Raw genomic sequence first — 144,179 nt, 5'->3', positions numbered from 1 at the left:
GGCTGTAACATTCACATGGGAAAAAGACTTTTTGAAAAACACAAATTCAGCACTTTTTATGATGTAAAGACCCTGTCACTGACCACGCCAGTGAGGTGGGCAAAACTGATAATGACATGTATATAGTTGGTGTTCTTTTCTGAATAAAATCAGACAAAATTCTGTACAAACTTGTGTATGGTTTTTTGGCTCCTAATGTACATTAGAGTTTAAGATACTCAAGTTCTCCTGCATTATTGTTTGTTATTGATTGACATTGTTTTTGAATAACTCAATGATTTTTACAGTCCGATTCTAACAAATTTATTTAACATCTTGGTCCTAATCGTGCCGGAATTCCCTTGGTAAGCTACAGGTCAAAATATATAGGTGGTACCGAAATCTGCGCAGAAAAAGGAAAGACCTCCGACTGAATTGTCGTGCCCAAAGAGGCTGTCCACTTGTCTGATCTGTGGCCAAAAAGTGGAAAACTGGGTCCTAAAAAGCATATCAAACATAAGCAGGAGGCTCGGGTAAGCAGAATTCCTCTCTTTGTTTTTGTTTTAGATCGGGGACCAGGTTACACTGTGCTATTGCTAAGGTTTGTAATAGCAGGGAGAAAGGTAGTCGAAGTATTGTATCTTGAGTCATAGATCAGGAAATAAAACAAAGCAAAGTAAGCAGTCATTCTAGACACTACTGTGAATACGGGGAATAAAATACCACGTGGTACAAGAGAAAGGGTTACGTAACAGTTCTGTTCTTTTTCTTTCTTTCTCTCTCTCTCCTTTTTTCTCTTTCAGAGGCATGGAAAATGTATGCACTAAAGGGTCACGTGACCCGCCCCTAACAGAAGATGCAAAATATATGCAATTACAAAAAGCAGATAATGTGAGATATTTTGCAAAATGGGTTAACAAGTATGACTTTGATGGTAAATTGGATAAAATATCATTAGTAAAACTTTTGAGACAGTTAAAATCTGACGCAGAAGGTCAGGCAAAAAAACAACGACAGTTGGGTGTTCCTCAAGCACATAGGTGGATTGAGGAAGCGAACCGAAGGAAACAAAAAAATAAAAATGCAAAGACATTATTTTTAGACAAAGAGGATAATAACATAATAGTAGCATCGGTCCCTCCCCTACCACGTCCACCGATGCCTTACTCAGAATATGAAGCGGGAGGGCGGGCTGAACCCCCCCCACGTTACCCAGAGACAACAGGAATATTAAGACAACCATTTGTAAGAGAACCTATCGGGACTAGATCCCGAACACGTCAAACGCTTATAAATGTTCAGCCAAGCGAAAGTTTATTAGATGAGAGTAAGGAAATCTGTCCATTAATAGAAGTACCAAACCCACAGGCAGGACAGGAGGGCCAGGCCTCAACTCTCTTAGTGTATAGACCATGGACACCGGAAGACATCCGAAAAGCTACAGAAGGAATTCCCCATCCAAAAATTAACTTTAAGAAATTTCTACAGGATTTACAGGGTATGAAATTGAGTTACCACTTAAATGGGGAAGAGGTAGAAAAAGTAGTTAGACAAATTTTAGGTCCAGACTGGCACATGATTTGTGGCGCCTGGAATGCCCGTGACGCGCAACACAGGCCACTCCCACATAGTGACGCAGAACTAGATACTAAATTGAAGGGTCTTACAGACCGCATTACTAAAAAATGGAAACCTAGGGCAGACTGGACTTGCATTAATCAATGCGTACAACAAGACAATGAAACAGTGGATGCATACTATGGTAGATTATTAGAATGTTTTAATAACCATAGTGGCATGCCTGTTCCTGAAAATCAAAAAAATGATAGCTCATATGAACAACAACTAAAGAATGCATTTTTGAAAGGTTGTATTGCCCCTATCAATAGCTTCATCACGAAGCACATGATAGATCACCGAACAAGTAGGCTTCAAGCCTTGTTAGAATATGCTAGACATGCCGAAAAACATTTTAACAGTAAAAAGAAAAAGAAAACGCAGGTCTTCACAGCTGAAGACGGTGCAAAAGTTTTTGTAGTACAAACAGCCAAAAAGGTTAAGCAAAATACTCAGGGTAACAAACGCTCTGATAGAAACTCAGAAATTTATGAGAGCAGAAAGAAAAAAGGTGAGTGCTTCAATTGCGGTAAGAAGGGACATTTGGCAAGGGATTGCAGGAGCAAGGCACCTGCGGAAAAAAAGGATAAAAAAGATGAGAATTGACTATATGACAGTTATGCTGCTCAGCAGTCACCAGGAGAGACTAATGAGCAGGGGAATAATGTAAATACCTTAGAAGAAACAAATGACATGCAACCGGATGTAAAAGTTGGGGAAAGTGAAGTTTTAGATCTGGCATTACTGAGCTTAGAGCTCTATTTAGCAGACACAAAACCGGAAGTTACACTTCTGGTGGAAGGGAGAAAAGTCAAATTTCTGTGTGATTCAGGAGCATCACGAACTTTGATACATCCTTCAAAGTTACCGGAACATTCTGAGTCACCTGATTACATATTAGTGAAAGCAGCAAACGGACAGCTGTACAGAAAACCACTTTCCCATGATATAGCAATAACTGACCCCGTCTCGGGCATGACCCAAAGAAGTAAAATAGTACTTTCTGCCAAATGCCCCATAAACTTATTAGGAAGAAATCTTATGCAACTTTTTGGCATAGCAGTAGTCCCTACCATGAACGGTATGGAGGCACAGAGACAAACTGATACTTTTGTAATACGGTCGGAGGGTGAGGCTTATTATTGGTACAGCCAGAATCTGGTTACAACCGGTCCAGGGGCAGTGACCAAGAAACTGATGAATGTAGCCACCAGCAAGGTGCCTCTCCTCGATGTTGACCAGCAGCATTTATTACATTGTACCCTATATTATTGTAGCACACCAGGACCTAATAAAGAATACGAACAAAAGTTGTTCAGAAATCCTGCAAATAGACTGATACTACGGACCCTATACTGGGACACTGAGGGCAACAGTGTAGTGAGCTGTTCGTTACCTCAGGAGTTTTTGGAATTGTACAAATCCAATAAACTACCACATGTTAGCCTAACCAAAAACAGGAATGTTAGGTGGGTAGACTTGGGTGACAAAGTGACAGGATGGGAGAGACTAACTGACTCAAAATTATCGGACTTAGAAGTACAGAAACAGAAACTAAATTGGTTAACGCAAGCACGCCCAGCTGTACACTTACAACAGAGTAAAGACAGCTGACTGGCGCTCTTAATAGAAAAAGAAAAAAAAGCTTTGAGTAAAATACCAAATGTTCTTTGGTCAACAGGAAAATCAGATGTAGGACTTATTCGAACAGCAGGGCCAGTAGTTATTACACCAAAATCAGCCTTTAGACCAAGAAAAAGACAATATCCTTTAAGCAAGGATGCGGAACAGGGAATCAAACCTATCATAATGGCATTACTTAAGAAAGGAATACTGGTGGAATCTTTAGATTCACCATGTAATACTCCTCTATTTCCTGTAAAAAAAGCAAACGGGGAATGGCGGATGGTACAAGATTTACAAGCTGTAAATAATGCGGTAATACCAAGAGCACCTACGGTGCCAGACCCACATACCTTGTTAAATAATTTAAAGCCGCAACAAAAATATTTCACCGTGGTAGATATTAGCAATGCATTTTTCTCAATACCTATCCACCCTGACAGCCAGCATTGGTTTGCATTTACATTTCAGGGCAAAAGGTATACGTACACCCGATTACCACAGGGATATAGTGAAAGTCCAACAATATTCGCACAAGAAATGGCTAGCAACCTGGCAGGGTTTTCTCCACCAGGGGGCAGCCAAGTACTACTTTATGTAAATGACATCCTGCTTGCAGCCCCTACCCAGCAGCAGTGTAGGGAAGATACAATAGCATTGTTGAAATTCTTAGCTGAGCAGGGGCATAAAGTGAACAAACATAAATTGCAACTTTGGAAAGAACAGGTTAAATACCTGGGATATGTGATATCCAAAGAAGGTAGAACATTAGATGAAGATCGGAAAACAGCTATCTTACAAGCACCTAGACCAACTACCAAAAAGGAAATGATGTCCTTCTTGGGAACGACTAATTTTTGTCGAAGTTGGATACCGAATTATGCTTTAGAAACGGCTCCATTGGCTGATTTAATATTTAAAACACCAATGGCAGCACAAAAAACACTGCACTGGACTCCAGAAGCAGAAGCAGCCTTTTGTAGACTAAAACAACTGATAGCTTCATCATTAGTTTTAGGGCTTCCAAATTACCATAAGAAATTTTTCCAAACTATAGATTGTAGGCGGGAATATATGACGTCAGTACTGACGCAACAACATGGCGGCAAGCAACACCCCATAGCTTACTATTCATCACAGTTAAATCCGGTGGCACAATCATTACCACCCTGCGTACAAGCAGTAGTCACAGCAGCTATGGCAGTGCAAGCTTCAGCCTCAGTGGTATTATTTCATCCTCTCACGTTGAAAGTACCTCATGCAGTTGCAATAATTTTGTTGCAAGAAAAAATAGCATTTTTATCCCCTGCCAGACATCTTTCTTGCATGACCATACTATTGAGTCAACCCCATATGACAATTGAACGTTGTACAACATTAAATCCATCGACATTACTTCCGATTCCTGTGGATGGCACACCGCACAGCTGCCTACAGGAAGTGGAACAAATAACCACACCCAGACAAGATCTCGCTGATGTACCTTTAGCTGACGCAGAGGTGACATTTTTTGTAAATGGGTCCTGTAGACAAGGTCCTACAGGAAAAAACCTAGTGGGTTATGCAGTAGTAACTAATGACGAAATCATAAAAGCACAACCCCTGCAACATAACCTGTCAGCTCAAGCAGCAGAATTAATAGCTTTGACACGTGCTTGCACTCTGGCAAAAAACAAATGTGTTAACATATATACTGACAGTCAGTATGCTTTCTCCACAGTGCATGTCTTTGCACAACAATGAAAAAACAGGGGAATAATAACATCTACTGGCAAGCCGATTAATCATGCACAATTGATTTTAAACCTGCTAGATTCTATTCAGTTACCCACTAGAATAGCTATCTGTAAATGTGCAGCCCATACCAAACAACAAGATAGAATTTCAAAAGGGAATGCTCGGGCTGATGCAGCTGCAAAGCAAGCTGCCTCAGACCCAGAAACTGTGCTTTTAAACAAAGAACTACAACCTTCTGAGACTCTTGATTTAGACATGTTAAAAACAATGCAGACATTAGCTACAAAAGCAAAAAAGCAAAAGTGGATAAAACGAGGAGCAATCCTTAAAGAGGGACTGTACATCTCCAAAGAAAAAAAGCCAATATTGCCATCTAATTTATTTAGATATGCAGCTTTGTTGAGTCATGGGCAGAGCCATGTCTCAACAGGGGGGATGGTACAATTAGTTAACAAAACATTCCAAACATACGGATTTACGAATTATACACAAAAATTTTGCGCAACATGTCATATTTGTAGCAAGCATCATGCACAGGGAGCATTTAAACCAAAGCGAGGGAGCTTTCCAACACCACCCTACCCGTTCCATACTATTTGTATGGATTTCATAGAACTGAATAAATGTGAAGGGAAAAAATACTGTTTAGTGATCATAGATATGTTTTCAAAATGGGTAGAAGCTTTTCCAACTAGAAATCCGGATGCAGCAACAGTAGCAAAAGCCCTAGTAAAAGAAATTATTCCTAGATTTGGCATACCGGAAAGAATTTATAGTGACAATGGAACACATTTTGTAAACCAGACAGTTCAACAGCTTGGGAGATTTTTTGGGATTTCTTTGAAAAACCATTGTGCTTATCACCCTCAGTCAGCAGGGCTGGTGGAAAGGTACAATGGAATCTTGAAAAACAAGTTGAGAAAATTAATGAGTGAGACTCAGAAAACTTGGATCTGCTGTCTGCCTTTAGCACTGCTGAGCATGAGAACTGTCCCAAATGTAAAGGGCTTGACCCCTTTTGAGATAGTGTTTGGAAGGGCATATTGTGTGCCACAATGGAAGGCCCTCATGCCTGCAGAGCTGGAGGCCGATGGCTCATTAGCTAGTTATATGAAGAAGTTATTAACAAATAAGACTGTTTTTCAGTTGAACTCTTTTTCAGATAAACAAGAAGCAAAACCAGAGGCCGTGCTGACCCCGGGGTCCTGAATTTGGCTGAAAATCATAAAGAGAAAGAACTGGGCGAGTCCAAAGTGGGAAGGTCCGTACCAGGTACTATTGGCAACACCCACTGCAGTGAAAATTGCTGAGAGATCATCTTGGGTTCATTTAACCCACTGCAAACCTGTTAAGAAATTTAGTTTGGACATACTACAGGAACAGGATGGCCAGAGGCAGAATGAATAAAAATGTGAAACAACCCCAGAGACATTGGTTCACTGGCCTACTGATCATACACTTAATAACTATGTTTGTAGTAACCTTTTTGTTGTTATGGTTTTTCTTGCATATAACTACAGATGTAAAATTAATAAAACGTAATGAAGGACTGGCTATAGACTGGCACCCAAACTTTAACACATACCTGGCTATGAAACGAGTTTATGTAAAGACTATGAACGTTTCAAATTGCTGGGTTTGTACTGCAATACCCACAGCATATGGAGGACTTTTGATGTCTGCTGTCCCCTTGGGAATAAATGAAACTTGGGAAAACCTGTTATTTGACACAGGCACTGTGAAATCACAAGACAAAGTGGCATTATATTTGCCTGTTACTCAGAAAGGAATTGTTTGTTTTGTTAAAAATGATACACTCCAGGTTGGTTGGAGTAACTGTAACATAACTGTGTCTTACAAATGTTATATAAAACCTATAGACCAAGGTACTAGTTGTAGCACGAATTATGGTTCATACTTAAGCTTGATGAAAACAACATTGAGAGATGTGCAAAAAACTCCTGAAATATATAGACAATTATCTGTTATAGATAAGAAAATGTTTCATTCAGGGTTAACCCGCATCAGTACAAAAGTAGAAAACTGTTATTTTGTTTGTGGAAAAAAGGCCTATAAATGGTTACCTGAAAATTGGTCCGGCAGTTGTTTTTTGGGTTATCTGGTTCCAGCCATAAGACATACTGCAGAATTGCCCCTGGGTAAAATACGTAATGTGAGAGACGTAGCTCATCAAGCCGAAAATACAGTCAGAAAACCTACTAATCCAGTGGGTAAGATTGAAGCAAGCTGGAAGGATCATTCGTCTGTAAAGGACAAAAAAAAATTGACCCATATGGACTTGGGTGACAGTGTTATATCCTGGGCTGGGATATTCCCAACCTACGGAGCAGTCAAATCAATTTGGGAACTGAGAAAATTGTCAAAACTCCTCAAAGTAATGAGCAATGCGACTTTTTCCGCTCTTGAACTTGTGACTGATGAAATAAATGCAATGAGAACAGTTGTATTACAGAACCGAATGGCTCTCGACTTCACCCTAGCGGCAAAAGGTGGTACGTGCGCGCTTATCAAAGAAGAATGCTGTGCGTACATTCCAGACAACCAGCATGAAATTAATGATCACCTGGAGGTAATACAGCAGGTGTCAGCAATGGCGGAACCAGGCCCAAACCCACTGACAAACTTTTTCCAAAATCTGTTTGGGGGGTGGGGGTCGGTCCTTATGAACATTCTGATTGCAATTTGTGTGGTACTGCTCATAATTGGAGCATGTGTCTGCTGCGGGATACCCTGTGTAAAAAAATTAGTTAAAGACTTAGTTGATGTATCAGTGACTGAAACTATGTACCAAAATATGAAATTAAATTTGTTGATACCAAGTGAAAGTCTATCTGAAATATAAAACAAATGACTTACTTAGCTGAGAGTCCTTGAAAGGAAAAGGCTAAGAAATGAAATAATACTGTTTATGTTTCAAATAGCATTAAATGCATTAACAGGAGGGAGAATGTTAGAAAAATCTATACATGCTGCTTAGAAAATATATTTACATACATGCTGCCTAGAAAAATATATTTACAATGTGTGCTGCTTAGGAAGATGTGTATTTAAACATTCAAACATATATAAGTTGTGTGATCAAATATATAGAGAAATGTGTGCTTTAGTTAGGAATAAATGTACTTAAATCCATAATAGAGAACAAAGTTTATGTAATGCATTTAATTCTGTCTTACTAGAATAATAGTAGAAATAAACCTGCATATTATTGCTTGAAGCACAAGCTGCAGTGTAATCAGAAATTTGACCTTGGCAGCTTGCAAACACAGCCTGGCTCATGTCTTTCAAGTAAAGATTATTTTGCAAAGTTAGAAAATAATAAATCTGTTCACATGTGTGTCCTCTTTCCTGCCTCCACCAGGAGAGCAGCCTTGTGCGCGCTATCTCTGATAGTGCGCAGCTGGGAACGAGGAAGACAAAGAGAGGCATTAAAGAAGACATACATCTATTGTATTCGAACTAATCAGAGAACCTTGAATTGGCTACATCCTCAGGAGGTCATCGTGACTGACCAGGTGTTTGCAAGGCTGTAACATTCACATGGGAAAAAGACTTTTTGAAAAACACAAATTCAGCACTTTTTATGATGTAAAGACCCTGTCACTGACCACGCCAGTGAGGTGGGCAAAACTGATAATGACATGTATATAGTTGGTGTTCTTTTCTGAATAAAATCAGACAAAATTCTGTACAAACTTGTGTATGGTTTTTTGGCTCCTAATGTACATTAGAGTTTAAGATACTCAAGTTCTCCTGCATTATTGTTTGTTATTAATTGACATTGTTTTTAAATAACTCAATGATTTTTACAGTCCGATTCTAACAAATTTATTTAACAGTATGCACCAGCAGTATATGAGGGAGAAGGTGAAAACCATCGTATCGTTATACAGGCTGACTCAAGGGAAGACACCGAGTCGTGTTTGAAGAGCAAGTTCAGGAAAATATGTAACCGCCAGACAAATATTACATTAGAGAGGCATTTGTTTTACAAAAGAGATCAAAAACCATTGGAAACATTTGCAGCTTACATTAGTAACCTCAGAAACAAAGCTAAAACATGTCAGTTTGGTGACTTAGATGAGTTAATAAAGGACATGCTTGTGTGTGGTATTAATTGTGCTGCAGTGAGAAAGATTTTTCTTCATGACAGTGATTTAACATGGAGCAAAGTTACTGAAATTTGTCAAATCCATGAAGATACAGAAAGGAACACAAGTATGCTTGCAAGTGATAAAAGCATGGTTTCAGCAGGCTCAAGAGCAAATGTAGACAGTATGCAATATGTGGCAGGCAGAAACCGGCCTACGCACATGGCAGCTACAGCTCCTGTGGGTTTCCTGGGATGTCCCATAGTTTTCCAGCAAGTTCTAAGAAAAGGACATGTTCAGTGTAGTACAAGGGTGAATCAGGAAAACCCAAATCCAGCTTTATTGTTAACTGTCGCAACTGTGGTGCCAATCATGAGTCTAAAAGAGGAAAATGCTTAGCATTTGGTCAGCAATTCCACAAATGTAAAAAATGGAAGCATTTTCAAAAGTTTTGCAAATCAAGTAAACCTCACACAGTTATAAAGAAAGGTCACTCAAAAATCAAGTTGATCATCTAGAGAGCTGCAATTCTACTTTCTGCGTAGATGGTGTATCAGTAATTGGTGAAAAGGTCGATGCAGTAAATTCGTTGGCAAAGAATGAAGTGTTTTGTACTGACAAGATCAATGGTAAATCCACTGAGCTTAAAGTAGACACTGGCTCAAAGTGTAATGTTATGTCAGCAGACACATTTGCTAAGGTAAGAACTAATGATCAACTCAATGTGGCTAGTTGTGCAAAACTTATGGCGGTGAAGAAATTCAGACCGAAGGCTCAGAAGTGCTTTCATGTTATTTGGCTAGGAACTGTTACAGCTTGTTATTCTATGTAGCCTGAAGACCTGTGCAGTCATTAGTGGGTCTCAGAGACAGTTTGACAATGAATGTGCTTTCTTTTACCAACAACGTTTATTATATAAGCACATATCCTAGTTCCAATTTTACTGAAGCCATTTTCTCAGAGTATTCTGATGTTTTCAATGACAAGTTGGGCAAAATTCCAGTTGTGTGTTCTATGAAGTTAGACCCAGAGGTCAGTCCAGTGGCCAGACCAGTAAGAAAAGTTCCAGTAGCTATGCAGAATAATGTTAAAGCTCATTTGGATAAAATGGTGCAGCAAGGTGTAATTTGTCCAGTTACTGAACCAACTGAATGGGTGTCGTCCATGGTAGCAGCCCACAAAAAAGACTCAGATGAAATCAGAACATGTATTGACCCAAGAGATTTGAACAAAGCATTAAAGAGACCACATCATCCAATGCGTACAGTCAAGGAAGTCACAGCCCTAATACCAAATGCCACTTTTTTTTGTCTTGGATGCAAAAAGTTCATTTTGGCAAGTGATGCTTGATTGCAAATCCTCATTACTGACTACTTTCGGTACCCCAGTTGGCAGATATAGATATCTCAGGATGCCATTTGGAATAAATTCTGCAAGTGAAGTTTTTCAGTGTGCAATGGAGCAAATTTTTTCAGGTTATCCTTGTGCATTATAGTAAATGATTTATTGGTTGGAGGCAATGGTGAAAAAGAGCATGACAGAAACCTTAAGAAAGTTCTAGATGGAGCACGTGAAGTGAACTTAAAGCTCAATCCTCTGAAGTGCAAATTCAGACTACCAGAAGTTACGTATGTAGGTAATTTATTTACTAGCACTAGCTTGTGACCAGACATGTCCAAGCAAGCAGCTATTCTTGAGGTGCTGCCAGCACCAGATAGTGTTTAGGCTCTGCAACATTTTCTTGGTATGGTCAACTATTTAGGCAAGTTTGTACCAGACTTCAGTGAGTTGACAGCACCTTTGAGTGAGTTGACATGCAAAAATGTTATATGGGCTTGGTTGAAACAGCACCAGAAGGCACTTGAATACTCTTAAGCAGAAAATTGCCACCCCATCTACATTAAGATACTATGATGTCAATAAACCAGTAACTCTTTCCCTTTGATGCTTCAAAATTTGGTCTTGGCACAGTTATTCTTCAAGAAGGCAGACCAGTAGCCTCTGCATCTAGAACTCTTACCCAAACTGAAATGCAATATGCTCAAATTGAGAAAGAACTTTTGGCAATAGTATTTGCATGTTCAAAGTTTCATGATTATATCTATGGTAAAGCTATTCAGATTGAAACTGATCACCAACCTCTAGTTACTATTCTGAAGAAGCCTATGCATTCAGCTCCAGCGAGATTACAAAGAATGATGCTTAAATTGCAAAAGTACAACTTCAGAATGGTCTATACAAAAGGCAAACTTCTTTATCTGGCCGATACCTTATCCAGATCTCCCAGAAATACAGGGGAACAGCTTCATGCAGAGAATTTTGACCTTGACATCATGGAAGTGCGTAATTTTTCTACCACTAGACTTGATGAGCTGAGAGATCATACAAAGGCTTATCCTGTTTTGCAAAAGCTCAACCACTACATTAATGTTGGATGGCTGTCAAAGCAATTTAGTGTACCACCTGAAGTGCAAACTTATTTTCCTTACAGAGATGAGATGTTGATGGAAGATGGCTTTATTTTCAAAGGTCTTAGAATTCTTCTTCCTGCTTCCTTACAACATGAATATATCCAGATTTTGCATCGTGATCACCCAGGTTCCAAATCTACCAAAAGAAGGGTGACAGAACTAGTATTTTGGCTTTTTATAGTAAAAGACATTGATAAAGTACGTTCTTTTTGTTCAGCATGCAATAGTACTAAACTGCACTTGCAAAAAGAACCACTTCATCTAAGTCAAGTGAACTACCTTGGTCAATAGTAGCCACATATATATTCGAGTGGAACAATCAGCATTACTTAGTGTTGGTAGCTTCTTATTTAAACTGGTTTGAGATTGATTTGCTACCTAATCTAACGTCCACTGCTATCACCAAGTTGAAATGTAATTTCTCAGTCCATGGTAGTCCACACAACACAAAGTTATTTCTGACAATGGTACCCAATTTACTAGTCAGTTGTTTCAGAAATTTGCAAAAGAATGGGACTTTGTACATGTTGCTAGTAGTCCAGAATATCCACAGTCAAATGGTCTAGCTGAATGTGCAGTACAGAGTGCAAAGCAATTACTTGAGAGGTCAAAGCATGATAATACCGATGTCTTTTTGAATATACTTAATCTCAGTAACATACCCCATGACAATATACTTGGCTCACCTGATCAGAGACTTCTATGTAGGCAAACCAGACTAACATTGCTTATTAGTTCCAGTTTGTTGAGGCCTAAAGCTAAGAACAACAGAGCAATTAGAGCCCAATTATTCAGAAAGCATTCTTTCTAGAAATCCAGTTATGATAAATCAAGCAGATTTCTTCATCCACTGAAAGAAGAAGAGACATTGAGGATACAAACGGTGAAAGGTTTTGACCAGATTGGTCAAGTTACAGGTATATGTACAGAGTCAAGATCCTACTTCGTGGAATCTGAGGGTGTAGAGTACATGAGAAATTGCAGACATTTCCTTGCTGTACCAGAATCGATATTGCAGCATTGTTCATGTGATACAGATTGCAGATCTCAGAGCAATCCAGACAATGTTCCTGTTGCAGAATGTGTCTTAACATCTACTTCCATTCCTGATGATGTTCCTGATGTCCCTAAAGTTGGCAGATACAGTCCCAGTTGTTATACTTAATTCTAATTTCTATGTCATATGATTTGGTCGTATTTTCAGACCTAGTGTGAAATGCACAGCAACCTGGACATAATTGTCTATATGCATTTAGTTCTGTATAATTGCATGACAAAAAATCAATTGTATTGATTGCATGTCAAATAATGTTGTCAATATTGCATGACTTATTTCTCAAAAAGGGAGGATATAGAATAGTGTGTGTGTGTGTGTGTGTGTGTGTGTGTGTGTGTGTGTGTGTGTGTGTGTGTGTGTGTGTGTGTGTGTGTGTGTGTGTGTGTGTGTGTGTGTTGTACCTTTAAGAAGCATTTTAAGGTCAGCACATGCATATAAATAGCAAGCATATGCTAGCTTCAATGCCATTTTGAGAGTGCATCCAGAGAGTGAGCATGAGTGTAATGGCTAGTTTGTTTATAAAACCAGAGAAGCACAGAAGAAAACTGAAACACTAAAAAGGGCAAACCACTGTGCCAAATGGAAAAATGATAAAAAACACAGGAGTCAGATTATCGCTTTCTGACTCCTGTGTTTTTTTATCATTTTTCCAGTTGGCACAGTAGTTTGTTTATAAGTTTATCTGAATTAAAGTTATTAAGCCTCAATCCTGATGTGTTTGTACATAATAAAGCTGCTTGAACAGAACCCACGACTTACCTATTTTCTCCTGACTGGATGAGCAACAACTTTTCTGGGGTAAATGTATACACATTTTGTGAGAGCTTGTTGGAAAGCACTTACTGTATAACAATTGACAGATATGTTATTCCTTATTTGGTACAAACTTTCATTTGCCTATTGTTTTGAGGGTGGGCGAGCCAAGTTCCATTTGTGTGTTGCCACAACCAAAAAAAATTTTTTTTTACAGAAGTTTGCTCTTGTTAGTCCTTGTTTTGGATCAAACGTGGGTTTGTGTGTGACTGTGATATGTTACAACTACATAACATTTTTTTATATTGTAATAACTGAAGTTTTGTGTTTTTCAATTGCATAATACTGAAAAACTAATAATATGTGTTATATTCAAGCAGGACTTTTATTTATGTGATATTTATGTGTAGTATCCTTCTTTTGTGTTTTATGTCACCTAGGACTATGGCACCCTAGTGTCCCAGTCCCCACAAACCCCCCTTCAGTGACTCTGAGAATGATGTCATTGTCCAAGCCTTTTAGCAACATGGCACCTTTCTGCTTGAGAGAGGACGGAGGGATATGTCTGGCAGAATACAGATTTGGAACCAGACAGTGAATGATATCAGTGCTGTTGGGGAGTGCAGCAGGAAATATAATCAGTTGAGTCATAGGGCCACTGATAGGATTTCATCGGCTCGGAGGAGAGCAGCTGCAGTGGCTCATGGACAGCTGGCTACTGGGGGGGGGGGCTGATACACAGCCACCAATGACACCAAATGAAGAGTTTCTATCTACTGTGAGGGATCCAGAGACCTCAGTGGAAAGTGTACAACAGCAGGTGATTGATGTTGGTTGGTGCTGCTTTTTCAGGGAGGACAAGTATGTCCCAGCAGGAGCTTCCAGGTTAGCTTACATATGCCAACTTTTAACAATTTCTTGTACAGTAAAATACTGAAAGCAATACTCAAGTTTGTTTAATAAATTTTCTTTTGGAGGGACCTATTTATAGATTTTTACAGTTCAATACCACATTCTGGTTCATTACACGTGGGCTTGGGGTGGTGGACGTGCCAGCCAAGTTTCAATTAAAACTTAAAAGTATTGTTAATGGACATATAAACGCAACAAATTGTTCCCCTGTGTTATTGTTATTGTGATGGTGGTGCTCTTACATTTTGTTTAACTTATTCCAGGATCATCCTCCCTAGCAAATGTGGAGTCATCTGCACCTGGTAAGCCAAACATTTTTATTTCAGTACTGATGAGCATTTGACAGAAATATGCATTTATCTGTATGTGTGAGGTGGGTGTCAGGACTGTGGGTGTATTACTGCACTGTCTGTGATAGTGGCACCACTGTTAGTCTGTTAGCATATATTAAATTGTAACAGTGTATGTTTTAACTTCTTTCCTCCATTTGTTACTTATTATCACAGATGATCCTGACAGTGGAAGTGTAGGACTCTTACCACTTGATGTCAGAGTATCGACAGACTCTGATGATGATGATGGCTAAACACAGGCACAGTCAGGGGGTGCAGAGGTTGAATCTGACACTAAGGTTGACATTCAGCCATCCCCAGTATTTCCATCAGACATAGACAGGAGTGTGGTTACTGCAGCTTCAGTGCCTGTTGACTCTGGCCATAGTCAAAGTGTGGGCGAGGTGCCATGCAGGAGAGTTGTTAGAGGTGCTTGGAGCAGGCCAGTTTTCCACCCTCCACATGACGTGTGTCTTTCCATGCCACTCAATGTATATTTAGAGCTGTCATGGAGGTGCAAGCACATTCCAATAGGGCCTCAGAGCACTTACTTAAGGTTGTAGATGTGGCACATTCTGACATCCAAGACTGTCTCCATTGTGTTGCCGTTTCAATAGAGCAGATGAATGACACATTGGAACGGGCAGTGTCTGTGATGGAATGTCTACTAGGAGGGTGATGGCATTCACATGGATGTAGGTCTGTCGCTCTCCTATTTAGGACACAATAGAAGAGTCTTTGTTGGTTATGTTTAAGCAGCTTTATTTTATACAAACACATTACTATAGAGGCTTACTGACTTTAACTTAAATAACTTATATACAAATTAACAACTGTGATCATGCATGCTGTCTCTCTGGCTGCGCCTTCAGAATGGAACTAGGGATTGCATGTGAATGTAATTTATACGTGCACGTACAGCCTTGCATGCTTCATAAAGATATAGCACACACTTGTGTGCTGATCTACATCCTCCCTCTTTTAGAAATAGATCATACAATTGTTATGAGAATATTTGGCATGCAGAAATCACAGGTAATCCTTAATCATGCATTATACAATACTAAATGCACATGTATATACAATCAAGTCCACATTGCTACATATTTCACACTAGGCTTAGATACTGGTCTATATCATGTGACATAAAACTGGGAATTAGATTTAGCAACTGGAACAGTTTCTGTAAAATGATTGACCTGTGGAATGTTTGAATCATTTTCTGGAATGGAATCAGAATTTTGAACACATTCTGGTCTGGAAACAGTGTCTGATTCACTCTTAAACTTAGGGCCTGCATCACAGAAACAATGTTGTAATTGCAATGAAGATGATGATGATTCTGGCACAGGAAGAATATGTCTGCTGTTCCTCCTATACTCCATACCCCCAGAGTTTACCAAGTAGGATCTCAGCTCAGCACAGATATCTGTAATCTGTCCTATTCAATCAAAACCTTTTGTTGTCTGAATTCGTACCATCTCTGCTTCCATCAACAGATGAAGTAATCTGTTCAATCTGTCGTAACTAGATTTCTGGATATTATGCTTCTTAAAGAATTGAGCCTTTATTGTTCTTAGGTTTAGGCTCCAACAAACTGGAAGAAATAGGTAGCATAGTTCTAGTTTACCTTATAGCTGGCTATAACCTTCTATAGCTAATTCCTATATGATCTCTCACACTCTGTAAATATTGTAAATAGCTTTTGACTTTTGACTTTAACTGTGTGAATTTGTTAAAATGTATCTGCACAATATTTTCCACTATGGGCAATATTGCTCACACTTTGTATTATTTAATATGTATTTGTACTTGTACTTTTATTTTTATTGGACTGCTATCTTTACTGTAATCTGTTTCATGGAGCTTTTCTCCCCGGGCCTCCACTGAAAACAGGCTCTCTGGGCCCAGTGGACTTCTCCGGTAATCAAACTGGAAATAAATAAATAAATATATAGTTTGCCTAGAAAGTAGTCTTCGAGCAGGTGAGCCAAGAATATCATCACAGGGTATGTTTCTGAGATTAAGCAAATTCAAGAACACACTGGTATTGTCACACTTTGTCCTTTCAAGTAATTGCTTTGCACTCTGCACTGCACGTTCATCTAGACCATTGGATTGAGGATATTCAGGACTACAAGTGACATGTACAAAGTCCCAGTCTTTCGCAAATTTCTGAAACAACTGACTAGTGAATTCAGTACCATTGTCAAAAAAAAAGTTTGTGTGGACTACCATGAACTGAGAAATGACGTTTCAACTTAGTAACAACAGCAGTGGATGTTAGGTTAGGTAGCAGATCAATCTCAAACCAATTCGAATAAGAGTCTACCAATCCTAAGTAGTGTTGATTGTTCCACTCAAAGATATCAGTTGCTACAGTAGACCAAGCTAGTTCAGGAACTGGATTTAGCTGAAGTGGTTCTCTTTGCAAATGCGGTTTAGTACTATTGCATACTGAACATGAAGAAAGTACATGATCAATGTCTTTCTGTAATGAAGGCCAAAACATTAATTCCCTACCTCTTCCCTTAGTGGATGTTGACTCTGGGTGACCACGATGCAAAATCTGGATATATTCTTGTTGTAAGGAAGCAGAAACAACAATTTTAGGACCTTTGAAAATAATGTCATCTTCCATCGACAATTCATCTGTGTAAGGAAAATACATTTGCAGTTCAGGTGGTACACTAGATTGCTTTGACAGCCATCTGACATTAATATAGTGATTGAGCTTTTGTAAAACTGAATCAGTCTGAGTGTGATTTCTTAACTCATCGAGTCTAGTGGTGGAAAAATTATGCACTGACATCATATTAAAGTCAAAATTCTCTGTGTCAAGCTGTTCTGTTGTTTTACTGGGTGATCTGGATAAGGTATCAGCCAGATAGAGCAATTTGCCTTTTGTGTAGACCATTTTGAAATTGTACTTTTGCAATTTGAGCATCATTCTTTGTAATCTCGCTGGAGTGGAATGTATAAGCTTCTTAAGAATAGTAACTAGAGGTTGGTGATCAGTTTCAATCTGAATAGCTTGACCATAAATATAATCATGAAACTTGGAACATGCAAATACTATAGCCAAAAGCTCCTTCTCAAATAGACCATACTGCATCTCAGTTTGGGTTAGTGTTCTAGACGCCTAAGATACTGGTCTTCCCTCTTGATGTATAACTACACCTAAACCAAATTTTGAAGCATCACAGGAAAGAGTAACTGGTTTATCCACATCATAGTATCTTAACGTAGGTGAGGTGGCAATTTTCTGCTTGAGGTTTTCAAATGCCTTCTGGTGCTATTCCAACCATGCCCATGTAACATTTTTGCATGTTAGTTCTCTTAAAGGTGCTGTCAACTCACTGAAGTCTGGTATAAATTTGCCTAAATAGTTGACCATGCCCAGGAAACACTGTAAAACTTGAACATTATCTGTTGCTGAAATCTCAAGAATAGCTGCTTGCTTGGTCGGGTCTGGTCTCAAGCCTGTACTTGTACACAAATGTCCTACATACATAACATCTGGAAGTCTGAATTTACACTTCAGAGGATTGAGCTTCAAGTTTACTTCATGTGCTCTGTCTAGAACTTTCTTGAGGTTTCTGTCATGCTCTGCTTCACCATTACCTCCAACCAATAGATCGTCTACTATTATGGCACAAGGATAACCAGAAAAAAACAATTTACTCCATTGCATGCTGAAAGACTTCACTTGCAGAATTTATTCTAAATGGCATCCTTCGGAATCTGTATCTGCCAAACGGAGTAGCAAAAGTAGTTAGAAATGAGGATTTGCAATCTAGCATCACTTGCCAAAACAAACTCTTTGCATCCAAAACAGAAAATACATTGACATTCCATATTAGACCTGAAACTTCTTTGACTGTGCATATTGGATGAAACAGTCTATATAATTCTTTGTTCAGATCTCTTGGGTTAATGCATATTCTGATTTTGTCTGAGCTTTTTTTATGAGCAACTACCATGGATGACACCCATTCAGTTGGTTCTGTGACTGGACAAATCACACCTTACTGCACCATTTTATCCAACTGAACCTTAACTTTATCTTACATAGCTATTGGAACTCTTCTTGCTGGTCTGACTACTGGAGTGACCCCTGGGTCTAACTTCATGGAATTGAAAACATCAGCATACTCTGAGAAAATGGCTTCGGAGAAATTAGAACTCGGAAAGGCACTTACATGATGAACTTCTTTAGCAAAAGAAAGCAGATTCATTCCTAGGTTCATAGGTAGGTACTAGGCTATTGGCCCAAGGGCCTAAGTAACCCTAGCCAATAAAATTCCCTGGCTTATGCCAACCCAAGAAAGTTAATTTTCTGAGCCCCTGTCGAGCAGAGCCACAGAAGTAATCCCCGGGGTACAGGTTCATAGGTATAAACTATCTTTAAGACCCAATAAAGATTGCACTGGTCTTCAGACTACATAGAATAACAAGTTGTAACAGTTCTTGGCCAAATAACATGAAAGCATCATTGAATTTCTTCACCTCCATAAGCAACAAGTCTCACACTACTTGTTACATTGAGTTGTTCGTTAGTTCTCACTTTAGCAAATGTGTCTGCTGATATAACATTACACTTTGAACCCATGTCTACTTTGAGTTCTGTGGATTTTCCATTAATGCAGATAGTACAAAATACTTCACTTCTTGTTAATAAGTTCACTGCATCAACTCTTTCACCAAGCACTGATATACCATCTACATAGAAAGGTGACTGCTTGGGCTCTACTTGATCAGCTTGCTTTTTGTGCGACCGTTTTTTACAATGGCATGAGGTTTACATGATTTGCAAAACTTTTGGAAATGGTTCCATTTTTTACACTTGTGACATTGCTGAACAAATGCTAAGCACTTCTCTATTTTTAGGCTCATGATTTGCACCACAATTACGACAGTCAACAATAAAGCTAGATTTGGGTTTTGCTGATTCATGCTTGAACTGCACTGAGCTGGTGCAAGCTCCTTTCTTAGAACTTTTTGAAAGCCACATGCCTTCTTTGGAAACCCAGTAGCTGCCATGTGCTTAGGCCTGTTCCTGTTTCCCACGTGTTGCATATTATCTACATTTGCTCTGGAGCCAACTGAACCCATGCTCTTTTCACTCGCAAGTGTACTTGTGTGTTTTTCTGTCACCTCATGGATTTGACAAATCTCTATGGCTTTGCTCAACATTAAATCACTGTCATGAAGTAAACTTTTTCTCACAGCAGCACAATAATACCACACACAAGCCTATCCTATATCAGCTCATCCTTTAAATCACCAGACCAACACGTTTTAGCTCTGTTTCTCAGGTCAGTTATATAAGCTGCAAATGTTTCCCCTGAATTTTGATCTTGCATGTAAAACAAATAACTGTCTAATGTAACATTCATCTGGGGGTTACACACTTCTCTAAACTTGAGCTTCAAACACTCAGGGTCTTCCCTTGATTCAGCTTATACAACAATATGATGTTCTGCACCTTCTCCTTCATATACTACTGGTGCATGCACAAATTAACGCTCTCTTTCTATGGCCTCAAGCTAGATTTAGCAAATGAATGTCCTGGAGCATGCATCTCTATCTGCATAAGCTGCTTGTATAAAAATATCGTACTCTTGCTCATATAGTCTCCAATTCTCTGCAATATTCTGATCAAATACAAGTTGTACAGGTTTTTGAAATTCATCTGCCATATTAACACATACCAGTGAAGGGTTTTGCAAATAAGCACAAACATACACACATGTATGCCAGAAACTAATGCCAATGCCTTTGTGCTCTGAACTTATACTTTTTTGGCTTTCTGGAATTATGCGAATGAACAAACTCGTACCTTCGAATAACTGGATTTTATGAAATAAACTTTTTGGATGTTTTGGTACTTTTGTAGTATCTTTGGAAAAGCTAAAATGCTAAAGTAATTTATCATCATTTTAAGAAACAGTCAATAACTTTACAATGCAACTGAATAACTCACAGGCACTGTAATACTCTTGTAATGCCGTCTATTGCAAGAAAGCACCTTTTATCAGTGTAAGAAACATGTCAAGTAACTGCGCAATGCAAATAAATTGAACATCCATTGCCCAAAACTCAATAACTTTTTGAAGTAATTGCACTTTGCGAATAATGGCATACAGCACACTGAAATGTCCCCAAAATGGCAGTACCTTGCTAGGCAACTCTTTAGAGTACATGAAGCACTCGGTAATGGCGGCACTTTGCAAATAGACAACGCAGCACAAGAAACTTTTCGAAATGGCTATACTTTGACTGCAGTTTACAAAATAGTTGCACTTTGCACACAATAAACTCTTCAGAATAAATGCACAGTAATAAGCACACACTGTAAGTACTTTTACACACTTTGAGATACTCTGAATAACTTTAATTATGCTCTTGATACAATACTAAGTCATAGGTATGCCCAAATACAGCCCTTTGTCAAAACACATACAGACACCTTGCTTTATTTTTGCTTAATGTCCCCTTTCTTGTCCTTATTGTATTAATTTTGCTTGTTTAAGCCCTTTTCATGCCCGACATACTTTTCTTGTGCTCATTCTACTCTAGACATGTCCAGCTCTGCCTTAAACAGACCAATTTTGCTTTACTGTTAATCATTTCATCAAATACTTTTATTTTAAACACTTTCTTTAGTTAACAAACCTTTTTTGCTTTCAGCTTGCCTAATAATGTGGGATGTGCCTTTGTAATGCCCCCTTTTTGCCTTTGTATCAGATAAATAGGTCATGCTATTTCTCATTACCTTTGATTCCTTCTGGCTGTATTTGAGCTCTTTTCACTCAGTTTTACCTTCACTGTCATCTTTGCACCTCATGGCTTCGAATATTCTTCTCTCTTCGATCCCGGTTCTGACACCATGTTGCTGTCCTATCTAGGACACAATAAAACAGTCTTCGTGGGTTCTGTTTAAGCAGCTTTATTATATACAAACACATTACTATAGAGGCTTACTGACTTTAACATAAGTAACTTATATACAAACTAACAATTGTGATCATGCATACTCTCTCTCTCTGGCTGCTCCTTCAAAATGGCACTAGGGATTGCATGTGTCTGTAATTTATATGTGCATGTACAGCCTTGTATGCACACATGCGCTCTGATCTACAGGTCAGCTACATCATCTTATGTTAGCCGATGTGGCCATGTCCGATCAAGCTCCTGTAGTGGCATTACTTCCACTTCTCAGTTAGTGGTTGAAATGTCCACAACCAGATGTGGTACGCCATGGTGTCATGGTCCTTGGCAAATTTGTGAGGAGAGCTCATCCAGCAGAGATCAGTCACATTCAGGTATCAGCAGTGCATCTGACAGTGGGCATGGATGTGCCAGTGCAAGCTTTGGCAGAGTCAGTTCTTCATTCAAGGATGATGATGATGAACTGCCACCTCTACCATGCACATTTCAAACCTGACCGACATACCAGTATGTAGAGCTAGCACAGAGCTTGGCTGTGTTCTTGCAGACAACCACATGCCAATATCACCTGGAGTACCCATACACACACATACACACACACACACACACACACACACACACACACACACACACACGTAACAGTTACATGGGTCAGTCATGAGGCTTAGAGCTCATTCAAATGTATGCCTGTTTATCTTTCTTATTCATACTTACTCACTACCTTTTGTGTCAGCCTAGGCCTCCTATTCCCCCCCCCCACACACACACACACACACAACAAATTGTGCAAATGATGATAACTTTGCCAGTTCTCTGTTTTCTATCTTTTGGATTCAAGAATACATAAGTCTTTTGTCTGATGCTCAGGGAGTGTAGCTGAATTAGTGCTTAGTATATCTGTGTTTCTAATGCTGATTTGCAAATTGTACTGCTTTCTTTCAGGTTTTTATAATATGTACATTCCTCCCAACCTCTTAGATGAAAAAAGCTGGACCAAGCTATAAATAAAAGTGGGACAAAGGCCCTACAATAGTGAGACTTTTTAAATATTTTGGTCTTACAAAGTTGATAGAATAACACATTTTGCATTACTGTATGATTTTTCTGAGGGATATGAAGTTTGAAACTGAAATGTGTGTCATTATTTTCTAACTTCAGTCTTTAATGATTTGCCAGTACAAAAGTATGAGGCCAAATTGTGGACATTCAGTGAAAATCTGTACTTTTGAGAGGTATGAATGCGTGAATCTTTGATGCATGAGGCCTATTGGCTAACATAGGACATATATTCACATAAATCATTGCTCTCACATATTGATGTCATTGCTGTAAAATTGACTTATGTTGTACTTACTTACATTAGCAAGTAACAGTATTCAAGGATATGTCATTCATTTTATTTATTTACAGTAAACTCTGAGTTAACTGTAATTGGTAGATGCCGGATAACTGTAGTTTCTGGTTGCTTCAGAGTTACTATTAAAAATAGGCCTGCCTGATACTGTACCCTACACAATTTGTTTGGTTTGACTTGTTCTAAGGTTTGGGGAGAGAGGGAATTTATTCCTATCTTCCTTTCTAAAACTCTAAAACTCTAAAAATGTAAGTTATGATTCTGCGGGGGGCAGAAAGTGCAACAACATAAAAATTGTACTGTATTTCTTCGATCATTTTTTCTGGTTGCTTGAGTTCTGGTTAACTGACAGTTTACTGTATTATTATTTATTTATTTGATATATGTTGACCTGGTTGGTCTGGCTGAGCAAGTGTCCATCTTCAGTAGAGACCTGAGGGAAAAGCTCCAGATAATACAATAAAATATATAAATAGTTCATGTGACTATAACAGAATACAAATAAGTTGAGAAAGCAAAAAATACATAATGTTACTATACATAGTATTACCATACTAACATGTTAGCAATTCCTATGTTTACACACAGTCACATACTACAAATACAAGTTTAATGTAGATTTTCATATTGAAGCTAGGTATTTGTATTCTTAGACATTTATTTTTCTATTCCAGGTTCAACACTTACCTTGGAAATCCAGCAGTTGCAAGTGTTTTAATTTGGGGTTGACTCTGTGTGATGTTAGCAGTGTACAGAATTTACGTGGGTAGGTAAAGGTTGTGAGCATTGCCTGGCATCACTGATACAGTATGAGTGTGCATATGATGAAAGTTTTTGCCCCATAGGTGGTAAGTGAGTGTGTTATCCATTGCCTCTTGGCCAGTATGAGGGCATATTGTGCATGCCTATGTCTGCTTACACCCACAGCAGCTGCTGGTCCCCCCCCCCGACTCTTCAACTGGTGTGGTGACCTTGCCAATGGTGGTGGGATGTCTGGCCTTTCCCCTTGGTGTTCCTGCTGAAGCTATCTTCTCATGATAATGTTGTGAAGCATGGCACAGATGGTGAATATGTCAGCACATGTACGGAGACTGTACTGCAGAGCTCCCCCAGATGTAACTAGGCACCAGAACAGTGACTGCAGCAGCCCAAAAACATATTCTATGATATTTGTTGTTTGAGTGTGTGTCTCATTATAGCATTCTCCAGTTGGTGTGTGTGCATTTTTGATGGGCATTATTAGCAAATGACCCTGTGGGATATCCCCCTAGAAGACATCTCATACAGTTGACAGTTGTGCCAGATATGCGAGTCATGGTAACTGCCTAGGTTGCCAGCACACACATTCAGGATGATTCCCTTAGCATTACACATGACCTGGCAGTTAACGGAGTAGAATCCCTTTCTATTTATGTACACCCTTCTCTGTTCCCTGGGTGGTGCTTTGATTTCTACATGTGTAAAGTCTATGACACCTAGGACTTCAGGGTAGTGTGTTACAAGGTAGAGCTTCTGCATAGTTCTGGCTTTGACCTCAGGTGTATAGGGAAAATATATGTAGTCACTGGCATGTTGTAGCATAGCATTCAGAAAATGGTGTAGGATCCTGGATGCTGATGCCTGTGACACCTCCAGCATGTCCCTTGTTGGTCTCTGGAAGGTTCCTGTACCTAATATTCTAAGCCCTACACATATCTTAGTATCCACTGGTATTGGTTCCCCTCGGTTTGCCCTTGTTCTCAGTTGAGGACAACAGAGGTTACAGAGGTCCTGCAGTGTTTCTCTATCCATCCTGTAGTGCTCTACAATTTCCATCTCATGCAGACTGTGAAACGTTAAATGGGGTCCAAACACCCTTCTCCTTCTTGGCTGTGGTCTATTAGCAGCAGCAACATAGACTTGGGCCTGCTGCATATACACATAAATAAGAGCTACAGCAGCCCCCTAACATTCTTTCCGCATAGACTGTTTTCCATGGCTACATTCCAATAGGTTTTGTATTTCACAGGGAAAACCAGCACTGAGTCTACATGATTGCTTTACAGCTTGTTGAATAGCTCCTTTAACTTGGATTGGTTGATTAGCATACAGTTCAGCTGCTTATGCTGTAATTAGCATGCCACAATGTTTACTGGGTTTGCCCAGCTCTACAGGCCACGTAGAGCTACTTACTGAATGCAAAGTGGTGTGCTATCATGTATGCATTGCACTATGACACTCACATGGATTTAATGGACCATGTAGGCTTTATTGAATCTGTAACAATTATTAAATAAATGTGTACTATGCTGAACCTTCTTGAATAAGATAGTCTGATGATATAGCTGTAATCTGATTTTTTATATTTTGTACTGTTTTTGTTCTATTAAATTGAAATGCTTGTACTTTTTAGAGTAGTTTTCAATGGCAGTTTGATGAGTCATTTACTCAGCTGAAGGCTGTGTGAATGTTACACTGACATCTCACTAAGTCAAATACCATTGCTGTATTACTAACACAAGTCACTGATTTAAGAGTTAGAGATGGGATGTGGGTTGGGCTTATGTTTACAGTTATAGATAGGATTTGGGCTATAGGTAGGGCTGGGGTATACTTTGGATGATTAGGGTTAGGTTTTGGAGCTTAGTGTTAAGGTGAGGTTTAGGAATATACTTAAGTGTTTGTTTAGCATTTGGGGGTATATTTACTATTAAAGTTTGGATTAGGGTAAGATTAAGTAAGGGATGTGGTGTAATATTATGTTCCCTGTGGAGGTCTGGTGGACTTTGCCTGTTACAAGAAATAATCTGAATAAATATATGTGCCACTATTTGTACATTATTGATTATTTTTTGTGTTTCAGCAAAGCTGTTCTAGTTTTGCAAATTTTTGTTCTGTTGATTTGGTTATATTGTCTTCAGTGGAATTGTATTAGCAATTTAACAGTGGGATTATCTTTGGTGAAAATATCATACCCCATATTTTTGGGAGTTGTTGCTAAAACAGGTGATTCTTGAGTGGTGTACTACATAAGGCTGTCAGAAATAATAAGCACAGCTCAGAATGTTGAGTTATACATAACGCAGAAAGAAGCCCAGATGTCTGAACTGAAAGGAAGACATTGAATAATACAGAAAAGAAATGAGATACAAAAGGTATCACTAGCTCACGCTTAGAGCTCTGAGTCTAGTTCTCAAGTCATTGTTTTGGGATAACTGCAGTGGTAGGCTAGGATTATAGGTGTTGCAAAAATGACAGAGGAACTAAACCAGTGACAATATGAGCAATGGTTGAAAAAAGCAACATCTTACTAGCCATGACTAGAGAAGAAAGGTGAGACAGAGAAAGAGATAGTATAATTTCGTGCCATTGATTGTAATCCAGATTAAAAAGTGTATCCATCAAGTGAAACTAATGACCCAGCCTCACTTTATTTGTATCACAACATCATTCCTTGAAATTTTGTAAATTGTTCCTGTTTCCTGTGCCTGCACCTAGCCAGTGCTGTCACCCATGTCCTTTTGTTCCCCATCACTTGAGCAATAGACATTCATGGTGTGGCCATCATCCAGGCAGCCAAGAAGGGCATTTCTATTTTCTGAACCTAACTCCTTCCCCAGCAGCTGATGTGCACACTTACAGATGTGAGGCCCTACTACCTTCCCTTAGTGGGTAAGTACATCCCACCCTGTACATACCTGTGAATGCAGCTGGGTGGATGCAGCTTGACAGAGCAAAGCACATGCCCTCAATTCATAAACTGTATGCCATGCTCATCTCTCTCTCTCTCTTGTATGTGTTGGCATGGCAGTAGGCTGGGTTACCTTCCACTAGGATGAACAAGCCAGCATAATCCACAGTCTCATCCTCCATTAGCAGCTCCTCTATTGCCCAAGTCACTAATCAATCTCAGGTCATACTGGCTGCACTCAGGTCTTTATTCATCTGTGTCATGGAGCTGATATGGAGAGGCTTATATACCCGTATTATATCCCTACTCCTTCCTATTTTCCAGTGAATACAAAACCATCAAATCCATCTGTTCCCTACTTTTCTCCTAGTGACATTAATGACCTTAAAGGCATTCCTCTGTACACTTTCTAGGTGTTTCACATCTCTTTTTTTTTTTAGGAGCTCCAGATGTATGCACAGTATTCCAGATGTGGTCTCACCAGTGTCCAGCACATGAAAAAGCAGAAGTATAACTTCCTATCCCTGGAATCCAAAACTTGATAAATACAAGCCAACACACAGTCAGTCTTCCTCACTGCCCTGTGTGACTGTGCCTGATGATCTAGTGCTGGTCTGACAACTGCCCCCCTCCCCCCAATTATTCTTCATTGTTTCCCCAGCACTCTGTAGCCTACATTATGGCCTCAGATTACTGTTCTGAAAATGAAGATCCCTACTCAGATTCTGTCTGCCCATCTACAACCTCAGCTCTAATTTTAGTATCATGGGGATAGATTCAGCCCTTTAGCAATTCTCTCTGACATATCTGAACAAATATGCTAAATAGCTGTGGCCTGAACACTGACCCCTTTAGCATCCAGTTGATTAACGCATTGTCTCTGGCAGCCTTGTCAAAACCACCAGTGTCCATGTTCTTCTCAGGTATTCACCAGCACAGTTTCTATCCTACATCAGTGCTTTAAGCTTATCCAGTAATAGGTTCATAGGTTCATAGGTGTGTATTAGGCCAATGGCCCTGGAGCCTTTACAAGCCTAGCCCATAGGATTACCCTGGCATCGTGCCACCCGAACTTAGTTCCCAGTGCCTCTGTCGAGTAGAGCCACTGGATTGATCCCAGGGTGAATTTTCTATTTCTCATCCACTCATCAAGATTTCTCTTGAAGAGGGCCAGTGAGGTGTTCTGTTTGACATGTATGGGAAGTCTATTCCATAGCATGGGCAGTCTCTGGGTTATGTAATGTATAATATCATCACAGAATCAAAATTCATAATGACATCCAAATAGACTGTAGCTATCAGTCCAACATTAACTATTTCTGTTATTATCCAGTCAAGCAAATGTATTATATTCAACTATCAACATTTCTTTGAGTTCATCTTCAAATTCAGATTTATTTCAGTGCTTATTTTTTAAGTACTAGTACACACTGAATATGATACAGACTGAAAAATAATATAACCAACATACAATGAAATTTTATTAAAACAATCAGCATGCCAGGATAGCCACAGAATCAAATAATTTAAGTGAACTATTAAAATGATATAATAGATTCGAACAAATGCTTAGTTTATCTGGAAAGTCTGAAAACATGGTCAACAAAATAATAAACAAAGTAAGAGTTCACTGGCCATAACAAACTGCCATGTTAATAATAATAAATGACCACCTGATAACTTTCAGCAGCGATCATGAAATTATACCTGCTCAGCACATAGTCCAGACACATATATGGGCTCATAAGTGATGTAAAGCAACCATGTTGTAAACCAACCTGTGAAACACAAAAGCTGAACATGCCATGGGACAGACACATTTCAAAATAATTTACGGGTGCTTTGCTGAGCAGCCATATAGTTGTAAAAATATCAAAAACCCATCTTAGTAAGTTCCCAAAACAAATGTAAAATGCACATATTCATGAAACAACCTGGAAACTTGTCAACGTGAAATTCTAAGTCACGTTCAAGATGTCTTCAGGAAAGATACACTAGAAAACAACAGTTCTTGGGCAACAGAGTGACTCATTGAGAAGATCTTTTCTTCACAGCTGTATCAGAATTCGGTCCTGACTTCGTTCCTGTCACTTTTTGTGTAGAGTAACATTTTTCCACCGATGATGCCATAAGGGGTTTGGCTTTATTGGACTGAATTCGTCCATTACAGACTCAAAAATAAAAAAAAAAGTCACAGGCATTCAGAACTGCCATACAGCTGAAACACCTGATGTCCTTAATGGGTCATTTGCATATAGCTCATGTGCCTCTAATACAAGAGGTTTAAGGAACCACACAGTGGAAACTCTAGCTTGGTTCGATGTTTCTTGTAGTTTTTATATCTCCTTGATGGGTAGTCAGGCTTCTTCCCATATTTCAAAAATATACTTACTGACTCTATCACTGTATTATATTGGACTGGTACCTTTATGGCCTACATTGTAACTGAAAAAGGTCTATAGATCAGCCTAGTTAACAAATGTTAAACAAATACATTTTTATTTGCCAAAGATCATAACTGTATAGGTTTTTCATTAAGTCCAGTATTGTCAGTTGTTGCTTATAGATTTAGTAATGACTAAACCTTTTCATCGGTCAAAACCCTTAGGTGAACAGAATAAAGAAACATGAAAGCAACATCATAACCCCTATCAAAAAGTGTATGATTACAACACTGTAAATGCCAAGTCACAGAGATGGAACTTCCACAATGTGCATACGTTGTTTCAATACATAAATGGCATGTTGGTAAAGCTACTATATAATGAAGAAATAAGAAATATAAGATTGGCAAAAAACATTGCAGACTCAAATAAATCTTCAAATAAATAAAGTACTTATGTTGGGCTGACAATAAAGTGATTAATGCAAGAATCTATATTTTTTTAGGCAGGCATCTGCCACTATCTTCAGACTAGCGGTTCGCATTAAAGAGTTGAATTTCTCATTAATAACTCAAGCCTTTTAATTAATATCTTAGCAGTGATATCATGCTGGTTTGGTTCCTGAAGCCCATATCCTCCAGAAAGAACAAAAGTTTCTTTTCAGACTTGTCTTCATGCCCTTCTCTTCACCCATCAGACTAATGGGCCTATAGGTCCTAGAACTAATTCTACTTACCCCCTTAGCCTGAACAGACATTTATTAAATATCACCCTGAGAGGTCTGTGACAGTATGACAACTTCCCAAGCAACCAAACATCATAGCTAGCCCCTGTCCTTTATCCTTCTGTAGAATGATCACTTGCACTATCATCCCAACCTTCCAGTTCACAGGTTCTGCTTCCATTTTCCCTTCCCATTATGTCAGCTTTCTTATTTTTCCCTTCGTAACTAATGAGAGGAAGAACTCGTTCAATACCTCCTTCCATACCCTGAGGATTGCTAACTCCCATTTTCTTCTTACTCAGACAGAACAAATTAAGATTTTCCTTCTTCTCTGTTGTCATGTATTTAAAAAATCTTTCCTTTCCCTTTTCACCACCTTTGATAACTTCTCCTACTCCGCCTTGGCCTCTTTCACTTTTATAGTCACTTCTCTTCTTGTTTGAACTTAGGCTTGTTACTCCTTGTCCCATGTCTATCCTCCAGCTCTTACCTTTTCTCTCTTTATCACTGAGCATGCCCTTTACCTCTTTAGTCAATTTATGTGGTCTTCTCCTAAGCTTCTCTTTCCTTCTTGTAGCCTGACTTGTTTACATATTCCTTAAAATACTATTTCTAAACTTTATCCATAGATTGTCCATTCCTTCTACCTTATCCCTTCCCTGCCTAACTCCTTCTGTATCTCCTGCTCTATTTTTGGTAGTTGGCTTTAATAATCCACTATAATTTTTATTGCTCTTTGGCTCTCTTATATATAACCTAAAGTGAATCAGATTTATATGTTCACTCTTAACCAAGAGGAAAACTTATTTTGAAATCACTAACATTCCCAAGCATCCTAATAATCCTAAAAATAATATTGTTCTATATCACTCTCTTACATGCAGCAAATTAATAAATTCTTACTGACCCATAGCTTCTGTCACTGTCCTTTATCTATCCACCATGGATGTAGAAACTGACCAGTCTGAAACTTGGAGATTAAAATTGTCCATCACTACCCCATTTTTTTCTGCCCTAGTCATTAAATCTGTACAAGAATCTATCATATTGCTCATATGCAGTATATCTAGGGTGATAAAAATTGTCCTTACTGAAGGCTTGATTGAATGCTTTTATCTGAAGAAGTTCTGAGATTCAGCAGGATGAAAAGCGCTTCATAAAAATAGGATTTATACTGTTCATCCGAGTTGCTGTTATTTTGTGTGTGATTCCTAGGATTTCTGTCATTTCTATGACATCTTGTTCCATCCCTTCATCTGTACAGTCTCTCTTCACTACCTTCATCTTTCCTTTATAGTCATCGTCTGTTTCATTATTTTTCAATCAAGTACTAAACAGGTTATCTAGTTAGCTTCTACAGCCACTGTTTCACTCTGATCCCCTTATTTTTCCTGAATTCATTTCACACTGGAACTCAGCCAGCTAAATCAGATAAATAATTCCAAATGATAATGAATAATCAATACCAAAGTTACTTGGTCGTAAAACCCTACCATAACTAAACCCATGTTGGTACATATCAAAATGCCCAGAATGATTGTTAAAGTCCAAAATTAATTTCAGTATTGTCCATTCATAACATTTACATAAGACTGATGTGACTCTTTGGGTCTATAGTTAGATAACTCTAAGTTACCTCCTTTTATTGCAGATTGGTGAAATTGCTAAATTTATTCCATAATGGAGGTACAGTACAGTTACATAAAAGTGTATTATAAATAAAATACAGTGCGGTTAACAAGTTGTCATTTAAGCCATAAACTGATATTACTGATATTTTATGGTGTACATAAGGTTCACACCTTGTGGTAATCTTTCCAAACTGGCCCACTTTGAGTGTTTAAGCATCTCATGTCCACTATGCACTGTGTTTAACAGAGTCTACTTACTGTAACCTTTCTGCAATGTGTTTTAGGTTCTGTGTAACTTATCTGTAAACTGTTTAGTATAGTCTTTATCAGATTTCTTTGTAACACAAGTTGAAATAGTTCATTCTTGTTTATATCTGGTGAAAATATTGAACTTGTTGCCTCAAGCCTGGATTGTCAATAAAAGTGTCTGCAGACTAGCTTACTCGCCTGGTTACCAAATGCATAAATAAAATAGTTTGCAAATGGGAGCACCTGTCAACTAGCTGCACACCCTCTCCTCAGGTCTCTAGCACCTCCAAGTACTTCCATGCCTTTTTAAAAGCTACTATTGTCACACAACTTAGAGGCCGTTTGTGCAAAGGTCCTGAACTCTGTTAGTAAAGAAATATTTCCTCAGATCCAGTTTAAAAAGTGCATCCATCAAGTGAAACTAATGACCCAGCCTCACTTTATTTGTATCACAACATCATTCCTTGAAATTTTGTAAATTGTTTCTGTTTCCTGTGTCTGCACATAGCCAGTGCTGTCACCCATGTCCTTTTGTTCCCCATCACTTGAGCAATAGACATTCATGGTGTGGCCATCATCCAGGCAGCCAAGAAGGGCATTTCTATTTTCTGAACCTAACTCCTTCCCCAGCAGCTGATGTGCATACTTACAGATGTGAGGCCCTACTACCTTCCCTTAGTGGTAAGTACATCCCACCCTGTACATACCTGTGAATGCAGCTGGGTGGATGCAGCTTGACAGAGTAAAGCACATGCCCTCAATTCATAAACTGTATGTCATGCTCATCTCTCTCTCTCTCTCTCTTGTATGTGTTGGCATGGCAGTAGGCTGGGTTACCTTCCACTAGGATGAACAAGCCAGCATAATCCGCAGTCTCATCCTCCATTAGCAGCTCCTCTATTGCCCAAGTCACGAATCAATCTCAGGTCATACTGGTTGCACTCAGGTCTTTATTCATCTGTGTCATGGAGCTGATATGGAGAGGCTTATATACCCGTATTATATCCCCACTCCTTCCTATTTTCCAGTGAATACAAAACCATCAAATCCATCTGTTCCCTACTTTTCTCCTAGTGACATTAATGACCTTAAAGGCATTCCTCTGTACATTTTCTAGGTGTTTCACATCTCATTTTTTGTAGGAGCTCCAGATGTATGCACAATATTCCAGATGTGGTCTCACCAGTGTCCAGCACATGAAAAAGCAGAAGTATAACTCCCTATCCCTGGAATCCAAAACTTGATAAATACAAGCCAACACACAGTCAGTCTTTCACACTGCCCTGTGTGACTGTGTCTGATGATCTTGGGCTGGTCTGACAACTGCCCCCCCCCACCGATTATTCTTCATTGTTTCCCCAGCACTCTGTAGCCTACATGATGGCCTCAGATTACTGTTCTGAAAATGAAGATCCCTACTCAGATTCTGTCTGCCCATCTACAACTTCAGCTCTCATTTTTGTATCATAGGGATAGATTCAGCCCTTTAGCAATTCTCTCTGACATATCTGAACAAATATGTTAAATAGCTGCGGCCTGAACACTGACCCCTTTAGCATCCAGTTGATCAACACATTGTCTCTGGCTACCTTGTCAAAACCACCAGTGTCCATGTTCTTTTCAGGTATTCACCAGTACAGTTTTTATCCTACATCAGTGCTTTAAGCTTATCCAGTAATAGGTTCATAGGTTCATAGGTGTGTATTAGGCCAATGGCCCTGGAGCCTTTACAAGTCTAGGCCATAGGATTACCCTGGCATCGTGCCACCTGACCTTAGTTCCCAGTGTCTCTGTCGAGTAGAGCCACTGGAGTGATCCTTGGGGTGAATTTTCTATTTCTCATCCACTTATCAAGATTTCTCTTTAAGAGGGCCAGTGAGGTGCTTTGTTTGACATGTATGGGAAGTCTATTCCATAGCATCGGCAGTCTCTGGGTTATGTAATGTATAATATCATCACAGAATCAAAATTCGTAATGACATCCAAATAGACTGTAGCTATCAGTCCAACATTAACTATTTCTGTTATTATCCAGTCAAGCAAATGTATTATATTCAACTATCAACATTTCTTTGAGTTCATCTTCAAATTCAGATTTATTTCAGTGATTATTTCTTAAGTACTAGTACACACTGAATATGATACAGACTGAAAAACAATATAACCAACATACAATGAAATTTTACTAAAACAATCAGCATGCCAGGATAGCCACAGAATCAAATAATTTAAGTGAACTTTTAAAATGATATAATAGATTAGAACAAATGCTTAATTTATCTGGAAGGTCTGAAAACATGGTCAACAATATAATAAACAAAGTAAGAGTTCACTGGCCATAACAAACTGCCATGTTAAAATAATAATAAATGACCACCTGATATCTTTCAGCAGCGATCATGAAATTATACCTGCTAAGCACATATTCCAGACACATATATGGGCTCATAAGTGATGTAAAGCAACCATGTTGTAAATCAACCTGTGAAACACAAAAGCTGAACATGCCATGGGACAGACACATTTCAAAATAATTTACGGGTGCTTTGCTGAGCAGCCAAATAGTTGTAAAAATATCAAAAACCCATCTTAGTAAGTTCCCAAAACAAATGTAAAATGCACATATTCATGAAACAACCTGGAAAATTCTAAGTCACGTTCAAGATGTCTTCAGGAAAGATACACTAGAAAACAACAGTTCTTGGGCAACAGAGTGACTCATTGAGAAGATCTTTTCTTCACAGCTGTATCAGAATTCGGTCCTGACTTCGTTCCTGTCACTTTCTGTGTAGAGTTACATTTTTCCACCGATGATGCCGTAAGGGGTTTGGCTTTATTGGATTGAATTTGTCCATTAGAGACTCAAAAATAAAAAAATAAAAAGTCACGAGTATTCAGAACTGCCATACAGCTGAAACACCTGATGTCCTTAATGTGTCATTTGCATATATCTTATGTGCCTCTAATACAAGAGGTTTAAGGAATCACACAGTGCAAACTCTGGCTTGGCTCGATGTTTCTTGTAGTTTTTATATCTCCTTGATGGGTAGTCAGGCTTCTTCCCATATTTCAAAAATATACTTACTGACTCTATCACTGTATTATATTGGACTGGTACCTTTATGGCCTATGTTGTAACTGAAAAAGGTCTATAGATCAGCCTAGTTAACAAATGTTAAACAAATACATTTTTATTTTCCAAAGATCATAACTGTATAGGTTTTTCATTAAGTCCAGTATTGTCAGTTGTTGCTTAAAGATTTAGTAATGACTAAACTTTTTCATCTGTCAAAACCCTTAGGTGAACAGAATAAAGAAACATGAAAGCAACATCATAACCCCTATCAAAAAGTGTATGATTACAACACTGTAAATGCCAAGTCACAGAGATGGAACTTCCACAATGTGCATACGTTGTTTCAATACATACATGGCACGTTGGTAAAGCTACATAATGAAGAAATCATAAGAAATATAAGATTGGCAAAAAAAACATTGCAGACTCAAATAAATCTCCAAATAAATAAAGTACTTATGCTGGGCTGACAATAAAGTGATTAATGCAAGAATCTATATTTTTTTAGGCAGACATCTGTCTCTATCTTCAGACTAGCGGTTCGCATTAAAGAGTTGAATTTCTCATTAATAACTCAAGTCTTTTAATTAATATCTTAGCGGTGATATCATGCTGGTTTGGTTCCTGAAGCCCATATCCTCCAGAAAGAACAAAAGTTTCTTTTCAGACTTGTCTTCATGCCCTTCTCTTCACCCATCAGACTAATGGGCCTATAGGTCCTAGAACTAATTCTACTTACCCCCTTGGCCTGAACAGACATTTATTAACTATCACCCTGAGGGGTCTGTGACAGTATGACAATTTCCCAAGCAACCAAACATCATAGCTAGCCCCTGTTCTTTATCCTTCTGTAGAATGATCACTTGCACTATCATCCCAACCTTCCAGTTCACAGGTTCTGCTTCCATTTTCCCTTCCCATTATGTCAGCTTTCTTATTTTTCCCTTCGTAACTAATGAGAGGAAGAACTCGTTCAATACCTCCTTCCATACCCTGAGGATTGCTAACTCCCATTTTCTTCTTACTCAGACAGAACAAATTAAGATTTTCCTTCTTCTCTGTTGTCATGTATTTAAAAAATCTTTCCTTTCCCTTTTCACCACCTTTGATAACTTCTCCTACTCCGCCTTGGCCTCTTTCACTTTTATAGTCACTTCTCTTCTTGTTTGAACTTAGGCTTGTTACTCCTTGTCCCATGTCTATCCTCCAGCTCTTACCTTTTCTCTCTTTATCACTGAGCATGCCCTTTACCTCTTTAGTCAATTTATGTGGTCTTCTCCTAAGCTTCTCTTTCCTTCTTGTAGCCTGACTTGTTTACATATTCCTTAAAATACTATTTCTAAACTTTATCCATAGATTGTTCATTCCTTCTACCTTATCCCTTCCCTGCCTAACTCCTTCTGTATCTCCTGCTCTATTTTTGGTAGTTAGCTTTAATAATCCCCTATAATTTTCATTGCTCTTTGGATCTCTTATATATATAACCTAAAGTGAATCAGACTTGTATGTTCACTCTTAATCAAGAAGAAAACTTATTTTGACATCACTAACATTCCCAAGCATCCTAATAATCCTAAAAATAATATTGTTCTATATCATACTCTTACATGCAGCAAATGAATAAATTCTTACTGACCCATAGCTTCTGTCACTGTCCTTTATCTATCCACCGTGGATGTAGAAACTGACCAGTCTGAAACTTGGAGATTAAAATTGTCCATCACTACCACATTTTTTCTGCCCTAGTCATTAAATCTGTACAAGAATCTATCATATTGCTCATATGAAGTATATGTAGGGTGATAAAAATATCCAACCACAAATGTTCCCTATTTCTTATCTGCATTTTTACCTTCCAGTGTGCTTACACTTTTACTGTGCCCTCTCTTCTCTGGTGTCTTCCTCCCTCCTTGTTTTCCATCACTTTACAGCTATCCCCAACATGACACAAGCCTGTTCTTATTTCCCATTAACTCATCCTGCATTTCCAAAATGAATGGCAGCCTGAAACTGCTGTATCCCACTACCACTTCTGCAGCACCAGTGTCTCAGAGATACTAGCAATATCCACAAATCCAAGTTACAAGATAACAAGGAGTTCAGCTGTGTTATTCCTAGGATTTCTAAGAAAACCACAGTAGACAACTCCTGGATTCACACACAAAGGAACAGCAACTCGGATGAACAGCATAAATCCTATTTTTAAGCGCTTTTCGTCCTGCTGAATTTCAGAGCTTCTTCAGATAAAAGCATTCAATCAAGCTTTCAATAAAATACACATTTCCTAAATCATGTGACATAAAATCAACCAATAATGTGCTAGCCAATTAAATTAAATATAAATAGTAATAAGTAATCAATAATGTTAAAAGTTATAGTTAAGAGTTACTTCCCCAAATGAACTGTGAATGTTATATTTCACAAAGAATCCCAGCTGTACAACAAAGAGAGAATATATGAGCACATTTACAGTATACTAAAAAGAAACTAGAAAACACATTAGCAAGGTATACAGTGGACTACCCAAACCACAGTTTTAACTTTATGGTAATTGACCAAGTCAGTATGGACAGTAGGGGAGACCCATATCCATTGCTTTTAGAAAGACTTGAGCTTTTATGGCAACTTCAGCTGGAGTCATACCACTACCCAGGGTTAAATGAAACATGTTCAATTTCATGCATCCTTAAACTCCTTAGCCTTAATAGACAGTGACTTATATGTATTTATTTTAAATATACATTGCTATACAGTTGGTATTCTTTGTGAAATATAAAACTATTTTATTGAAGACTTGATTGAATGCTTTTATCTGAAGAAGTTTTGAGATTCAGCAGGATGAAAAGTGCTTAATAAGAATAGGAATTATACTATTCATCCAAGTTGCTGTTCCCTTTATGTGTGATTCCTAGGATTTCTGTCATTCTACATCATCCTGTTCCATCCCTTCATCTGTACAGTCTCTCTTCACTACCTTCATCTTTTCTTTATAGTCATCGTCTGTTTCATTATTTTTCACTCAAGTACTAAACAGGTTATCTAGCTAGCTTCTACAGCCACTGTTTTACTCTGATCCCCTTATATTTCCTGAATTCATTTCACACTGGAACTCAGCCAGCTTTTATCCATTTTCTTCTGTCATGATCAGGTCCCCCTACTTCAATTGCTGCATTTCCACAACCTCCTCAATTTCACAGTTTTTTACCACAATGCTATATATCCCTCAATCTCCCATTGTTGACTTCAGATGTTTACATACATACCTAGTCCAGCTTTCAAATATGCTGAACCCTCAGTACTTAATTACAACCCTTCCTGCACATACAGCCCTTCCCTGTTCCAACCATTTTCCTCATCCTAACCTGTCTTCTTTCCTCGTGTCTTCTCCTCCTTATGTATATATTGTACATCACACTCTGCTTGATTGTACATTGCACTGTGTTTGTTTACTAGAATGTATATTTAGTTTTTTATGTAATTAGTCTGAACAACTCTATGATTGTTTACATTTCTGTATTTTTGTTTATGAAATGTTTTGTATTTCATCTTGGCTGAGCTTGAAATTGGTCAATATCGATCAATGCACTACCACAGTAAACAAATATAAATAAGGAAGTAAATAAATAAATAAATACATCTGGCCAATCTTACCACTCATAACATTAGTATCTAGTACTCAATAACTTCTTGTTCTATCTTTGGAGGTTTACATCATGGGGTGCTTTTTGCTCTGCACAAAACTGGTGTAGGGGAGACAGTCTCTAATGTGGTGTCTGCAGTATCTTAGACTGAAGTCTGACCATCTTTGGATTAGTGACAGACTGCTAAAGTTGTGGTAGTGGAGGGAAACAAATACAGAGTCAGCTCTGTGACACTACCCCCTCACCAGGCATCCAAGGTGATCCAACAAGCTAAAATAATAAATCTGATTTAGAACTCTCAGAGCAGTTTGAAGGTTCAGCAAGTTTGGTTATTTCTTCAGAAGATATTATGGACACAGACATATTCTGATTAAAAAAAGATGCTTTGAAAAGGGAACCAGCATCTGTGGGTGAGGTTCAGGCCAAGAAGAATATAATCAGTTTAGCACTGTGGCATAAAAAAATAAATCCATAACTATGGTCTAGGTGACCTAGATTCAATTAGATGTTTAGATGTCTGTGGCACTGGCAGGGAGAGATGGGTGTGCCCATCCTTGGAGAGGGCATTTGTAGAAGATGTTGTCTGGGGGGGGGGGTTTGAAGCCCTAGGATGGGAGTAGACCTTGGATGCTGTTGATGAATGTAGGGCTATTTGTTTGTTTTTGCTAGGTCAATGACCAGAAAAGGAAAATGTTTCTCTTCCTTTTTCAGTCAGTGGAATTTTGGATTAGTTAAAGAGCATTTTGACTTGTAGAAGCCAGCTTAGTGAATGTTGATTTCTCTGCAAGTCAATGTTTTATATATATATATATATATATATATATATATATATATATATATATGTGTGTGTGTGTGTGTGTGTGTGTGTGTGTGCGTGTGCGTGTGTGTGTGTGTGCATATAAAAACAAAGAAAGAGAGAGAAAGAGAGACAGCAAAGGAGCAAAAGCTCACATACAGAAGATTTGTATATGTTGGGGACCTGTGGAACTTGCACTAATTCCTCCAGGGAATTTCAAGTGTTGAAAAACTATGAATGTTTTCGGGCGGAAGGGATCTATGATTAGTATGGCATCTGTGTGGACTGCACAACAACCAGCATGCTAAAATAGACATAGAAATAAATTATTCAAGAGAGCTATTAATATTTACTTTATCTGGGAAACTTGAAAACATCCACTTGTCAAAAGAATAAACAAAGCAAAAGTTCAGAGGCCATATGAATTGCTATGCTAAAAATTACACTATAATAACTTGCATATGTAGTAGTAATTGCCTGACAAATGCCTAAAGTCAGTGAAAAAGCAGACAGTTTGTACACTAATCATCTTTAGGAGTACAAGAACGCACCCCAGAATTTATAAAATTTGGTATTGAAAAACAGTTCAAATAAACAGGCACAGGAAACATACAGCCAGCTTCATCAGCTATTTACTTTAGACTGCATAATTTGTAATGGATAGTAGACCACCTAATGTATTTACTGCTCTGACACAGGTTAGAAGCATCAGATCCCTTAAACCTATATACATATATAAATTACATCCAAGGATTTTACAAGTAAAAGTTTTCTGATTTTTATTGAGGTGAAATGTATACATACATATATAGAGCATGTAAATATGAAATACCTGCTTGGTTTCATTTCTTGCATTTCAAATGCAATGAATAGTTTCTAGTTATTGATGCCTAGTACATCACAACAGTTCTTAGTAATCTTCCAAACTTGGAGTATTTAAGAATTTGAGAAAGTCTGTGAACCATACTCCTGAGCCTGGTATACAAAGAAATATTGCATGAGTCCCCAATGAACAATTTATCAGAATGTTCTGGACACATATGAATGTTCCCCTGCTTATTTGTTGTTTTTGGAAATGCCTCTCTTGAGACATCACTTCACATATCATTCTGAACACTTCTGTGACTCTTTGCTGGAGACATCATAAATACAATCTCTATATTCAATACAATCACTATGACACAAATTCATTTTGAAAAAGATGTCTACAGTATCTTTACAACACCTTTCTGCCCTGAGTATGGATAACAAAAGAATTGGGTTACTCTGCTTTACTGCCGTTCATGGGTGCTCATGGGTGTTTCTCTGGGAAAAGTTTATTTTTCTCATTCTGTTACCCTCTTTTACAGAAGATATATACCTTTCTCTCGGATCATAGCAATATTTTTCCATGATTAGCTTTCAATCTCTAACCAAAATTAGATTTTCAGGTTGAATTAAAGAAGCAGAGGAAGGTATTCTAGTCTTTAAGCTTTGACCTACTAATATAAATATGGACAAAAACTGTGTACCTTGCAAAGGAGCATTCCTTTACCTCAGCAAATCAAACTGCATGTCTATGTAGTATATATGTAGATCTCTGGCTGAGACTGCTCATCAAAGGCATACATAGATTCAGGTCTGCTGGGACAATGACCTTCACCTGAACCCTATGACAGAAAGAAAAGAATAACATACATATCAAGCAGTAAGAACAAATATACCAATATTACAACAATAATAACAGGCATTATAACATTGCGTAGTAGCATATTTACATAAGGATAGCTCAGACAAATGTACATATTTACTAACTGTTTAATAAAAATTATGCTCATTATTTCACACTTAATTTATAACACTTCTTTGTGGCATATACAAGCAGAGATAGAGCAGACTTAAGAGCATATTTATGATATGAATAACAATAAAGTATGTTTATTATTTAAGTCGTATGCAGCATTGATGCTATTTCAATTTCAGGCAACTAGAATATGGTATTGTCAGGGGAGTTACAAGTATTTGCCAAAGGATTATTTGTTCTTGTCTGCCCTAAAGCATCAAAGCATTTGCATTATCAAATTCCTAAAACCACAATCTCATGTTCTTAGACAAATTACCATAAAGAAAGAGGTTTTGGGGTAGATACATTTGTACCATTTCTCAAATGAAAGATGGAATGCCTTTTTTTTATTACTACTGACACACATAACATTTTAATATTCTTCATGGAAAAGCAAAGATTTGGACTGCATTCAGTCAGCTCTATCAGCATTTACTTTAGTCTGTAGAGTAAACACAAGATATCATATGACATAATGTGCATTCTGAGCTATGGCACAAACTCAAGGCACCAAACCTCTCAACACTTTATAAATATTAATTGTAAAGATGGACGCCTTCTGCAGACCACATGGCACACATATACAATTAGACTACAGAAATTGTTAGACCCTAATATCAGCATTGCTCAGTGGACCCAGTTCATTTAACTGTTTGGATAAGTAAGATAGGCAGTTGAAATTTCTAAATCTCTTACTTTATTATTTATTTGCTAAGTGGATGAACCCACTAGATATAACTACTTTTTTTCAAAAGTAACATACTAGTACTGTCTGGTTAAATGATGTAATCAAAGTCATAGCCAGCAAATAGAGACTGAGGGACTCAAACCCAGGACTGCACGATGTCCTGATAGTCCCTGTTCATTGATATAGCCTTGAAAAAATCACCCATGCAGCTTTAAAAACTAATCTACTCGACTGTTTTCCCTCTTAGGCTTCCTACCTTTCCATACTGTTTTACTTTCACTTTGAAAACCAAGTTGAAAAACCTCTAGCTGGCTCTGAAATGATGATGTCACATCTGCCAGAGCTCTTGCTCTAGCTACCAGGGCTTTTCCTCCCCCAAAGTGATGTAATCCCCACCTGATTTGCATTCTGTATAGAAGAGCCAGTGGTCCTCCCACATTGTGATGTCAGAGCTGCCTTGCCCAGCCTACTCTTAACCTAACAAAAATGTCAAACTATAATCTCACTTTTCTGAAGAGCCCTACCAATATGTGACAAAGTACAGGCAGAAGCACAGTAACAGCTGCAAAAACTAAGAGCATAAATTTGCAATGACCATGCGTAGACATCAATTGCATGTTTTTACATCAGAAGTAGATGTCTGTCACAATTAATCGACAACACTACATCAGATTACAAGAAGCATGCAATACCACAATTTTCTTAAATTAACACTTAAAAAAAGCACGTGGGTGCTGTTATGCAAGTCTGTGAAATATTTTATGTTTATAGTGTATCATTTGTTAGCTATTTAACCAAACAGTAAGGAAAAATAAGTGGGAGTTTGATGCTTTGCAAAACAGTGATTATTCCCAGTGCTATGGATCTTGGTTCTAAATTTGACAGGAGGAGTGCAACAAAAAAATCTCCTAGTGCAACAAAAAATCTCTCACTGTAAGGAAGGAAAGGCTGCCAAGAAAACAGTACATTAGTCTGGTCACCTGTTGTGAGCTGTCAATCACATGCAGATAATGGGTCAAATTACCCTTAGCTCTTTGACAGCTAGAGAAGGTAGGTATGAAGGTGAAGAGGATATACCTTGAAGAGCTAGATTTCAGCCTTCACAAAAAAAATCAAGTTAGCATTTCTAAGAAGAAAGAGCAATAAAATGCACTTTTCAATTCTGTTCTGTAGCATTTCCACTGCTTGTGCTTGAAGTAGCCATTGAAAAAGGATAACATTTTAACCAAAAGTAGGTGACTATAACACTGCAGTGAATGCCTGTAAAATCAGTGCAATGACAAGAGCTTTAGGGAAAATGTGGCAGATCTGATGCAATTTTTTTGAGACAAACAATGCATTCTGGGATACTTAGAGGCAGACTAAACAGTCAGAATTATTTCAAGATGCCAGACCCCATGTGGTCAGAGTCAAAAATTGCGTATAAAAATATCTAAAAAACTTCAAATAGTCCCAGAGTGGTGTTAAAATGTGGGAAACACCAAACCATGATGAAATAAACATGAGTCTGTGGGTGCAGTTGTCCTTTAAACTATTAGACCTATGACTTTCTGTTTATGTTAGAGCTCTGTCCTCTGCATTATACAGTGCCAGTTCAAAGTCTCAATGTTCAAATATTTAGATGCAGGAGAAGGCCAAGAAGTAGTCAAGTCATTCTGAGTGAGATGGTCCATTCCTGGGCTTAGAATCCAAAGATTTGATATGAGTCAAGCCTTCACCATACACCAGGCTACAGACAACAGCTTTCTTTCTCTCTCATGGGAAGAAGGAATGCATCTCATAAATTAATATGTCGGGTTGCCTGAAAAAAATTAGGGCAACTTGTACAGTTTGGGTAGTGATGTTGTGGAAAGAAGTAATGTGCAAAGCCAGAAGGAGACAGGCATGATAGAAGATGAGCACACAGCTTAAAAGGGTCACGTGGAGGTTGTGTACTGCTTGATTATGAAAAGTATATATATGTATGCTTCATGAAGAAGAGGCCAGATCTTATGAGGTGCACTTCAAGACATTAACTAGATGCTCACTGAAAAACAGAAAGGAGAAAAAAATAGGATAGAATTAATATGGTGGGTAGTTAGCAATTATTCTTATTTAATGTCAACTCATAGTCACATAGACAAACAGATATGATGAAACACTAAAAAAACAGTTGGCTAGCCAAGGTAATGAGTGTGACTTGAAGGGATTCCAGCAGGCTTGGATGAAAATAAGCCAGTATCACTTGCGGAAGAAAATGAAGAATGGACTCAGATGCCTAGTGGCGTGCGGGGGAACAGATGCAAAGGAATATCAGTGTTATGTGGTTTACAAACAACAGAAATGGTCCATGATTTCCTACCATCATTGAGTTATCTAGGAAAATGTTAATGCTTCATAGATTCATACTATGCTATAAGTTCACAGCCTGTTACAAGCCTAGCCAATAACCAGAAATTAGAATAAAACCTTATCCCTTGTATCTGTGAGTTAAAGACCTTAAGCATTATGCCAATCCTGCCTCCTTCCACTACTTCTAAAGTCTGGACTGCTGGTATTCACATTTGATAATCTGGTCAGAGTATAGGTTCACGTCTCTGCATAATATAATTGTAGGCAAAACACCAAGTGAAGGATCAGTACTATAAAAGCTGGCCTGTTTTTCCCCACCATAACAGCTGGATTGCACAGGTTGTTCCCAGTCAGACTGGTTCAGACACAGCAAGTATTTTGTTTGCTATTGGTTTGGATGTCACCCAAATATCTGGGTTTTAGAAAATTATAAGACATCAAAAATGAAAGTTATGAGCAGGAAACAAATATTTAAACACTGTAAACAAAAGCCCAACTCCAATGTTGTAGTTCTAGAATGTGGGAGGTTGCCTTATGCACTCATTAATTGCAAGCAAATGACAGCCAAACTGCGTATATCTCTTGAGGTGAAAAATCCAACACAGGGACAACACTGTGGTTAAAAGCATCTGGAAACTAGGGTATAACAAAACAACTATCACTTTCAAGTATGATTGGTTAGCACATGTCAACCTTCAAATTTAGATATACTGTCACTGGAATTCTAATCAAGACCACTACCTGTCTATTGAAAACATATGGAAGCAAACACTTCGTATATGTAAAGTGCTTTTTACACTAGCCTATATGGAAAAAGAAACATCAGAAAAACAAAGAAGCCCATTTTCTCATGCAAGGGTCTGAAGTTGCTGAAACACTTTTGTTTGAAGCCAGTTATCAGGCAGATTCATTTCCAGCTGTCAGAACTTTACTAAAACCACAGCTGAGATGTTATTGTTCAGACAATCAACATTTTCTAAAGATGTGGTTAGGCATGCTTAATTACAGCATTGTAGTAATAAATGTTTTCAGGCCTTACACAGTATTCTTTTACAGAAAAAGCAAAATTCAGATTGTTCCTAATTAGTGCACAAAGCAATGCTTCTGATTATTTTTTAAACTACACATGCTAAGAAATGCACTTTCAGGATCCATATTCCTTTGTGTAGGTTTCTTTTATTCTACATATTTGAACAGTCCTGATTTCTTTGCTGCCCATGGCAGTAGTAACTTATTTTAGTAGGCAAAATGACTGTGGTGTTTTTATAGTTTCACCTGTTCCTGACCTGGACTTGCTAGTAGAACATAAGGGATATGGTGGGATTTATTCTGCTTCTTTCCGAGGAGAAAACTCATCCAACCACTAGTGTTGCTGATAATATCTCATATCTGTTAGCAAAAATTATTTTTTCTATGTCAGGCAACTGAATGAATAAAATAGCAAGCTTTTACACAGGCTCCTTCACACAACCTGTAATATTATAACAACCAAGTAGGTCATTTTTCAGACTTTTTTTTAATCAAATAGCAAAAAGCATCATCTAACATTATACTTGAAGGTAACAGTATCCCAGGCAACTATAGTTTGCTGTAGTCTGTTCCAGATGTTTTCTGCTGTCTTGCAAGGTATAATTTATTATATCTGTTTTGAAGTTTCCCTTAGCGTTTTCATATATAAATGACAAGTTGTATTCTGTTTAACCAATAAAATGCAGAGTAAATCAAAATGGCTTCAAGATGCATCCTGGGGGAAGTAAGAATTTAAATTACTTGCTCTGTATCAAATAGTATATAGCACTGATGGAGTCAACCCAAACATATGTGCACTGGTTATGGGCAAACACTACCTTCACCCTTATATTATGCAGCTTGTCTAATTAGATTTTAAGATGTAGTCATAGGTGAAAAAACAATAATTTAATGTAGCGCAACAGCACAAGCATTAATATGCGTAGATAAACTGTGCCATGCTGACAGCATTAGACCTTCTATGGCATAATAAATGTATTACACTGCATGAATAAGGCCTTGTATAGCCATAAAAGGAGGAGAATTAAGGGTGTTACTGAATATGTCAGAGGTATTTTAAAAGACAGGCATTTGCCAAGTGTGATCATGCAGACTGACTCAGCTGTGGATCCTGTAGAACTGCAGAAAAGTTCAGAAATCTCCTGAGAATTATAGCTGAAACTGACTTAAACAGCAATATGGTAAAACTACTCTGAGATGTGTGTGTGTGTGTGTGTGTGTGTGTGTGTGTGTGTGTGTGTGTGTGTGTGTGTGTGTGTGTGTGTGTGTGTGTGTGTGTGTGTGTGTGTGTGTGTGTATGTGAGCACTTGCCCACACACTTGCACATGCAGAAGCACTTTTGCTTACGTTTGTGTGTGTGTTTTGACATTTACAGTGTCAGTAGCTCAGTTGGTAGTACACTCACTATGATGTTAGAAGATCAGAAGGCTGTGGGTTCTTGTCTCACCCCAGGTGCTTTGATTAATTTTTAATTACTGACACTGTAGTGCAGCATACTGGGGTGTGCTGCACTTTCCTGGAATGCTGTTCTTCATATAAGATGTGAAACTGAGGTTAAATCTGCTTTAGCTGGAGGTAGCTGTGGTGGACATAGAAGATACCATTGTATGTGCATAAAAGAGTAGGGGTACATGAACTTAGGTCTTCCCTGAAAAGAGGTTACTGGCTTAGTGGGACTATCCCAGTCAACAAAAGATAAATACAGTGCAAAAGTTCTAGTGGTAATGTTGTATGTTTTTGACAAAAACATGTTCTTGCTTGTTCCCATGTTAAATGAGCTGTTAGAATTTCTCACTCTGTTTAGCCACAGACATTTTGTGTTGGTTTAATAGTGCTGCTAATTACACAGGCAAATGTTAGGCAGCAGGCATGAAACCTAGTAATAAAGCTATAAAAAGTGACTTGACTATAAGATGTTCACCCTTATCGCTGCATTGTGAAATGCGTAGTTTGTGTTATACTAATTATTGACCACATCAGCTGTGATTTATTAACCTATAACTAATAGGTAATTGTAGACCTCAGGTGTTGTTGTACCTATTTCTAAGGACAGATAGGGTTTAATGCCAGTTTGATACAACAGACATGACTGCTAGATGTACTATGCTGCACTGTTGTGCACTTTTGTATCTTGTTCTATCTGACTGTAAACATTTGTTTGCTAATTAGAGTTCCTACATACACAAGAACCTCTGAACCCATCTTTTGGCAGTGGTGCATAAATATCTGCAAAAGGTATTTTGGAAGCCTGATCTGGTAACAAGCACTGTCTGTCCCCATCTTGTTTCCATTTAAGTAATATGTTTACCATAGCAGTGTCTAGCTTTTGAGTTTTCCCTTATCCCTTTCAGCTACCTCTACTCCTCTGCCAACCCTGTCCAAACCAATCCCAGCTAATACACTGCATAGGCTGCATAGGAATAATCACTGTCTAGCAACTATCACCCAAGCATGAAGCCCATCCTTGAAATGACTTAGAGTGTGCAGTCAAAGCAGATATGTATGAGTAATCCAGCAAAGTTAACCTAAGCTAAGACTTACAACTTATAGAATCAGACAATAGGGACAGCTGAGTGTCCATGTGCACACACCTGAAGTAGGTAGTTCCACTGGTGTATACTCTGTTCTAGTGGACATGGCTCCCTAGAAGCCCCAACAACACCTATACCACTAGTATATACTACACCCCAAAATAATGGCCAGTTTAGCAGGTTTTTGTGTAGTCCAAAATAACTGTCAATACATAGCTTGGCATCACTCTCTCCCCTACCCCACCCCCACTGAAACAAGACAAACTATTTATTTGCTTTTTTTTCAGACTACTCACTCCTCCTTTTCTTCCTTTACTACATTATCTTGCAGCTATCTCTCTAAATACTTAACCACACATAATTCTCTCCTTACTCTTCTTGTGATTGTCTACTACTCCCCATAATTTTCCTTTTCCCCTCTCTCAGCTTCTATTTTACACTGTTCAACTCATACAGTTATCTCTAGAAACCTTCTTTTCTTTTGCCATAGCCAAAGATTACTGATTGTTTTTCTCAACACTGTTACTTTGCTGATTCAGTGGTTGGGCCCCATTCCATTCACCCTCACTACTCTCGGGCTTACTCCACTCCCCTACCCTACCCCCATTCACCACCCACCCCTCCTACTCTGGTTTAAAAATATCTCAACTCCACCCCTACACTTCTTCCAATCTATCTCTGCATCAAAACAATTAGAATATAACTCAATCACAGTTTCCCTGTAATTAGCATCTCTGACTCATTTACTTAATGTGCTGTACCCAGCTTGTCCTTTTAGAAGTTATATTGCTGTAACTAGAACTACTCTTTCCCAGTATATTTTATAGTGCAAATGAATATCTTCAGCAAAATCTAACTTGTGTATTATAAAAAATGGCTCTGACTCAAACTATTATATTATTATATCCTTCCCTTGCTCATACCCTTACTCCTTATTTGCTTTTATTTTACTATCTTACATGCAATTACGATGTCTTTATACCCTTGCATCATACAGATGGAACTTATAACTTCAAAATGATACCATCTGTACTGATATACCACTGTTTTGTCCTCTTCCTGGGGATACGTTTTGTTATATAACTTATTTTACCTTATTACATTGTATATTACTGTAACAGGAATTTTCCATGTAACTTCTATGTTATTTGTGATTTCATATGTAGACTGGAATTTGTCTACTCAGGTTATGGGAATGTACACTGGACTGTTTTGCTATTTGTAGTATCATTTCATGTTTTTATGTACATTTTGCTATTGTACCATTATTTTATACTTGTATGTAGACTGGAGCTTGTTTCCTCGGGTCTCCACTGAAAATGGGATCTTGGCTCAGCTGTACTAACCTGATTAACAAATGTCAAATAAATAAGTAAATAAATATTACTGTGCTTCCTCAGCACATTAAGCACTCTTTACCAACTATCATACCTCCCAAATAAATGTAATTAATAGTCCTACAAACCCATACTTACTACACTAACAGTAATCAAGTCTGTCAATCACCACAGCATCCACAATGTACTAGCAAACCTTAGATTTTTTTCATTTACAGGTATCTTAAGTCTAAATATGTTACCATATGATATTCAGCAAAACTAAAGCGCAAATGCATTTAGCTTCATACTTTCCTTCATAAAATTTCCAACCAAAAAATCAGTAGGGACATTCACCCAAATCCTGGCCCCACACAACACCAAAGCCTCCAACACTAACAGCACAGTATTAAATGAACTATTCTCTTTTCATCTCCCCGCCCCCAATTCCAGCCTTCTCCTCCTCTCCTAAATAGCAATCTTAGAAGTATATGCAATAAAATTCAGGACACACATGCTTGTATTGCCACATATTCCCCAGATGCAATCATAGCAACATAACCATGGCTGAAAAAAGACATAAATGACAATGAAATTACCCCACCTGGTTTCAGTATAATTAGGCTTGACAGGACAAATAAGAAGGTGGCATAGCCATTATCTACAATAATTCCCTAAATATAATAGTATATGCCCACAAGATACCACAGTTTAATAATGTGGAAATCCTTGTATCATATTGCAAAATCAACAATAGGAAAACAATTTGTTTAGCAGTCATGTACATCCCACCAGGTAAAAACATTACCACAGCGGAAAATATTCTAAAGTGGATATTCCAATATATACAATATGAAACAATAACACTAGGAGACCTAAATATAGACTGGCCAGTTATTAATAGCAACACTCCATCTGATTCCATAAACAAAAAAAGGCATTACACAGTTAATCACATCAGTTACTGGAATCTCCAAAATTACTGGTAGGAAATCAATCTTAGACTGGAGTCTTACTAATAGACCCAACAAAATTAGGTCAGCTGGTAAACTATCCAAGATAAACATATAATTTACAACCAAATTCATAGCTCAAAAAACTTTGACAAAAACACTTTTATCAAATCCTAAAGATAATATAACTGGAAAAATACTAAAATGTATTCCTTTAAACTTTGCTGACTCACACTTCAATGAGATATTCCTAAAAATTCTCAATAACCTTGGCCCAGTCAAATCTAATCCTGCACCATGGCTAACAAAAGAAACTAAGAAATTAATGCTACAGTGTGACAAAACCTGGAAAGAGTGGCTCAAAAATAGAAAACAAAATACATTTCAACTTTTCAGGCAACTAAGTAATACGGCAAAATACCAAATGAAACATGACAAGCAAACAAATTACAACAGCCACCAAAATAAACATCAAACCACCATAGCTGCTGACCAGCCCCACCTAGACTACTTACAAATGGATGCAGATGCAATTGATTTTCCAGTCCCTTTATTGATAAATAGCTCTACATCTAAAAAATATGTTCCTTCCATCTGAAAAAATCCATTATTATACCTTTACACAAATATGGCACATCTGCTAATAACTACAAGTCCATTGAAATCCTCTCCCCTATTAAAAATACTTGAAAATGTATTAATTCAGCTTCTACATCACCTAAATTAAAAAAAAACTGCTCTAGGAAACACAGCATGGTTTCACACTCCACCACAGCACAACCACTGCCCTCCTTCACTTTACCAACACTATAAACCAGCATAGGAACAACACTAACCTAGTGTCAACTGTGTTCCTAGACTTATCCAAAGGTTTTGGCACTGAATCGCACCAACATTTACTTTCTGAACTCTTCTATAGGTCTCTCTCTCTATCCTTCCTGAAATTGTTCCTTAGTTTTATATATATATATATATATATATATATATATATATATATATATATCTATAGAAGGCAGCAAGTAGTCAAATGGCAACAGAACATCTCTTCCAGTTACTATATGTGTCCCTCAAGGCTCTGTGCTAGGACCCTTTCTGTTTAGTATTTTTATAAACAGCATCACACTGCCATGCACCATGCAAACATAGTACAATATGCAGATGATTCGACATTAATATGTACAACCCCCACAATATCCAGACTACAAGAAATCATCCACATTTCTTTCTCTTCTATCAAAACATGTCTGAAAAGCTCAAACCTACTCCCAATGAAACAAAACTGATGCTCTTCACCCAAAAATATTATCTCCATAAAAAAAAAATATTTATTGGTTATGTCAGCAAATGATACTAAAATTGAGGTAGTACCACAGATTAAAGACCCACCAGAAACTTGGCTCCCTTTATAGGCAAAGCAGTACCTTACAGACCCAGCAAGAAAAACCCCAGCCTTATCCGGTTTGCTTCCAACCCTCTTATATGCCTCACCTATCCTTACAAACCTAAGCTCTACACTAAAATCCAAACTAGCCTCCTGTTACAACAAAAGTAGCTAAATTTGCTACCAACACTGCACACCAAACTCACCACTGCCAAACCTTAATGAAGCTTAACTGGCTAGAGCTTAACAACTACATAACATACTCTCAGCTAGTTATGGCATACAAACTGATATATTTTACTGAACAATGCCCTACATTAAAAAAAAAAACATATTATTGCCCTATACCCATACAAAGGACCTCCATTCTGGTGACACATTTGTATTAACCACTAAAGGATATAATTCATCGGGGGACTCACTATACATCTGTTGCATCTCTAAGCTCTGGAACGCCATCCATACACAAGTTAAAATGCTTAACATACTTTCAAAGATATAAAACCCAGCTCATTACCTTGCCCAGTCCTGTTCATGCTCATATTCATCACCAGGCTGAGACCTCTACTAAAAGTACAAACTTCTTAATGTTTATCACAAACTTTTTACCCTCCTCTACTTGAATCATTAAACATCTTACAACTTTCCCTCCTGCACTTGAATTAATACATCCCTGTTCACCCCCTTAAATAACACTTTTCATCTTGTTCTTTTCTAATTGCCCTAACCCACCACACTGCCCTCTTACACATATCCTGTATACCTAAGTTTTAAACCTTCTAAATATACCAGTTTGGAATAGACAGCTAAATAGAAACAATCCTATACCATGTTCTCTCAGTCATATGCTACTACCACTATATACTGCTATACAATATTAATATCTTCCATCCCTTTACTATATAATTTCATAACTTAGTCCAGCATATCTCTTGAATGCTTTACAAACCTATACAATACTAAAATCTCCCTTCCTTCATAATTTTATAACTTACTTCATTACGTAACTTGAACTTCTTGCAATGCTTTCTTTACTGAAATGAAAGAACACTAAAATTCGTTACAATAATATTTCCCTTCTGCAGTATCAGCCCATTTACTTCTGCAATATTTTACAGCTGGAACACCTGTATAGACTTACAATTGTTGATATAAATAATTTACTGTATACACCTGTCTTGTAATTCTGTTTGTTGTTTCATGATAAATGTAACTTGTTTTTCTGAGAACTCTCTGAAGTTCACTTGTTAATAAAAATGTACTGTGGTGGAGCTTTTGTTCCCAGGCCTCTGCTGAAAATGGGCTCTGAGCAGTTGGATTTTTCTGGTCAGCAAAGATAAATAAATAAATATATCAGCCAGTTTCATTAAAACTTACATGGTAGCACATTGTTTTGTATTCAGTAAGGCTCTACACAGTGTGTAGAGCTCCGCAACCACGATAAACACTAAGGTATGCTAATTACAGCATAAGCAGCTAAATTGCATGCTAATCAACCAATCCAAGATGGAGTAGCTATTCAACAAGCTATAAAGCAACCATGAAGAGTCAGTGATGGTTTTCCTTACAAATTCCAAAACCTATTGTAATTCAGCCATGTAAAGGAGTCTACACAGAAAAAAATTTAGGGGCTGCTGTTGCTTTAACTGATGTGTATGTGCAACAGGATGAAGTCTATGCTGCTGCTGCTAATAGTCTATGGCCAAGAAGGAGAAGAGTTTTCAGACCTTGTTTAACTCATTGCAATCTGCATGAGGTGGAAATTGTAGAACTCTGCAGGGTGGATAGAGACACACTACACGAACTCTACAACCTTTGTCATCCTCTGTCATCCTCAACTCAAACCCAGGGCAAATCGAGAGGAACCAATACTAGTGGAGACAAAGGTATGTGCCCTTTGAAGTTTAGCTACAAGAACATTTCAGAGACCAACAGGGGACATACTGGAGGTGTCACAGGCATCAACATCCAGGATCCTCCATCAATTCTTGAATGCTATGCTCCAACATGCTAATGACCACATATATTTTCCCCGTACTCCTTAGGACAGAGCCACAAATATGCAGGAGTTCTACCATGTAGCACACTACCCTGAAGAACAGAGTGCCATAGATTGTACACATATAAAAATTAAGGCACCACCTGGGGAACAGGGAAGGGTCTACATAAATAGAAAGAGCTTTCACTCTATTAACTGCCAAGTCATGTGTAATGCCAAGGGAATCATCTTGAATGTGTGTGCTGGCAAACCAGGCAGTTACCACGACTTACATATCTGGCACAACTCCCAAGTGTAACAGAGGCTCACCAGGGGGTGATATCCCATAGGGTCATTTAATAGGAGATTCAGGTTATGCACTGGAGCTGTGGCTGATGACACCCATCAGAAATGCACACACACACCCTGAAAAGTGTCATAATGAGGCACACTCTCAAACAAGAAATATCATAGAGCATGTTTGGGCTGCTGAAGTCACGGTTCCGGTGTCTAGATACATCTGGGGGAGCTCTGCAGTACAATCCACGTACATGAAATATTCACCATCTGTACCATGCTACACAACATCATCCTGAGAATGCAGCTTCAGCAGGATCAACAAGGGGAAGGGGCACACATCCCATCACCAATGGCAAGGTAACCACAGCCGCATGCAGGTGAGGAGTCAGAGGGAGATCCAGCAGCTGCTGTGGGCGCAGGCAGACATAGATATGCTCCATATGCCCGCATATTGGCTAACAGGCAACTTATAGCACACTCACTAACCACCTAAGGGGCTAAAATCTTCATCCTATGCAGATACGTATAGTAACATTGATGCCAGGCACTGCTCACATCCATGTAATAGCTGTGTACTGTTAACATCAGTCTGAGTCAGCCCTGAACTAAAACTGTTGCAACTGCTGGATTTACAAGGTAGATGCTGAACCTGGAGTGTATTGTGTAATAATACGAATGAATGGCATATCCTTGTATGTTGTTACTTGGTAATGTAAGCAAGTAAAAGGTGGGTGATTTGAACAGAAACAACTTTAACGTGACAGCAGAGACTTATGTGACTACTTGTGTCCTCTATCAAGCAGTAGGCCTCAGGCATCGAAGATTCACAAATTCATGCCTCTCAAAAGTACTGATGGTCACAGAATGTCCTCAGTTTGGCATCATATTTTTGTACTGGAAAAGTATTAAAGAAAGAAGTTAGAAAGTAATGAGATACATTTCAGTTTCAGACTTCACAACCCTCTGAAAATTATTAAAAATACTGATGCAAAAAAATGTTTGATTCTGTCAATTGTCTAACTTTCTAAGACCAAAATATAACAAAAGTACAATTAGGAAAACAGCATCACAAATGCAGATATACTAAGCACTGAGTCAGCTGTGCACCCATGTATCCCTGAATCCAAAAGATAGAAAACAAGGATCTGACACAGTTACCATAATTTCCACAGGGTGTTTTGAGTGTGTGTGTGTGTGTGTGTGTGTCTGTGTGTGTGTGTGTGTGTGTGTGTGTGTGTGTGTGTGTGTGTGTGTGTGTGTGTGTGTGTGTGTGTGTGTGTTGGGGGGACAAGAAGCCTAGGCTGACACAAAAGGTTGGTGAGTGTGTGTGAGTAAGAAAGAGAAGCAGGCAGACATTAGGATAAAGTAACAAATGGCCAGTGAAACAAAATGCTCTTTAAGCTTCATGGCTGATCCATGTAATGGTTGTGTGTGTGTGTCTGTATGTGTCCTCCAGGTAAAATTGGTGTGTAAGTGTCTGCGGGAACATGGCCAAGTTCTGTGATAGCTCTACATCTTAGTACAGTGCATGGTAGAGGTGGCAGTTCATTGTTGTCATACCCGACCATGAGAACTGGGCTCTGCCAGGAGTTGCACTGGCATGTCCATACCCACAGTCAGATGCACTGCTGCTACCTCAACATGACTGATGTCTGTTGGATGAGCTCCCCACATGAGGAAGCTCAGGACCATGACCTCAGGGTCTGCCACTTCTGGGAGTGGGCACTTCAACCACTGATGGAGGAGTGGAAATAGTGTCACTATGGGAGCATGATCATGCATGGCCAAGTCAGCTAACAGCAGATGATGTGGCTGACCTATGCACATGAGGATACTGTCCCCCTCCCAGAAGATGTTCCTTCACAGACACCACCTGTTCCAACTTGTCATTCCTCCAAGCAATTGAAGCCACAACATGGTGGAGGCAGTTACACATGTCACCCTGTGCCACATCTACAACCATAACCATTTCTCTGGAGGACCTATTGGAAAATGCCTGTGCCTCCATGATGGCCCTAAACATACACAGAGTGGCACAGGAAGACACACCTGGATAAGGTGAAGGATGGACAGCAGGTCTCCTCTGAGCACCCCTAACAACTCTCCTGCATGGCACCTCACCCACACTTTGGCTATGGCCAGATTCAACAGGCACTGAAGCCACAGTAACCACATTTCCCTGATCAAGTGTCTCACCCTCCACCTGTCCAATATCTGAGGGTTCATTGGAATGGGTTGGCAAAGGCCTACTGCCTGTGGCCAATAGAATTACAGTGGATGACTGAATGTCAATCTCAGTGTCAGATTCAACCTCTGCACACCCCAACTGTGCCTCTGTTTGGTCACCATCATCATCAGAGTCTGCCGATACTCTGATATCAGGTGGTAAGAGTCCTACACTTCCACTGTCAGGATCACCTGTGATAACAAGCAACAAACACAGGAAAGAAATTAATAGCTACACTGCTATAGTCAAATATCTTTCCCATGGATGATAGTCCTGGAAGAAGTTAAGCAAAAGGTAAGGATACCATCATAACAATTAATAGTAACACACAGGGTTAAAACTTTTTGCTCTTTAAATGTCCATTAATGATATTTTTAACTAGAAGTTGGATGACAAGTCCACCCTAAGCCCATGTGTAATCAATCATAATGTGTTGTTGTTAATTGCATCAATCTTCAACTGCCTCTCCCCAAACACATTTATTGTTAAACAGAACTTAAGTATTGTTGTCAATATTTTACTATACAAGAAGTATCTAACACTTGAGATAGAAAAAGTTACCTGGAAGCTCCTCCTGGGACATACTTGTTCTCCCTGAAAGATTAGCACCAGCATCAATCATATGGTGTTGTGCACTTTCCAGTGAGCTGTCTGGATCCCTGACAGTGGACAGGAACTCTTTATTTGTTGTTAGTGGTGGCTCTGTAGCAGACCCCCCCAGTGCTACCCATCTGTTCATGGGCCAATGCAGATGATCTCCTCTGGGCAGATGAAATCATGTCAGTGGATCTAAGGTGCACCTGATCATATGTCCTGCTGTGACTACCTACTGCATTCACATCAGCAGCTATCCTTTGCTGAATTTGCATTCTGCCTGATATATCTCCATGTGCCCTCTCAAGTCAAAAGGTACCATGTCACCTAAAAGCTACCACAGTGAACTCATTCTCAGGGTCAGTGAAGGAGGGTATTCAGGGATTAGGACACCTAGGTGCCTTATTCCTAGGTGACCTAAAACACAACAGAAGGATAATATACATACGTATCACATAGTGAAACTCCTGTTTCAATATAACACATAAAAGGTTTCATTCCACTATTACCCACTGGAGAAACATAAATACAGTCAAGATATTTAAATATAAAAAAAGGAATTGTGTGTTTGTAACATATTACAATCACACACAAAGCAAGGTTGGATCCAAAACAAGGAGAGTAACAATAGCAAAAATCGTGTTTGTGCCAAAACAGAAATGCAACTTTGCTATCCCACCCCCAAAAAACAGGCAAATGACACATTTTTTTAACAAACCATTAGTGAAATGCTAAAAGTGCTATCATATAAACTGTCCCTGAAACATGTGTACAGATTTAACACAGAATATTCCATTTTCAGCTATTGCCAGTCATGTCTACCTGTGGCCAGCACTCCCCTAGAGGTGTATATGGTCTATCCTAGAAGGATAACACCCCTGTGCCATTGACAATACAGGATATTTGCATTTCATGGAAATAACAATAGAATAGTGTAACATTACCACCTGTGATGACAGTTAATAAGGCTGTGCATCTGAGAAAGTGAAATGCCCTGACAAATATGCCCATGCCATCAGTACCCTTATAAGAAACAGATAAAAGTAGCATTTCCTAATGCAGTCATATACACACACACACACACACATATATATATATATATATATATATATATATATATATATATATTAGCAAACTTTTCTTAATGACATTTTAGCACATCCAGTATATAGCTGAAAGATGTAAGCATACCTTATCAAGGTCAATAGTCTTCTGTGCAGATATATCCCAAAATAATAATCACTTCTGTGTTATCCACATAAACAAGTCTCCTCACCTTCAGGTTCCCTAGATACACGGTTTCCTTTCTATGGTGTAGGTTCAGAACTGTGAGCATGGTGAAGATGCAAATGAGGTGTGAACATATTAGAATTACTGAATCCTAATTACTTGGCTCTGTGTAGTAGATGCAAATATAGTGCAGTAACTCCCCACTGTGTTTATTGATAATGGATTGCAACTGTGAATGATTACTGGTAGGGAGAAGGAAACACAACAGCAATTCAGACTGCCATACCTCTAGTGGGTGTGTCATGCAGGTTAGACTTACCAAGTGTAGAAGTAATTGCATCAAGGTTTTAAATGTAAGTACGCAGCACAAATCTCACAGTTCCTGTTCAGTAACGTCTAACCTCATTTCATTTGTTGACAACTGTGTATTGTTGCCATTTAATATCCTCACACAATTTAATGACAGTGATACAGAATGCCTTACAGACTGCATATCTGAGATTACTGCTCACATAAGACAAGAATGAGCAACAAACACATAGAGAGATAAGACAGAAGTGAACTTTTGCAAGCAATAGTCATAAATGGTTGTGTGATCACTCAGTGCACTACATCTGAAATTAATACATGTACAAACAACTATCATATGTTTTGTTAGCACTGTGGATGGTGCAGTTGGTGGTATGCACAATTATTTCAGCTCTCTGCTGCAAAGCTGTTTACGTGGCAATGAGGAATAAGACACCCTTAATGTGTTTTAAAAGCTCATTGTGTGAGTGTTCAAATCCAGACCTGTGTAAAAATATTTCATGTGTACCAAAAGAAATTTTGTAGTGTTTATTTCATATATGTTTTTCTTCATTTCAATTAATTTTCCTTTTTTTAATTTTTACAAATGCCAGTGTTTGCTTTGTATGTGGCTTAGAGCAAAGGGAAATGGAGAAATACAATGAATGTCAGGTTATCTGTGTTTATCTCATTTGCTTGACACTTAGCAGTGTACAAACATGGACTAGCAGCCCACACAGGAAGCAGACAGAACACTTGCAGACAGTAGGCAGTGTAAAGGTCAAAAAGGACACATTGTTGCACTTTTTGCTTTCCATCGTGCAATGCCACTAAGTGATGTTGTGCAGAGGTTAGCAAGCTTCCCTAACAGCTGGAGCCATTGAACACCTGCAGACAGGATGCATACAGTCAACAATTTAATCAATCTATTAATTCTGTTGGGTACCACGCAAGCACCCTAAGTGGAATAGTGTGGCAGTTAACACACAGAACTTAAGAATGAATAGGGAATTATGCAACTATCATTTATCTATTTCTGTGGCTACAGGTGTAAGTTTACAGCTGTAATAGAGATGGTCCTGGTGTCTAATACAAGAAATGCAACATATTCTTACTGTTGTGATAGTCCAGTTTATAGTAATGAACACAAAAATATACAAGTGCTATTTCAACATTCTTGTGGCAACAGGTGTAAGTGTAGGGCTGCCATACATATGGCCTTGGGTTCTAATACAGTACATTCCAGACATTTTACTGTTGTTCCATTTCACATTATATTCAATCTCACTTATAACACTTTAGAAAGTGGGGATGATATGAATTATACTGTATGTATGAGGGATACTATATCTTTATTGTGTTTTCAGATGTATGACTGAGGGTATACTGTCTACTATATTTCTGTAGGTATAATTCTGCTATCTGGACTTGGATGGCCTTAACAATTAAATAAGACACATACACAAACCAAATCTATATATAAGGGCCTTATCAGATCATACACATACATGGTTAACACTCAAACTGTCATCTGTATTTATGAATTATTCATGACTATGTCTGAGAAGCACTTCTTTGGTGGTAAAGATGGAAAATCACCACTGTGGAAGAAAATGTTTTGCCCCTTATGAATGGGTTTGAATCCCATACTGTAAAAAATAAATTTTATCAGTGTATAAAGCCAAACCAAAAATGTGTCAGCTCATAAAATTTATGCCACCAGTACATATCTGCAAAATTAAATCACCTAACAGTTACAGCAGCCGACACCCCTCAAACTAATGTCAAGTGTCAGATTAACATTCCAGTTTCAAAAATGTATTTCCAACTTGCTTAGTGTTGCTGTCTCCACTTACCATTGAGCAAACATGGTTGGCATTGACAGGTTTGTACACTAACAGTAAATGTGATAACAAGAATTGGCAGAAAATCATTAGTTGCCATTGCTCTACTTTTCAGATTAGACATGTCTGGCATTATAGGTTTATAGGTTCATAGGTTAATAAATAAAAAAAGAGGGGAGAGTGTCCACTTTAAGACACAGAGGTGGGGTGTTCAGGAGTCCAGGATATATATTGGACTCCTGGTAAAGCACCACAGCCAAAGGCTTCTGAATGGGGACTATTCTGGCTCCCATTGCAAGTCTGAGGCTTGGAATATTATGGCCAAGGCTGTATCCAGTGAAACTGGCATTTCACACACTGGAGAATACTGTAGGTACAATTTAAACAACCTAGAAATGTGCAAGAGGGATAGACTCAACCAGTGGTTGAATGAGTTTCAGACTAGTGACATCCCACAGTTGTGTAAGTATGTTAATAAAGAGGATTCATAATACATAGAAAGCTAAATATAGGTAGGACTGGTATGCATAATGCTCTTCTGTTCTTTTCTTTTCACAGCTAATCCGGAAATTGAATTGAATCAGCATGCTCATGCTGATCATTTGGAGAGACTGAGGAAAGCAAGTGGTATGTATGCAGCACAAGAGAATTATTATTGTAGCTTTAAAAGTTAAAGATAGTTTTTTTCTACACAGTAGTAGCAAAGCCAGCATGCATATTCTAACTGTAAAAAGCAAGCATGCTTGCATAAGTATGTAGCGCAAACTAACTTTGTAGTCAGAGGTTGTAGGTTCAAATACCACGAGTAACAACTGTACAATACTGCATTTATTTAATAATATTGCATAAATTAAACTGTATACAAGTGGCATAAAGGCCATGCAGTTAACTGTAATCTGTATAATTGGACCAAGCATATGTGCAATATATGCACATTGCAAGGAGTACTTTGAGCAACCTGTGATTATAGTTTGTAGCTGTTAGGACATACACTTGAACATGATAACTTTTCTCATCTGGGCAGAAAAAGGAATGTATTAATGTATTTACACTTACTGCCACAGAGTCAGCTAAGCTTCAGGTGTGTTTCATACACTCAATAGTAACGCTCATAATTTTAGCAATGAGTCTCATGTTTGTGCACTGCTTAACTATGCGCAAACAGAGAAGGCAGTAGAAATGTGTATTTCACATGCGCAAACACTTTGATAATCATCACACAAACCCGCTGCTCAGCAGTGCACTATGCAAAGTAAATAATAGCATGTATTAATTCTGTTTACTGCCCATTTAGTCTTCTTGCCATGAAACTACATGTGGAAACATAAAATAATGAAGGCCCTATCAAAGAATATGTTACATATTTACAATGCAGCCATGTGTTACCTCCCTCCATGCATTGTAACCCTGGTCTCTCAGTACTTGTTCACAAATATATCAACTACACTACATACATTAATAAAAATTGTTGTGTGGTATACCATGCACATCTTTAGAATGACAATACAAATTCAGATTTTTAAATACTTCTAGTAATGTGGACACCTGTTTGCATATAGTTTGTAAAGCTGCCTCTTAAAGTATTCCTGCACACTGGAACACAACCACCACATAATACACATTACACACTGATCAATGTGGTAACATGCATAACTAGAAATATTTTGACAGTAAAACATGCCTATAAATTAATTTCATGCAGGCCTCCCAACTTCTTCTCTCCAATTTCCACTGCTGATGTCATCCATCATGAGTTGTCCTGCAGCCTTGTAAAAGTCAGACTTGTGCCATGGCAGTTGCATAAAGTATTGTGTTCTCCAGTCTGTGTACTTAGATAGCTAGGAGTTCTGTTCTCACTGCAGTCAGAAAAGCATAAGTGTTTATCCTGCAGTTACCACTCCAGTTCCATGGAGTGCCAATTTTTTGACACTTGCACATGCCAACACATCCTTTTCATGCTGGCCTCCCATCATCTTCATTCCAACATCCACTGCTGATATCATCCACTATAAGTTGTCCTGCAGCCTTGTAAGTGTCAGACTTGTGCTGTGGCTCTTGCATAAAGTACTAAGTTCTCTAGTCTGTGTCCTTAGCTAGGTAGGAGTTCTAATCTCATTGCAGTTAACTGGTGTGTGTGTGTGTGTGTGTGTGTGTGTGTGTGTGTGTGTGTGTGTGTGTGTGTGTGTGTGTGTGTGTGTACTTGCTTGACATTAGAGAGAGCATTTTACACCAGCATGTGGGACACTGCTATTAACATTTTCTCCTCACCAGGCACTGTTGATGTCATCAGCTATAGCTGATTTGCAGATGTGCAGTATTCCCACGTGGCCAGGCACAAGTCACCTTATCCTGTACGATACAGATTGCAGTGAAAAGACTTTCAGTCTATCCACATATGTCATGGCATGGTTTGTAGGGCCTGTATTTTCTTAGTGAGAAATCATGGACCTTTTCTATATGGACACTAGTAATATCCTCACTGTGTGCAATAAACATGTGTGAGTTTTTAATGGTAAATCCATGTCTTTTATATCAGTTAGATGTCCTGACAGAGGTCATTGAGGGCATGCATGATGAGAACACTGTCATCCTGTGGAACTTGACCAGCCCAAGGCATTTGATGCAAATCCACACTGAGGTATTCACTCAACACTGTCAGATGTGACCATAAATACCTATATCACCAATTGGGTAGACCACTGGATCACATACATGGCATCTAAATATGTTGAAATGTGTCAAGTGATGTATATCTCTGGTCCAGTGATTAGGTCCATACATCAGGGATGTCTGCAAGGCCCTTTCCTGTTCAATATTTAAGTCACAGACATCAAGACTGACATACACATCCTGTGTTTGAACAGTTGTCTGGAGGGCTACAGATTGTAAGCAATCATTGACTCCAACTGTGATATTAGTACAATATAGACAGTATCAACACACACCAAAGATTGCTGCTGCAGCCATTACAACACATGAGATGAAGAAAAACATGGGGAGATTTGTTACATTATGAAAACAAATGCACAGACCAAGGATAATGTAGACATCACACCCTATAAGTAGACTAACTGGCATATAACCTGGCTCCTGGGGTAGATGGTATGTGGAACATTCACCAGCATGTGGCCATTACAACATGTGAGATGAAGAAAAACATGTGGGGATTTGTTACATTATGAAAACAAATGCACAGACCAAGGACAATGTAGACATCACACCCTATAAGTAGACCAAATGGCATGTAACCTGGCTCCTGGGGTAGATGGTATGTGGGATGTTCACCAGCATGTGGCCACAGTGGTGAGTACATCCTTGTATGTAACACAACTACTGAGTATGTGCAGGACATCCACATCAGAGGTCATAATACTGCCATAGATCACAGCCTTCATCACACAAATAACTGAGTACAGTGTACTCTTCTTCATATACATCACTACACATCTTGCAGTGATGTGTAACTGAAGTGTAACACCTTTGCCACATTGAGCTGCCACACATCTTATTGGCCATACCCCGGTATTATTTTTGTTGCATAAACATTACTGCCTGATGGTGTGGAATACCCATCAAGGTGTTACACCAGATGCATGTGTGATAACTGTTACAGTGATGTACACACTACATACATAGTTATTTGACAATACTGATGGCAATGGGTTACAGTCATGATAATGTGGATTGTGCCATATATATCTGCCATGCACACCAGTCAGCTAACCTGTATTGATCATAATGTCACATACAGGTATAGCAGTGTCCCTCCTAACACTTCCAGCAGATGGTACAGTATTAGGACAATGTGCATGATTACCCTCATACAGTACTGACATGTCATAACAGTTGAACAAGTGTGATCATGCAGAACCATCTATGATCACTCAGAATCACATATGTTGTATCAGAAACATAGTACAATGTACTCTTCTTCATATACATCACTACACATCTTGCAGTGATGTGTAACTGAAGTGTAACACCTTTGCCACATTGAGCTGCCACGCATCGTATTGGCCATACCCAGGTATTCTTTTTGTTGCATAAACATTACTGTCTGATGGTGTGGAACACCCATCAAGGTGTTACACCAGATGCATGTGTGATAACTGTTCCAGTGATGTACACACTACATACATAGTTATTTGACAATACTGATGGCAATGGGTTACAGTCATGATAATGTGGATTGTGCCATATATATCTGCCATGCACACCAGTCAGCTAACCTGTATTGATCATAATATCACATACAGGTATAGCAGTGTCCCTCCTAACACTTCCAGCAGATGGTACAGTGTTAGGACAGTATGCATGATTACCCTCATAGAGTACTGACATGTCATAACAGTTGAACAATTGTGATCATGCAGAACCATCTATGATCACTCAGAATCACATATGTTGTATCAGAGACATAGTATTACTAGTGGTTTTATTCTGATATTGTCCATTATTGTGTGTGCTTCTTTTACTGCTGTTCATGGGCCTGTAACTGTGTTCCACTATTTGGAGACCTCTGGTGACACTACACTCATATTCAGGCATATCAGTTTGCCCAGCTGCACAATACGCACACAGCCCCAATTGTATATTTCATCCCATATAGATTTCCTCAACAATGTTCATTTCAGGATGCTTATCTCACAAGGGCATACCTTCTCCTTGTCTGACAGTCACATAATATACATTTTTTCTATGAAGTCCGTACTGTATCATGTTGATATGTGATTAGTGTTTCTCCTACAACTATCTTCCATTTACACACCCTCATCTGCTGTACATTACAATGTTTCACTTGTCGTCTTTCCCTGTATTCATTCCTACAATTCATCTGTGTGTCCCTACGCAATACAAACACTTCCTCTGACTGTTCATTTTAAATGGAAGTCTATGTACCCTTGCAGATCATTTACCCATCTTTTGTACAGAATGACTTGAAAGGGTCTTCACACCACTTTGTACTGTATACACTGTCCTGTATTGTGTTTGAAACATATACATTACTATATGATAACCCATGGTAATCACTGTGGCATTCCACGCAATCTGCTAACATAGATTGCTGTAAGAGGAAACAGGTTCACTATCCATGTTGCACTACACAGTATCCTGGCCACCAACACTTTTGCCTGCCATGAAATCACACTTATTTATGTTTAAATGTGGTGTACAGCATGAGTATGTAATTAGCATTGTGCTCACTGAGCAAACATGTAAACTCCATGTAGCCTTCTTGTGAAGCCTACACAGAGTTTATTGAATCCTGCTGAATGAGTAAATAGGCTCATAGGTTCATAGGTAGGTACTAGGCTATCTGCCCGAGGGCATTTATAAGCCTAGCCAGAGTGTGTCGGCTTTCGCCGCCCCATTGATTAATTAACTGAGCCTCTGTCAAACAGAGCCAATGAAGTGATCCCAGGGGTGTACCTTCTGTTACCCATCCACTCGTCAAGGCTTCTCTTGAAGAGTGTTAGTGAGGGGCTCTGCCTAATATAGTTAGGAATTTTGTTCCAAAGCATGAGGAGTCTCTGTGACAGGAATCTATCCCTCCAGCATGTTCTATTTATTGTTGTGGTGAGGTTTAGCTCACTAGAGTGCATGGCTCACAGTGACTTGGATTTCTTTAGGTGGAGCATGTCCAGCAATTCTGAGTTGGACATGGCGTTTTAAGTCAGGCAGAGATCACCTCTGAGTAAGCAATGTGCCACTGAGTACAGCCAGAGTTTTTTTCAGTTGGGCTGCATAGGACATATGTTTGAGGCCAGTAATCCTCTTGGTGAGGTGCTTTTGTGGTCTTTCAAGCTGTTGGAAGTGTCTTGTGAGGTACATCCCAAATGGGGCATTGTAGTCTATGATGGGTCTAATGAGTGACGAGTAGAGGGGCACTATAACCTCTTTATTTCTAGATGCAAACCCCTTAGTAATTAGATGGGCCACATAGAAGGATTTCCTAACTACTTTGGCAATATGATTGTCAAAAGAGAGATTACTGTCTACCTGGGTCTCCAGATCTCTTATTACCTCTTCCGTATTAAGAGGGCTGACACCTATGTGGTAATTCGTGGGTGTTTTGTTTTTCCCAAACAGGATGACTATGCATTTTTTGGCATTTAGCTTGAGGCCATGACTTTGACACCAGGTGTCTGTCTCAGTAAGGCCTTTTTGGAGGATGTCCATGTCAGCCGGAGAGTCAATTATGGCTCCCAGTTTGCAGTCATCGGTGAACTTGGTTAGCCATAGTCCTCCTGTGTTTGCCTGTACTTCTGAGAAATATATGCCAAACAATAGGGGTCCCATAACTGAGCCTTGCAGGACACCACTTGTGACTGGTTTACAGTCAGACCTGGAGCCCGCTATTCTTACCGTGTGAGTTCTGTCTGTAAGCCAGTTGGCAACCCATCTTATGACGTAGAGGTTTATGTTCAGGCTGGTGAGTTTTTTTCTATAATATCCGAGTGAGGAATGGTGTTGAACACCTTGGCAAGATCAAGGTAGGCTGTGTAAACCACCTTTCCCTCATCTATGGCCTTGGTAACTGTCTCGAAGAAGTCAACCAGGTTTAGTAGGCATGATCTGCCCTTAACAAAGCCGAACTTGCTCGGGTCAAGTGTTTGGAGGTTCTCAATGTCTTTGTTAATGAGTTCCATGATGATGCGCTCCATAGCCTTGCAGACCAGGCTAGTCAGGCTTATGGGGTGATAGTTACCAGGGTCAGTTGTGGCTCCTCCTTTGTGGAGCGGAATAACCATTGCTGTGCACCATTCTATGGGCATGTAGCCTGTGGAGAGGCTGAGGTTGAACAGCGTGTTTTGGTGGGGGGTTAGTTTGTTCTGTAGTTCGTGCAAGACACAGCCTGGGACACCATCTGGCCCCACTGATGCTGTGTTTTTGGCTTTTGAAAGGGCTGTTTTCACCTGTGCTTCTGTGATTTCTAGGACACTAGACTTTTCCGGTATTGTTGTGGGCCCTTTTGAAGGTGAGAGGGAGGTGAAGTTTGCACTGAATCTATCTGCCAGTATGTTGGCAATATCAGTATGTTCAGTATATTTTGTGCTATTTTGCACTATCTCAGAGCATATCTGTGAGTTGCCACTTAGATTCTTGACATAGCTAAAGAAGGCTTTGTGGTTATCTTTCGTGTCCTTGGCTATTTTTCTTTCAAAGTTAGCCTTGGATGATTTTATAAGGGACCTTAGTTTCTTACTGATACTGATCAGGGATGTCTTTCCTTCTTGGGATTTGCTTTTTTTCTGAACTAGTTTCCTCCTTTTGTTGTATAACCTGTTTATGGCAGGGGTCCACCAGACTGGTTTCCTTCTCTTAGAGGAATGAGTCTTGGTTTTGCTAGGGATGGCACAATCCATGCATCCTTGTAGGTGCTCATAGAGTGCAATTGTAAAGGATTCTGCATCTTGGGCAGTGTTATCCTTTAGCGTGGGGGCTGTGAAACGTACCACCTCTGACTTAAGTAAGGTGAAGTTTGCTTTAGAAAAGTTTTTCACTGTGGTTTCCTTGGTTGGGGGTGGTGGTGGGGTGTGGACATCCAGGGTGATTAGTTTATGGTCTGATCTAACCAGTGACGGGTTGACCTCTGGTACAGAGCACCTGTCGCCCATGTTGGTGATGACCAGGTCCAATATGTTGTGGCCTCTGGTAGGGGAGTTTACCAGCTGATCCAGGGCATTTGAGTTGATAAATTCCAGGAAGCGCTGAGCCTGGGAGTTTGTACTCAAGTAGTTTTCCCAGTTAATGGTAGGGTAATTGAAATCTCCCAAGATCAGGGTGTTCGGTAGGACCTTCATGTTTTCCAGTGTCTCCAGAAAGGCGGAGTGGTGATCCTGGGTCATGGAGGGTGATCTGTAGTAGGCCACAATTTGCATTGCAGATTTACCCGATGTTAGTTGCACATGGATGATCTCAGAGGTATCATGCTGAGCCACTAACCTGGAGGTGCGGGTATCCTTGATGAATATGGATACACCCCCTCCTTTTGTGTTTCGGTCCGTGTTCTGTGGCCGAAATGTGTGGCATGAGTTGTAGCCCAGTAGTGCTGGAGTGCTCTCTGGAGCCTTGAACCAGGTTTCAGTTACTGCACAGATGTCGACGTTCTCCATACTTAGGAGTACTTCGAGTGCATGCATTTTGAGATTTAAACTCCTGGCGTTGAGTAGCATAACCCTCAGTTTTTTACTTGTGCTGTTTACAGAGGTGGGTTTGAATTGTGAGCCTTGCCTAAAAAAGGCACTATGAGGACAGCAAGAGCCTTGGCCAGTATTCAAAAGCCAAGGGGTGACAGGTGCAAACCATCTCTTGTGAAGCAACGCGGCTTGTCAAGCATGTTATCCCAGGCTGACAGACACTGGATCCCCCTTGAATGACACCAGAAGCTTAGCCAATTGTTGAAATTTATCATTTTTTCTTTATACTGAGGTATCATTCTTGGTGAGGGCAGGATGCTACTCAGGGTCAGGGTCATACCTGCCTGGGCTACATGATCAGAGAGCTCTTCCATGTCTCTTTTCATGTAGTCCAGGGAGGTACGGCTCAGGTCGTTCACACCAACATGAACAATGACAGAGTCATATTTGTACTTGTCCTGGAGTGACCTGAGTGCTTGTGTTATGTGGCAGATTCTGGCTCCCGACAGGCAGCTAACAGTAACCTTCTCCTTGTCCAGCCTAGTGAGTGGGGCGTCAGTGTGCCTGACTATTGAGTCACCTATTACTAGTGTGTTAGGTATGTTATTTCGCCTTAAGGGCTGTGATTGTGCTGCACATTGATTTTGTGTTTTATGTGTTGTCTGGTTTATGATGGGAGGTGCAGGTTTTGTGGGTGTCTGCTTTGGAGCTCTCTGATGCTTTTGCAGGTTTTTATTTAGAGCCTCTGAGTATGACACATTCACTGTTATTACCTGTGCATTTTCTATTTTTCCTGTCCTCCATTTCTCATGTATTGTGTAAAGACTTCTTTTAAAAATGGCATTGGCTGTAAGATGTACTACTACAGGCTTTGGTCTATTGTAATGTGAAATACGTATAAAGTGATTTAGCAAGGGCTAATACAGAACTATATTGCCAGCATTCCCTGATTTACCAACCAGCCAACTACAGCCTGTAAAACATGATGCTCTTTCATACAAGACATGACAAAATCACTTTACATATACCCAGCATAATAGATTAGCTTCCAAAATAATGTTTACCAGACATACGACACTTCACAAACATAGCAGACTTTGTAAAGTATTGGTATTTTTAAAAGATGTGTCACATCTGAGGAATGCAGTGAAAATGTGCAAGTACTGAATGGGCAATTCTGAAAGATAACAGAGCTTGACTGATTCCTTATAAGGCAGAAGAAAAAAACTGGAAAATCCTTCACATCTTTTCCATTATGGACAGAGATAAACACAAAGTACAGAAGTCATTGAAATCATCCATGGCTGGTGCAAGTGCTTATGACCTAGGAGAGGAACTGCTACCAACTGCTGCATGCACTGTAGTGAAGGGATGACCTCTAGGCATTACCTATTGCCAGAACTGGACCAACTCTCTTACTAGGAAGTTATACATACATACATACTAACTATACTGAAATCTGGTGCCGGCTGTGTGTATAATATGTGTGCCTTTCATCAGTCCACTCATACAGCAGCCCCCCACTTCATTTCATATGATATTGTTAAGTTTTGATATAATATTGCTTAGTAAAAGAAAAGTAAGTGGGGGCTTTCCCCACACCCCCGTTAAGGGGGCTGTGCCCCCACCCCCCCAACTATATATTCTAACTCCAGGGTCACACTACAGTGGGGAAGGGGGCATATTCCATTTTCTTGCTAATAATACTTGTCAGTCAAATGAACTGTCAGTGAAATGGAGTGTCAGTGAAATGAAATTTCAGTCATTTGGTCTCAGTCAAATGGGAGTCAGTGAATTGGAAGTTAGGTGAAATGAAGTAGACCCATATATATATATATATATATATATATATATATATATATATATATATATATATATATATATATATATATATATTTCATAAGAAAACAGCCAAATGCCATGCAGTCATGGAATAAGTTTTGTGACATTTCACTCCTTCCTCAAGTTCTTAACGTCAGTGACTGCACAGACATACATTTAAAGATTCTTATGTTTGGTAAAGCTAACCAGTATATAAATCATAAGGGATACAACTCCCTAAACTGCCAGTTCATATGTTTAATAGTTTGTCAGATCTTATAGAGTTTAGCATCTTACTCTTGGAGTGTTTATAATGTGCCTCCACATTATGAATCTTTCCTTGCATGAACAGATTTGCAACAAAGGACGTAACAGTCACATAGTGGGTAATTATACATAACAATACATGTTAATATGAACAGTGTTATGATGTATACTGTATGTTCTATAATTTATTAATTTTTTTATTATTTGATAATCAGGTAAATGGACTGGTCTGTGGGGCCTTTTGACCATGACCCAGGCCATTAGACACAATCCAAAGAATAAAAGTACATAGAATCTTCTTCTTTCGGCTTTTTCCCGGTTAGGGGTCGCCACAGCAGATCACCTTGTCTGCACATTGATTGGCAGTGGAGTTTTACGGTGTCGAGTTGCCAGCCCAACACCCAACCTTCCACAGAAGGCACACTCACATGCACACCTAGGGCCAATTAAGAGTGTCCAATCCACCTGCAGCATGTCTTTGGGATGTGGGAGGAAACCAGAGCACTCGGAGAAAACCCACGCGACCACAAGGAGGACATGCAGACTCCGCACAGAAGGCACCCCAGCTGAGGATCGAACCAGAGAACCTCTTGCTGTGAGGCAGCAATGCTAACCACTGCACCACCATGGACGCCCGATAAAAGTACATAGAATACTGAAAACAAACTCAAAAAGCAACCATGCTTCATACTAAGACAAGGGATACAGCATGCTGTAAACAGATAAAATTAAAGTAGTGTACATATATAATCTGAGATTGTAACAGTGAGTTAACACCACTATTTGTCTACTTATAGGAAAAATTATTTGAATACAGACATTTGTCTGATTAAGAATTCACATAATATGCATAAATTATGACACCACATAGTAAAACAGTATATTAAATGCATTCCTGCTGATGAAGGAAAGAAAACTTCTTGAGTTTATAGCCTAATAACAAACATTTTCTCAATAAGTCACATTTGTAGATTTCAGCAAGGTGTTGAACCAGTTTAGAATGAAACTTGCAATAGTCACACTCACTACTGACTTCTAAAGGCAGATGGTTTGGCATAGCAGGGATAATTATTAAAAAAGGCTTTTTGTCTAAGGTTAGATTAAAGGTGCACACCTCTTTAAGGTCAAGGATTCTGGAGAAAGCCAAGCACCGCCAACATGACTGCCAACTGAGTAGCATGTTCATTAGAGCTGTCCCAATGTAAAAACTCAGAAATTGTTTTAAGAAGCCATGTGTAAGTTATCAGTATGGATAAATTCAGTTAATAGCTAGAAATTACACTGCCTAGATATCAGCAAACAAGATGATTGGAGAAAGAAAGCAAAAATCTACCAGAATAGAGGAAGAAAAAGCTTTGGCTAGGAAGAATCTTGCAGTTGTTCAGCAAAAACCTATACAAGTTTCAGTTTTAGTACAGGAGATGGCTTCTAGAAATTTAAAGGGAAAAATAAAGCAAATGCAATCAGAGGAGTTTAAAATAAATAAGACACTGGAGAAATATATAAAGTTAAATGACCAAAGGCTGGAAGAAATAAAAGATGCTGTGATTATTCCAGGTCTCTCACAGTTGGTCTCCTTTCTGCCATTTCGACCGTTATTTTTCTTAGTCATTCAAATCTGATAAAACTGTTGGAATCAGAGACTGAAATGAAGAAAATACTGACTGAACATGAGACTTCTCAAGTACATTTTTTGTTTTGTTTTGTTTTATTTTGTTTTTAATAGCAGCATTACTTCTTCTTCTTTCGGCTTTTCCCGGTTAGGGGTCGCCACAGCGGAACTCCGGTCTGCTAATGATTGGCAGTAGATTTTTACGGGGCCAAGGTGCAAGCCCAGCACCCAACCTTCAACAAAGGTACTCCCATTCAGCATGTCTTTCGAATGCCACTCCACCTCGGGGAGGACATGCAGACTCCACACTTTAATATAGAGAATATATAGAGAAAACCTGATTTTTTTACTATACTAGAGAAAATTAAGCAAATATACTGCATTCATTGTTATGAAAAGTACAAATAAGCAACTTGATTGGTGTTTCAAAGCAGGATTTATTAATTTAGAGGGCATATCATGTGTATGTTCCAGATCTGGCCATCAGTAAGCAGAGACATACAGTATATTAGTAAAGATGCAGTCAAACCTGTTCCTGACAACATTGTGCCAGAATGGAAAAGTGATAATAACTGGAGACACCAAAGTATTTATGGAAAATGATTATTCTCTGTACTCTAGACAGAACAGAAATACGTTTACCACAGTAATCAGTGGATGTTCAGATGCAGGTGTGAGATTCAAGGTTCTATATCCAGCTGTCTTCAAAATATTTTTTTTCCTGGTGGATCAAAGATATTTTTGGATGCAGAACAGGTTGTGTTGAAAATCAAGGTTAACCAACAAAGAATTACCCAATAAACTCTAAGGAATTTTGCTTCTCAGTCTCCTGAAAATTAGAAAACGCCAAAGAGAGATTTTGCCAATGAAAGATTTACATCGTTCAAAAGAAGAATGCTTGGGTGACAGAAAAAAGTCTATCAGCTGAAGAGAACAATCAGGAATACCTTAAATTCACATAAAAGACTGTTTGTAGAGATCAAGGTGATCAGGAAAAAGACCAGTAGCAACTGGAAATTAGTGAATTAAGTGGAAGGACTGTGAAGCCTCAACTACACTGTATGTAAGAGTGCTACAAGAAAAAGTGGATGAAGAAGACTGGACATTTAGACGTGTTCAACTGATAGGAGAACTATAAAGCATAAACCCCACTGTATGTCATTAATACTTAGAAGTACATTGAATGGACTGAAGAAGTAATTATGAGTAAATCATTGTTTGTTCTTATTAATATTTGTATAAAAGTTTCCTGGTATAGATTCCATACTTGTAGTTATGTGGATATGCAGTCAAGGGTATTTTAAAAGTGATTTGGGAGGCATTTACCTGTGACTGCTGTATAATGCTAGTGATATTAAATTAAAAACTATATTTTCTTATTTGCAATGTATCTAAGCATTACAAGGTAACAAGATAAGAAAGTCTGGAAAGAAACAAGTTAAAGTTAATATAATGATGTGATCTTGGGCTGGTGGGGGAGTACAAATGTGTATCAATCATATTATATATAGAATGAAAAGATCATAAAAAAAAGCAGACTGCCGGGAGTACACAAACAACTACTTTAATGAAAAGAGAAATCAAGCGCCCAACACTGGGCATACATATAACAAATACAAATGCAAAAATTAAGAGCTTTTGTCCCTGGTAATGTGGGACATCTTCAGAGTAAAATGCAGCATGACATCACTCCTTAAATAGTGTAAACTCCTCCCCACTAAAAAAAAAATCCAATTGATTCATTATGCATTAACTGTTTCATCTCTCAGTCATAGCAGCAAGTCATATATTCAATAAAATGTTTTTATAAAAACTGTTGATAGTAGAAATAATAAAATATTAAAAAAAAAATCACCATTGTGCTTTATATACATTTAATACACAACCTATGGAAGTTAATTCATTAATGCCAAAATTAGATGAAGAACTTGTTTTTTAACTGCCATTTGAGCTCCTGCATTTCTAAACAGTCCTTCCAAGAACCTCCCTCATATCATGTTCAACACTGTCAACAATATAAAATATAAAAACGTGGCCATCATATACTTTAATATGTTTAAAAAAAACACAGCATTTCTTTCATTTTTCTTGTTTATATTGTAAGTGTGCTGATAAATTCTTTCATTAAACTTTCTGTTTTCTCTACATAAAAGCAGGGATATTCAACACATTGTGCTATATAAACCACTTTACTGCTTAAGAAACAATGGGCCAGATTCAGGAAGCCTCCGTGTAAGAGTTATAACTCTTACACAGAGGCTGCAGTTAAACGGTGTGATGTCAGCATGTCATGCATATGCATGAGGTGCATGAGGCGTGCTGAATCACACTAGTAACTCTTACACGGTCCGTGTAAGAGAGTAGGGGGCGTGTCTGTAGGCTAAGCCCTGCAAGCGGACACGCCCCCGGAAGACTAGAATGGCTGAAAGTAAACAGCCACGAGAGAGGCCATGGAAATGTGAATAAACACACTACACAACACATGCCCCAACAGACCATCAGTGTATAAAGTGAAGAGATGTTTTAAAATTAAATTAAAACCTGTTTTATTTTTTTTAAACCCCGTAAATGTTTGCGGGTGTGCTACTAGCGCAATTGCAGTTAGCAGTCAGTGGAAAAGGATATAAAAACTAAATATGCAAAATAAGCCAAGAAGTAATAGCTTAGCGGTAGAGTTGCTGGCCTAAGAGTAGGCAGGCAGGGTTCGAGCCCCCACAACAACCTTTTTTTTTTGTAAATAAGCACTAAAAAGCCCCCTGACAGTATTGTACAAATGTAAAAGTATTCCCTTTTGTAAAATGGAATGAAATGGAGCATATATTTTGAAGTAACACAATAATAAAAAAGTCAGAAATGTACTTATAGCTAAGCTGCTGTGAGACAGACTGCCCGTAGCTGAGTAGTGTTTAAAAAGCTGCAAACTGCGTGCCCGTTGCTAAGCACCGGTTTAACAGGCTGAAACTGTTTGCAACTAGCTGTGCTAAGCTGAACATGTGTGTCACTAGCCAATTAAGGTTTACCCTAGCGCACACCGTTTGCGCGGCGCTCCCACAAACTAACTGCCAGTGCGCATGCGTTACCTCCGCGCAAACGAGCGCAGACCTGCTTTTAAGTGCTTAAAAGTGCTTTTGGCATGTTTGATTGACAGGTCTCAACTCATTTCTGTCAGGAAAATCAAAAATCAGTTGTCAGATTCGAACCCAGGATACCATGCACTAGAGTCAAGGTACTAAACCACTAAGCCATGACAACAACACCTGGAAATGCAGAAATAGCATATATATGGGATAAAATCCAGAATGGAGCATGATAAAGCATATTCAGTGAAGTAGATACAATTCCAAAATGGCCAATCAGAGAAATGTGCGGGAAAAGCGGCATATATAAGCCCCATAGGTGGGAATACACAGCAGAAACAATTGTAGAACAGACCTGCAGTTAGAATGAGTGGAGTAGGTGAGGGACGTTGCTTTCGAGCACAGCGTTGGGGTGTTGAGGAGTCCAGATACATGGTCTGGCTCCTTGTCCTTCATCACGAGGCCCAACTCATGCAGGGCCAGGTCTCATGGGGAGCGTATAGGGCAGAGGCATGGGACCAGTTGGCTCGTGATCTGACCAGTGCTACTGGCATTCCACGCACTGGTGAGCAGGTCCGTCACCACCATGCGGACCTGAAGCGACGCAAGCAAGACCAGTTGACCGAATAGATCCAGGAGGCCCGGGATATGCCCAACGCCCCACTACTGAGTAAGTTACATTTTGCTTATGTATGTAAGGATTTCAACTGGCTGATACCATGGAGATGTGTAGTCCAATATTACTTCTTTCGTATTACAGCTGCAGGTGTCCGCTCTGCGAAAAGCGAGTGTATGCCCGTAGGCTGGTGCGGCTGCGCCACCATGCAGGTTAGTAACCCCACCCATTACTTGTAAATAAATATTATACTGTAGCATGTATCAGAACACTGCAGTGTACTGATTAAAAGTAATATAATGTGCAAGCAAGAATTGAAAGTCTGCAGGTATGGCTGCAACAAGTTCATCAGTATGCAAGTGTAACTGGAAATATAACTGATAGAATTAAACAGTGCTGTAATACAGATGTCCCACCATTAATTAAATATAGTGTAACCTGCAGTAGTCTCAAGAGTACAGCTTCAGAATCTGAGGTAGTCATATGTGAGATATATCCCTGTTGAAATGCTGAATCATGACAGAAGTGAGGCTGTTGGAAAGTGTTTGAATCACCACCAGTCTAACATGTGAGCAAAGCCTAGAAGTACCAACCTGAACTGTGAAGTTGCAGGATGTGTGAGAGTGACAGAAAGGGTCATGTATGAATAAATAAAGTAGTAATAACCCCTGAATATAGTAGCCCCAGTGTGTATCTACAGAACTAAATGCATGTGGGAAGTACATCTTAATATCCCAAACTGATTTCAGTGTGTCAGAATCTGGAATGTCTAGGCCAAATTCTGTATATGGTGATCACAGTAAACAATTTGCAGATAGAATGAATGATTATCTGACAGACTAAACAGCCATAGTTGTCCCCTGTATTGTCATCAAAGTGTAGCAGGATGATGTATCTGATCAGATTCAAAATAAGTAGGATAGTGATGTATTTGTAACAGGTGTAGCATGACAGTCAAATGAAAATATTTTGAAACATCAGCCTCAACTTAATTGTGTACCTATTACAAATGTAAATCAATGTGTAACATATGAATGTGTCATCACTTTCTATCTCCACCCAACCCTATAATTCCATATAACAACACCCACTAAATAATGGTATGTGAACATTTCATTAATCATGGACATTTGTCCATTTCAAAACTATATGCATGTCTGTTTGTGCATGTGCCCTGTTCATACCTGCAAATTTGATGGCCTGTTGCCATTAATCAACCCTGCATGTTGTTTGACTGTGTATTTCTGTTCAAATAATGCATGTGATATTGATATGCCCCTTGTTCAATGGTGTTAATATCTGGGTGTTTGTTTGATGGGAATACCAATGCATGCTGTTACAACTAATCTGAATGGAATAAAATGCCACTAACCCAAACTAACATAACTACTCACAAACCTAGAACGCTTGGGAAGGCAGGTCCCAGCGGACCCACCTCTCCCACCTCAGCTGGCAACTGCACCTGGCACTAGTGCCCAGGCCGGACCCCCCTCCGGTGGCCCTGTGCCAACTTCGGGTGGAAGCGCTGCAGGGGATGGGGCCCGTCCCCCCTCTGCAAGTGTGGCCGGAGGGGTTCGTCCACTCACCCTCCAAGGTGTCCGGTCTGTGGTGCAAAGGGAGATCCAAGACTCTGTTCTTGGGCCCCTATGCCAGCTCGAGGCTCGTGTGGCACATCTAACGGCCCCGGCCATTGCCCCGCCTACACAGCCCCCAGCACAGCCCCTGTGAAGGAACAGTGACAACTGCCTATGGGTGGGGATATCAGTTCCACTGTTGCCATCTGTGGGCTCATGCATCTCGGATATCCCAACCTCCATCCCCGTCAATTTTGTAACCCCCCCACGTGTGTCATACACCGCCCCTGTATGCGTCTTGTCTGTCTTGTCTGTTAACCTACCCAACCTACCTCCCCAGCTATACTGACTTCCTTCACCTGACATACCACTCTCACCTGGAAAAAAGGGCACTCTGTACCCACAAAAAAATTATGCCCCATACATAGCTGTCCATGTCGCACACATGTCTGCTTGACATTGAAACAGTTAATTACAATTGGCTCTACAACAAATATTAATGTTGTCCTGACACCTCTCTCAGGGGTGAAAGGTTTCCAATGTCTCACCAAAATACATGGAAATGCACAGCTGTTGCTGCCAAAGACATGGGCATCTATGGGCCTTACCTACATCTCTCCTGCAAATCCCACGCTTGTTTCCCTACTGTCTTACCCTCTTTGTGACCCCTTTTCACCACTTTCCTGTCACCCCTTTTTCTTTTCTTTCAAAGAAATTAGCACGGGTGTGTGCTTGTGTTAGCGGTGCTCACCGCCAGTCTTGCGTGAGCTCAGCATAAGCGCGCAGACCTGGTTTAAAGTGCTTAAAAGTGCCTTTATGGCACTTTGATTGACAGGTCCTGTACTCAGTTCGAAAGTTTGCAAAGAAAAATAAATTCCCACTGTCAGTCTTGAACCTAGGACCTTGGTAACATTAGTCTGTATGACCTACCACTAAGCCATGCTTGCCTTACAAGAACACAGTGCTAAAATAAATATAACATGTAATAGTAAAAATCAGTATAAAAGCAATATAGGAGATGTACTATCTGAAGCATGTCAGCCAGAGTTTTAATGGCCAAATTACTGGATTCCCATACTAGGTCAGTGTTAACAGAAACAGCCCTGCTACTTGTTAGCTTGTACATAATAAAGTAAGGTAATGTACATATATGAAGGTACGTATATCTACACATACAGATATATAAATATATATAAATACATATGAAATATAGTTGTAGGTGTCAGTATCCATACACACTCACTACAGGAAACAGTGAACATAAATGCAGCAACCTGAATCTGCAACACAGCCTGACCCCTGTGTGACCTACTTACCCTTCTAACTGCTTAAAGGTGGTCTCAGCACTTTGAGTGACAGGCCCTGTACTCAGTTTGAAAGCTTGCAAATAAAAATAAATTCCCACTGTCAGTCTCGAACCCAGGACCTTGGTAGCATTAGTCTATATGACCTACCACTAAGCCATGCCTGCCTTACAAGAACACAGTGCTAAACTAAATATAACATGTAATAGCAGGAATCAGTATAAAGGCAATATAGGAGGTGTACTATCCAAAGCATGTCAGGTAGAGTTTCAATGGCCAAATTACTGGATTCCCATACTAGTTCAGTGTTAACAGAAACAGCCCTGCTACTTGTTAGCTTGTACATAATAAAGTAAGGTAATGTACATATATGAAGGTATGTATATCTACACATACAGATATATAAATATATATTAATACATATGAAATATAGTTGTAGGTGTCAGTATCCATACACACTCACTACAGGAAACAGTGAAGATAAATGCAGCAACCAGAATCTGCAACACAGCCTGGCTCCTGTGAAACCTACTAACCCCTTTAACTGCTTAAAGGTGCCTCCGGCACTTTGATTGATAGGCCCTATACTCAAGTCAAAAGCAGAATATAAGCATACTAGTAGGCCCTACCCCAAGACCATTGTAACACTAGTCTGTATGACCTACCACTAAGCCATGACTCTCATACAGGAATATAGTGCTAAATAAGTGGAACATGTAATAGTAGGAATGAAGATAAAGGCAATATAGTATGACTACTAACTAAAGCATGTCAGGCAGACTTTTATAGTCCCAATTACTGGATTTTCCCATACTAGTGTAGTGTTAACAGAAACAGCCCTGCTAATTGTTAGCTTGTACCCAATAATGTCAGCTAATGTACATATATGAAAGTATGTATATGTACACAGATATATATATATTTATATAGCAATACATATGACATATAGTTGTAGGTGTCAGTATGCATACACACTCACTACAGGGAACAGGCAAGAGAAATGCAGCAACCTGAATCTACAACACAGCATGAAGCATGGGAGATGTACTAACCTTCACACTCACAGAACACTGTCAACAGCATACCAGCATGGTCCACGCCCTACAATCTGAAAGGGCAACGCCTATCTCACATACCCTTTTATAGCAGTGTCCTGAAATCACAGTGAGACATGCAATCAGTACACACCTGGCTGCATGCAATTAGCAAATGCTGCCTTACAATTGGTGCAGAGGCCATCACATGGACCTATGCAGATACCTACAAAAGCATTGAGTACCCACACTACACTCATGCAATACATTCATTGCACAAAACCGACAGAGAAAGAGAGAGAGAGAGACAGAGAGAGAACAAAACAGAAATAAAGACAGCCAGCAGCAAAACCAGCAGCAGCAGCAGCAGCAGCAAACTTCAAGCAGCACCAGTGACACAGCAACAGCTGCCACAAACACAGGTAATGCAAAGTAGCAGGTTAATACTGTTTACTGTGACACCTCCAAATGTATCATAGTTCACTATCTATAGGTATGTGCATGAGATAGGTTGTGTGTACATAGTCCTGAAATATAAACATATGTAATATTGCTGTACATGTTACCCATACTTCACACTTCCATAGCTTAGAACACAAGGCCAGTTGTGCATATGATGCAGTAGTTCCCAGGGTCAGTAGAGGTTCCTCCTCATTGGTGTGGGACCACTGTGTATGTATGGCACTGTTCAGGTACATATCCTGTAGTATGGCCAGGGATTAATATCAGTCTGTCATGTGGTGCTATGTCCTCCAGGGGTGAATGTAGCACACATCCAGGGATACCATTTCGTAACAGTGATGCTATGTGTTCTGCAATGATGAAGGTGGCTCTCACCTGGACATGTGAGAGGATAGGGAGGTGACAGTCATCTGGGATAACTAATACCACATGTGTAGGAGAATGGGGGGGGGTACCTGCACCTAAACTGTCTGCAACAATGTTGCCAATATCTGTGCATGTGATGAATGTGAAGCATCTTAACACTGCTGACCACAGATGCCTTGCTGTCATGTGAATCTGCCCTGTGCTGCAGTAGCCTCCTACTATTGTTATACAATATGCCTGTATCTGTACTCCACTGGACAGGATTAATAAGTGGTGTGCAGTTGTTCTGGGTTAGATATGTGTGTGCACAGTACATGCAGTATGTGGGATGTCTGTGGTAAGCATATGCAAAGGTGCTGGCGGTGTGTGTTGTGGCTTCCACTGACCCAATGGGCTGCATGGATAGCATCACTGTCATAACTACTGAATAACTGTGTAATTAAATGCATACATAGCAAGGTAGTGTACTGTGCTTGTGGTGTTGTTCGGATATGTAAATCCAGGCTGAGTAATGTGTGCACATCACAGGGTTGGGTTGGATGGCAACACACATCCAGTATGTAGGGATGAACACCCAGAAGGTGTCAGACGTGTCGCCTGTGCAGAAGTATCCGGCCATTACCTGTGCATCCCCCACAACACACTCATGCAACATATGGCAGAAGTACTATAGCAGTACACACATGTTCATAGGTTCATACTAGGCTATTTGCCCTAGGGCATTGGTAAGCCTAGTAGAATGTGTTTGTCTTTCACCACCCAATTACAAGTTATGCTGCTATGCCCTTGTCCGATGTTAGTATACTGTGCCTCTGTCTAACAGTGACATAGAAGTGATACCTGGGGTACAACTATGATCTACATCCAGTCATCCAGATTCCTATGGAAGAGAGTCAATGAGGGACTCTGCCTAACCTGTAGTGTGAGCTCATTACAGAGTGAAGGGAGCCTCTCAGTCAGGAATATGCCCCTCCAGCATGTCCATGGATGTCAGTGCTGAGGTCCAGCTCTCCTGAGCATGTGGCTGTATGGGACTCTGATTGCCTGAGGTGCAGCATGTTCATTACTGCTGGGTAGGACATGGCTGTATATGGCACACAGATTGCCTCTGAACAGGCAATAAGCCACTGAGTCCAGCTGGATTTACTTTACCTGGGCAGCATATGACATCTGTGTGAGCCATTGCATCCCCTTGATGAGGTACTGTTGTCCTGTACCAGTTGCTGTGGGTGTCTGGTTAGGTACATCCCAAAAGGTGCATTGTACGCAATTATAGGCTTGATGATGGATGAGTAAAGAGGCACAATGACCTCCCCTGCCATACATGTGAATCCCTCATGATTAGCTGGGCTATATAACATGTCTTTCAATCCACATTGGCCATGTGGTTGACAAATGACAGACTGCTACCATGTTTCTTCCCCAGGTCCCCAACTACGTCTTCTGTACTCAATGGCCTAACACCTATGTTGTACTGTGCCACCAATGTGGATGCGTGGGAATCTGCATTGAATACTGATACTCCCCCTCCTTTGTTCAAGTGTTGGGGCCGACAAGAATGGTAACAGCTATAACCTGGTAGTACTGGTGTGCTCCTGTGAAACCTGAAACAGGTTCATGTTACTGCACAGATATCGATGTCCGGCATGTCAAGTAGGGTTTTGAGTGTGTGCATCCTTAGGTCTAGACTTCTGGTGTTGAGTAGCATCACTCTTACTTCCTCATCCTTTGTGATACAAATGGATGTGGGTTTGCCTTATGAGCCTTGCCTAATACAGGCACTATGGGTGTAGCAAGAGGCTCCGCCAAATTCCAATAGGACAGGGGTGACAGGTGCAAGCTGTCCCTAGCAAAGCATACCACCCCAAGATGGCAGGCATTGGCACACCTGTGAATGACACCAGTATGTCAGTCAATTGTTGGAAGGGATCATCGTGCCTTGATATTGTGGCATGGTTCTAGGTGAGGGTAGGATGCTACTCAAGGTCAGGGTCAAACTGTCTTGGGCTATGTGCTCAGAGAGCTCTGTACTGTCTCATGTCATGTAGTCCAGGGAGGAATGTGTCAGGCCATTCACACCAGCATGGACATTGACTGAGTCATACCTGTACTTGCCTTGGGGTTACCTGAGTGTTTGTGTTATGTGGCAGGTCATAGTGGCCGACAGGCTGCATACCGTGACCCTCACCTCATTAAGCCTGGTGAACGTGATGTTAGTGTGCCTGATGATAGAGGCACCTAGTACAGGTGTATGAGGTGTGTTGTTTACTGTTAATGGCTGTGAGTGTTCAGCACATTGGCTTTGTGTGATATGTGTTGCACATGTTCGTTTCCGTGGTAGTGGTTGCATGGATGTCTGCTTAGGAGGTCTCTGCTGCATAGGCATAGCTGTGGTCCGAGCCTACAAGTATGTTCATGTGTGATCATGTGTTAGGTCCGCTGTTGTGGTAGGTCTATGTGAGACTGGAAGTGTAGTGTGTGGTCTCCTTGGCCACCTGACTGGTTATGGCGGTATTGAGTAGACAGAGCCTAGCCTCCAGTTTGGTATATGGTTGCATCACTCACATGAGTTTGAATTTGTTGTTAGGAGGAGGGTTGTCTGTGTACATGCATCTGTTCCAACATTGTCTCTGGAGTACCACACTCACCAGCTGGACTGGGGAGGGAACTGACAGCTGACCTCTGGACATGCTAGAATACTATTCTGAATTCTGTAATAATTAATGATTGAAAACAAGGTCCAGTGGGGAGTGAGGGTGTACTGACATTACCTACAACTGCTGACTGATATAAAAGCATCAGTGAGCAAGTGCCAGGTAACCTAAGTGCAATGTGTCACAATTAAGTAAATGCAACAATGAGAAGCAGTCACTTGCTGTCATGTGTAACATGGAAATACGTACAGTAAGCAATGCAGATATCAGTAGTGAGTCACAGACGTGTTGACAAGCTGTGTACTATGTGGAAGTAGCATACCAGTGAAATAACAAGCTAACAAATAACAAGCATATAAACAAAGGTAGATCCAGGAGGCCTGGATGTAGTGGTTGCTACAGCAAACAAGGTGTAGCAATGTCAGTAAGATACAGCTCAGATATGCAGGCACTATAAACCTGAAACCAGATGTCCCCAGCTATGAATGGCAGAGTACAGCCTATTGTCACACACGAGTGCAGACCACAAACCTTGTTAATGTTAAATAACTGGCCTGAAGGCCAACTGCCCATACCAGAACTAATACACTTGTACACTGGGCCCTCAATCAGCAGTGCCCAACTTCAATGGATGAAAGATATGTGTCCTGCCACCACAGTGCTTGCCACCAACCTCCCTAATGTAAAACAACTGGTCTGAAGGCCAAGTGCTTAGTACAAATGACATAGAATGATAGCTACACTGTAATCAAGTTTTAACCAAGCAGTAATAAGTAGAAGTTAATACTCCCTGTATAGAATGTGTACCATGTATTGTTGAGATACTATGCTGATAACCTGTTTGTGTACCTTTCCAGCTTGACATGGCTCCAAAAAGGAACCCATCATATTCTGCTGCAGAGGATGACATGATTCACCAGAGCCTGGTGCGTGACTATGCCATCCTGTTCTCACGCACCACCCAGAATCAGCAGGAGAGGTCTGCACTGTGGCAAAACCTCGTTATCAGGATAAATGATGTTGGCATGCATGATAGGACATATGAGCAGGTGAGACATCACTGCAGTGATTTGATAAGAAATGTCCACCAGCGTGCTGCTGCAGATATCCGCAGGCAACAGGTTGCCACAGGTGGGGGTGGCCACATCCCCCTCACCAGACAGGAGGGGCTACTGCTAAGTGTTGTGGATCCAGCCCCAGAACAACAACAGCAACACTCATGCATCATGATGGAGGTTGGATCCACACAGCAGCAAGACACCGGCGTGCAGGTAAGATGCCATATTCATTTATTGTTATTACTCTTACATTTGTTGACCCAGATAGTCTAGCTGGATATATGTCCATTTTCAGTAGAGGCCTGTGGAGAAAAGCTCCACACATAACGTAATAAAGGCAGACAGACAAGTTGTTAATACAGACAGCCAACATGATAGAATTGTACACCAGCCTGTTAACTAAATCAACATACATGTAAGGAACTCAAACAGTTTAGAGTCATACACAATGTACCGTTGGTTTAAAAGCAATCCTACCTAAAGCATAACGGTTATGCAATAAGGCAAAAGCCAGATACATAATAGTTAGGGCTCATAAGGGTAGAGAAGTAGAAGGAGTATGAAAGATACAATGATATGGAAGAGGCAGGAGTCAAGAAGGGAAGTGAGGAAAAGAAGGAAGACAGTCAAGAGGATGTGGGAGGGATGGGAGAAGTAGGTCAGAGCATAGAAGGACATCACGGTGAAAGAAACAGGGTAGAAGCTAGTTTCTATGCACAATGAGGGGTTAAAGGTAAAGAGAGGGTAGGGAGAGGGACGTTAGCCTCTACTCCAAGAAGAACAAAGCCAGTGGTTTTGGAAGTACAGTTTGAGGTGTCGTTTGAAGAGAGGTAAGGGTGAGATTTGAGTTAACCCCTGGTATGTACATATGACTGTTCTGTACACTGTTACTTCATGCACGCATAAGGTGTGCATGTGGTATGTATCTGTCATCATGATATATATACAGACATTATGTGCAGCTGATGTGTATAAGGGAACTAGTGTACTACTGTACTGTATCATGTGCAAAACAAATGGCACACATGTGCGCACTGACATTACTTTCTTCACACTTCCAGGTCCCTCCCATCTAGCAACGAGGCAGGCCATACATGCTGGTGAGTCTTTTTAACATTATCTGTAAAGCAATTAATAAAACTAGGAATAGTAGTATAACTCTGTAGTAGACTTGCTGGTGACTGTGTTCACAATACCCGTAATACAGTTGTAGTAGATTGAGTAGTGTAACACGGTACTGATGTGTGTGTTTACTGTGGGGTGTGCATGTGTGCAAGCGTGCCTGTGCCCAAGTGTGCATGTGTGTTAGTGTCCATGAGTGCATGTGTCCATTTCTGAATGTGTGCATTAGTATTGAAATGCATCTCTGTCAAATATGTATGGAGACTGTAATCTGTGTTCCATGTTTTCCTCCTGTAGGTTCTGGTGCTGCTCTGGTGACCTGCAGCAGGGAACCTGAATCTTGTGCCCCAGGTACTGATGATGATGAAATGTCTGTAATGGTGCAGGAAGGTGTGTCTGGGTCCACCATTGGTCAGCCAATTGACAGTACACAGCTTTCAACCCCGTCAATGCACACAGTCATCCTGCCGTTACATCCTTTGTCACCATTGTCCCTAGGTGATGGACAGTCTGCAGTGGGCATAGATCAGGGTAATGTGGTACCTGTGGTACATGCATTCACACAAGGCAGCCATGAGCAGGGGCCTCCATGGTACCACGCAGACAGTCGCCCATGGGTTCTCGTGGGGGCATCCGTGGCCGTACTGCCTCTGGCCGACGTGCCCAAGGAGGTATGTCAACCTCCACTATGTTTCGAACTGTCATGCAGGCACAGGCACGTATGGAAAGGTACACCAGACAGGGTCTGAGGGAGCTGAGAGAATGTCGCACAGCCATGACAGATGGCATGCGTGACATTGCGAATGCTATCCGCAACTTCACAGATGTCATTGACAGACGTTGTGGGGGCATAGAACAGCTGCTCCACAACCAGATGTCCATGGGCCAGGGCGATGGTGTGCGTTTGCGACATCGACGTGGCCGTATGCCAGCAACAGCACCAGCTGGCAGTGGCCGCGGATGACAACAGGCCCACTCACGCACCTCAAGTGCCAGCACCAGCCCCAGCAATGCTGGGTCTGTGCTGTCATCAAGACGCCCCAGGAGACCACGTGCACGTGGCTCTGGACAGTCCCAACAGGGAACTGTGTCCAGTCAACACACCCCTGCTTCCGATGACAGTACCCAGTCTGGGTTAGTACCGGATACGGCCCGTAGCACCCCTGCCAGGCACAGGTACCGTGTCCGTGCCCAGAGACACTGATCTGGATGACCTGACAGGTGCAGTCTGTGGCTGTCCACAAAACCCTGTACATGGCAGCCATTATGTGGGACTGTGTGTGTGCTTACACACATGCAGAAACCTAACACCTAGGGCAAACACTTACACACACACACTGCACCAACACCGCTCCACCCTGTACTGCTGCCCCTCACAAACACACATACACACACATGTCAATTGGCATTACCAGTGGCTGGCTTGGGCATACCTAACCCACACCCTGTGCATATGATGACACTGTGCCACCTCCTGCATACTACAACATCGGTGCAGGTAAAGGTAAACACGTTGCTGATGCACAGGGTGACTACATAGATGTGTATAAGTAGTAACATGTTGGTAACTGTTCACTGTTCCAGTATAATTGTGTGTATATCCCAGCAGTCCTGCTGCAGTAACTGTCTGACTGTCCTCAATTGTTATATGCACCCATACTACTTACCAAAGTGTACCAGCTGCACACCATCACATGCTAACATTGACTATGGCAATGCATCTTGTGCTGTTATGTAGATTCAGCTATATGTAACTGTTCTGTCACACATGCATTTATACACACCCTGCTACCCACACACATGCACACGCTCACCTGCCATTCCCATTATTTATCACCCTACATGAGTAGCTGTTGATACATGACAGGTACACATTTGAGAAGTGCACTATGTTGTTTACTACTGGCGTCCCCTTCTCTACCTGTACTCACAGGGTGCAGGCAACCTCATCGGTTGAAAGATGTAATGTGCATCAGGTACTGTAGTACCCTGATTGCCACATCAAACATGTTTCCCATATGGAAATGCACACACAGACACATCCCACATCCACACACTTGCCACATTCAGGCTTCAGAGCACTATCTAGGTATATTTGGGTACATGTGCATGTTACAGTAGCATGTAACACTATACTGAGTACTGGCAGTTGTCTGTTGTCATGTTGTCTGTATAGAATAAAAGAATTGTTTGATTATCCTACTCCGTTTTGTGGACATTACTTGAAGAAGTGTTACCTTACATGTGTTATTGGTACCACCACCTTCTCTTTTGTAGTTTTGTTTGTATAGGGTGCTATCAACATCACTGCTTGTGAAGGGTAATGACCACCCTGCAGTGCATAGCCCCATGTGGCAAAAGCTACATCCCACCCCATCATTGTGCACACACACTAACCCCACCAACAGTAAAACACATACTTTCCATTTGCAAGATTCAAACCCATACCTAACTGTATTATGACAGTAGAAACAGACACATTAGCAGAGCGAGCTATTTGCAGCAATTGGAGAAATCCTTACTAACGCTGTACTTAGAGGGTGCTGACATCATCTGTGTGTAGGAGGAGGGATGTGCACCCTGTAGTGTGTTCTCCCAGTTGTCAAAAGGCAGTTAACCCTCCCTGCATAGTGCACACACATAAACCCCACTCATACTAACACACATACATTCCTTTTGCAGGATTCAAAGCCCTACCTAACTACGTTATGACACTGGAGAAAGACGCATTAGCAGAGCGCGCTATGCGAATTACTGGAGGACTTTGCTACAGGTAATATAGTTATACAGTCCTGACATCATCAGTGTTTCAAAAGGGGAATCTGCATCCTGTACTGTACTGTCACAGTTGCTAATAGGGACATTTCCAACACACACATCGATGTGTTTGAGGTTTGCATATGTGGGAGATCCAGAACTCCAGTGTGATGAGTATATGGTTTGATTGCAACAATGAGGGATATACTCCCAGTGGTGAGCAGTTTGTACTCATGGTTGTGATGATCAGGTCTAGTATATCTGCCCCTCTTGTGGGAAGGTCGGTTACCTGTTCCATAGCCAAAGAATGTCTGATCTATGGGAACCCTAGAGCTTGGGTATTGTGGCTTGTGTAATGTTCACAGTCTATGTTTGGGTAGCTGACGTCACCCAGTATGATGGTGTTTGCAGAGTAATCTAAACTGTCCTGTGTCAGCATGAAGGCTGTGTGGGAGTCCTGAGTTTGAGAGGGTGCTGTAAGAGCTGGTCTGTGTCTCTTGCCATGTGGTCCAGGGAGGTACGTCTCAGGTTGTTTGCACCAGCATGGACAATGTCTGCCTCATAGCTGTACTTGCTGTGGAGTGACCTGTGTGCCTGTGTTATGTGGCACATGCTATCACCCGACAAGTAGCTAACTGTGACCCTCACCTTGCTCTGTCTGGAGGGTGGCACGTCTGTCAACAGCTCATGTCAAGCAAGTTCACACCCCTCATAAATGATGTGGAAACCTTCAAAGGCCCAAGGCCTGTTGACAATATGGACCAGACTGCAGATACCTGTATAAAGGCATTCTATGGACACATTCAGGAATGCATGGATCATGAAGCCACATATGAAAGCATGACCCAATTCTTCAAAGGCAGATGTCCTGGGTGCGGACACCAGCCATAAACACACTATACAATAGAAGGATGACGCCACTACATGATACAACAACCTCCCAAAATGTGAAGGCACCACTGATGAGTATTGGAAGACAACTACAGGCACCCATATGATTGTCTAAGGCCATCTTTGAGAGAGGGTTCCACAAGCCACTGAGGATAATCACAAGGCTGCCTGTAGTTATGTTAGTAACCTGGGTGTTACTACCCAGATATGCTCAGAGGTAATCCAAGATGTCACACAAAATACAAAACATGCAGACATTGTCATCATCCTAGTGGGCAGGTTCAATGCTGCCTTCTCCCCCCACCACACCAAAAGGGCAAATATGTCTCGCGGCACAGTGCTGCCCCCCCTGACATCGCAGATGCTCAGGTAAGAGATGCCCTTCCCAAAGCAATAAACACTGCATCAATGGGACCAGACAGTGTCCCAGGCTGTGTCCTACATGAACCACAAGAAGAGCTACACCCAGACATAACACCACTGTTCAATCCCAGCCTTAATACACAATATGTGGCCAGAGAGTAGCATACAGCAACAGTGGTCCCTCAACATTCAGGTGGTGCCTTCACGGATCCTGGACACTACTCGACCCATATGTCTGACTAGCTTTGTCTGCAAAGCTATGGCAAGGATCATCATGAACCTCACATATCTAGATATTGTGGACCTACAGACATGTCACCATACACAGTTTGGCTTTGTCAATGGCAGATCCTGCCTCACCAACCAGTTTGATTTCTTTGAAACAGTCACCAAGCCCACTGTCAAGGGGAAGGAGGTCTACACAGCCTACCTGAACCTTGCATAAGCCTTGGATACAATACCCCAGTCGTGCATTCTAGGGAAGCTCACCAGTGTACATATTAACCCCTATGTCACTATGGGTATTGCACAGTGGCTCAAGGGCAGAACACACATGGTAGAATTGCTGGAGCCATGTCAGCCTCCAACCTGGTACAAGTGGTGTCCCACACGGCACAGCCCTGGGAGCTGTCATCTTCATTATATATTTATCATAGGTACAGGCCAACATGGAAGTACTGTGGCTCAGCAAGTCGCAGGTGACTGCAAACCGGACACCATAATCAACTCACCAGCTAACACACGCACCTTCCAAAAGGGACTCTTGCAAACACACGACTTGTGCCACAGCCATGGCCTCAACGTGAATGACAGAAAGCGTATAGTCATCCCCTTTGTCAAACACAGAGTGACCACAACGTACCACATATGTGTTAATCCATTAAGTGCAGACAAAGGAATTATGGACCTTGGGGTACACAGGTTGATAGCATTCTACAATTTGACAACAACATGGACAAAGTGGTTAGGTAAGCATGTTATATGGGCCACATCATCATGGGATCCACATGTAGATCAGGGGTGGACATTGTGCCCCTTTACTCATCCCTCATCATGCCCATAATTGACTATGATGAACCTGTCGGCATGCACCTTACCAGACACCTGCAGCAACTGGAGATACCATATATGTACCGCGACAAGGGGATCAAAGGGCTCAAACAGATGCCACATACTGACTGGTTAAAGTAACAGCAGCTCTACTCAGTGACATACTGCCTCTGCATAGGCAATCTGTGCCTGACATAGAAGGCCAGGTCATACCCTCAGTTAATGGCCATGCTGCATCTCAGAATATCCAGATCCCACCAAGATACACGCTGGAAATACTTGAACCTCAGGAGTGATATACACAGGACATGCTGGAGGGGCACATTCACAACTCAGAGGCTCCCTTCATTCCTGAATATTATCCCAATAGAGGTTAGGCAGACTGACTCAGTGACTATCTTCAAGAGTGATATTAATGACAGGATGTGACATTGTAGGGTTACCCTGGGTATCACTTATGTGTCACTGTGAGACAGAGGCACAGTATACTAACCTTGGAAAAGGGCATAGCAAGACAGATTCACAATGCATGTTGAAAGGCACACACATTCTGGCTAGGTGGATACATGCCCTGGGCAGACATCCCTGTATGAACCTATGGACCTATGTATCTTTATCACCATTGTCCCTATATGCTGTTAATCACCAATGTAATCTCAATACTATGGTAGCATGTGCAAAGGTGAGTTGTCAGTCACCTCTATGGTACAGTTGTGGAATATGTGTGTCATGTAGTAATGTCACAGCTGCCACATGTACACAGTCAACCCTATCCCCTACCCATGGATGTACATCACATGTATGAGATGGAAACACATGGCCAAACTGTGGACTAAGCACTCTGAACCCAGTACTGGCATAACCTGTCTGGTGGCATGAAATACTACAGTGACAGCAATACCAATCTGATGTGGACCTACACGGACAGCAATACAAGCATGGAAACACAACAGGTCAGTTGTGAAGCCTAAGGATAGCATCCTGCATGACTGGCAGACATCTCTGCAGCTGGCACACAGGCATACATTAGGCCTGCACACAGCACGCATAATACATAGCACACAAATCCTGTGTGTCAAACAAGCACAGTCTGTACAGCTATACAACACTACTGCCGCAGTTGTGTTAGGTACTTTATTGTCCAGTACAGTGAGACAATGCTCACCAGGCTGGAAAAGGTGTAGGTCACAGTGATATGCTCATGGGGCACTATGGTTCACCACATAACACAAACATACAAGTCAGTCAGATGCATGGACACATATGACTCAGTCATTGTCCATGCCACCACAGCTGATGTGGGATGTCCCTCACTGGGATACATGATAGGGAACATGGAAGGGATCACTGAGCAAGTGACACAGGCTGGTAGACCCCTGACCTTGGTTGGCATCAGACCCTCACCAGGGATTCTGACAAATTACTGAATGCTAATGACTTAGTGTAGCTACAACACCCTAGCTGAATGGTTCTTAGCATGCAGTCACTGCATTGCTATGGAATACTGTCTTACCACTCCCACAACAGGTGAAAACATGCAGCTCCTGTACATCAACAACATGTAGACTATATGCCCCAGACCAGGTGTGCATCCCTCACTACTAGGCTGATAGCATCTACATCTCACACTGTATATACACATCCCACATGCTGCACCTGCACAGAAGACCACGGTCATAATGTTACTCTGTGCAAATACCATGTATTCACATGTGGCAGGCATCACACATGGTAACTATTGAAGGTCACAGGTACATATGTGTATTTGGTACACACATACATCATGTGTGCATTGCCATAACTGGTTTAATCAATGTCATGCATTATTGTGAGTGACAACCCACACACATGGGCATTCTGTGTGTGCAAAACACACGTGGCATGTCTGTAATCAAAAGCCATACATAATTGTGATATAGTTTAGAAAGGGGTATGTGCATCCTGTGGTGGGTTTTCCCAGTTGCCAAAAGGGATGTTTCTTTCATACACACTTACTTACCCCCCCTTTACACACACTTGCCACCTGCTGGATTCAAACCCCTACCTAACGATGTTATGACACTAGGGATGGACGCATTAGCACAGCGCGCTATTCACATTATTGGGAGGTTTCCTGTCCCCTGATATACTTATAGGGTGCTGACATCATCAGAGTTTAGAAAGTGGAATGATCATCCTGTGGTGTGTTTTCCCAGTTGCCAAAAGGGATATTACTTTCATACACACTTACCCCCCTTCACACACACTTGCCACCTGCTGGATTCAAACCCCTACCTAACTATGTTATGACACAAGAGAAAGACGCATTAGCAGAGCGCGCTCTTTGCATTACTGGGAGGTTTCCTTTCCCCTGATATACTTATAGGGTGCTGACATCATCAGAGTTTAGAAAGTGGAAGGATCATCCTGTGGTGTGTTTTCCCAGTTGCCAAAAGGGATGTTATTTTCATACACACTTACCCCCCTTCACACACACTTGCCACCTGCTGGATTCAAACCCCTACCTAACTATGTTATGACACTAGAGATGGACACATTAGCAGAGCGCGCTATTCGCATTACTGGGAGGTTTTCTTTCCCCTGATATACTTATAGGGTGCTGACATCATCAGAGTTTAGAAAGTGGAAGGATCATCCTGTGGTGTGTTTTCCCAGTTGCCAAAAGGGATGTTTCTTTCATACACACTTACACACACACTTGCCACCTGCTGGATTCAAACCCCTACCTAACTATGTTTTGACACTACATACGGACGCATTAGCAGAGCGCGCTATTCGCATTATTGGGAGGTTTTCTTTCCCCTGATATACTTATAGGGTGCTGACATCATCAGAGTTTAGAAAGTGGAAGGATCATTCTGTGGTGTGTTTTCCCAGTTGCCAAAAGGGACGTTTCTTTCATACACACTTACACACACACTTACCCCCCTTCACACACACACGTACCCCCCTTTACACACACTTGCCACCTGCTGGATTCAAACCCCTACCTAACTATGTTATGACACTACAGACGGACGCATTAGCGGAGCGAGCTATTCGGGTTACTGAGCAATTCCTTTTCTCCGATATACTTATAGGGTGCTTACATGATCAGTGTCTAGAAAGGGGAATGAGCATCCTCTGGTGTGTTTTCACAGTTGCTAGGAGTAACATTTGGACCAAGTGTGTGAGCATGCCCAGTTCAGCCTTCCCATGGCATGTTGTGTGAAAGATGTCTCATTTATCTAAGTGTGTGAGCATGCCCAGTGTGGGCTTTACATATGTTGAACTCTGCAGCCCATCACATTTGTGGATGAGTGTGACCTTCAACAAATACCTCCAGTTTATGGTTGTGTGTTCTGTGCCATGTTGTGTAGTTACTCTCCGAATGCTTTTGTGTGAACAAAACAGGAGTATACTGTGCCTGCAGGTTTTGCATGGGATACTTTGCACACAATTGTCAACATCCGTTCATACTGACCTAACACTGTAGCACTGTATAGTGTAGTGTTTCAGTACTTTCACTGTGGTGGTCAGTATCCTGGGCTTTAGTCCTATCACCGCTTTGCATTTCCATAGTGTGCACAACAGCCTGGTTAGGGTCCAGTTGTGCACATCTGCACAAAGGCAGTGCCTCTACAGACCCTGGGAATTACTGCCCCATATGCTTAACAAGTGTAGTCTGCAACTCTATGGAGAGGATCATAATTGAGCTCATAAACAAAGATATAGGGGACATGCAGACATTGTACCCATCCCATTTTGGCTTGGTCAGGGGCAGATCATGCCTTTTGTACTGGGTTGACATCTTCAAATTGGTCACTTAGGCCATTGTTGGGGAAAGGCAGTCCATACAGCCTACCTTGGCCTTGCAAACACTTTCAACACAATACCCCACTCGGGTATTGTGGAAAACCCTAACAACTGAAATGTAAACCCATATGTCACAAGATGGGTTGCAAACTGGCTTAAGGACGGGACCCACAGGGTTAGAGTTGCTGGCACTATATTAGACTCCAGGCTGGTCACAGGTGGTGTCACACAGGGCTCAGTCCTTGGCCCCCATTGTTTGTCATGTACTTCCCAGAAGTACAGGCCAACATGGGAGGACTTTGGCTGACAATGTTTACAGATGACTGCACACTGGGCACCATGGTGGACAGTGCATCACACATGGATATCCTTCAGAAGGGACTCACAGTAACTGATAGCTGGTGCCAGGGCCATGGCCTGAAGTCAAAGTGCACAACATGTGTAGACATACCCTTCAGGAGAAGCAAGGTGACCCCAAGCTACCATATAGGTGGCAATCCTCTAAGCACAGAGAAGGTTATCATGGACCTGGGGACCCAGGTTGACAGTCGCCATTCTTCTGAGACTCACATTGCTAAAGTGGCTAGAAAGACCTTCTACATTGCCCACCTGATCAGGATGGGATTCACATCCAGATCTAGTGGGCCATTGTTCCCCTGTACTCTTCACTTATCAGACCGGTCATCAAGTCGAATGCCCTATTCTGGCTGTATGTCACCCAACATCTGCAGCAGTTGCAGACACCCTGAATGTCCCCCACCTAAAGGATCAAGGAACCCCAACAGCTGTCATATGCTGCCAGATTGAAGACACTCCCACTCTATTCACTCACATACCGTCTGCTTAGAGGTGACGTGCCTGACATGCGAGGCCATGTCCAAACAGGGATTAATGGACATGCTCCACCTCAGAATCGGCAGATCCACCTGAACCACTAGTGCAGGTGACTTACACCTTAGCAGGGATGTATGTTGGACATGTTGGAGGGATGCAGTTATCACCCAGAGACTCCCTATGCTGTGTAATACAATTCCGGTCCATGTGAGGCAGAGCACCTTGCTGGCTGTGTTCAAGAGGTATCTTGACCTGTGGATGGAAGGTCACACATTTAACCCGGGGATCATCACGGTGTCACTGCTGGAGAGAGGCATGACACAATAATGGGCACAGTACTGTTTCCATATAAGGAGTGGTGTATGCCAATGAACTCTGTGCTAGGCTTATACCTGCCTTAGGAAGATAGCCTAGTATAAACCTATGTACCTATGAACCTATCTGACCATGTTGCATTATGTTCAGATGTGAACTACTTACAACAGCCTCATCCAACATCAGTAGTGTATTCCACAACATGGGAGTACATTGGCGAACACTACTGATGTGCCCTAGGCCATTTCTAATGCTAGTCGGAGAGTGTGTTTGTCCATCAACACATTGTAGGTGAAGTTTGCCATGACATATGTCTTGTTTAGTATACTGTGCCTCTGTCTACCTGTGAAATAACATTGATACCCAGGGTAAACCTCCCATCTCCCATCCACTCATTAGGATTCCTGTTGAGGGGACTCAACGAGTGTCTCTACGGACAACCTGTACTGGTAGTTTACTCATGTGTGGGGGTGGCTTCTGTGTTTTGGATAATGCAGTACAGCCTGTCCTATATATGTCAGTGCTGGGGTTCAGGTCCCTCATGTGCATAGCTCCCTGCCATTCAGATTGTACAAGGTGCAGCATGTGCATTGATTCCAGCTTGGACATGGCTTTCTACATCAGGCACAGCTTGCATCTGGGTGGACAGCATGGCAGTGTGTGGAGCTGCACTCTGTTTAATCAGACTACACATTACATGTGTTCCAGCTCTGTCATACTCCTGGTGAGGTACTGTTGTGGACTTTACAGGTGCTGGATGTGTCTGCATGAGGTACACCCACAGGGGCTGTTGTGGTCATTTCTAATGCTGATGAAAGATAACTGCAGAACCACAATGACCTCCCCTTAGCTAGATGTCAGACAGCATGGACCATGCAATCACAAATAAAAACAGGACCCTCTACACAAAGGGAAAGTGTCCTGTCTGGTGGACCCCAGCCATAAACAAACTGTATGACAGATGAGGGTTACTAATGCAAGACAGAGCTACATCTCCAAAAGGGAAGACAGCTGTGATCAGCACTAGTAGAAAGCTACATTATCTCATAAAGAAATGCAAGGTCAACTTGGGGACATAAATCACCAAAGACAATGAAGGTAACCACACTGATTTCTTCAGTTATGTCAGACACCTGGTTGTGAACCCTCGGATATGCTCAGAGTTGGTACACAACAACATATATTCCAGTGACCTGACAGATATTGGCAACATTCCGGTGGACAGCTTCAGTGCGATTTACCCCCTCCCTCACCCCCAAAAGAAGATAGTTATCACTGCTGTATGTAACCTCATGTCATCTTGGATGTCCATGTGAGAGCCACACTCAGCAAAGACAAGTACACAGCATCCATGGGACCTGCTGGTATCTCCAGTTGCATGCTATGTGAACTCCAGAAGGGGCTGGACCCGTATATACAACTGCTATTTAACCTTAGTCTTGCTACAGGATATGTACCTGAACACTGGCGTACGGCAACAGTGGTCCCACTCCACAAAGGAGATGCCTCCACAGACCATGGCAACTACCACCACACAAGCTTAACCAGCCTTGTCTGCAAAGATATGGGTAGAGTCATTATGGAGCTTTTACACAGACACATTACTGACCTACGGACCCTTGTTCCCACCTAGTTCAGCTTTGTACAGGGCAGATCCTGCCTTTTGCACCTAGTTGACTACTATGAACTGTCAGTAGGGCCATCGATGAGGGCTACACAGTCCACACAGCCTACCTGCACTTGGCTAAGGCCTGTGACACAATACCACACTCAGGCATCATAGCCAAGCTCAACAGCTGACATATAACAGCATATGTCGCAGGATAGGTTGCAAAATGGCTAAGAAACAGAACCCATAAAGTCAACATTGCAGGTGCCTTGTCAGATTCGAAGCCAGTCACAGGTGGTGTCCCACAAGGATGTGTCCTGGGACCCTCTTAATTGGTATTTACTTTTCAGATGTGAAAGCAAACATAGGGGTTGTGGCTGACAAAGTTTGCAGATGACTGCAACCTAGGCACCATAGTGAATACATCAGCCGGCACACAAATACTACAGAATGCCGTCACAAAGGCGGATAGCTGGTGCCAGACGCATGGCCTGAAACTGAATGCAACTGATGTGTATTCATCCCCTTTGGGAGGAACAAAGTACCCACAGATCAATACATAGACAGCAACCCACTGAGCACAGACAACAAATCAGACACCTGGGGACACATGTAGATAGTGACATTTCTTTTGACACCCCTGTTGCCAAAGTGGTTAGGAAGACTTTCTATCTTGTCCACCTTATCATGGAGGGTTTTCCATCAAGATCATAGGAGGTCATTGTTCCACTATCCTTATCCCTTATCAGGCCCATGATTGAATACAAAGCCCCATATGGTATGTACCTCGCCCAGCAATTGCAACAGCTGGAGACACCCCAAAAGTACCTACCATGAAGATCAGGGTTCTTCAACACATGTCATATGCTTCCAGAATAGAGGAAATCCAGCTTTGTTCAGTGTCATACCGCATACGTACAGGTGACCTATGCCTGACATACAAGACCATGTCCAATCAGGATTTGGGGGACATGCTCCACTGCAAGCAATCCAAATCCACCAGAGCCATGAGAGCTGAGGATTTGAACCTCAGCACGTACATGTATAGGACATGCTGGAGGGACAGAGTCATAAATCAGAGGCATCTCACACTCTAGCAGAGTATCCCAGTCCATGTTTGACAGAGTCCCTCACTGACTCTCTTCAGGAGACATCTGGACAACTGCATATGAGACGGAGGCACAGACTAGACAGAGGCACAGTCATGTTATTCAATTACGTAAGGGGGTCATACTGTGTCACTACTAAGTCAGAGGCACAATCTTCAGAATCTATTCTGTACACTTATTACCAGTATAAGGGGTGGCAATAGCCACATCACTATGGCTAGGCTTATACATGCACTAGGGCAGATAGCATAGTAGTAGACTATGACACTATGAAATACCGGTGTATGTGTAGCTATTGTCAATCAAACAGTATGATGTGGTTTGGGGGGCTTGATATCTCCCTGTATTCCAACATTGTTTTGTCTATTCCTTCTAGCATGTCTAGAGATCAGTTGCTAGTGTCCTCTCCTGCTCAGCTGGTGAACCTGGGAATATTGAGGCAATGTTACACTTGCCTCATGTACACTGACAACCCTCTCCTTCTGCCATAAAACACACATACATGTGAGAGATGCAACTATATAGCCAAAGTGGAGGCTGAGCTCTCACAACATAGGACTAAACAGACCAGAGAGAAGGTGAAGGTAACCACACACACATCACAAATCCAGTCTCACATGGCACTATCACAACTTAAGTTCATACACATAGACACACAGAGACACTCTCGGAGGCTCTGATCAGAATTCTACCAGAATGGCAGTGGCCACCACAGCAGACACTCATACAACTGCCTCCACAGGGCACAGCACATGCAACACATTGACCACAGAGTCGGTGTGCCAAACAGTCACAGCCCTTAAGGCCAAACACAATGCCAGACACACTTGTCATAGGTGACTCCATAGTCAGACACACTGACGTCCCGCTCACCAGATCGGGTACGGAGGAGGTCACAGTAAGCTGCCTATCGGGCACTGGAATCCATCACATAATGCAAGCACTCAGGTCACTCAACTGCAAGTACAGGTCTGACCTAGTCATTATCCATGCTGGTGTGAACGACCTGGGATGCACCTCCCTGGACTACATGGAAAGAGACATAGAGGATCCATCTGATTATGTAGGCCAGGCAGGTATGACCCTGACCTTCAGCAGTATCCTACCTTCACCACGTATGATGCCACATAAACAGAGACAAGATGATCAGCTGTAATATTTTGCTTAGACTATGGTGTCATTCAAAGGGGGGCCAATGTCTGTCTGCCTGGGATGACATGCTGGACAGGCCACGGTGATTTGCAAGGGACAGCTTGCACCTGTCACCCCGGGGCTTCGGTTGGATGATGCTCTTGCCACCCCCATTGTGCCTTTTTTATGCAAGATTCAGATTCTACACCTACCACCCTAGAACACAGTAAAGGAAAGACACTAAGGGTACTGCTGCTCAATGCCAGAGGTCTCAACCTCAAGCTGCACACACTCTATGCCCTTCTCAGTATGTAGCACATTGATGTCTGTGCTGTGCCTGAAACCTGGTTCACAGCTTCTGACAGCACCCCGGCACTATCAGGTGTTACCTCATATCATGCATTCCGGCTCCAGCATCCGGACAACACCAGGAAGGATGGTGGGTGACCATATTCATCAAGGACACCCTCACCTCATTGTTGGTGGCAACACACGATGCATTGGAGACCATCCAGGTGCCAGTGACCGTAGGCAAGACTGCTCTGCAGTTTGTAGCATGTTACATGCCACCCTCTCAAACTCAGGTACCTCACACAGCTATCCTGCAAACACTGAAGGGGATAAATGTATCTCCAAACACCATCCTACTGGGTGATTCCAACTATCCACATATAGACTGGGATCACTAATCATGCCACAACATTCTAACACAAAGGTTCCAAGAGTTCATACACTGAAATGCCATGGAGCAACTGGTCCCAATCCCCTCAAGTGGAGGCGACATACTAGAACTCATCATCACGAACATGGGGTCACACTGTTCAACACCAGAAGTATACCCATCATTGGTGAGATCAGATCATGGACTACTCTCCCACACCCCAGATGGAAAAACAAACAGTGCAGACCTTCTCAAATGCCGACTTCACATTTCTAAGGACTGGTGTGGTCTCTTTCAAGGCCCCCAAGCCAGCAGACACCATTACCCAAGCCACTGTATCACTTAGAAATGCCTTCTACCAGCACCTCCAGGACTGCATGGATCAGGCAATCCCAAACAAAACAAAGACTCTTTGTACCACAGGCAAGCATCCAGTCTGGTGGACCCTAGCCATAAACAAGCTCTACAACACAAGGAAGGAGCTACTACAAGATAGAGCGTAATCTGTAGGAGGGAAGACGCCCCTGCTCATTGTGAGTAAAACACTGGGTTCCCCCATACAATCATCCGAGGCAAGTTTTGAGAGTAAACCCACTCAGGACTCAAGGGACAATCATGAGGCCTTTTTTGCCTATGTTTGAAACCTGGGAGGGAACTCCCAGATATGCTCAGAATTAGTTCGGAATGATGTAGATATCACTGCACCTACAGACATTGCCAACATACTGGCTGACAGGTTCATTGCAGATTTCTCCCCTCCCCAACTGGAGGGGTATCTACACCAGAGGATTGTAGCCCCAAACATCTCCAATGCTGGGGTGGGAACTGCTCTATCCAAGGCAGAAAACACTTTATCCATGGGACCAGATAGTGTCCCCAGTTGTGTGCTCCATGAACTCAATGAGTAATTACACCCGCAGTTAGGGCAGCTGTTTAATCTTAGCCTCACCTCAGGATATGTGCCCAAGGAGTGGCATACGGCAATGGTGGACCCACTTCACAAAGGAGGTGCCTCCACCAACCCGAAACTACCATCCCATCAGCTTGACAAGCCTGTTCTGCTAAGCTATGGAGAGGATCATAATGGGAATTATAAATGAAGACATAGGGGACTTGCAGACATTGGATCCAATCCAGTTTGGCTTTGTCAAGGGCAGATCATGCCTTTTAAACTTGGTTGACTTTTTCAAAACAGTCACCCAGGCCATTGACGTGGGCAAGGCAGTCCACACAGCCTACCTTGACCTGGCAGAGGCTTTCGACACAATACCCCACTCAGGTATCATTGAAAACATCAACAGCTTAATTGTGAACCCATACATCACAGCATGGGTTGCAAACTAGCTAAGTGATGGAACACACAGGGTCAACGTTGCTGGTGCCATGTCACACTCCAGAGCTGTCACAAGTGGTGTCCCACAGGGCTCAGTCCTGGGCCCACATTTGTTCAGCATCTACTTTTCAGAAGTACGAGCAAACACAGGAGGATTATGGCTGACAAAGTTTGAAGATGACTGCAAACTGGGAAGCATAGTTGGAAACCCATCTGACACAGACATCCTTCAGAAGGGTCTCATAGACACAGATAACTGGTGCCACAGCCATGGCCTTACATTAAACACTAAACAATGCATAGCCATACCCTTCAGGAAGAACAAGGTTACCACTACTTCCCATCTAGGTGGCAATCCTCTAAGCACAGAGGAGGTTATCAGGGACCTGGGCACCCAGGTTGACAGTAACCTTTTGTTTGACACTCACATTGCCAGGGTAGTTTGGAAGGCCTTCTACATTGGCCACCTCATCATGCAGGGATTCACATCTAGATCAAGGGAGGTCATTGTTCCCCTGTACGCATCACTCATCAGACCAATGATTGCATACAATGCCCCATTCAGAATGTATCTGACCCAACACCTGAGGCAATTGGATGGGCCCACAGAGTCCTCAACAGGGAGTGAAAGGGTCTCAAACATATTTCTTATGCTGCCCGACTGACGGAATTCCAGCTGTATTCAGTCACTTACCGTCTGCTCAGAGGTGACCTGTGCCTGACATACAAGGCTATGTCCAACCCAGAATTATTGAACATGCTTCACCTCAAGACCTCTACATCCATCAGAACTACAAGGGCAGGAGACCTAAACCTCAACACAGATATTAATAGGATGTGCTGGAGGGACAGATTCATCACCCAGAGAGTCCCTATGCTGTGGAACAACATCCTGGTACATGTGAGGCTGAGCACCTCACTGGCTTTGTTCAAGTGAGATCTTGACCAATGGATGGGAGATTGCAGGTATACCCCAGGGATAACCTCAGTATCACTGCTTGACAGAGGCACAGCAAAATAATGGGCATATTATCCATCAACTTGAAGGGGTGGCAGAAGCCACAAAACTCTGGGCTAGGCTTATTAATGCCCTAGGGCAGATAGCCTAGTATGAACCTATGAACCTATGAACATAGGCCTGGGGCAGTTCCTGCTATTAGGACAGTGGTCTGCAGCAAGCTATATAGTAGTAGTCGTTTTAGCCATTGGTTTTGACCATGGCTATTCCATGTTGCTTCTTGTTGTGGTACAAACATGGGTGTGTGGTTATCCATGCTATTTATTGCTAGTCACCCTCATTTTGTATCTTGTTCCATGTTTTTGCACATGTACATCACTGTATGACATGTGACCTGGTAGTGTCAGGGTGCTGATGTGGGCTTTGACCCTGTTTTCTATTACAGCACTGATATCTACATTCTCTATACTGTGTGTGTTTACACTGCACACATCTTGATGTTTATACTTCTGGCATTGGGTAGCATTACATCTAGGTTCCTATCCATTGTGGTACCCATGAGATGGGTTTGTGTTTTTGTGGTTTATGATTCTTGAGGGTGGATGTTAGTTGGGGTCCTCAGGTGTGCATATGGTACATGATATTACATTACATAACACATGGCATTAATGCCTCAGGTGGTGCTGCAGGGCCACCTCTGTCGGATACACATACTACACTCCCTGTACATGTTTGGAAGCAGGTTGTGTCATGTTAGGCATCCCTGTTACTGTATGAGTGAGTCAGAGCGGGTATCAGTCCCAGTGTTCCTACTGACCAAGCGTATGTGCTATGCGTTGCCTCTTTGCCAAGGCCAGGGCATACTGGGCATGCCTCCTTCTGCCTACTGGGACAAGGTCAGGTTGTTCCTCCTCCGAGTCACCCCCTGCCTGTGGTGGCCTTGGCAATGGTGGGGGATGTTTGGCCCAGCCCTGTGCTGGTCCTGCTGCAGCTGTTTCCGCAGGATCATATTATGTAGCATAGCACGTCATGATCATTTGGGTACATGTAGTTGGTGTGTACTGCAAGGCTCCACCAGATGTGTCCAGACACCGGAACCATGACTTGAGCAGCCCAAACACACGCTCTATGATATTACGTGTTTGTGCGTGTGCCTCATTATGGCGTTCCTGTTCAGGTGTGTGTGCATTTCTGATGGGTGTCATCAGCCACGGCTCAAGTGCATAACCTGCATCCCCCACTAGGTGTCCGTGTGGGAAGTCCCCATTGGCAAATGATTGGTACAGCTGCGTCAGATGCCAGATATGGGAATCGTGGTAGCTCCCAGGGCAGCCAGCACACACATTCATTATTATGCCCTGGGCATCACACACGACCTGGCAGTTGATGGAGGGGTATCCCTTATGTAGGCTCTACCCCGCTCTCCTGCTGGTGCTTTGATGCGTATGTGCGTGCAGTCTATAGCACCCAGTACCTCAGGGTATTCCGCTATTTGCTGGAAGAGACGCATATTGCTAGCCAATACCTCACGGGCATTGGGGAAATATACATGATCACCAACATGTGCTGACATGGCATCCAGAAACTGGTGTAGTACCCTGGAGGCTGATGCCTGTGATATCCCCATCATATCGCCAGTTGGTCTCTGGAAGGTACCTGTTGCTAGTATTCTTAGGCCAACACATACCTTGGTTTCCACTGGGATGGGTTCCCCTCTGTTGGTTCTGTGTGTGAGGCGTGGCCTGCACAGCTCAACAATCTGCTGCAGGAGCTCTCTGTCCACTCTATAGCGCTCTACTATCTCCAGCTCATGTAACCCATGGTAGGTGACCCTGGGCCTGTATACTCTTCTCCTTCTCCTCACTCTGGGTTGTCTGTCAGCATCTGCATTGTCACCACCCTCAGCAATTCGCCTATGCCTGATTATAATAGCTGTGGCAGCCCCTAGCATTTCTGCTCTGAGTTCAGCTTTTTTCAGTTTTCAATTCTGATAGCTTAGTTTCTGGCAGTATCTGTTGTGAGAAACAGCCTGCACTGCTCTTTGCAGTGTTTTAAGTGCTGGGTTGGGCTTCTAGTCTGCCTGTGTAATTGCCTGCTTCTAATTGTTTCCACCAATTAACTCCAGTAGTATCTTCTGGCAGTTTCCCTGGATTTTAGTTGTTTCCTGTTTCCTTTCTGTTTCGTGAGGGGGAGCAATGTGCACACCAGCTTAAACACGCTCACAGTCACTTAAACGCGCGCACACATCCCTACACGGTGTTACACGCGCGCACACATCCTTACACGGTGTGAACTAGGCTGATTCATGCTAAACCGCGCGCACACTGCCTTACACACGTGCACGCCCGCGCAAACCGTTGTAAACACGCTCCCACATGTTGAACCTGCCTTACACGCGCGCACACGTGCGCATGCACGTATTTCAAGAAACTTTGAGTGTAGGGATAGCGTATACCCTCAATTTCTTCACTTTCCTAGTGTTCTGTTGGGACACACCTCCCTCCCTGATGTTTGTCTGTCATCTGTTACCTTACATTGCCCTCCAATCTGGTACATTTATTGATATCATTCCCCCCCATGATGTCACCTACCTCTTACTCTGTTCCTCCCCCTTCTCTAACTCTTACACTACTCAGACAGTGCTCATTACCTATGTGACAGTGTGATTCAGTATTGTAACCCTCATTTACATAGGATTGCCTAGTAATGACTAGTTACATGTCTTACACGGAGCTTCCCCCCCTTGACAACCAGTAAACGGAGGCCATATTGTTTTGGTCTGCAAGTCCCTCCATTGACATTCAATGTAATACATAAATCCCACAATTGTGGGCTTATAAGCTTCGGTTTTCAGTTTTAGGTAGCGCACCCGTTTGCGGTGTGCGCTGCAGTTAAACAAAAATCTCGTGAAAAAAAAAGTTATATAACTTATTTTTGCAACAGTTTTCATGCCAATGGCCACATATTTGGCCATTGGCATGCTTAATGCAACATATGCACCCTTTATTTGGAGCTGACATAGCTCCGTTTTTAATTTTGCAGAAATGTACTCAGTTGTCAGCTGAGTACATTTCTGCAGCTAACACATCCGTTACACGGACTGGTTTCTGCTTCGTGGATCGCTCAGATACCTCATTTGCATATCTTTGAGCTGCAAATGAGGTATTGAGCATTTCCACGCCCAGTCCGTGTAAGAGACATGTTAGCTGTCTCTTACACGGAGATTTGGGCTGTTCCTGAATCAGGAGGCTTACACTACTCTTGAACTCCGTGTAAGCCTTCCTGAATCTGGCCAAATGTCTTTACTTAATATATATGTCCCCAAATCCTTCAATGTAAAATCTTGCACCTTCTAGCATGTATTTACATTGTGTACAATGTCTACATGTTCTTACACCTTGACACATACTAAAGACCTGATGTCTTTCAAATAAATTCTTAAAACATACATCTTTCCTATAAACAACTTTTGGTGTAGAACCTAGTTGTTGAAACTGTTCATCATTACAGGTAAAAATATCTTAGATTTTATGTGCAACGTCTTTTGTAACATAAATTCTACAGCAAATGATGTTAAATTGTATGTATTATATATTATGTTCTATGTGGAGCTTTTGTCCTCGGGCCTCCACTGAAAAAGGACGTGTCCAGTCGGACTTTACTGGTAAACAAATATAAAATAAAGAAATAAAGAAATAAAGTAAAGAAGAATCAATGTTGTAAGGAAGGATCATAGCTCTGCCAAATCCTCTCACACCCCCTAGGTCATTCTTATTATTAAACATAAAATCCTTTTTTCCTAAAAATGAAAAATTCTTTATGTTGCCTCTTAGTATTAACTTCCTCCTTAAAGATGTTTACAATGATAATCAGACCGCAGAATCTTTATAAAAGCATTCTATGAACACCTTCAGGAATGCATGGATCATGCGATCCCAAATAAAACCAAGACCCAATCCTCCAAAGTTAGGCGTCCTGTCTGGTGGACCCCAGCCATAAACAAATTATACAATAGAAGGAGGAAGCTACTACATGATAGAGCAAAATCCCAAAAAGGGAAGGCATCTCTGATCAGTATTAGCAAAAAACTATGGGCACTCATAAAATCGTCTAAGGCCAGCTTCAAGAGAAAAATTGCACAGGACACTAAGGATAATCACAAGGCTTTCTTTAGTTATGTTAGGAACCTGGGTGGGAATTCCCAGATATGCTCAGAATTGGTCCAAAATGACAAAAAATACACAGAACCCACAGACATTGCCAACATCCTAGCTGACAGGTTCAGTGCAAACTTCTCCCCCCCTTCCCCACCAAAAGGGCAAATATCTATCCCAGCAGAGTGCTGCCCCCTGATGCTGAGGTAAGAGCTGCCCTCTCCAAAGCAAAAAACACAGCATCAATGGGACCAGACATTGTCCTGGGCTGCGTCCTACATGAACTCCAAGAAGAACTAAACCCAAATATAAAACTACTGTTCAATATCAGCCTTACTACAGGATATGTACCCAAAGAGTGGCGTACAGCAACAGTGGTCCCTCTCCACAAAGGTGGTGCCTCAACGGATCCTGGAAACTATCGCCCCATAAGCCTGACTAGCTTGGTCTGCAAAGCTATGGAAAGGATCATCATGTACCTCATAAATAAAGATATTGGGGACCTACAAACACTGGATCCTACCCAGTTCAGCTTCGTTAAGGGCAGATCCTGCCTCTTAAACCTGGTCAATTTCTTTGAAACAGTTACCAAGGCCATTGACGAGGGGAAGGTGGTCCACACAGCCTACCTGGACCTTGCAAAAGCCTTCGATACAATACCCCACTCTGGCATTATAGATAAGCTCACCAGCTTAAATATAAACCCCTGTGTCACTAGATGGATTGCAAACTGGCTCAAGGACAGAACCCACATGGTTAGAATTGCTGGAGCCATGTCAGACTCCAAACCAGTTACAAGTGGCATCCCACAAGGCACAGTCCTGGGACCTCTCTTGTTTGGTATATATTTCTCGGAGGTACAGGCTAACACAAAAGGACTGTGGCTGACCAAGTTCGCAGATTACTGCAAACTGGGCACCATAATTGACTCTCCAGCTGACACAAGCATCCTACAAAAGGGCCTCATAGAAACAGACAACTGGTGCCAGAGCCATGGCCTCAAGCTAAATGCCAAAAAGTGTATAGTCCTCCCCTTTGGCAAAAACAAAGTGCCCACAAATTACCACATAGGTGGTAATTCATTAAGTACAGAATAAGTAATTGGGGACCTGGGGACCCGAGTTGATAGCAATCTCTCATTTGACAACCATGTAGCCAAAGTGGTTAGAAAAACATGTTATATAGCCCACCTAATCATGAAGGGATTCACATCTAGATCAGGGGAGGTCATCGTGCCTCTTTACTCATCCCTCATCAGGCCCATAATTGAGTACAATGCCCTTTTTGGGATGTACCTTACCAGACACCTGCAGCAACTGGAAAGACCCCAAAAGTATCTCACCAAGAGGATCAAAGGGCTCAAACAGATGCCATATGCTGCCCAGTTAAAGAAACTCCAGCTCTACTCAGTGGCATACCACCTGCTCAGAGGCGATCTGTGCCTGACGTATAAAGCCATGTCCAACCCGGAATTAATGGACATGCTGCACCTCAGAAAATCCAAATCCCTTCAAGCTACATGCTCGGCCTCAGCACTGAAATAAATAGGACATGCTGGAGGGACAGATTCATAACTCAGAGGCTCCCTTCACTCTGGAATAAAATCCCAGTCCAAGTTAGGCAGAGTGCCTCATTGACTCTCTTCAAGAGGAATCTTGATGAGTGGATGGGAGATAGTAGGTTTACCCCGGGTATCACTTCTGTGTCACTGTTAGACAGAGGCACAGTATACTAACCTCAAAAAAGGGCATAGCAAAATTCATTTAAAATGGGTGGCGAAAGCCAAACACACTCTGGCTAGGCTTATAAATGCCCTAGGGCAGATAGCCTAGTATGAACCTATGAACCTATAAGGTACCCTTTTTTCAATAACACCCCACATAACTTACTACAATCTTCAAAAGATGTCTGATCTTGTGATACCATTCTGGCCAACCTCGCCATCTGTCTTTTAATTAAGGCCTTCTTCTGATAGTGAGGATGCCAGCTTGTATAGTGTAGCTTTGAATTACAATAAGTGGACTTCCTAAAATATTTGATTGAAATGTTTTATTTTCCCCTACTTTTATCAATCAATACATCCAGGTAGCTGGTTTCATCTTGAGAGTAACATATAGTAAATTTTAAGAAATCTGTAGTGGAATTAATGTAATTAAAAAAACTCATTAAGTTTGTCTCTGCCATCCACCCAAAACATAATAATATTGCCCATGATTCATCCATACATGTTCCAGGATTTATTAAAACCTGAATTCAATATAAAATTAAGCTCCCAATATGCTATCACCAAATTGGAAAACAAGGGGCCACAAGCTGCCCACATAGCCACACCAGTCTGTTGAAGAAACAGATGTCCCTCAAAGTAAATCAAATTGTAACTTAAAATGTTCTCCATCAAACCTCTATTTAAAATAATATCTTTGTGATCCAAATCACCATACTGGCATAGATAGCCATAAAACCATTCAATACCTTTTTCATGTGGAATCAATGAAAACAGGTCTTTAATATCAATGGCTACAAAAATAAGTCCATCATAATGCATGTCATCTGAGATTTTAGTCAAAAAATCCCACACATCCTCCAAAAGATAGTTAACATTGTTAACTATTTTTTAAGTTTAAAATAAATAAATTTAGCCATATTGCTAGTTTTAGAGGCTTTAACATCAACAATGAGGCACAGGGGTGGGTCTTCCACATTTTTATGTATCTGGGGAATCCCAAATATTGTAGGGGTTCTTGATATTAAACCCTTAAATAGTTATATTCCTGTTTAGAAATCTGTCCCTTTGTCCAAAAACTATATAATAAAGTGTCAGCTTTAAGGTAAGCTATGGTCTGCTGGTTGATGGAGACCTTGTCAAATATCACTATGCAATATTCTAAGCATCATGTCCATATAATCATTAAAATTCATAACTACCAACCCCCTACCCTTATCCTGCTTCATTAATCTGATTTGTCTGTCATTAATAGTTATGATGTAATCATTCTTGTTCTTTAAAATTTAAATTCCTTTGTGTAGTTCTGTTGTTAATTTTTCAAACTTTTCTAATATCGTGTTCACAAATTTTCTCAAATAAATCATCTAATAAAGGGGGATTGAAAACACTTGGTCTGTGATAACTGAGGGAAAAGGGTGTCACGATTGTCGTTCTTTGAAAAATACAAACTTAGATTGAGTTTTCTGGTAAATAATCTTAAATCAGTTAAAACTTCTATTTTCGCTCTCCTGGTGGGGACAAATGAAAGACCTTTTTCAAATAAATTGGCTTTTTCTTGATTAATAATGTCACTGCTATAATTATATATCTTAAAATCACCCTGGTCATTAAAAATAATAGGAATTTGACCCACATTTGCTTCCTGTAACTCTCCATCCTGCTGCTCCTGTTGTTGGTCCATTCATGTCCCTGGCTCCGTATATCCCCCCATCCCTAATTCCCCCCATAATTGGTCTCCTTCTGGTCTTGATATCTGTTCCTTATTCTTTCTGACCTTCTGGTGAGTGAGGGGTATAAAGGGAAATCATCACTAGGTGACATATATCAGCACCATTAATATTGTTATCAACAGGACTATGTGTTATATTGGGAACTTGCACTCTTACAATGCTATTGTTGTTTTTCTTTACTATTTTTAACATCAGTAAATAGGTTTTCAACCCTATCAAAAATACAAAAAACAGTCTTTTGTTTAAAAGGAAATAATAAATCATTATTAATATTGTTGTCCAGCTCTGTAAGTTCAAGCATTAAAATGTCCATATTCTTGACATCATATTTAACAAGAAGTTCCATATATTCACAATCATGATGATTGAAAAGGTTAATTAAGCCCCAATGCAACAGAGAACCATCTGGAAGACCAATTGGATACTTCCAACACCTAAGGCCCATAGGTACAGGCCGTAGCCTTTCACATTCTCTAAGATAACAATTTTCCATTTGTAATTTTCTATATTTAGTCAATTTCATTTCGAACATACATAATCTGTGCTTAGAACCATAGTTAGAATTAACTGCATTGGAAGTTTCCCATAATTCCACCTTCTAGTCAAATCCTTTAAATGCTGCTGCATTACATTCTTAGTTGCTTCACCACATTCTCCAGCAAACATATCATCTCTCTCAATTGAAGCAGTGATGGAAATCTGAGGAGAAACTGTAGAGTGCTACAGAAAAAAAATGAGGGAGTTTTTAGACAATATGCAAGAGTTTAGAGAGGTTGCTGTTAACAACTAGGCTTTTCAACAGAAAGTAGAAGGAGCTGTTGCCAAACTTAGAGAACCTATGACAAGAGAAATAACCAGAGATCTTATAGACATGTAAGAGATATTTTGAATATGTTTTGAAAATCTGCATAAAGCAGAGGAATTAAATTTGGAAAAGTCAGAAAAAGATGAGGCTCAAAAATCAATAGCTAAAGTAGGAAAATAAATGAAAAGATTGATGTAAAATCAATCAAAAGGGTAGTCTCCCAAGAACAGATAGTATTCCATTAAAAGTTTGGAAATTAGGAGAAAACAGAATGATAATAATCTGGAAGGCTTTGATTTACAATATTTAAAAGGGGGAAAGTACATTTGTGTAAGACATGCATAGCTGTAAAAGTAGATGTTCAAATTCTATACTGCTGCTGTAGCCTAAGGGTTGTATCCTGCCAAGCATACAACTCACAGACAACTTCCCAAAGCTCTAATTCCCTTCCACACAGTCACCCTAGCTGCCTATAGGCTTATACCATTTGGAGGAAACTATAAATGCATCCAGAGTAAGTAAACATCTTCAGAACTTTCCTGCCCCAGTGTGTAAATATGGAAAATTCTTCCTGAACCAAATAATAACAGTAACAATAACACCAATTAGAAACAATACAAATTGCAAAAGTTGTAAACTACTCTATGTACAGCAATGGTAGGTACAGCTACTGCAGCAGTAAATAATTTGAACATCTACTGTTTTAAGTGCAACTTATACATCTGTACTATGTTCATCATTCTCACTGCTATAGTAGCCTATGGGTACATTACCATAGCTTATCCAATCTGGAAGGAGGAAGGATAAGAGTTCAGGAGCCCTTGGAGGATGGCCCTTGCAAAGCCTGCTCTGTACCTGGAAAAGGAATCCAGTTTGTAGTGCTTTGTAAACGTATGAAAGATCAAGTTGATGGCTCTAGAATGCTTATAGAGTCCACGCCTTTCCAGTATGCCATCAAAAAAATAAGGTCCTTGTGGAATGAGCCTTAACCTTACCTGAAATAGTCTGCGATGGTGGGACTAAAAAAACACAATAGCTTAGAAGAGCCATCTTGAAATAGTCTGTTTAGACATGGGAAGACCTTTCTTAGTCACAGAATATGAAATAAATAGCTTGTCATCTTTCCTGAAGATCTTGGTTCCGTCAAGATAGCACCTTAGTTGTCTATGCACATTCAAGGTATGCATAATCTTTTCTCCCTTTTTTGATGGTCCAAACCAAAAACTGGGAGATTAATGGTTTGATTCAAAGTGAACTCAGAGGCAACCTTAGACATGAATGAGGGGTAAGTCCACAAAGTGACCTTATCCCAATGGAAAACCAGATAGGGTTCACCCACCATAAGAACTTGCAACTCGGACAGTATCTTGCAGATGTCAGAAGAACATGTAGAATGGTTTTCCAAGTTGTGATGAAGGGAGATACTGCCAGCACAACTATCTGGAATTTTGTAAATAACTACATGTCATTTGTGAATATCAGCATGATTTATATAAGATGCCTGTGTTACAACTGTATCAAAACTGTATGTCATGTGTATATCAAACTGGTTTGCACAGACGTGTGTTAAAAATGTATTTTATAAAGTGCTTGTGATTAAAATGCAACCGCAGTGCACCACACTGGAAGAGAACAAAAATGTACATGGACTACTGTAACTGTTTAAATGCATATATTTTAATATTGGAAACTGGAATACAGGAGGTTAACTTCAGAAAAATAATTGAAATTAAATTACTTTATAGGCTAAGCCAGAGATACAATGTCTGCACTAATGAGCTTTCTGTATTGTCTTTAGGCTGGACTAATTACTAGTCTTGAAATGTGGAGGAATGTAATTGTTTTATGATTTCCAGCATCTGCCAAAGATCTGAGCAAAAGCCTTTGTCTGTATATTTCTACAATAGATACTAAATGCTGCCAGCTTCTAGCAATGGGGGTTCTTCACCTGAAAACTAGAGTCAGATGACAAGAAATTATGTCATTCTGCACGCTATCCCAGTGGTAATATTTGAGATATTAATTAAAGAAATCTCTTTTAGTGAGACAGGGCATTCTGCATTCTGTCTTGGACCTGACGATAACTACAAGAACTATTCAGCACAACATCTGCCTTGCTCTAATGAAGTAAGCTCTAGGGAATAGTATAATTCTCTTAGATATAGTCAGGAATATAGCAAAGCTTAGTTTATATATTTTCTTTATTTATTTGAGACTGTCCTGCAATGTTGTTTTAAATATTTTCTATGATTTTGAAATCTGATGTCACTGTGAATATATACTGAGTATGTTCTTCTTTTATTATTTATTATTAAATATATTTAAACCTATCATTGTGGCTGATCTGTGTAGAGATATATAAGTTTTGAGGGTACTTGCATATTTATTTGGTGACTCTGTGTGTGCCACTCCTAATAGCCTTGCTCTTGGTCAAACTACCATTTCTATTAATATTAATACTACACAGTAAGATTGGACTCCCTTTGCTAAGGGCCTTAAAGTAGCTGATAAGGAGTTGACTGGTGGCAGTGATAACTACCTTATAGTCTGGACAAAAGGGGGCATAGTTAATAAACCTGTGCCAGCCTCTCCCAAGTGTGTGTGTGTGTGTGTGTGTGTGTGTGTGTGTGTGTGTGTGTGTGTGTATGTGTGTGTATGTGTGTGTGTGTGTGTGTGTGTGTGTGTGTGTGTGTGTGTGTGTGTGTGTGTGTGTGTGTGTGTGTGTAAATCAAACCTCAAAGACTGTGTGTGCAGCTAATCGGGCAGGGACACAAAGCACTTTTTAGACAGTGAGGGTGCTTGTAGATCTTGGCATGGTCATGCAGCTGAAATCTCAATTCTATAGCTGTGCCAGTGGGGAGTCTTACTGGGGATCTGGAGAAAGAGGGAGAAACCAGCCCTGGACTGACTATGGTCATTGTGTGCTCTTAAGGGAAATTGCACTTGATGCAGAGAGCTGCATCTAGAAATACTGTGTGTGTGTGTGTACTTGTCATCCTCCCAGTGTACATCCCCCACTGTTGCCAGTGGTGAGGATTGAGGCTCCTTGATTACTGGTCCAGTAGTGGGTCATCACACAAGTAATGAACCTCAAATCAGCCAAAGAGACAGGTTCAAAAGGTGACAAAGTCAAATTTTCCAGTACAAAATGGAGATCTCATGATGGAGGAATTCGTTTGCGAAGGGGTCTCATGTGCAACACCCTTTTCAGAAAATGTTTAATCTTTAACAGAGAAAAGGGAAAATAATCCATGGGCAAACAACCTAAAATGACTGCAAGATGGCCCCTGATAGAGGCATAAAAAAGGTCAGGAAATAATAACTCACCTGAAAAGTTCTGGTTAAGTTCTGGTTATTTACTCAGACAAATCTTCTCAAACCAGTAATTGAAGCAGAAGCTCTGGAAACAGTATCAGCACAGTCATACACACTTTTTAATGAATATTTAGAGACTTGAGACAGGTTAGATAGAATATGATTCACATATGACCTACCCTCAGGGGTTAGAGAGGCAGAAAAATCTCCCAAACTAATAGCAATTTCAAAATAAGCTTCCATGTATAGCCCTGGTAGTTAAGGATTCTGAAGACTAGAGTAGAAGACAAAAAGTCTCTCCAATCACATATCTTTCTTTTTTAACAAGAAACATTTTTATTAAATTATCATGTATGAGATCAGCCATGTTACATTTATATAAATGAAAATAAACCATGGTGACACAATCTCAGTTGCAAACATTATACATTCCAAACCGTTCTGACACAACTGTAGCTGCAAATGTTATACATCATGTTTAACATAGCTGGTCATTGTTAGCATTCTTTTAAACATCGTTCATCCTCTGCATGTATTTATCCTACATTTCCCATTTTTTTCCTATGAAATTTGCTCCTATCCTTTTTTAAAGATCCCAGTTCCAATTCTTTTATCTGTTACTATCTTCACTACTTATAGTAAAGTTGGTTTAGACTTTGATTTCCATTTTCTCATAATTGCTTTTTTGACAGTCACCATAATTAGACACAACAAGGCCTTACTATGTCTAGGCAATTGTGATTCTGTATCATAGCTCAAAAAAATCATTTCTCTGGTTGCTCCAATTTGCTTGCCCAACATCTCCAACAGAGCAGACTGCAGGGAATCGTTAAAGTCTACCAGCTCATTAGACTCCCAGAAAATAAGTTCCCAGTTATCTCTTTCTTCCATCATCATACCTCCAACATTTGCTATTTACCTGAGAAAAAGTTATTTGAAGTCTGCTTGAGGTATAAAAATATTTATGTAAACACTTCCAGGCAAAGATCCTAAATCTTCTAGATTTTATTGCACATTTGGGAGACATACATGTATCTCCCCATTGTTTTGTTGTGAATTGCTTATCTAGTGTCTCTTACCAATCCTTCCCAACCTCCTCTGATTAATTCTTATAGTTATCATGCAACATTTTATATGCTGTACTAATTATTCCTTTTTTTAATGGCAACTTTTGTTCTAGATTCTACTAAAAACTCTACCAGTGCTTGCCTTTTGTTTAGCCCCCCACCACCATTTCTTTCTCTTTGCCTGTAGTCTGATATCAGTACTTGATACAGAAGGCAATCTCTAGCTTGCAGGTGTCTCCCAATTCTATTATCTTTCCCTGTCTATTTATTTGCTCCCAATATCTTCATTCCTTTGCCAGTTTTCTCCAATTAATTCTAGCCTCCTTTTGCCTATTGTCTGTATCCTGAATTGCAGTCATCCCTATCAGCAGAATCTCCTTTCTCCATTCCCATGTTGGCTTAGTTCTTAGAAGAACTTCTGCTACCTTATGAATCTAATATTCTGTATGATTATCATTGTTCTCCTTAAAGGTCTGCATCCAAAATCCCAGTCTATCCCAGTTACTTGAGCTTCCCTGTTTCATCATCATCTCTTTCCACTTTGAATTATAGTATTTCTGCTTGTGCTATGTATAGGAGCCTTACATGTGATGATCTGAAATACCCCTTCAACTCGGGTAATCCCAATCTACCCTGTTCAATTGGAAGAATAAGCTTATCCTACTTGACTCTTGCCATCTTCCCCTTCCAGATAAAATCCTTCCGCTCTTTATTACTCACTATCCACCACTTCTCCTCTGGTTGATAAAAATATGCCTGACCAGTGTATAAGACTAAAGGGGCTAAATACATTTTAACTGCTTGTATCTTACTATCAATATCCATATCACAGAGCTTCCATTTTCTCAGTTTTTGTATTATATTTTGTTTAGTATCTTCCCACATATCCTTAGTTGCCACACTGTTATCATTTTAATCCATATCCCTAAATAATCCTAAGTACTTCATTTTGTCATGTCCCCTTAACTATGGATATTGCTGAACCAATTTGTATGTGGGTACATAATTTACCGCTGTTGCTTTTGTTTTAGCTTCATTCATTTTGTATCCTGAAATGGTATGAAACTGTCTCAATATGTTCCACAGCACTGTAATGTCTCTTTCAGATTTTGTCAGATATAAAATAATGTTATCTGCAAATAGAGCCAGCTTTTCTTGACTACCATTGCAATTATATCCTCGAATTTCTGAGTCCCTTATTTTCTTTACTAATGGTTCTAAATATAATGCAAATAACAAAGGGGAAAGAGTACCACCCATGCCTGCTTCCTCTTCTCAAGCAGAGATTATCAGAGAGGACCCCACTAACTTTAATTTTCACCTCAGATCCTTCATATATCCTCCTAATCAACCTTATAATTTTATCAAGGAATGCAAATGTTTCCATTGCTCTGCTATAAAATCCCAGCTTACTCTGTCAAATGCTTTCTCTGCAACAAGACCCACTAGCAGCAGTGGCATTTTCTTACATTCTGCTTCTATCTGGATCATCACTGTTGTGTTTATGTTGTCAAATGTTTGCCTTCCCTCCACAAAATTGCATTGATCCATAGCTATCAATTTTGGCATCACTTTTGCCATTCTTTTAGCCATTCTAGACATAAACACTTTATAATCAGGATTTAGTATTGAAATGGGCCTGTATGAATCTGTATCCAATGGATCTTTACCCTTTTTAGGCATTACATCCACCACAACTTTCTTCCAGGATGTTAGTGCTTCTCCTCCTCTTAGAATACTGTTAAACAAAACCTTCCAGATCTTCATCAGTTTTTCCCTCCTAGCTTCCAAACTTCCACAGGAATAACACCTATTCCTGGGGACTTTCCTGTAGATTGGTAATGCATCACCATTTTTATCTCATCTCCTTCTATCCTAAATGTTAGTAATTGAGCCTCCTGTTGCTCTAACCTTAGCATATTTAATTCTTCCATAAACATTTCCATCTGTACCTTTTCTTGATTTACATATTTTTCTGCTTTACACAGACTTTCATAGAATTTTCAAAATATTTGTGATACTTCTACAGTTTCCCTTTGTTTATTTTCTGCCTAGCATTCTGTAGTTGTTCCTGTTTTTTTTTTATTTCTACCCTATTTTTAAATTCCACTTTAATTTTATCCCACTCCCTAGCTATATTTCCAGAAGAAGTTTCTATCTTCTCTAATAGCTCCTGAATAATTTCCACTACCCATTCCTTAAATTCCTCTCTTTTCAACAGATAGGTGAGAAAGCACCAATGTCTCATTTTTATTTCATTACCCTGTGTTTTATTTTAGTTATTATTGGCACATGATCTGAAATAGTTATTGGGTGTGTATCAAGACCTTCCATTAAATGCACATGTTCCTATGAAATATAAATTCTGTTTAGCCTAGCCTAGTTTTTGCATTTTGGGGAATAATATGTAAATTCACTCTGACTTCGTAGTACTGAATTTACATCTTCCATGCCAAATATTTTCATAAATTTCTTTACAAATCTACCCTCCTTTTTTATATTTCCCTTTTTGGGCCTCCAGACACATTTTTACTGTTGCAAATCAAATTCCAATCCCCACCTGTCAGTAATATTTCTTGTTGAAAGCTGATTATTTCTCCCAGAATTTTCTTTAGCTCTATTATAGCAGTTTTTGGTGGAATATAAATACATGCCAACATAATCATCCTCCCTTGCCAGTAGTTCCTTAGTGCTACAAATCTACCATTATTTTCTTTTTTTTCCCTCTTCTATTACTATTGGAGCTTCTCTTGCAATTAATAATAGTACTCCTTTCTTCCTTTGCCCCAAGTATTCCACTGAATAACCATTTTGAAAACTTTTCTTCATCAAATTCACAGGTTCAGTTCTTTCCAAGTCTGTCTCCTGTAGCATAGCTATTTGCACTCTACATTTTTAACGTAGTTCACTACTCTTTCTTTTTTGTATTTATCTGTGAGGCCATTAATGTTTAAAGACATTATAGAAAGAATGATATTCTTGAGGGATTATTATTTCCACCTTCAATGTATAACAGCTTTTTTGTTAAATGTCTAGTTACAGCCTTTGTGTTACATGCATGGACTGTTTGGCAGGTTAATCTTTTATACAATTGCTTCTTGTCATCTTCATTTGAGATTAGGACACATCTTGCAGGACTTATTGTTTTATTGAAAACCCTCAAATAAGAACACACACACACACACACACACACACACACACACACACACAAAATACCCCCTAAAACCTACTAACTTAGTAATAACACTCAAAACTATGTATATCTTCAAATATTAAAGTTTTACCTCTTAAAATGAACAAAGTTCCAAACTGACAGCCACATGCACAAACTCAAGCTAAACAGAAAGAAAGATGTTTGATAGACCCTGTGGTTATGTTACGTGCTGTCTGGTTTAACTTTATCTTTATAGTTCTCCCAGTTGGCAAAACACTTGAGTGCTTTCAGAAGAAAAATTCTCCAAGCCATTTTTCTTTATCAGATTGTCTGCTAGTGACATGAGAACCAGATACAGGACTGTTTACTAAAAAAGATCTTATAATATTCAATAATCTTTTTCATTTCCTTGCTCTCTATTAAAACTGGTTACTATATAAAGCTAACTGCTTTAACCCAGTCATCCTCTTATGCAAAAATGAGAAAAAAACACAGTTTTCTTAAAACTGAACAAGGAGAAAGAGAAGAAGGGAGAAAGAAACAAAACAAATAAACAGAAGCACCTGTTTATATTAGTATTTCCATTACACTTAAGAATGATTGAAAAAACTTTACTTTATAACATGCAGAGAAAATCATGCATCACTTAAGTAATACTGTTAAGAAAAAAAGTTTTACTTACAGTTAACTCTCTCCCTCCTCTTTCCCTCTCCTGAGCATTTTTCTGAACATTAATGGCATGAAATAGGGCATATGCTTTTGAGTCCCCGACAAGTTTAACAAAGTCCAGACAAGTCCAATATTTCCATATTTTCTTGTTCTGGCCTGTTTCACAAATATAATTATTGGTTTGTAATCTCACATTTGTTAGTTTCCAAGTTACTGATTTTAATCTTCAAACGTTAATGACATAAAGTAAGGCATATGTTTTAGAGTCCCCTGCAAGTTTAACAAAGTCATGAAACTCCAATATTTCCAGATTTTCTTTTTCTATTCCTGTTCATCATCTTCCAAGCTGTGCCTGTGCTACACCTCCAGTACACTCTCAATTCTTCTAGTCAGCTCCTGTGTTTTTTCCCTCTCGCAAGCATTTTCTGTTGAACACTGCAAAAGGTTTCACTGACACAGTCTCTCTGTGGTCTTTATTACCAGAAGGACAAGAAGCAGACTCTCCTTCTGTTTCACAGCTCACATTTTGTTAGACAAATGTTTGTATTTCGTCTTTGGCATATACTTCATCAAAATTTTTTTTGTTCTTCCAGGGAAAAATATTTTGAAGATAACTGGTACAGCAGTTTGAATCTCATGCCTGCTTCTTCACATTTCCTATATAATGGAATAAGTGTATTCCTCTTCTGCCTGGTGTACAATGAGTAGTCATTCTCAAAAATACTCTGTTGTCTTCCACTTTTAGTACTTTGTCCTTTTGCCACAGTTTTGTCAGAATCAACTCCTTCTGCTGGTAAGATTACATTTTTAATATTAAAGGTCTAGGTTGTTTTTCTCATAGCCAGGTTTGGAGCATACACATAATGTGCCCTTTCAATTAACAATTCCTGTTGTGGAATACCAGTCCAGTTACATATTTGTGCTTTCATGAAATTAATACAGTCTGTTCCTTCCAGCTTCTCAGGTACATCAGAAAATCTACTTGCTCTGTCCTCTAATTCTGTTATTTTTGAAACATATCTTCTTCTGCAGTCTCATATTCAGCCAGACTTTTCTTCATTTTGACATCTGAGTTTTGCAGTTTTATCATCTTATCTGAGTATATGTTTAAAGCTTATTCCATTGTTTCAGCCTTTTATTGTCTGAGTTGATATACTCCATCAGTGTTTCATATAATTTAGTCAGGTCTGTATACAATTGCTTTATATTTTCCTCAACGTTACTGGAAGACATGTCTGAAGCTTGCACTTCTTTTGATGAACATCTACAGTACTTTTTCCAGTCAGTATTTTTTCATCACCTTTTGTAGATAATTTTCCTTCAGGTCTTCTGCATTTCTTTTTTCCTGACATCCAGGCAGTACACTTACCACTTAGTTACTGAAATTTACTCAGAAGTCCAGGTCCACTGGCTTTCTCTGTTAAGTTTCTGTTTTCACACTGGGGAAGCCAGAAGTAAGTTGTTACTCAATGTGAAGCCATCTTGGAAGCAATCACTTATCCTCCTCATCCCAAGGAACTGGGTTAGAGGTGTAAACAAGGTTTTTTACTGCTGGGGCCATAGGCATAATGACAACTAGGTCAACTCTAAGATGAGAACAGAGATTTATATTAGCTTGGGAAACTATATATTTTATCTGTTGTTTAGGAACTGATGGGGAAGAATTGGGTGCATTACATGCAGCTTTAAAGGCATTATCTAATGCTGCCAAAATGGGAGGAATAGGTGCAGTATTAGGGTCTCCTTGTTCATCTTGATCATAATATCTGCCCAACCCAGTGGGAACACCCCTCTGTTTTCAATGAAATACGCCCCTTAGTCTGGGAATAGTCTCAGAAAATGAGAAAGCTTCCATCTGCACAACCTCAAGGTCAGCGTTTAAAGAATCAGATTCCTGGGATAAGGAATTCTCAAGTGATAAAACCTTGTCTTTATCAACATCATAATCATCAGAAAAGATATCCATTTCCTTAGTAGAAGGAGTACACAATATTAGGTGGAGGCATATGGCATTTAGAATTGACTGACTGCAATAAACTCCTGGCCAAGCAATAACATAATTTTTATAAACAGAAACTGTCTCTTATTTTCTATGCGATTAACTTTCTGTTTCTTTTTCTATCGTACACCCCTCATAGGAAAGTGGCTAGGAGATAGAATATCATCTTGAGCAAGATGTATCTTTCCCTGAGTACCTTGAGAAGATCCTCCTGAGGTATCTTCCATATACATATTAGATGGTTCTCCTATGCCCAAGCTGGTCACTGGAACAGCTCCAGAGGATGTGTTTGACACCCGGTCCACAGTGGCTGGCAGGTCTACACCAGAGGGAAATGAGGAAACAGGTAAGTGGTCTGAGGAACCAGCAGATGCCACTGCAGAATCACCCACCATCAGTTGAGGCATTTAAAGACCCTGCACAGAAGGGAATGACTCATGCTTTAATTGTTTTGTTTTTCTTTGAGGTAAATTTGAAGAAGGAATTTACATAAAAAAAACAATTAAAGCATGAGCCATTGCCATCTGTGCAGGGTTTTCAAATGCCTCAGCTGATGGTGGGAGATTCTGCAGTGGCAACTGCTGGTTCCTCAGACCATTTACCTTTTTCCATCCATGATGTAAACAGGGAAGAAGTCTGATTTCTGTTAAGTTGAACTTGCAAGAGCTGGTTAGAAGGTAAATTGACACTAATAAGCACAAGCAGCACACAACTCCTCGAAAAATATAATAAATTACCAGAAACACTGTTAGACAAGCAACACACAAAGATCTGCTGTTAAAACAGTCAAGGATTTTTAAGAAATTAGCTGCCCTGTAAACTATATAAAAAATAAACACAGTCATTCAAATAAGGACCTATTTCTCCCACAGAAAAGTACTTACCAATACTAAAATAAATGTAATTAAGTACAGAATAAACCATAGGGCACAAAATGACTATCTATTGCTAGAAAACAGTTCTTAGAGACACAATAATGGTAACTGAGGAACATCTATATGCATGCCTGAAAAGCTGGTATTCTTAAAGAGATATACTGCAATTTTCATTAAAAACAGTGTAAACAATAAAATATGATACAACGATTAATTATTTGTGTGGAGGTGGTCCCCAAAAGGGGTCTTATCTGTCTGACAGGAAATGTTGTCCAACTACTGTTCTAGAGAAGCCTCAGAGACACATCAGCACGAGGCAGAAAAAAAGTAATAAAAATTTGTAGTCACTCAAAACACTTTTATAGTTCCTTTCAAAAGGGATTGACCTATAAGCAGCCAGAGTGACTGTGTAGGAGGGTTTTAGAGCTTTGGGAAGCTGGACCAGTGCTGTATGCTTGGCAGGATAAAACCCATATGCTAATGCAGCAGTGAGAATGATGAACATCAGGAGTACCAGCTTCTCAGAAGTAAGGTCTAGTGACTGTATTGCCCAAAGAGGATAAAGTCCCTTCAGATCCAGATTTATATAGACCCATTTTGATTTTAAATCATCCTGGAGATTCAATTAATTCCATATAGGCTTTGTGTGAAGCCTACATGGAGTTTATGTGTTTGCGAGGTGAGCAGCAGTGCTAATTACATATTCATGCTGCACACCACATTTAAACATAAACAAGCAATGTTTTGCGGCTATCAACAGTATTGCCAACCAGGAAATCATGTAAAGCAACACAGATAGCAGCAGACATGTATACCTGTTTACCTATGGGCAAAATAGGTCTGCAGAATTGCACTGAATGTCACAATGATTACCAGGGTTGATAATATAGTAATGTATATGGCCCAAACATGTTACAGGACAGTGTATGCAATGCAGGTATTGTGGAATCCTATTTCAGGCATTCTGTACAAAAGTTGTGTAAATGATCCATAATGGTATATGGACTGCCATTTAAAATAAACAGTCCGGGGAAGTGTGTGTATTGAATAGGGGCACACAGATGAATTGTAGGAATGAAGACAGGGAAAGAGGACAGGTGAAACATCGTAATGTACAGCAGAGGAGGGGGTGTAAAGGGAAGACAGTTGTACAAGGAACACTAATCACATATCGACATGGTACAGTACGGAGTGCACAGTGTAAATGTATATTATGTGACTGTCACACAAGGTGACAACAATGGAGAAGATGCCTTTGTGATATGAGCATCCTGGCATGTACAATGGAGAGTACATCTATCAGGGATGTTATCTACAATAAGGGTTAGCTGCATATTGTGAAGCTGTGCAAAATAAGTTGTCTGAATATGACTGTAATATCAGCAGATGTCTCCATCAAGTAAGACACATAGTTACAGGCTCATGTACAACAATAAACTGAAGCACACTCAATCATGGACAATATCAGAATAATACCACCAGTAATCCCATGTCTTTGACATGACCTATGTGATTGTAAGTGATCACAGGTATGTCTGCACAATGTCTACCAGTAGAGCTGTCACCAGTGGTGTACAATACGGATCTCTACTGGACTCTTTAATATTTGGAATCTATTTCTTGGAAGTCCAAGCTAAAGTATACAACCATTGGCTTACAAAGTTTGCTGATGACTGCATACTGGGTGCAATCATTGAGTTCACCAATGATGTTTATATATTACATGAGGGGGTAACACAGACAAATGATTGGTGCCAAAGTCACATGGTCTACAAAGAAACCCAAAAATGTGTCATTGTAATTGCCTTCTACAAAGTAGAATTCCCCACTAATTATAACATTGACAACACCCCCCCCCCCAAACATCGAACCCAGTGTTGCAAGACCTGGGAACACAGGTAGATATCAATATGAACTTTGACCTCCAAGTTTCTACAGTTCTAAGGGGAAGCCTTCTATGTTGTGCACCTCATACGTCAGGCCATCATATCCAGGTGTGAGGATGTTAGCACACCACTGTACTCAAACCTCATCAGAACACCAATACAGCAAAATTCTCCCTTTTGCATGTACCTAATCAGACACCTGCAGCAGATGGATAGACCACAGGGGTTTCTCCACAAGAAAATACAGGGCCTACAAACCATGCCATGATGTTCATGGATAGACTGGAAGCCCTGTCACTGTACTTTGTATAATATAGGATGAGGTTATTTGTGCCTTGCCAACAGGCCAGTCTCTGACCCTGCCCTGATAGAATGTTTCACATCTGCAAATATAATGGCAAAAGACTCACTCGGTCTAGGGATCTTAACCTAGTCTGTGACATTAACAGAACAAGTTTGAGAGATAGCAATAGCTGATGACTTTGGCAGAGTCTTTTGACAGGAAGATTGTAATATCAATGTCTGACATGCTGGTGCAAAATGTTCTGACTAATGTAAAGTAAGTGCACAAACACACACACACACACACACACACACACACACACACACACACACACACACACACACACACACACACACACACACCAGTTGACTGCAGTGAGAACAGAGCCCCTACCTATCTCACTACCCTGACTAGAGACCTTTGTATTTAATGCAAATACCATAGCACAAGTCTGACTTGGAGAGTGTTGGACAACACTTTATAAGTGATGACATCAGCAGAGTCTGTTAACAGGAAGATGGTAATAGCAGTGTCTGACATGCTGATGTAAAATGGTGACTCTAATGTTAAGCAAGTGCACCAACACACATGCACACATGTTTACTGCAGTGAGAAGAGAACCCCTCCCTATCTAAGTACATGGACTAGAGAACTCAGTACTTTATACAACCTCCACAGCACAAGTCTGACTTCTACAAGGCTGCAGGACAATTTATAGTGGATGAGATCAGTAGTAGATGTTGGAGAGAAGATGATGGGAGGCCTGCGTGAAATGAATATGTAGGTATGTGTAACTCTCAAAATATTGGTGATCAATGGGTTAGGAGTGGTAACTGCAGGATACACTTATGCTCTTCTGCCTAGACAGATACACACATGCACGTGTACATATACACACACACACAAACACACACACACACACACACACACACACACACACACACACGCACACACACTAGTTAATGGCAGTGAGATTAGAATCCCTACCTAAGTACATGGACTACACAGCTGAATACTTTACACAAGCACCACAGCACAGGTCTGACTTTTACAATGCTGCAGGCCATTGTATAGTGGACAACATCAGCAGTGGGTGTTGGAGAGAAGATGTTGGGAGGCCTGCACAAAATGCTTGTGTAGGTATGTGCAACTGTCAAAATATTGAGTGATCCATGGGTTTGAAGTGGAAACTGCAGGATACTCACTTATACTCTTCTGCCTAGTCAGACAGATGTGCGCGTGCACACACACACACACACACACACACACACACACACACACACACACACACACACACACACACACACACACACACACCTGTTGACTCCAGTGAGATTAAAACCCCTACCTATCTAAGTATATGGACTAGAGAACTGAGTACTTTATGCATGTGTCACAGCACAGGTCTGACTTTTCCAATGCTGGAGGCCAATTTATAGTGGATGAACTCAGAGGTGGATGTTGGAGAGGAGATATTGGGATGCCTGCATGAAATGGATAGCTAGCTATTTCCAACTGTCAAGATATTAAAATTCTGCATGTTACCACACTGATGAGTGTGCAATGTATATTATTTGGTGTTGTGTTTCCATGTACAGGTATACTTTAAGAGACAGATTTACAAACTATATGCAAACAGGTGTCCACATTCCTACAAATATTGGATAATCTGAATGTGTATTGTCATTATAAATATGTAAATGGTATATAAGATCGCATTTGTCATTTATTTCTTTAGTGTAGTTGATATATATGTGAACAAGTACTGAGAGACCAAGGTTGCAGTGCATGGGGGATGTAACAGATGGCTGCATTGTACATTTGTGTTATTTTCTTAAATAGTGCCTTCCTTTTGCTTGTGTCTTTAAATGTACTTTCATGGCATGAAGAGTAAATGGACAGTAAACAAAAACAAGCAGGTGTTGTAGAAGGCTGCTAACCACCCCGCAACATCGCTAAGTGGCGTTGCACGATGGAAAGCAAAACATGCAACAATGTATTCTTTTTGACATTTAGAATGTCTATGTCCTGCCTGCAGGTGTTCTGTCTGTTTCCTGTGTGGGCCACTAGTCAGAAAGCATTGCACAAACAAGACAAGCAAAGCTAAACTTGTTTTAACCTTGTGATCAGTGTGCATTAGGTTTCACCCTTCAAAGTCAAAGGTGGGACCTGAACCCTGTTATACTAGTAGTATATGCTGTGTGGATTGATGTGTTTAGCAGATGTGCTACACACAAAGGATTCACAGTGTAGTTGATGGACCAGTCATCAAAGAAGTACTTTGCATGACATTTATTGCATTTCTTCATTTCCCCTGTTTGCACTAAGCCATGCACCATAAAAATAATAGCATAAAAATAAAAAGAATATAAGAAAAAGGAAGAAAAGAAATTTATTAAATAAACAACACTACTAAATTTATATTGGTACATATGAAATTTGTTTACACAGGTCTGGATTTAAACTCTCACTCCAATGAACCTTCAAAATACCACAAGGGTGTCTTATCCCTCTTTGCCATAGAAACAGCTTTGCAGCAGAGAATAAAAATCATTGTGCATGCAACCAGCTTTAACATCATCCACAGTATTAACAAAATATATGACAGTTATACACATCTGAGTTGTTTGTACACATTTTAATTTTATATGTTGTGCAATGAGTGATCACACAACCATTTAGGACTATTGCTTGTAGAAATGCATCTCTGTCTTATCTCTCTGTGTATGTTGCTCATTCTTCTCTTATCTGACCAGTAATCTGTGACACGCAGTCTGTAAGGCATTTTGAATCATTGTCTTTAAAATGTGTGAGGATATTAAATGGCAATAATATATAGCTGTCAACAAATGCAGGGGAGGTTGGATATTACTGAACAGAAAATGTGAAATGCATGTTGCTTACTTAAATTTAAAACCCTGATAGAATTACCTTCTACATTTTGTAAGTCTAACCTGACTGACATGCCCACTTGAGGTATAGGAGTCTAAATTGCTGTTGTGTTTTCCTTCCCCTATCAGTAATCATTCAGAGTTGCAATCCATTAGCAACAAACACTGGGGGAGTGCCTCTACTATGTTTACATCTGATACACAGATCCAAGAATTTGGGATTCAACAATTCTAATGAGCTCACACTTCATTTGCATCTTCACTGTGCTCACAGGCCTGAATCTACACTATAAAAAGGGAACCATGTGGCTAGGGAACCTGAAGGTGAGGAAACTTTTTTATGTGGATAACACAGAAGAAAATTGCTATAACTTTGGGTTTATCTGTACAGAAGACTATTGGATCTTGGTAAGGTATGATTGCATTTTTCAGTTATATACTGGCTATGCTCAGATGTAAATTAGAAACATTTTTATATATGCATTAGCAAATGCTACTTTTATGTGTATGCATTTCTTGTATGTGTATATGCAATGGTGCAGTGGTGCATTGGTTGCATTGTCACCTCACAGCAAGAGGTTCTCCAGTTCAATTCTCAGCTGGGATGCCTTCTGTGTGGAGTCTGCATGTCCTCCCTGCATCCGTGTGGATTTCCTCCGGGTGTTCCGGTTTCTTCCATGTTACAAAGACATGCATCTTGAGCGTTTCTCCCCAGGCCTCCACTGAAAATTGGCTTAGTTCCAAGTCAGACTTTCCCAGTAAACAAATGTTAAATAAATAAATAAAGGTTTAATGATGTGGCATAGGCATTTTTGTCAAGGCATTTTACTTTCTCAGATGCATAGCCTTATTAACTTTCATCACAAGTGCTAATGTTACAATTGTTTTATCTTTCCACTCTTCTATTGTTATTTCAGTGAAATGTAAATGTCCTGTACTGTCACTGACACAGGGGTCCATAGACACCTCTAGGTGAGTGCTGGCCATAAGCAGAGGTGACTGTCAATTGCATAAAATTGAATGTTCTGTGATAAATGTGTACAAATGTTTTTGGGACAGTTCATTTGATAGCACTTATAGCAGTTTACTGATGTTTTATTCCTTTTTTGTTTGTTAGCAAAATGTATCATTTGCCTGTTTTGGGGGGTGGGGGAGCCAAGTTCCATTTCTGTGTTGGCATAAACAAAATTGTTTTTACAGAGGTTTGCTTTGCTATTGTTGCTGCTCTTGTTTTGGCTCCAACCTTCCTGTGACTGTAATATCTTACAACCACACAAATATTTTTTTTTATATTTGAATATCTTGACTGCTTTTTGTTTCGCCAGTAGATAATACTGAAAAAAAAATACTTTTATGTGTTATATCTAAGCAGGGCTTTTATTTATGTGATACTTATTTGTATTACCCTTCTTTTGTGTTTTATGTCACCTAGGACTATGGCACCAAGGTGTCCCAATCCCCACATACCCTCCTTCAGTGACCCTGAGAATTAAGTAATTGCCCAAGCATTTAGGTGACATGCTGACTTTCTGCTTGAGAGAGGAAGTGGGGACAAGTCTGGAAGAATGCAAATTTGTCAGCAGATAGTATCTGATGTAAATGCCATTGGTGGACTGAGCAGGACATATGATTAGGTGTGACAGTAAGGCCAGGTGTATCAGAGGCAGGCTCAAATTGTTTTATCATGGTGTGGATGGGAGTAGAAATGGGGTAGGGGTTATCCTGAAAGAACAGTATGCCAAGAGTGTTTCAGAGGTGAAATGAGTGTCAGAGTGATTTTTATGAAGTTGGAAATTGATGGCGTGATGATGAATGTTGTTAGTACATATGCTCTGCAAGTTGGGTGTATGATGGATGAGAAAGAAAAATTTTGGAATGAGTTGGATGAAGTGGTGATGAGTGTACCCAAGAGTAAGAGAGTGGTGAGGAAGTGATGGGTAGGTATGGTGTTAGGGAGTGGAATGCAGAAGGGCAGACGGTAGTGGATTTTGCAAAAAGGATGGACATGGCTGCAGTGAATACATATTTTAAGAAGAGGGAGGTGCACAGGGTGACATGCAAGAGTGGAGGAAGATGCACACAGGTGGATTATACCCTATGTAGGAGGGACAGTCTGAAAGACATTGGAGACTGTAAAGTGGTGGCAGGGGAAGGTGTAGTTAGACAGCACAGGATAGTGGTTTCTCTCTTTTAATTTATCCAACTCTTTTGGGTTTCTAACACTATGACGAGTATGGACCCCATTCCTAAGTCAAAGTACGATTAAGGTTCATGAAATTAGTATTGTTTCAGTCTTTGATGTCAGCTAAAAGTGCTCAGCACAGCACTTGCAATGTGCCCAGTAATGATTCCTTCTGCAATACATACGGGGTTACATGGACTGGTAACATATCTAAATATGATTGTAAATTCTTTTTTAAAAAAGACCCATTGCTCCAACTACTATTGGAACTGTCTGGGTATCTTTCTTCCACATTGCTCTCATTTCTGCCTGCAGATCATGATATTTTATGACTTTGTGTCTCTCTGTTTGCAAGACAATGTAGTCATTGGGTGTAATGATTTCAATGATCAATGCTACTTTTGTCTTCTTTTCTTGGGCCACTATATCCAGTTTTATAGCATCTGTTTTTTGAACTGTTGGTAATGATTCATCCCATGTGATATAAACTTCATCATTTTCTATGATGCTTTGTGGCTCATGTTTCCAGTGTTTTTTATCAACTTTAATACCATAATGTTTGCAGAATCCCCAGTGCAACAGTCTTGCCATATTATTATGCCTTTCAGTATACAGTCCTTCTGCCATTAGTATGTCACACCCAGCAATGAGATGTGTGACTGTTTCCAATTCAGTTTTACAAAACCTACATTTATCTGTTTCTCCCACATGTTCAATGGACTTTGTAAACCAGTGTGTACGTAGCCCACTATATTGGGCTGCCAATATTAACCTTTCATCTCTTGGTTTGAATTTGCCTCTCCTTAACCATTCCTGTGTTTGTTCCTGATTAACATGAGGTTCTTCCAGAAGTTATCTATACTTGCAACTATATTTATGATTTTTCCACATTTCTTGCCTTCTCATCCAGTCCTTCACCTTATATTCCTTCTTTTGTTTTCTTTGGCACATTCAGTTGCTGCCTGATTTTTATCTACTTATGGTTTGATTTCCATTCCTGCTTGATGCCGATATGCTTCTGCTAAATTAAGCAGAAAACTCATCTTAGATTTATTCTTCTCATGTTTCAAGACTTTCACTACATTTGGGTCTTATGAGGTTAGCAGATATGTGTGGATTCCCACAATTGCAGATCTATACATGTAGTCAATTTTGAGGAGGCCCATACCTCCTTCGGAATGGGGAATATATAATCTTGGTGTACACTGATTTTTATAAATCATTTGGTGAGCATGAAGTATCCTTCTTGTTTTCCTATCTAATCTATCCAACATGTTTTGGGGCCAGTCAGTCACTCCAAAACTGTAAGTTAGGACAGGAAGAGCAAATTGGTTAATACCCTGGATTTTGTTCCTAGATGTCAATGCTGTTTTCAGAATTAATTTAAGTGTTCTAAAGTATTCCTTACTAAGTTTTATTTGCATTTGTTCATGTTTTATTGTTGAGCCTTCATCAATTCCCAAATATTTATACACTCCCTCTTGCTCAAGTTCTTTTACATCATATTCTTGTCCCAAACTGATGTTTTCCTGGTGCTGCAGTTTTCCTGCTTTCAAGGTTGCTTTTGCACACTTATCAAGACCAAATGACATTCTTATATCATCTGAAACAGTTTTGATAACCTGCAGCTGTGCTTTCAGTTCCTCATCTGATGAGCTATACAGTTTTAAATCATCGACAAAGAGAAGATGAGAAATCTTTACAATTTGTTGTTTTTTAGGAGCCAAATTGCAGTCATGGCCTAAGTTGTTAAGCAAACAGCTTAATGGGTGAATGGCAAGGCAGAATAGCAATGGTGACAGACAGTCACCCTGGAATATCCCCCTTTGAATTTTTATCCCCGGGATAATAATCTGTCCTTTATCATGGCTTAATTGCAAAGTGGTCTGCCACTGTTTCATAGTCACTGTAATGTAGTGAATCAGTGTAGGGCATATCTTATACATTTTTAAGCACTCTTTTATACATGAATGTGGGATACTATCAAATGCTTTTTTATAGTCAATCCATGCCATACTTAAATTCTTCCCCTTTTTACAGTTCTCCAATATGAAGGTTTATGGTGGTCTGTAGGATGACACTGGTGATCAAGAAGAGGAGGAGGAGTGTGAGGGCAGTGCTAAGGATCAAACGGAAGTTGAAAAAGGGTGATTTTGAGGTGGAGTTCAGGGAAGAGATAAGATAGACACTGGGTGGCAGTGGAGAGTTACTGAATAGCTGAGTAACTACAGCAGAGCAGCTAAGGGAGACAGCTAGAAAGGTGCTTGGTGTGACACCTGGACAGAGGAAGGAGGACAAGGAGACCTGGTGGTGGAACAAGGAAGTACAGCAGAGAATACAGAGAAAGAGGTTGGTGAAGAAGTGGGATTGTCAGAGAGATGAAGAAAGTAGACAGGAGTATAAGGAGATGAAGCATATAGTGAAGAGAGAGGTGGCGAAGGCTAAGGATAAGGCGTATGGAGAGTTGTATGAAAGGTTGGACACTAAGGAGGGAGAAAAGGACCTGTACCGATTGGCTAGACAGATGGACCGAGCTAGTAAAGATATGCAGCAGGTAAGCTTGATAAAGGATAATGAGGGAAATGTACTTACAAGCGAGGAGAGTCTGTTGAGCAGATGGAAAGAGTACTTTGAGGTGTTGATGAATGAAGAGAATGAGAGAGAAAGAAGGTTGGATGATGTGTGGATAGCAAATCAGGACGTGCAATGGATTAGCAAGGAGGAAGTAAGGACAGCTATGAAGAGGATGAAGACTGGAAATGCTGTCTAGATGACATACCTGTGTAAAGCATGGAGGTGTTTAAGAGAGATGGCAATGGAGTTTTTAACCAGATTGTTTAATAAAATCTTGGAAAGTGAGAGGATGCCTGAGAAGTGGACAAGAAGTGTTTTGGTACCAGTTTTTAAGAATAAGGGTGATGTGCAGAGCTGTAGTAACTACAGAGGGATAAAAGTGATCAGCCACAGCATGAAGTTATGGGAAAGAGTAGTGGAAGCTAGGTTAAGAAGGAAGGTGATGATTAGTGAGCAGCGGTATGGTTTCATGTGGGAAAGAGCACTAAAGATGCAATGTTTGCTCTGAGAGTGTTAATTAAGAAGTACAGAGAAGGTCAGAAGGAGTTGCAATGTGTCTTTGTGGACTTAGAAAAAGCTTAAGATAGGGTGCCTAGACAGGAGTTGTGGTATTGTATGAGGAAGTCAGGAGTGGCACAGAAGTATGTAAGAATGGTACAAGATATGTACGAGGGCAGTGTGACAGTGGTGAGGTCTGCAGTAGGAGTGATGAATGCATTTAAGGTGGAGGTGAGATTACATCAAGGATCAGTTCTGATCCCTTTCTTATTTGCAATAGTGATGGACAGGTTGACAGATGAGATCAGACAGGAGTCCCAGTGGACTATTATGTTTGCAGATGACATTGTGATCTGTAGTGAGCATAGGGAACAGGTTGAGGAGACACTGGAGAGATGGAGATATGCTCTAGAGAGGAGAGGAATGAAGGTCAGCAGGACTAAGACAGAATATATGTGTGTGAATGAGAGGGAGGATAGAGGAATGGTGAGGATGTAAGGAGTAGAGTTGAAGAAGGTGGATGCGTTTCGATACTTGGATCAACAGTTCAGAGTAATGGTGAGTGTGGAAGAGAGGTGAAGAAGAGAGTACAGGCAGGGTGAAGTGGGTGGAGAACAGTGTCAGGAATTATTTGTGACAGACGAGTACCAGTAAACGTGATATGTAAGGGCTATAAGAGTGTAGTAAGACCAGCTATGTTATATGGGTTGGAGACACTAGCACTGACAAAAAGGCATGAGTCAAAGCTGGAGGTGGCAGAGTTAAAGATCTTAAGATATGCACTGGGTGTGATGAAGATGGACAGGATTAGGAATCAGTATATTAGAGGGTCAGCTCAGGTTGGATGGTTTGGAGATAAAGCCAGAGAGGTGAAATTGTGTTGGTTTGGACATGTGCTGAGGGAGGATGCTAGGTATATTGGGAAAAGGATGCTAAGGATGGAGCTGCCAGATAAGATGAAAAGAGGAAGGCCTAAGATAAGGTTTATGGATGTGGTGAGAGAGGGCATGCAGGTGGTTGGCGTGGCAGAGCAAAAGGCAGAGGACAGGAAGAAATGGAAGCAAATGATCCACTGTGGTGACCCCTAATTGGAACAGCTGAAAAAAGAAGTCATAGGGCCACTGACATGATTTCATCAGCCTGGAGGAGAGCAGCTGCAGTGGCCCATGAACAGATGGCTATTATGGGCATGCTACAGAGCCACCACTGACACCAAATAAAGAGTTCCTGTTCACTGTCAGAGATCCAGAGAGCTCAGTGGAAAGTGCACAACTGCATGTGATTGATGTTGATGCTGTTTTTTCAGGGAGGACAAATATGTCCCAGGAGGAGCTTCCAGGTAGGCTTACCTATTTCAGTTGTTAAATATTTCTTGTATAGTAAAATATTGGCAACAATACTTAAGTTTTGTTTATATAACTTTTTGGGGGGGGCTAGTTGTAGGTTGATACAGTTGACAACGCATTCTGGTTAATTACACATTGGCTTGGAGAGGATGTGTCATCCAAGTTTTTGTTAAAAGTATCATTAATGTACATATACATTTTAACCACCTGTGTTACTGTTAATTGTGATGTTGGTGTCCTTACCTTTTGAATAACTTCTTCCAGGACCATCCTTCCTAGGAATTCTGGAGCCATATGCACATGGTAAGCCAAACATATTTATGTCAGTACTGATGAGCAGTTCAGAGAAATATTTCTTTTATACATATCTGTGATGTGGGTGTCAGGACTGTTTGTTGTGTGGATTGCTGTACTGTCTGCAATAGTGGCACCACTGTTAGTTTTGTTAGCATATACTGGACTATAGTAGTGCAGGCATTGATTTCTTTCCTCTGGTTGTTGCTTGTAATCACAAGTGATCCTGACAGTGGAAGTGTAGGACTCTTACCACCTGATGTCAGAGTATCAGCAGACTCTGATGATGATAGTTGGCAAACAGCGGCACAGTCAGGGGGTGCAGAGGGTGAATCTGACACTGAGGTTGACATTCAGCCATCCCCTGTAATTTCATCAGACACAGCCAGTACACCTACACCAACCCATTCCAGTGAGCCCTCAGAAACTCAATCAGGGGAGTGTGATTACTTTGGCTTCAGTACCTGTTGACTTTTACCATAGCTAAATTGTGGATGAGGTGTCATGCAGGAGGGTTGTTAGGGGTGCTCAGAGGAGGTCTGCTGTCCATCTTCCACCAGATCCAGGTATGTCTTTCCATGCCACTCAACATATGTTTACGGCCGTCATGAAGTCACAGGCACATTCCAATAGGTACTTCAAAGAAATGCTTAGGGATGAAGATGTGGCCCAACTGACATACGTGACTGCCCCCACCATGTTGCCGATTCAATGTATTGGATGAATTACATGTTGGAACAAGCAATGTCTGTGATGAAATATCTGCTGGGTGGGGGACGACATACACATGGGCATAAGTCAGCCATATCATCTGACATTAGCCCATGTGGCCATGCCCTATCATACTCCCATAGTGGCACTACTTCCAATGCTCCTTCAGTGGTTGAGGTGTCCACACCCAGACATGGCAGGCCATGGGCTCATGGTCCTGGATGTCCCCATGATGACAGCTCATCCAGCAGACATCACTCACATTCAGGTAGCAGCAGTGCATCTGACTGTGGGCATGTACATGCCAGTGCAACTCCTGGCAGAGCCGGTTCTCAGAGTCGAGTACAACAACAATGAACTGTCATCTCTACCATGCAAGGCTCATACCTGTCCAACATACTAAGATGTAGAGCTAGCACAGAGCTTGGCTGTGTTCTTGCAGACACTCACACATCAATTTCACCTGGAGGGCCCATGCAGACACACACACATACGCACACACAACAGTTACATGGTTCAGGTATGAGGCTTAAAGCTCATTTTGTCTCAGTGGCCATTTGTTACTTTATCCAAATATCTGCCTGTTTCTCTTTCTTACTCACACACACTCCTTACCACTTACCTTTTGTGGCAGCCTAGGCTTTCTGCCCCCCACCCCACACACACAAAACTGCCTGTGAAAGTGATGATAACTGTGCCATATCCTTGTTTTCTATCTTTTGGATTCAGGGACACATAAGCTTTGTGTCTGATGCTCAGGGTGCATAGCTGACTTTGTGCTTAGAATATCTGTGTTTGTGATGCTGATTTGCTAATTATAGTGCTTTCTTACAATTATTTGTAACATGTACATGCCTCCCTCACTCTTACAGCAAAAGTGGTGACCCAAGCCATAAATACATCTGGGACAAAGGCTGAACAATAGGGAGACTTTTTAAATATTTTGGTCTTACAAAGTTAAAGACAGTTGATATAATAAAACCATTTTTTGCATCAGTATTTTTAAGATTTTTTTTCTGAGGGATATGAAGTCTGAAACTGAAATGTGTGTCATTAAATTCTAACTTTTTTCCTTAATGATTTGCAAGTACAAAAGTATGAGGCCAAACTAAGGATATTCAGTGACCATCAATACTTTTGAGAGGTATCAATGTATGAATCTTTGATGCCTGAGGCCTATTACTTAATAGAGGAGACAGATCACTGCTGTTTCATCTTGAAGTCATTCCTGTAAAAATCAACCTTTTACTTACTTACATTACCAAGTAACAGTGTTCAAGGCTATGCCATCCATTTGTATTATTACACATTGTTTTGTCCTATTCCAGGTTCAACACTTTGTAAATCTGGTAATTGCTGCACTTTTAGTTCAGGGAAGACTCTGTATGATGCTAGGCATACACAGCCATCACATAGGTGGTATACTTCTCATCCTCTTAGCACAAGAAATTTGGACAAAGCCAAAAGTAATGGGGGAGCAAAGGCCCAAAAATAGGAACAAATTTTAAATATTGCTCTTATAAATCTAGAAAGTTGCCTGAATAAAATATTTTAAGAAGGATATGAAGCCTGAAACTCAAATGTCTGTCATTATTTAGTGATTAGTGACTTAGTCCTCAATGATTAGCCAAAATAGCACAAATTTTATAAGGAAAAAATCAAAAATATATGTCAAAAATCTGGACATTCCGCAAAAATCTGGACAGTTGAAAGGTATGATTGGGCAGGTGAAGGTTTTGAGCATTGCCTGGCATCATGGTTAAGGTGTTTGCCTTACAAACACAAGGTGCAGGGTTTGAGTCTCACAAGGGATAATTGGCTAGGCTTAAAATGGCTCGCAAGGGCAGTTAGCTTAGTACTAATCAATTGAACCTATCAATGTTACCATATGTATGCACTTAGGATGAGAAGTTTGGTCCCTTCAGTGGTAAATGAGTGTGCTATGCATTGCCGCTTACCCAATGCGAGGGCATATTGTGCATGCGTACATCTGCCTACACCCACAGCAGCTGCTGTTTCCCCGTCTGACTCCTCACCTGCATGTGGCTGTGGTGACCTTGCCAGTGGTGGTGGGATGTGTGCTTCTTTCCCTTTGCTGATCCTGCTGAAGCTGTTTTCTCAGGATGATGTTGTGAAGTATGGAACAGATGGTGAAGATTTCAGTACCTGTATGAGGATTGTACTGCAGGGCTCCCCAGATGTATCTAGTCACTGGAACCAGGACTTCAGCAGCCCAGACACATGTTCTATGATGTTTCTGGTTTGGGTGTGTGCCTCATTATGGTATTCTTCAGTAGGTGAGTGTGCATTTCTGATGGGCATCATCTACCACAGTTCCAGTGCATAACCTGCATCCCCCAGTAAATGACCCTGTGGGATATCACCCCAAGTGAACTTCTGATACAGTTGGGAGTTGTGCCAGACATGTGTGACATTGTAACTGCCTGGGTTGTCAGCACACACATTCAAGATGATTCCCTTAGCATTACACATAACTTGGCAGTTAATGGAGCAAAAGGCCTTTCTATTTATGTAGAATCTTTCCAGGTGCTGCTTTGATTTCTATATGTTTACAATCTATGACACCCAGTACTTTAGGGTAATGTGCTACAGGTGGAACTCCTGCATATTTGTAGCCTTGTCTTCATGTGTACAGGGAAAATATATGTGGTTATTGCCATGTTAGAGCATAGCATTCAGGAATTGAAGGAGGATCCTGGATGTTGATGCATGTAACACCCTCAGCATGTCTCCTGTTGGTCTCGGAAAGGTTCCTGTAGCTAAAATTCTAGCTGCTACACATAGCTTTGTCTCCACTGGTATTGGTTCCCCTCTGTTTGCTCTTGGTCTGAGTTGAGGACAACTGAGGTTGCAGAGTTCCTGTAGTGTGTCTCTATCCACCATGTAGTGCTTTACAATGTCCACCTCATGCAGTCTGTGATAAGTTAAATGGGGTCTGAAAACTCTTCTCCTTCTTAGCCGTGGTCTATTAGCAGCAGGAACAGCATAAACTTCAGCCTGTTGCACATATAAATGAATTAAAGCAACAGCAGCCCCTAACATTATTTCTGTGTAGACTCCTTTCCCTGGCTGTATTCCAATAGGTTTTGGAATACAAAGAGAAAATCAGCCCTGAGTCTACACAATTGCTTTATAGTTTGTTGAATAGCTCCTCCATCTTGGATTGGTTGATTAACATACAATTCAGCTGCTTATGCTGTAATTAGCATACCACTGTGTTTACCGTGATTGTGTGGCTCTACATACCGTGTAGAGCTGCTTACTGAATACAAAACAGTGTGCTACAGTATGAGTGTCATGCCGCAACCAGCAAACGGTTTTAGTGGCTCATGTAGGGTTTATTGAATCTGCACCCAGGATTATAAAGTATTTATTATTATATTAACTATGGAAATATTAAAGAAGTTACCGAAAGTAATATATATGGATTAGTGTAGTTTTGTGGAAGGGACAAATATTTGACAGCATTAATAGAACAATGACGACCCAGAGGGAAGTAGAGTATAAGGAAATACCAATATTGTTGGTGAGTCTTCATGCAGAGAAGGTATTTGATAGATTTATCTGGGATTGTATGAGGAGGGCAATGATAGCATTTGATAGGATTAACAAGGATGATATGTTATGGGTCAGAGGCAAGAATTAAGGTAAGAGGGTTCCATGTTGACAAGATTTGTTTGAACAGAGGAATCAGGTAGGGATTAATGTTCCCTCTCTGTTATTTATTTTAATATTTGGAGCTATAAGCAAAGAAAATAAGGGATTTGCAAATTCAAAGATATAACTGGTATGGTAATCAAGGAAAGATATCTTTGCTTGCAAATGACATTTTTTGTACTTGATAAATCTAATAAAGGACATTTTGGTCTTGTGGAACACTTTGAGACAGTTTCAAATCATTTTGGCATATAAAATAAATGAAGATAAAACAAAAGCTATAGCACACAACTACGCACATATGCATGAATTGGTTCTGCAAGACTCATTTTAATGGTAATATGTTAAGATGGAATCATTTAGCTATATGGATTAAAAATGATTCTGTTATGGTAATTAAGGGTATGTAGGAAGTAACTAAAGAGAGGATGATACAAAAATAAAGAAACTTAAAGTTCTTGATTATGGATAAGAACTGTAAGATGCAAGCAATAAAAACATTTTTAATCCCTTTAGTCTTATCTATAAGCGAGATGCATTTTGTAGAGTCTAGTTTTAAGATCTTTGCTGACCATACACAAGGAAAAAGGGGTGATCCTGACCTCCGGCCAATGCCTTCTTGAAGTTTGTATGCTCTTCCTGTGTCTCTGGGGTTTCTGCCATCTCTGAAAAACATGCTGAGTGTTCTCATCTCAAACTCACCAAAAAATGAAGCTGTGGGCAGCAGACTCTACATGGTGCCCTATAAGGAGAGCAGTTGTACAGACCAACCACTTTGAGCATCTATTGTGGTGCGCAGTATCCTCAAGATAGAAGAGCATGGATTATGGACTGCACATTGTAACAGTGCTAGTCACTAGGTGGTGTAAAATATGACTCTACATGATTTGGTCATGGTGACTAATGTCACCAAATGGGCATGGATATTTGCCAGTGATAAGTGGGTTGAGGACCTGGTCTACTCCGACCTAAGCCAGGGCCCCATGCTAATGGTGGAAAGGGTATATGTGCCCTATTGGCCAGTGTGTGCCCACCATAAAACCCAGCACACCTGGATCAATAAGGCTGACTGGTGTCTAGTTGCCCAGCTTGGGTTACCTGGGATAGCTCTGTTGAGTGAAAGCTGGACGTAAAACCAATCAACCTGCCAAACATGAACTAAGAATTGCTATACCCAGTGTAGATTCACTGACAGGACAGAGCTTGGAAGTAGATGCCATGATTGTATGGAGGTTGGATATCCTATGTATCCAAGAGACAAAATGAAATGGTAGTGCAGTAAAGCCACTTGGCTTGGGATCAAGAGTCTGCTACTCAGGAGGAGGGCATTCTTGAAATGGTGTGGGAATTGTGGTGAGGGAGAGGCTTCAGGAGACAGTAAGGAGATATCATCAGAATTAGTGACATGGCAATCAGACTCCAGCCTAATGATAAGTCACTATTCATAATCTCAGCCTCTGCCCGACAACAGGGTTGTGACAGTGAAGAAGAGAGTGCATTCAAACAGCATTTGCAGGACCTACTAGATAAAGCAGGACAGTATGAATTGGTGTTGATAATGGGTGATAATGCACATATTGGGACAGACAGATCAGGATATAAGGAATGTCTGGGTCCACATGGATGGGGCAATAGGAATGAAGAAGGAGAGGCCATTCTAGACTTCTGTCTGGCAAATGACTTGATAGTAGCCAATACATGGTTCAGAAAGAGAGGCAATCACAAAATCACATACGAGTGGCCAACATGCAACTAAGGTAAACTTCCTCCTAGTAAGGAAAGTGCATTAGGGTAGAATCAGTGATTGCAAAGTCATCCCCAGTGAAACAGTCAGCCCACAGCATAAACCACTGTTTGCCACAGTCAGCAGAAAGCACTGATCAGAGAAGGCTGTACGGTCAACAGAGACCAGGCTGAAGACCTGGAAGTTGAATGGAGAGAAAGCACAGCAGTTCAAGGAATTACTCATGGCTCTAGCATCCCAAGAAGAACAGGAAATAGAGTTGAAGAAGAATGGTAGCACCTCAAAACAACATGTGTGAGGACTACAGAGAGGTATCTGGCAGAGCCAGGTATGGAAATAAGGTACATAAGGAAAGCTGGTGGTTGAATGCAGGAGTCCAGGAACTCATCAAAATAAAGAAGGAGTGCAGAAAAAAGTGGGAGCTACAAACGACAGACCAGGCTATGTAGGAATATTGGTTGACTAACAAAGAGGCTAAAAAAGGAGTTGCAATAGCAAAGACAGGGCATCAGAGGCACTCTACCAGCTTCTGGAAAGTGAGTCAGTATATGGCACAAAGAAACTGTATCAGGTTATAAGTCTCGGAGGCAGTGCTCTGAGTCCTAACAATGTCAAGGCAAAGATAGAAAGATAAAGAAGATAGTCAGACACCCTTCATAAGGGATGCCAGCAACAAACTGCTCACCAGTCTACAGGACATGAAAGGTAAATGGAAGGAGCACTTCCAGCAGCTTCTGAATGACAAAAACCTCTCAGAAACTGTACTTCCCCAGAAACAGCCTACAATAATAGAAGAGGAGGAGTCCACCATAGAAGTAGTAAGAACAGCACTAAGGAAAATGAAGTCAGGGGAAAGCAGCAGGCTCCAATTAGGTCACAACAGATACGATAAAGATGTTTGGTGAGATACGGGAGAAGCGGGTTCTGAAGGTACTCACAGCAGTGTGGAGAAAAAGGTGTATCTCTGATGAATGAAAGATAAGCATGCTAGTGCCACTGTTTGACAACATAGAGAACATTCACAATTGTGGGCAGTACAAATTGAACTCCTGTCACATTGCACGAAAGTCCTGGAAAGGGTGACTGACCCAAGGTTTGCAGTGAAACAGATAGTTGAGAAGAAGCTGGAGTTAAGGAAAGAGTCCAACTGGGCATTCCTAGACTTGTAAAAAGTGTATGACAAAGTCCCAAGAAAGCTTATTTGGGAGTCCTGCAGTAGTATGAAGTACCAGATACACTGGTAGAATTAGCACAAGCTATGTACAAGGACCCAATGACTCAAGTACAAACAGTACACTGCCTCACAGAGGGGTTCCCACTGGGAGTGGGTGTACATCAGGGTTCAGCCCTGAGCCCATTGCTGTTCATACTGTTGATGGACTACATTATCAAACAGGTTGGAGGGGACAGATTAGCAAAGTTGCTATATGCATGCAATGTTGCATTACAGGTAGACTCTGAGCAAAGACTTCAGCAAATTATATGGGAATGGAATGCAAAACTGAAGGCACATAAGATGAAACTTAGTTCAGATAAGACAGTTGTAATGGCAGCAAATGGGGAAATCAGAAGAAACTGAATTCAGATAGAAGGGAAAGTAGTGGAATGGGTTAATAGCTTCAAGTATCTGGGAGGGATAGTTAAGGAGAAAAAGAGTCTGAATGAAGGGGTCAAAGCTAGAATCAGAAGGGCTGCAACCAAATGGCATAGAGTGTCAGGTGTAGTGTATGACAGAAGAATGCCAAAGAAGATGAAAAGTAAAGTGTTCAAAACAGTGATGCGACCAGTACTACTGTATGGTACAGAAACTTGGGCAGTAAAGGCATAGCAGTTGAGGAAGGCAGAGGTAATGGAGAGGAAGTGCCTGAGATGGGTGATAGGATGCACACTGTGGGACAGATGAAGAAATGAGGACTTAAGAGCAGAGGCCAAAATAGCTCCAGTTGCAGAAAAGCTTAAGGATAACAGTTACGTTGGCTCGGGCATATGTGCAGAAGACAATCTGGTGAAAAAGATTTGGAAAAGACAAGAAGAAAGCAAGAGAAAACAAGGGCATCCAGCAAAGAGGGCGAGGAAGAGGAAGAGGCAGGAATAGGAACAGACACATGACCAATTGATAGTGTCTATTGAATGTGAAGAAAATGGAGTAGTAGCTAAAAGAAACAATTTCAAGATTTTTAATTATTATAGATTAAATATTACGGGTGATTATTTTACCCTTTTTATAAAAAAAAATAATATTTTACCTACAGCTAAGTATGACCTTTCTGATTCTCTTATTGAATTTGTTATATATTAGAAAATTAAAATTCACTACATTTTTCCAAGATTTTCCACAAACTGAAGGAATACGTTGTTTATGTAAAAAGAGAAGCACTGTCATGCCACATATGAACCCACCATCCAGATATTTTACTTCTAAGAAGATGAGTTTAAAAACACACAATCTGTCTTTCAAAGAAAGAGAACTATTCTTTAAACTTATGAAGGATAAATCCATAAGAATCATGAGATCTAATAAAGGTGGTAGGGTAGTAATATATGATAATATGGACTATATAGGTGATATGATCGACATTTTCTATGTTTGTTTGTCCTTTCAGCTTTTCCCAGTTAGGGGACGCCACAATGGAACTCCGGTCCGCTAATGATTGGCAGTAAATTTTTTTATGGTGCCGAGTTGCCAGCCTGACACCCAACCTTCAGTGAAGGCAGGCCCATTATCAATGAAAATTATGTAGAAGCGTCAAAAAAAGAAGTTAACCTTGCTTATAGGAAAATAGACCAATATCTTGAAGATGCATTAATGCAAGGTCAGATTAACATTAATATTTACAATGTTTTGAAAAATAAGAACCCCTTAATCCCAACAATTTTTGGAATACCTGAAATACACAACAGACTACAAAAAACATCCCTTATAGCCATAATGACTGCAAGTGGTTCAAAGACTCATACTTTTGTGGTTATAATGGACAGATTATTAAATTCTATACAAAATTAGGTACACAGATGTTAATGGATTCATGGGATTTTTGGGAGAGATTAAAGCTAGCACTATGGGAAAAGGATGTATGATTTTTAATAATAGATGTAGTAGATCTATTTTCTTGCATCCCTCAAAATATTGGATTGGATTTTTTTTCATGAGACTCTGGTTGAATTTAATTTCATGACTCCTGATATTATTAGATCTGTTACGGATTATATGGATATTATTCTTGGAAATAATTATATATATTATACATATTTTCAGGGGGAAATTTTCAAACAGGTCAGAGGGAGAGCAATGGGGCAGCTTGTGCACCAATATTTGCAAATCTTGTGATGTGTACACAGGAGAAGTTTGTATTCAATTCAGATTTTTCAAGTAATATGACATTTTATGTATACTTCCCTGATGTTATATTCATTTTATGGAAGGGGGACCAGGAGGAAGCAAAAAATTAATTCAGTACATCTGTAATGCTACACTTTTTTGAGGTTTACATATCAACTAAATGATAAAACTATTAGTTATATGGATGCTACCATTTCAAAAGGACTGTGTTACTTTTCCTCACCCATATGCAGAAAACCAATATTTTCTAATGCCTTTTACATTTTAGTAGCCATCACCCCATTTTTCAAAAAACATAGTTTAGTGAAGGACCAGTTTGTAAGGCTGGCAAGAATGATATCAGAAAAATGTATTTGACAAGGAAAGGAAAACTCTTGAGTCCCATCTGCAATAAATAAAATATATAACAAAAGGAAAAAAATTGCTGTCCAGGACCAAGAAGGAGCAGGTGGCCAATTGCAAGCAATCTCCCCTTAGCCTGAACAAGCAAATAAGAGCACTAATGAAATCCGCCAAAACAAACTTCGAGTCCAAATTGGCCACATCTGCTAGAGACAATCATAAGACCTTCTTCACATATGTCCGCAGTCTCAAAGGAAGCACCTAAATCTGTTCAGAACTGGTGGTCAAGGACACCACATACACAAATGCTGTAGATATAGCCAATCTACTGGCTGACAGATTCAGAGAAAACTTCTCCTCTCTGTCTCCCCATCAGTAAATCAGGACATCCCCAAGTACATACCCCCCACCCCTTATCTCTAGGGAACAGGTCATCATTGACCTCTCAAAGGCAAAATACAGCCTCCATGGGTCCCGATAACATCCCAGGCTGCATCCTACATGAACTCAGGCATGAACTTGCAGCACTATTATGCAGCCTATTCAGCCAAAGCCTCAGTACCGCCTTTGTCCCAGTCGAGTGGAGGACAGCCACTGTCATCCCTTTACACAAAGGTGGAGCATCCACTGATCCAAGAAATTATAGACTCATCAGCCTAGCTAGCCTGATCTACAAGGCCATGGAATGGATTATCATGGACCTCATTAACAGGGACATTGGCAACCTCCAAACACTCAACCCCACACAGTTTGGCTTTGTCAAGTGGAGGTCATGTCTGTTAAATCTGGTTGACTTCTTTGAGACAGTCACCAAAGCCATTGATGAGGGGAAAACAGTGCACACCACCTACCTTGACCTGGCCAAAGCCTTCAACACTATTCCCCACTCATTCATAGTAGATAAACTCTCTCAACTAGGCATCAATCCATATGTTATCAGATGGGTAGCAAACTGGCTCACTTATAGAATCCACTTAATAAAAATAGGGGAAGCCACCACAAGGAGTAGACCCATAATGAGTGACGTACCCCAGGGATCAGTCTTGGGGCCTCTGTTATTCGGGATATAGCCAAAACCAGTGGGCTATGGCTGACCAAGTTTGCAGATGACTGCAAGCTGGGCACAGTCATCAATTTCCCAAGTGATGTGGATGTCCTCCAAGAGGGTCTCACCAAACAAATGACTGATGCCAGAAGCATGGCCTCAAACTGAATGCCAAAAACTGCATCATCATCCCCTTTGGGGAGAGTGACATCCCCACATATTATCACATTAATAGCAGCATCTTAAGTACACAATTGATAGTGAGGGATTTGGGCACCCAGGTTGATAGCAACCTGACTTTTGACCACCATGTTGCTTTTGTTGCATGGAAAACTTTCGACATGGCCCACTTCATAAGTAAGGGTATCTCATC

This window comes from Protopterus annectens, chromosome 1.part2, assembly GCF_019279795.1.
Source record: "Protopterus annectens isolate FY-2018-M chromosome 1.part2, PAN1.0, whole genome shotgun sequence".
Lineage (NCBI taxonomy): Eukaryota > Metazoa > Chordata > Ceratodontiformes > Protopteridae > Protopterus > Protopterus annectens.
This window is presented reverse-complemented; position numbering follows the sequence as displayed.